Source organism: Chrysemys picta, chromosome 2, assembly GCF_011386835.1.
Source record: "Chrysemys picta bellii isolate R12L10 chromosome 2, ASM1138683v2, whole genome shotgun sequence".
NCBI lineage: Eukaryota > Metazoa > Chordata > Testudines > Emydidae > Chrysemys > Chrysemys picta.
The window spans coordinates 54790550-54912750 of NC_088792.1; the positions used below are offsets into that span (position 1 = coordinate 54790550).

The window sequence follows — 122201 nt, forward strand, 5'->3', positions numbered from 1 at the left end:
GCATGAACTGGAATTAGCAAGGGCTAGGCAGAATAATCCAGCCAATCCTAGCAACCCCTCTCCAGGTACCGCTTCCCATCCCAGAAAATTCCCCACCTACAAGGCAGGCGATGATACTGAGGCTTTCTTAGAAAATTTTGAAAGGGCCTGCCTTGGGTACAGCATCACTACAGATCAGTACATGGTACAGCTGAGGCTGCAGCTCAGTGGACCCTTAGTAGAAGTGGCGGCTGAAATGCCTAAGGAACACATGAACAGTTATGAACTTTTTAAAAACAAGGCCAGAATCAGAATGGGGCTAACACCTGAGCATGCCCGTCGGCAATTCAGGGCCCTAAGGTGGAAATCAGACGTGTCATTTACCCGACATGCCTACCACATTGGGAAAAATTAGGATGTCTGGATATCAGGAGCAAATGTTAAATCTACAGAAGAGTTGCCCTTCCTAATGCAAATGGAGCAGTTTTTAGAGGGTGTTCCTGAGGAAATAGAAAGGTACATCATAGATGGGAAGCCCAAAACTGTAACCGAGGCGGGGGAGATTGGAGCCAAATGGGTGGAGGTGGCAAAAAGAAAAAAAATAGTAGCAGTTGGAGCGAATATCAGAAGGGGTGACCTGAAACAAAATCTTACCACCGGGGGACAACCCAAGGCTCCACCTACATCCCAAGGGAAATCCCAGACGCCTTCTCACCCCACCACACCAGTCTCCACCAACCAACATCGCCCCGGTGATACCTTAGCAGGGCGATGTTTTAAATGTAATGAACTGGGACATATAAAGGCCCACTGCCCCAAGAACCCCAACCTATTACAGTTCATTACACCGCAATCACACCAAAGATCCCCAGGCCCAGATGCCTCTCTCATACCCTCGGAGCGAAGGGAAACCTTGAGAGTGGGCGGAAAGAAGGTTATTGCGTGGAGGGACCCTGGGGCACAAGTGTCGACTATCCACCAATCCCTAGTGGACCCCAAACTTATCAACCCGGAGGCTCCGGTGACAATTCAACCCTTCATGTCACACTCTGTAACCTTGCCTACAGCCAAGTAACATGTCCAGTACAAGGGCTGGTCAGGAATGTGGACTTTTGCAGTCTATGACAATTTTCCCATCCCCATGCTGCTGGGGGAAGACTTGGCCAACCATGTGAAACTAGCCAAGAGGTTGGGAATAGTCACCCGCAGCCAGGCTAAGCAAACTTTCACCCCCATCCCTGTTCCTGAGCCATCCACCAGGGCCCCGTCTGTGTTACCAGAGACCCAGACAAAGGTGGTGGAACCGGATCCCCTGCCAATGACTGCAACAGCCGTAGTGGATCCAATCCCAGAGACCCAACCAAAGCCAGTCCCAGAACCGGAACTGGCAACACAACCAGCGCCAGAACCATTGCCAGCACTGAGTACAGCGTTTGCAAACCCGTCTACAACTCCAACACCAGAGGGCACCAGTGAGCCTGAACTGGCAGAAGCAGCAGATAACTCTACCCAAAAGGCTCAGCCAGAGCCTGAAATACAATATAGTGCACCAGCGGACAGCGGTTCACAGTCAACGGAAACAGCCCCAGCACCTGCATTGCTTCCAAAGGGACCAAGCCCAAGTCCACAGTCCAAGGAGGAACTGATGTCTCCAGCATCAAGGGAACAGTTCCAGGCCAAGCAGGAAGCAGATGACAGCCTTCAGAAATCTTGGGCGGCGGCACGGAGCACCGCACCGCCTCTCAGCTCTTCTAACCAATCCCAGTTTGTTGTAGAACAAGGACTTTTATACAAGGAGACTCTTTCTGGTGGACACCAGGAAGACTGGGATCCTCAAAGACAGTTGGTAGTTCCCACTAAGTATCAGGTAAAGTTCTTGAGCTTAGCCCATGATCATCCCAGTGGCCATTCTGGGGTGAACAGAACCAAAGACCGGTTGGGGAAGTCCTTCCACTGGGAGGGAATGGGCAAGGCCATTGTTAATTATGTCTGGTCTTGTGAGGTGTGCCAATGACTGGGAAAGCCCCAAGACCAGGTCAAAGCCCCTCTCCAGCCACTACCCATAATTGAGGTCCCATTTCAGCGAGTAGCTGTGGATATTCTGGGTCCTTTCCCAAAGAAGACACCCAGAGGAAAGCAGTACATACTGACTTTCATGGATTTTGCTACCCGATGGCTGGAAGCAGTAGCTCTAAGCAACACCAGGGCTAAAAGTGTGTGCCAGGCATTAGCAGACATTTTTGCCAGGGTAGGTTGGCCCTCCGACATCCTTACAGATTCGGGAACTAATTTCCTGGCAGGGACCATGAAAAACCTGTGGGAAGCTCATGGGGTGAATCACTTGGTTGCCACCCCTTACCACCATCAAACCAATGGCCTGGTGGAGAGGTTTAATGGAACTTTGGGGGCCATGATACGTAAATTCGTAAATGAACACTCCAATGATTGGGACCTAGTGTTGCAACAGTTGCTTTTTGCCTGCAGGGCTGTACCACATCCCAGTTTAGGGTTTTCACCATTTGAACTTGTATATGGCCGTGAGATTAAGGGGCCATTACAGTTGGTGAAACAGCAATGGGAGGGGTTTACACCTTCTCCAGGAACTAACATTCTAGACTTTGTAAGCAACCTACAAAGCACCCTCCGACACTCTTTAGCCCTTGCTAAAGAAAACCTAAAGGATGCTCAGGAAGAGCAAAAGGCCTGGTATGATAAACATTCCAGAGAACGGTCCTTCAAAGTAGGAGACCAAGTCATGGTCTTAAAGGCGCTCCAGGCCCATAAAATGGAAGCGTTGTGGGAAGGACCATTCACGGTCCAGGAGTGCCTAGGAGCTGTTAACTGTCTCATAGCATCCCCCACCTCCAACATAAAGCCTAAAATATACCATGTTAATTCTCTTAAGCCCTTTTATTCCAGAGAATTAAAGGTTTTCCAGTTTACAGCCCAGGAAACAGATGACGCGAAGTGGCCTGAAGGTGTCTACTACGAAGGAAAAAGTGACGGTGGTGTGGAAGAGGTGAACCTCTCCGCGACCCTTGGACGTCTGCAGCGGCAGCAGATCAAGGAGCTGTGCACTAGCTTTGCACCAATGTTCTCAGCCGCCCTCGGACGGACCGAACGGGCATACCACTCCATTGACATGGGTAATGCTCACCCAATTAGAACCCCACCCTACCGGGAGTCACCTCATGCCCAAACTGCTATAAAAAGGGAGATCCAGGACATGCTACAGATGGGTATAATCCACCCCTCTAAGAGTGCATGGGCATCTCCAGTGGTTCTAGTTCCCAAACCAATGGGGAAATACGCTTTTGCATGGACTATCCTAAGCTAAATGCTGTAACTCGTCCTGACAACTATCCAATGCCACGCACAGAAGAGCTATTGGAGAAATTGGGACATGCCCAATTCATCTCTACCTTAGACTTAACCAAAGGGTACTGGCAAGTACCACTAGATGAACCCGCCAAGGAAAGGTCAGCCTTCGTCACCCAGGCAGGGGTGTATGAATTCAATGTACTCCCTTGCAGGCTGCGAAATGCACCCGCCACCTTCCAAAGACTTGTAGATGGTCTCCTAGTGGGATTGGGAGAATCTGCAGTTGCCTACCTCGATGATGTGGCCATTTTTTCTGATTCATGGGCAGAACACCTGGAGCAGCTGGAAAAAGTCTTTGAGCGCATCAGGCAGGCAGGACTAACTGTTAAGGCTAAAAAGTGTCAAATAGGCCAAAACAGAGTGACTTACCTGGGGCACCAGGTGGGTCAAGGAACTATAAATCCCCTACAGGCCAAAGTGGATGCTATCCAAAAGTGGCTGGTTCCAAAGTCAAAGAAACAGGTCCAATCCTTCTTAGGCTTGGTCAGATATTATAGGCGATTTGTACCACACTACAGCCAAATCGCCACCCCACTGACAGACCTAACCAGAAAGAAACAGCCAAATGCAGTTCAGTGGACTGATGAGTGTCAAAAGGCCTTTAACCAGCTTAAGGCGACACTCATGTCCGACCCTGTGCTAAGGGCCCCAGAGTTTGACAAACCATTCCTAGTAACCACAGATGCGTACGAGCGTGGTGTGGGAGCAGTTTTAATGCAGGAAGGACCAGATCAAGAATTCCATCCTGTCGTGTTTCTCAGCAAGAAACTGTTTGAGAGGGAAAGACATTGGTCAATCAGCGAAAAGGAATGCTATGCCATTGTGTACGCCCTGGAAAAGCTACGCCCATACGTTTGGGGACGGCATTTCCAACTACAAACCGACCATGCTGCACTAACGTGGCTTCATACCGCCAAGGGAAAAAACAAAAAACTTTTTCGGTGGAGTTTAGCTCTTTTTTGACTTTGACTTTGAAATTCAACACATTTCAGGGGCTTCTAACGAAGTGGCTGATGCACTCTCCCGTGAAAGTTTCCCAGAATCAACTGGTTAAAATCGTCCTTGAAATGTGAAAAATAGTGTAGTTTTTACCTAAGTAGTAGTATATGTAAGGGTGCATGTGTTTTATTAAACTGTTTATTCTAAAGTTTAGAAAGAAATCACAGCCAGTGCGGTCCAACACTGTCTGAGATTTGGGGGGGATCGTGTCATAAACAGGTAGTTAAGGGTTAATGCCTCTTTTACCTGTAAAGGGTTAAGAAGTTCATCTAGCCTAGCTGATACCTGACCAGAGGAACCAGTGGGAGGACAAGATGGTTCAAAGGGAAGGAGAAAAGTTCCCTTTGTCTGTGGAGTTTCACTTTGGACCAGAGTGGGAAAGCTCCAGAAATTCACCCTCTTATTAAGTAGTGAGTATTAGTGAAGGAAATAAATAGGTTTATGTTTATTTCTTTGTAACCTGTCTTATGCAATTAGAGAAATAGTCAAATTGGGTATTTGGGTATTTTTTTTGTGTGTAACTAAGGGTTTGCCCAGGGGAACATCCTCTGTGTTTGGAATCTGTTGTCTGTGAGAGTAGCTGGTATGCTAATCTCCCAGAGGGTTTTCTTTTACCTTTCTTTTCTTTAATTAAAAGCCTTTTTCTTAATACCTGATTGATTTTTCCTTGTTTTTAGATCCAAGGCGGTTGGATCTGGATCCACCAGGAGTTGGTGGGAGAAAGGAGGGGGGATGATTAATTTCTCCTTGTTTTAAGATCCAAGGGGTTTGGATCTGTATCCACCAGGGAATTGGTGAAGAGTCTCCCAAGGCTACCCAGGGAAGGGAATTAGCACATTGGAAGTGGTGGCAGTGGACCAGATCTAAGCTGGTAATTAAGCTTAGAAGTTTTCATGCAGGCCCCCACATCTGTACCCTAAATTTCAGAGTGGGGAAGGAGCCTTGACACCCTGACTTTTCGAATTGGTGCAAGACTTCTTGAAGGTGCTCGGCAAGTTCAACCTTGGATGATCCCATAATCAGGATGTTGTCAAAATATGGTATGGTATCTGGAATTCTGGAAAATAGAGTTTCCATGAAGCACTGGAAAGTTCTCGGTGCAATACAAATTCCAAACTGGAGACACTTGACTCAAAATGCTCCTCGATGACTGATGATAATCTGCGCATCTCTAGCATCTTCACTGACAATTAGTTGTTGATACACATGTGCAAGGTTGAGTTTTGCAAAGACTCTTCCTCCAGCAAGAACAGTGAGCAGTTGGTTAACAGCAGGCACAGTGTAAGGGTGCTGTTTGTAAGTACATTTTGAACAAGGCACTCAATCTCCACAGATTCACACGTTGCTGTTTGGCTTGAGTACGGGTACGATTGGTGTAGCCCATTTCATATGTATAACTCAAGGATTTCCTGTGCAATGAGATGCTCTAGCTCTGTGTCAATCTTTGGATGTAGGGCAAAAGGTATATTCCTGACCTTCATGTGGATCAGCACTACTGTTGGATCCAGGTGGAACAACACTAGTGGTCCCTTGTAAGCTCCCAGTTCTTCAGAAAACAGTTGAGGGAATTCATCAATAATCTTTCTTAGTTGCTCTTCTTTGATGGCATAAATGCCTTGGACACTGATTACTAATAGTGTGAACTAGTTCCTACCTAAGAGACTTTTACATTGACCTTGAACAGAAAGAGCCGTAGCATGCATTCACATCACAACTTCTGGTGAGGTTGACATTTGTCCATTGCAGCCTTGAAAACTTGGGAGGACGATGTGAAATAAAAGACAATGTGTCTTCCTTGACAATCGACACTCCCAAACCAGAGTTGACTTCCATTTCACACTCATGGCCATTGATGAACACTGTCATGAACATTTCAGAACCTCAAGATTCCTTATTGCAGACACTCAATGTGGTAAAGCTTCCTGACATCATTTTTGATGGAAGTGTCAAGTTTGCTTGATGCTTGAGGATGAGAATACTTGTCACGGTCTTTTTGCTTCATACTGTTGACCTTTGATTGGCAGACTTTGTTCAAGGTGATCTCTCCTGCGGAAATGGTACTCAGAATGTTTGAATCTACAAGCGGAACATTGATGCCATAGGCGCTGACTTCCCGAGTTCCCAGGTGGAGCTTGATCCCCGCTTCACCCCAGGCCCTGCCCCTGCCCCACCTCTTCCCACCCTCCCCCTCCCTGCCTCTTCCTGCTGCCGCTTCTCCCCCCTCCCCAGTGCCTCCTGCATGCTGCTGAACAGTGATCGCGGCGAGCAAGAGGCGCTGGGCGGGAGAGCGGGGAGCTGATTGGTGGGGCCCGCTGGCAGACAGAAGGCTGGGGAGGGAGGGGAGGAGCTGATCTGCGGGGCTGCCAGTGGGTGTTGAGCATCCACTTTTTTTTTCTGTGGGTGCTCCAGCCCCGGAGCCTGATAAGATATTGGGATGGTTAATCTTGTCTGAGAACACTGATGTGTTTGAATTCCCATTGTTGCAATGAATTTGTTGACGATGATCATCTTTCTGACTGTGGAGGACAGTGTTCACAATAGTTGCTATGAAAAATTTCAAATTCAAGTCAGCATGGAGACAGCATTGAAGTGCTTTGTTGTGAACTCCACAGACAAGGCCATCTCACAGCATGTCATTGAGAAGATTACCAAAGTTACAATGTTTGGCGCTGTGACGCTGGTCGGCAACATAGGGAGCAATGTTGATTTTGTTTATGTAATTGACATCTCTGAACAATGACAGATGGCATAGAAGAGAAATGTGCCTACAGCAATGCTACAATTTCATTGCATGTCTTGATCCTTGGGCAAAGCAGGTTCAACGAACGATCGTATAATGTCAAATGTCTTGGTCCTGCAGACTTTCAACAGAAGGACCTGTTTCTGTTTGGGGTAGTTGATCTTATTTGCTTCAAGATAATAAAATCTTCCTGAATAAGAATCCCGTGGTTCAGGGTGATTTACATCAAAGTCCTCAACGTGTCCTAGCATAGCCATTTCAAGTTACAGGCGAACAACATTGGTTCAGATTCTAAAAAGGCGGCCTTCAAACTCGAATGCTTGCTGGTTGTTCTAGATCATGATTTGCTGCTGGATATGGTTCCAGAACTCTGCTTCTTGCCTTAATCTTCAACAGTATCCCATCCTTATCACCCAAAAAGTAACATGGGGCAGGGAGAGTGTGGTGGCCTGGGCTGGGTGCAGAGAGGGTAAGTCACTAGGCAGAGGAGACATATGGGGTTCACATGTCCTCCCCTTTAGATTGTGCCCCCATGTGGGAGGCATGAGTCATTTATGACCCCCACCCTGCTTTGCCTGAGCCCTGTCCCAGCATTGTCCTTGCCCTGCACTAGCCTCGTTCCAGCCTCGCATCTGCCTCCTGATCCCCCCCAAACCCTCAGACTCTGACTATCTGGTTTTGACCCTTGGCATCTATCTGGGCTCCAGCTTTGATATCAATTTGGCTTGTCTTTGGACTCTGATCACCTGGTTTCGACCTCTGGCCTGCACCTGGATTCTGGCTACAGTTCTGATTCTGGTTTGGCTACAGGCTCTGATCTCAGTTTTGACCCTGGTCTGTCCTTGGATCTCGGTTCCAGGACCACTGCTGGCCCAGGACCAATCCTACGCCTAGCTGTGATCCACGCTCCTACCACTAGGTCTGAATAGCAGAGGCAGAGCCTGACAACAAGGCTTGCCTGGTTTCTCTTCACTCAGCATGTCACTCCTTGCCTGACTACCACAGTTAGCCCAGCAGGGACAATGGCTTAAGACATGCCTGGACTGTCTCAACACCAACCTATCTGAGGAATTGCAACACAAACAGGAACAGGCTTTGGATTCCTCCCTATCATCATCTACCCTGCGTTCCTTCACACCAAAAGGACGTGTATTCGCTAAAGGTTACAAAGCTAGACCAAGGTGGATTCCTTCAACAATCATTAAGGTCACTGGACCCATCTCATATAAGGAAAAGTTTGGTGTTGCCGCGTTGATCAGTTGAGAACGTCACCACCAAGCAACATTGCTCCAGAGGAGACTTCAGATGTGCCTACTCTAGAGCCAACTATTGATTCATCATCGATACTGCCTCTAGTCTCTGACACTCCAAACTGTCCGAAGCTGATCTTTGGAGGGGACAGTGCTTCTGTCTCAGCTGGGATTCATGTTGAATCAGTCACCAAAGACACCTGTCATGCTGAGCGTCACCGCAGCACAGGTGAGAGCACCCATGATGGCTGAGTGATTATGTTGCCTACAGAGCAGGGGGAGGGGGTCTTATGTATGTATATGGAGTGCTGTAGTTTTTTGTGTGGGTGACTATGCTCACCAAGGATGTCGCTATTAGTACTCCTGTGAGTTGTCTGGAGGGGGAAAAAAAAAAGATTCACTTCAGTTAGTCCCTGCAGTGTTTCCTCCATGCTAACGGGTAGTTGTCTATGGTTTTCCTGTTCACTTCCCTCACCTCCGGAAAAAAAAAGAGTTCACCACCACAGACTATATTGTGATTACGTGTGTTCCTCATCACACAAATACAACACTCTTAAACCTCTGAAGGAAGAAAAGGTACGGTATAGGAACTGTCCTGGACAGGAAGTAGTCTATTTTTTTTCTTGGGTTTCTTTGCTCCAGAACAAGCAAAGTAAAATTATGGGGAAAGATAGATGTGAGCTGCCTTCCAGGGATGCATGTACACATCCTGAGGAAATACAGCCCTACAACAAGAGAAAGCTATAAGAACTCTATGCACTCAGATAAGAGTTGCTCACAAAACCAATCCTGATGTGATATAATGATACAGGCAAATAGAGCAGCATGACACCTATGATTCATGAGTCAGTTGTATTTTGCTTTCCTGGCTTCTTTTTTTATTTATTTTCTTTTGATTTAGAATAAAGAAGTGCCTATACACAGCTCTGAGTGCCATGCCAATTACCTGCCTTACATCTTGGCTTTGTAACTTAGTGGGTTACTGGGCCTTCATGGTCCTTTCTTTGCCCCTAACTAGGCACTCCTGAGAAAAAACAAGTCTTTACTGGTCCCTGTAATAGGAGCAAAAGACCTGAAAGATTCATCTCCGGGTTCTTGAATAATGTGACACCCCCGTTGTTTTTCATGGGATGGAGTCATTATTTGACAGAGATGCCAGGTACAAAATTACCCGCTGTTGACCCGAAGGTGTGCTCAGTATCACACTAGGGCTTTATAGGCTTTGATTGGGCTGCAAGCGAGAGCAGGGTCAGCGTCAGGCCCTGGAGACTGGCCGAAGACTCGCTCCTCAAAGACTCTCCTGTTCTCCAGCACAAGCAGCCTTTGACCAGCACTAACCGCAGGCGCGGGCAAGTGGCCCCGGTCTCTGGAGGCGCCGCACGGGAACTCCCACGGCCGGCTACCGAGCGGCTCCCAGCCCCAGCGGGGAGGCAGCAAGCGGAGTCCCAGGCCCCGCCCCTTGAGCGCATCTGGGCCAATCGGGTTCGCTTTATAAAGCAGCCGGGCCCGGCCGCTGCGGCTCAGAATCAGGAGCGGGGCTGGACTTGGACTTTTTTCTGAGTTACTTGGCTCCAGCGCGGTGTCCCTTCCGCTTCTCTCTCTCTCTCTCTCTCTCTCGCCCCTGCCGGACCATGCCCCCCGAGCTGTACCACAAGGAGTTCGCCAACGCTGGCCAGAAGAATGGCCTGCAGATCTGGAGGATCGAGAAGCTGGACCTGGTGCCGGTGCCTGAGAACTTGCACGGCAATTTCTACGTGGGGGATGCGTACCTGGTGCTCCACACCCTGAAGAAGAGCAACGCCACCTTCTACAAGCTGCACTACTGGCTAGGTAAGGAGGTGGGGGAGATCGGGCACGGGGAGAGGGCTCGTCCCAGTTCCTGTCCTGATACGCGGACCGCCTTTTCTGTCAGTCTCGCCCACGATCTGAGAGCTGCAGGGCATTTAAATGTCCCGGGAGCGCTCAGTTGTGAAGACTCCCAGGAGACGCCAAGGAACATGCTTGCAAAAAAGTAGACGGGGAGAAGTGGCATTTGTACTTCGCTTAGATGCTGAAAGGGGGGGGGGGCGTGCTGCCAAAAACTAGCCGGATCCAGCAGGAAGCCGGTACCAAATGAGGGGCTTTGCAGTTCTTGTACCGAGATGTCTTGGAGTACAGCTTTTGTGTTGGTGAAGCAGTAGAAGTAGCACTTGCTTGCTGTTTCGATAATACACTTTCTAGGTTTGTAGCCAAAACTTAGCAGGCTCGACATGCCAGATGATCTCAAATGGTTGTGTTTGTAGCAAAACAAAGTCTAAATTGTTAAGGTGGAACTGGAGAAGCTAAACAGCTTCTCTACTTAAGCAGTGGAACTGGGACCAAAAACAAGCAGGATCCAGCTAGTGCCAACTCCGGCTTGTTGTGGGGCTCTTGTGCCTGCATACGTTGGGATCCAGATTGCTTTAGTGAAAGAGGAGTTTACTATTCACGGAGTATAATTTGGGATGTGGCCAGGAGAGAAGGAGGGATGATGAGGTCAAAGGTTGGTTGGATCTAGCTATATCCAGGAGTGAAATCTTGGACCCATTGAAGTCAATGGGAGTTTTGCCTTCAACTTCAGTGTGGACAGGTTTTCTTCCCGGATGCAGGGTCTGGGGTTTTGCAGTGCTGCTGCACTGGGATGTGTGGAGGTCTAGAGTTATTTGTAGTAGAGCCACTAGACTTGGTTTCTATTTTAATAGTACAATTTGGAGAAGCTTGGGTGCAAAATCAACAGGATGTGACTAGATCGATCTTTAACCCATCCGAAGAAGTGGGCTGTAGTCCATGAAAGCTTATGCTCTAATAAACTTGTTAGTCTCTAAGGTGACACAAGTACTCCTGTTCTTTTTGCGGATACAGACTAACACGGCTGCTACTCTGAAACCTATCTTTAACCCAGACTCTTCCCACTCTCCATTTTAGCATATCTGCCATCCAAGCACAATTTCTTCCTATAGCAAGTGGCACTGCTGGGATTCATGTCTGTCAACTCCATCTACACTCTCTTCCAGTAAAGTGTTTAGAATGAGGATGCTGGGATGAAGACATGTTTTTTGTGTTCAGGGTATTGAGACTTTCCCATCTTGGCCACCAAAAGGTCATCTAGCTTTCCCAGTTACCTGTGCAGCTGAATGAAAGTTTTGCAGTGTTTCCCACAAGTTTTCTCTGTATTCACACAGACACACAGCTAAATGCAGACAAGTAAAATCAGTTTTAATACCAATAATTAATAACAATTTTGTGTTTGAAGCTTCGTTTCCCATGGATTCTAAATGCAATGATTGCATATGAGACCAAAAAATACCAATTTATTAACTGGTATTTTGGATATGTTGGATCTGTGTGACCCCTTGGGAGGAAATTCCAGAGCAAAGTGGTGGAGTTCGGGCTATTCACCTTCAGATGTTTGTGGAGATCATACTGGGCTCACCCTGGGTAACTCTTATCCAATCAGAAATGAGAAGTGTTGTCTGCTTGGGGTACTGAACAACAGGTGTCAGTGCCAGAAGTGTTATAAGAAAAGCCGAATGAATAATTGATTTTTCAGTAAAAAAAAAATTGCTTTCTTCTGAACCAAGTCTGCATTGTTTTTTTGTTTTTGTTTTGTTTTATCTCCCAAAATGAAAAACTGAACAAATGTTATTTGAGACAAACAAAATGTTTCAACATTGCCAATTTTAAAAAAATCATTTTTTTTTGTGCTGAAACTGTTTTCTGAATTTGACCCAAATTCACAAATAGTTTTAGTGTCCCCCCAAAATGCATTTTTTGGCAAACCTACTATTTTCCAAAATTTTTTACCCTGCTCTAGTTAGATGGGAGTGCGTTTTGGCAGATCTATTCACTTGGCTTCAGGCACTAGAGGTTGTTAGCAGAGTGTGGTAATTAGCACCTTTACCAGTTAACTCTGTATTTTGTATTATCGGTACTTTATCATTGGTAGGGTGGCCAAAGTGTAGTAGGCACTTTACAGTTAAAGATGGAGAAAAAGTTCTTTCTGCCTTAGGGCTTACAATCTAAATAAGAATTGACATTCTAAAAACTAACCATTTGTGTTCTGTTTGTCAAACTTCCAACAAATGTAGGAAACAAATACTGTCTGCATTGTGACGATGCTGTGACAAGAGTGTGGAGAAATTTTTATTTTCTATTAAAATGGAAAACAAATTAACACTTAACACAAATACATGTTACAGTTCTTGTAAAAGCTTGCCCCTAACAAGTGTGCTGACACTCTTATGCTTTAGATGACTTCAAATGGTGCAGGTCTACTTCATTTATGCAAATGAACATTGGACAGCAGTGTGTAGTTAGGTTTTAACCTCCCCCCCCCATTAGCTATTTTGAGTTTCTTGACAACAGGAAACGTTCTCTTGAAGTATAACTAAACAAAGTCTGTTTTAGTAGCAACAGAAGACCTTGAGGGAGATCTTCAGTGCTTAAATTCCTTGACTTTCAATGGCAGTTTGGCACTTAATGCCATTTTTGCCTTTGAGAGTCCCCCCCATATTATAGGCAAATTAATGGGATATTGCAAGTAGAAAAGGCTACTAGTGTACAAAAGGATGGGTGTGTATGGCAGAAGCAGACAGAAATAACTCTATATGTGAGTTACTTGAGCTGCATCTTTCAAGCTGTGTTGGTGTGGATGGTGTTCTTCAGTAAAATATCTCTGGTTAGATTCACATTCCCTTTTTAAAAATATGCTACCCATGTAGTAAATATGCACATTATGCTTGCTTATTAGAGCTAATAGAATGTATCTGTCAGTATAATAAAGCAACAAAAATAACCTGGTTAACCTGACACTAACTTATCTTAAAATTGTGGGCTTGCACACTTAATGAGCAAATGGCTTCCTTGATCAGTTTTTTTGAGTAAAAGCCAAATATTAATATCTAAGGTTTAATATTCTTGTTTTTCAGGTGTCTGAGGCGTTTCCATTATTGTGCTTTAGTTGGTGGTTGGTAGAAATGTTTCTAGAGGTGGTTATGAATAAGGTCTCTGCACTTGTAAAATTATCTTTGTGGTCCTGTAAGTAAATTGTCATCTGGCAAAGCCAAAGAAATAATATGCTAGAGCTGAAATGGCCTGTGATGCACTGAACTTGCTTTCCTTTATTGGGCAAAGCCTTCAACAAAAACATTTGTGTAGGTATGTCTTTCAGAACAGTGAGCAAGTGCAGCTCCCCTTCACACCAGTGGAAGGGATACTGCTAAAACCCCAAAATGTGTTTGAAAATGGTAGGCAGTTTGGGCCCTATGTCACCTCTCATTAAAGTCAGCATCAAAACTCCCTTTGACTTCGAGGAGAGCAGAACGGGACCCTCTGCCTTCAGTGCTTAAGGAACAGTGAATTACGGTAAATTGAAACAATCTTCTCCGGGGTTTCCATTAACAATGGAAAGAGGAGTTTGCATCTCTCAGGCTACTCAATTGTGTGGCAAGGGACTTCCTCTGTCTCGCTGGACTTAGCACTTCGTCCTCTGGCAGTGGCAGGGCCTGGGGTAAATCAGTCCCATTCTGGACAGTGTTTTGTCTTCCCCCTCCGTATTTACTGATCAATATTTTCAAGGTAGGCCTGGGGCAGGCCCAAGGAGTGCTCCTCCTCCAAACAAAAGAAACCAATTTACAATCACAAAACAAAGGGGGAGGATACCTTTCCTTGCCACCTCACTGGGGGAGTGTTGCCTTGTTGGCCACAGGGTGTCAGTCCTTCCCTAAACAGGCACTCAGTTTTGGGTTGTTGACCCTGTAGGGAGGAGAGCAGCTTCTCACCCTACAATAGCCTATCTTCCTGCAGCCCCTAGCCTGGCAGCAGCTTGTCTTTCCTCATTCTCTCACCAGAGGAAGGGTTTTTAAAGGTCTAGGGCAGCCCTTCATTGGCCCAGGTGTCCCTAATTGACCTGCTGTAGCCCTTTCTGAGACTATAGGAAAAATAGCCTTTATCATTCTAGGGCTAACATACCCACCCTTTACCTGGAACACAATAAGGACCACTCTCTTGCAGCTACCCAGCCTGACTTTGTCACAACTTGGGTGTGGAGGACAGTCCAGAATAAATGATATTATCTCGTCCTCTTATAATTAAGGATTTTTAAAAAAAAACCAAATGAACAAAAAACAACAACTCCCCCCAAAAACACAAAACCAGAAATAATAATAAAATGGAAATAAATTCCCTAACAGTAATAATTGTTTCTGTTTAGGGATTGGACATTTTCACCCTCCCAGCCATATATGTTGTTCAGTGTGTTAGTGTCATTTATGGTGCATCTGATTCCTGGCACGCTTGTGTTACTTGCATCTGGTCAATGAATGTCACTGGCACTAATAGAAGGTAAAGAATTGCTAAATCTTGCAGCCAATTCTGGACTTAGCCCTGTGATCACTGTACTCTCAAAACTCCCATTGATACCAACATTTTCAATGCACCAGGAATGCAGCACCAGGTTCTCTTAAACTTATGGTGGGATTTTCAAAAGTGCCTAAGTATCAGTGAGACTTGTGCTGCTAAGGCACTTTTGTGAACCCCACTCTTATGTCTACACGAGCACTTTTGTCCGTAAAACTTTTGTTGGTCAGGGGTGTGAAAAAAAACATGCCCCTACCGACATAAATTTCACTGACAAAAGTGTCGGTGTGGACAGCGCTACGTCAGTGGGAGACACTCTCCCACAGCCATAGCTACCGCCACTCATTAGGGGTGATTTAATTATGCCAGCAGGAGAGCTCTCTCCTGTCGGAATAGAGTGCCTACACGGGGTACAGCCGTGTCACTGTAAGGTCTGTACTATAGTCAGCCTATGTCACAAATTCCCAGATCCTCAAATATCAGAGGGGTAGCCATGTTAGTTTGGATCTGTAAAAAGCGACAAAGAGTCCTGTGGCACCTTATAGACTAACAGATGTATTGGAGCATAAGCTTTCGTGGGTGAATACCCACTTCGTCAGACGCATGCGAAAAGTTTATGCTCCAATACGTCTGTTAGTCTATACGGTGCCACAGGACTCTTTGTCGCTTTTTACAGATCCTCAGAAATATTTAGGTGCCTAACTCCCATTACAATCAAAAGAACTTTTTTTTTTTTTCTTTTTTTCCCCCTTAAGTCTTACCTTTGTTTCAGGGTCTGTCTTGAATCACATAATGGTGATGCAGATAGACCCGATGTTTATTGACTCTCTTTGGCAAGTTCTTAAACTTTCCCTTATCATAAATCTCTGAAATGGTTAAATGTTTCTTTCCCTAAATATGTAAATAAAGCTCTAAAATTCAATGAGCTTGCTTTTTTTTTATTGCACTTTTGCAACTTGGCTGCCCATGAAAATTCAAATGCCAGATATCTTGTTATTCCAAAATATTTTGTCTAAGTTTAATCTTCTGGCACAGTTTTCAAAGCTCAGATGTCAAATCCTTTTATCATTTCACTTACTGAAAGTTAAGTTCTTTATTACCTTAATATGCTGGAGTAGCAGGATTTGATTTTTATTTCTTAATCTGGTGCACTTCAGGATTTATTCTAAGCATAATCTTATATGTGATTAAATTTCAGTGTGTTAAAATTGAGATCCATATGTGCAGCCACTTAGCTTTATTAAGAGCTAGACTGGTTTAATGGAGAAACATTGACAGACATTCTGTTTCACTAAAGTTATTGTTTGAATACAGCTATTGTTTCTGGTAATTTTTCACAATAGCAATATCATCTCTCAACAAAATATCTAATTTATAGTGATTTGGGGACTAACAAAATAGCAAAAGGCAAACAAATATGTGCAACCAGTGGAGCGTTGTGGGTTTAAACTAACTGTACTGCCGCAATTAGTAGATCTGAGATACAGCCAAACTATTTGTCCTTCACAGAAAAATGATGGTCTTCTTTTTTAATGTTGATTAATATAGGGGAATACTAAGGCCTGTTGATAGGATTACATCTGTGATGATGTCCTGGCCAAATATAGTGGAATGCACACCTGGGTTTAAAGCCCTGAATGAGAAAATTGAATGACCTGAAACTAGTAGCAACTGAAGGATGGTGTTGTGGGGCATATCCTGGACTGGGATCCAGGAGATTTTAGTTCAGCTCCTGGCTCTGTCACGGACTTCTTGTATGACATTGATCAAGTCATGCAGGCTACGTTTACACTGCCTGTGGCAGCGAGCATCCCAGATTGGGTTGACAGACTCCAGCTCATGCTACTTCACAGAAAATATCTGTGTAGATAGTTTTTATGTTGCGACTCACGCTGGAGCAGGAGCTCTGGAGCCCACCCACCTCCCAAGGCTTCAGAGCCTGAGCTCCAGTCCAAGCTACAACATCTACAGTTATTTATAGCCTGAGCCCAAATCTGCTGACCCGGGCTGAGAGGCCAGCTGCTGCAGGCTGTGTAGACATACCTCCAGGTCCCAAGCCATCAAAGAATAGTTAATGGGACTACTTACATGCTTAAAGTTAAGCACATACTTAAGTGGTTTACAGGATCATAGCTTTAATCTCTGCAGTTTTGTTCCCTATCTGTAAAATGGGAGTAATATTTCCTTTTGTCCATCTTGTCTGTCTAGATTAAAAGTGCTTTGGGGCAGGGACTGTCACTTTATTATCTTTGTACAGTTCACAAAGGGTCTGGATCTTGGCTGAGGCCTCTAGGTTCTACTTTAAAAACAAACAAACAAACAAAAAAACCTTGGCTTATTTGTATTAGTGTTTTTTTTTTAAAGCATGGTGTTTAGTTCATAACTTTTCCATCCCTCAAGCTATTAACAAGATTGTGCTTTGTTCTCTCTTTTCACCAGTGTCGGATGTACTCTTACAAAAGAGTAGGCTTTCAGAAACAAGGAACTAAATAATAACTTTGTGGCATTTACAGTATACAGGCTCTACTCAGCAAGCACACTAAATGTCTCTGGCCATAGAGGTCCCTTAGGATTTCATATCTTGGAATCCACATGACTGATCCTAATTCCGGCATCAGATAGGTTTTGGTTTGACTGCAATGTTCTGAAAGGATCGTCTCTCCACCATTCAAATATTCTGTCTAAACAAAAGTGTAATCCAATTTAGAGACATGTGGTATTGCTGTCACAATACAATTCTAGGAGAGGAAAATTCCAGCATTATGTAATTGACCTAACCCTACCCTATGCCTCTTGTGCCTTAGAAAAACGTAAGCCTTGTGCACTCTAAAAACATGACTGTAGTCACACCATGTTAACATGGTTTATTCTTGGTTCCCTATGAGTCTTAACAGACCACCACAAACTTCTAGTTTGCTTTTGGCATTTGTGTTTTTTTTTCTCACTTTTCCTAGCTGTCTTTGCTCTGCAGTTGTGAAGGCTTCAAGCCAATGCAGCAGTAAAAGATCAATTCCAGTCTGTTAACCCAAGAGCCTGTGAAGCAATGGAAAAGTGGAGCAAAGATGCTTGCCAGTGTATAAAGAATATTTTTGGTTCTGGGTAGGATGTCACTGTTGCCCAACTTAGTGCTCCTTTCAGCAAGTGTAACACTGACACACCCTGATGATTGTTGGGCAGGATTGAACTGGGGACCTCTGACGCTTAGTACATGAGCCTCTATCACATGAGCTAAAGGCCAACTGGCTATTAGCTAAGGCTGTAGAGCAAACTCATTAATCTCTCTCTAAGTGGTCTTAGTGCCACTGGATGGGACAGAACACCACACCCAGGAGGTGTGTGGGTTACACAAGCACCAGTTGGCTTGTGGTCATGGTTACAGCTTGTGCTTGCTACTATGGGCAGCATAGGCGGAGTCTGTTTTAGGGATTAGCCATCAAACCATGCCCCATTAGGACATAGTTAAAGCCCTTGCATGCTAGCCAGACATCTCTCTTAGATCATCACTCTTCTATCTCATGGAAAATCTCTACTGGTTGCTGAGATCATGAGACTTGCAGTTTGTATGTGGTTTCTGTGGTAGGCCTCCCCCCGTTGCCTACCAGCAATGCTAATGAGAGGATTTCATGACTTTATAGTTTTAATATTCTGGGTTCTTAGTTATCTGGAATACTAGTCATCTGTTACCAGGATGGCACTCTCCTTGAGACCATCTTTACCAAGTTTCAGAGTAGCAGCTGTGTTAGTCTGTATCCGCAAAAAGAACAGGAGTACTTGTGGCACCTTAGTGACTAACAAATTTATTAGAGCATAAGCTTTCGTAGGCTACAGCCCACTTCTTCGGATGCATATCCGGATATGCATCCGAAGAAGTGGGCTGTAGCCTACGAAAGCTTATGCTCTAATAAATTTGTTAGTCTCTAAGGTGCCACAAGTACATCTTTACCAAGATTGCCATGGCCTCTGGTTTTTCAAGGTTTAGTTCTAGAGGCCATTTTGTTTTCCCAGAGTTGAATTATCTACACAAAAATGGATGAGCCAGAATCAGCCCTGAGGTAAATCCTCTGGGCCTGATTGTCTTCTTGCTCGCACTTGCTTTAATGGAGCCATTCCTGGCATACATATGTGTATGAGTGTGGAATCAGGCCCACTAGCTTCAATTGAGTTTGAGCTGTGTACGCCAGGCTGAATTTACCTGATATCTTAAACAATATTACATTTATTATAACAATTTTATTGCAAGACTAGGTATAGAAATAGACTCTTATCTATAACAATATTTCAGGGCCTATTTCCTTGGACCCTGGATCTATGGTATAATTACATGCTATAAACTTGTGCCCTACGGAAATGAATGTCCATAAATTAATTTTTAAAAGCAATTTTAAAAGCTCAGTGATTTATATGAAAGTGTGTCACCACCAGTCTGCCTGTGCTTATAGAGTTAACTGTCCTGGCCTTGGCATTTGTGCTGGGGTACCCAGTTTACAACTTTCCACTTGCTGGTCTAGTACCTGGAAATTAATGGAGCTCTGCTCGTTGGGATCAAATTGTCAGGATTCTGCTGGTCTGTTCCGCTCTCAAAAAGCGGGGAAACCCCATTGATGGATTCTCTCTTTCCTCTGGGCTGGCATGGTTCCTTCAAACTGTCTGCTTGCTGGCTTTGTCTGATCTAAAGCTGCTTCTATAAAGTCAGGCAGCTATATGATTCCACCCTCCAGAGGATTCTGCATAAGTTATTACTCCTCCCTTTGATTCCCTGAGAACCAGGATTTTCTCCATTTCAAAAGCAGCTCCAGCAGTTCTTCTCTCCCACTTGAGTCCTACAAGCATTCTCTAAATCTGCAAAGCAAGGCAGGATGCATATTGATATGAGGGGCTAGTTAAGTGGCCATCCTTATGGAATGTAGTCCCCTTTCTCTGCTTCTCCTTGCCCTCTCCCAGTACAGGTGGGGAGGACAGTTGTCTGGCCTCCTGTGAGATGACACTTGGCTGGAGCTTCATCTCTTCCTCCATCTTTTTCTCTCCATGCAATCCCTGAAAGGTCTCTTGGCATAGACTGTCTGGAGCCTGGTGCTGAAGTAAAGTCTTAGTTTTGTCACTTCTCACCCACCTAGGGTTGCCAACTTTCTGACTGCAGAAAACCGAACACCCCTTGCCCTGCCCTGCCCCTTCTCTGAGGCCCTGCGTTCACTCACTCCACCCCCCCTCTCTCCGTCGCTCGCTCTCCCCCACCCTCACTCACTCATTTTCACCAGGCTGGGGCAGAGGGTTAGTGTGAGGGAGGAGGTGAGGGCTCCGGCTGGGGGTGCGAGCTCTGGAGTGGGGCCAGGGATGCAGATTTGGGACGCGGGAGGGGACTCCAGGCTGGAGGAGGGAGTTGGGGTGTGGGAGGCGTACTGGCTCTGTGGTGAGGCCAGAAATGAGGGGGCTCCAGCGTGTGGGAGGGGACTCCGGGCTGGGGCATAGGGTTGTGAGCTCTGGCTGGGGATACGGACTCTGGGGTGGGGCCGGGTGTGACGGGTTCGGTCACAGAGACCACCTTGGGACTGCCACCTGATGTGCTGAGACTACCTCCGAGCCCGTTTTCCCTGCCAGCTTGGGATTTCAGTACCCTGTCTTGTTGAGGCAGACACGCTAGCCTGTTGCAAACACAGACCCAGATCTGAACCACATCCCCCAAAAGCTGCAGACGTCACTGAAAACAGCTTAAGAAGTGCTCTTGTCTCTAGCACCCAGATACCCAGTTCCCAATGGGGTCCAAACCCCAGATAAATCTGTTTTATTCTGTATAAAACTTTTACAGGGTAAACTCATAAATTGTCCGCCCTCTATAACACTAATAGAGATGCACAGCTGTTTGCTCCCCCACGAATTAATTACTTACTCTAGGTTAATTAATAAGCAAAAAGTGATTTTATTAAGTATAACTAGTAGGATTTAAGTGATTCCAAGTAATAACAGAGAAAACAAAGTAAATTACCAAGCAAAATAAAACAAAAACACGTACATCTAAGCCTAATACAGTAAGAAACTGATTATAGATGAAATCTCGCCCTCAGATGTTCTAATAAGCTTCTTTCACAGACTAGACTCCTTTCTAGTCTGGGCCCAATCCTTTCCCCTGGTACAGTCCTTGTTCCAGCTCAGGTGGTAGCTAGGGGATTTCTCATGACTGCAGCCCTCTTTGTTCTATTCCACCCCCATATAGCTTTGGCACAAGGCGGGAATCTTTTCTCTCTGGGTCCCCACCCCTCCTAAATGGAAAAGCACCAGGTTTAAGATGGATTTCAGTACTAGGTGACATGGTCACATATCCTGTGAGACCCCAAGCCTTCATTCTTCCCGGCCTGACTCACAGGAAGGCTTGCAAGTAAACAGAGCTATTTACAACGAATTGTCCTAGTTGATGGGAGCCATCAAGATTCCAAACCACCATTAATGGCCCACACTTTGCAAAATTATAATAGGACCTCAGAGTTGTATTTCATATTTCTAGTTTCAGATACAAGAATGATACATTTATACAAATAGGATGACTACACTCAGTAGATTATAAGATTTGTAATGATACCTTACAAGAGACCTTTTGCATGAAGCATATTCCAGTTACATTATATTCATACTCATTAGCATATTTTCATAAAATCATAGAATCGTAGAATATCAGGGTTGTAAGGGACCTCCTGAGGTCATCTAGTCCAACCCCCTGCTCAAAGCAGAACCAATTCCCAACTAAATTATCCCAGCCAGGGCTTTGTCAAGCCTGACCTTAAAAACCTCTAAGGAAGGAGATTCCACCACCTCTCTAGGAAACGCATTCCAGTGCTTCACCGCCCTCCTAGTGAAAAAGTTTTTCCTAAAATCCAACCTAAACCTCCCCCACTGCAACTTGAGACCATTACTCCTTGTTCTGTCATCTGGTACCACTGAGAACCGTCTAGATCCATCCTCTTTGGAATCCCCTTTCAGGTAGTTGAAAGCAACTATCAAATCGTATGGAATGCAACGTAACACCGGGGATCAGGGGTTTGGGGTGAAGAAGGGGCATCTGGGCTGGGGCTAAGGGGTTCAGAGTGCAGTGGGGGCTCAGGGCTGGGGCAGCGGGTTGGGGTGTGGGCTCCAGGAGGAAGTTTGCGTGCGGAAGGGAGCTCAGGGCTGGGGTTGGGGTGCTGGAGGGGGTGTGGGCTCTGGGAGGGCGTTTGGATGCGGAAGGGGGCTCAGGGCTGGGGCAGGGGGTTTCCAGCCAATGTGAGCTGAGGAGCCAGTGCTCGGAGCAGTGCCTGCGCCACAGGCAGGGGTAGCATGTAGAGCCCTCCTGGCTGCCCTGTGCATAGGAGACAGCGGGACATGCCAGCCACTTCCGGGAGCCATGCAGAGCCGGTCGCTGTGGCCAACTGGACTTTTAGTGGCCTGGTCAGCAGTGCTGACCAGAGCTGCCAGGGTCTCTTTTCAGCCAGGTGTTCAGTCAGCTAGCAGCAAGGCAACAGCCGAGTTCAGTGGTTCTCTGCTATTGATGACTCAGCTGAAAGCACACAACTTTTTCCATTTAAAAAAACAACAAACATGCCCCTTATGTGATTGCTTCAGAATTTCTGAACACTGCTTCACCTCAGTGCCAGAAACCAGGCACAAGCACTGCCGATAATGGAATAAAAGCCCTCTCTGATGAGACCGGTGACTACTGGTGCCTTTCCAGAGAATTAAACTTAAACACCTATCTTACTAAACATGTGCAACCTGAGTTTCTTGGACTGTAGAGAGAGTCTAATCAGGCTAGAAAGGGGTTTTTACAAAGCATGCAATAGTAGACTAAAATGAGCCTTGACCATAAATGTGGTCACACATTTCTGGTAAGACTTGTTGTGCGCTATTCTCTGAAAAGATAACACACCAAACTCAGTGTAAAAGGAACCCGTGCATTTAGCAAACTTGGTATCCTCCTCCCACCTCAAATATTGCCCCAGGTAACTATTTTCTGCTCCCTGGCCCTCCCAAGGGTTTTCCATGTTCACGCTCAAAACAAGTCACTTTGGAAAGCCAGAAGTAGCTTTCAGAGCCATTTTTCAGGCTTGAATTTGTCTCATTAAACTAGAATGTTACTCAAGAAGATTGAGAAAGGTACTGTTTAGACACTTTTACTTCCTGTTTCTGTAGAAAGCCAGTACTGCAAGTGGCTACGAAATAGTCCTGAAGGGTGTCCGTGTTTTTGCTGAAAGGGTCCAAAGGAGGACAGCATGGGTGCATTTTCTCAGAATATAGACAGGCCATTATTCTGCTGAATGTAGCCTCAGAATATCATCACACATCTGATTATTGGGTCAGGAAAAACAATTTGCAAAACAAAAATCTAGGCTACCCATCTTACTACGCTAGGATGACTTGCTCAGTAAGGGTAATATTTTATCTTCTTTCAGGAAAAGAATGCAGCCAGGACGAAAGCACAGCTGCAGCAATCTTCACTGTTCAGATGGATGACTATCTAGGTGGGAAACCTGTGCAGAGTAGAGAAATTCAAGGACACGAGTCTACTGACTTTGTTGGATATTTCAAAGGAGGGATTAAGTACAAGGTAAGCAGTCAGCTAGGAAAATGTTTCTCCAAAACCAAACACAACTCCCCTCCTTCCCCCCCAAAAAGGTCAAAACATATCTTTGTTGGATTCTGGGATACGTTCTGCTTTCTACTTAGCTTTTTAATACAAAGTAACCATATTAACACAATTAATGACTATTAGAACTTTTGAAAAAAAATCACAAACACAATTTCTTGACAATTTTTACTGGTATTAAAAAGAAAACAAAAGAACCATCTTTGCCTGTGGTAATTATATAGGATTACAGTTTACCAAGGTTACTCATATAGACTAGTACCTTTCTCTGCAAGTAGCATTTATTTCAGTGGGAATATTCTTAGCATAAGCTATTGCTTGACATAAGAGTGGCAGAATCTGCGCAATAAAAAGTAGGCATGAAACAATGTTTCATGGAGTACATGAAAATATTTGAAGGTCTGTGTCTAAGGGTGTCCCAGCTCACAAAAAGGGTGCCTCCATCCACTACTTCACATGCCTGCTTGTGATAGGGGAACCAATGGTTCTGTTCAAATAAGCTCTCAACTTCTTAAAATTGCAAAACTGGGCTGTTAAACCGCATGCGAGCCTGCAGTCTTGCAATTCTTGGTACTTTCTGCTTCTGGGTAAGCTGTCAATACCAGAGGAATGACCCCTGCCTCACTGGTTTCAGGCACCTCTGCTTTTGGCCTCGTACAGAATCCAGTGTTTGGAGGTGTATAAAAAAGAAAAATGTGGAAGATACCCAGAACCTCCTTTGGCTTTTGCTTCAAAAAGTTTGGTTTCCATCTTGTATGGAAGGGTTTGCCCACTCCTGTTACACTGGAGTTTTGTATGTGTAGTAGAGCTGGCTGAAAAACAGCAAGCATTTTTCATGAAACTTTCATTGAAATTTCAAAAAGTTGAAAATTCCAACCAGCACCAGTGTCTACCTCATTTCCAGATGTAGTGCTTCCAACAGCAATAACTTCTTATCTGTGGTGTTGCCTGCAGTAGGTTGTCATAACAGCTGCTACAGAAATTCTCCTGGGCAGCAGTAGCTAATTAGTCATTTGGAGGGATGGAAACATCTCTGGGCATTAAGAATATTGTTTTGTTAATTCAACTGCTGCTTGCTGAGAAATAAATAGTCTGTGCCTTTAGGCACAACCCTGAGCAAGGGGTGTTGTGTGAACTACACAGCTCCAGGAGTAGCCTCACGACTCGTAACTCAGTCATAATTCTTATTTTGCTTCTTCCTTGAACTGGAGATTAGCAATTTGCTACTGTTCTGACCTATCAAGTCAGATACTACCCCCAGTCTGTGCTGGCTCAGGTACAGTGGCTATTGAGCAGAGGAGCCGGAACCCAAGTTGCACTCATTCCCCACTTCTCCTTGACCATTTGCTTGAGGTAGGGAGTAGATGGGGCCCCTTGTTAGGGGTCTCAAGTGCTTATTCCCCTGTGCAGGCACATAGGCCAAGTCAGTCTAGCCCCAAGGGAATACATTTAAACTCACAAAAGCTCAAACCAGTGTTTTAGATTTTCCCTGTGTGGGCAGCACACTGGGTCAGATTGCTTCCTAGGTGGTAATCATCCACTTCAGGGACAAGGAGATTACTCACAGAATTACCTTGGAATTGTCTCTCCTTCCCACACAGAACAGCATCTTGAAACCAGGACATCTCTTGAGAACGGAGGAGGGTAGGGTCATTTGTAGAGCAGTGTCAGTAATGGCTTTTTTGGTGTGCAGACAATTCTGTAAAATCAGCGGTGGGAAATCATTTCGGTCAAACTGAAAATGAATTTTTTCAAATAAAATATGGTTGGTTTGTATTGTGTCGAACAAAATGTTTTATTTTGACAAAATCAGAATGTTATGATTTTGACCATTTTTTAACATTTGATTTTTTTTAAAAATGAAATTAAAGGAAATTTTGAACCAAACTCATTTTTGAATAAAAAAAATTCAAATGTTTTGTTTCAACTTTAAAAAAAATTATTTTAGATTTCTTTTGAAACAATTGAGCAAAACCAACATGAACTCTCAGATCATTTTAGTGTTTCCAAATCTGCATTTTTTTCACCTGCTAGCGGGGAGTTTTGCCCATCTCTAGTCATCTGTGCAGAGGCCTTATGCCTCCATACTTCCTCCTAGCCCCTATGGGCTCCCCTCTTGGGTTCTGCCCAGACAGTCTGGGTCAGCATTACCTTATGCTGGTTTTCCTCACATGGTTGTGGGGAATAGTGACAGAGGGAGCAGCCAGTGCCATTCTCTGCTTCCCGCATTCAGAGGGTCCCCATAGGAACAGGGAAGGGATGCAATGATACTGATACCCATCCCTTCTGTGGTAGTTCCACACACTGGTGTATCTGAATTACAACTGCATCCCCTCTGTTCACAGAAGTGCAGGGGTTGATCTGACCCATTGTCTCTTTTTTACTGGCCTGCAGTCAGTGTTGGTAATCCCAAGCAGCATGCCACATATCTCTCATTTCGTACGTGTCCGATGTCTGGTTTCTCAATGCTGCTGTAGAAAGCAAACCAAACTTAATCAAAGTTTCCATATTTGTTTTTTATGTTTAGGCAGGTGGTGTTGCATCCGGATTTAAACACGTAGTCACTAACGACTTGAGTGCACAGAGGCTTCTGCATATTAAGGGCCGGAGGGTAGTGAGAGCTACAGAAGTTCCTCTCAGCTGGGCCAGTTTCAACAAAGGAGACTGTTTCATTGTTGATCTCGGAACTGTAAGTTTTTATAGAACTAAGGCTTTGAAAAATAACAGCAACATTCCTCCTAAGGTCTGAATGATAGAATGAACTATGTAACTGAACTTGTCACGGTCCCATGAACTGAACGAAAGACCCAAGCTGATGTAGTATCACATTAGGATTTGAAGGTCCTATGATAAATGACTCACAAAGGCTAACTTTAGAAAGTTAGTTTTATTTTCTTTACCGATATCAGAGTCTTGTATAAGCAGATTCTGATTTAGGACCCAGTCTTCCTAGTCACTGAAAGCTCTCGGAGTATAGACCTTGATGTCAGTATGAGCAGGATTTTACTTAAGTCTTTATTGAGTTGTCTATAATGACACCCGGGTCCCTTTCTGGCTTTCCTGTCTTGCCAGGCTTATACATTTAAAATGGCATTCTCCAAACTGTATGGTGGATTTGGTCTCCTGTGTTCTGCTCTCCCTGTGTGCATGATGCCTATTGATATCAGGGGCAAAATATTGGAGTTGAAATTCATTTGTGGAATGATGACACAGTTTTTGCCTTAAATGCAGTTCTTAATCTTCATTATCCCTTTTCATTTATTCTCTACAAACAATGCACTCGAAACATAACCGTGAAATGAATTGTCATAACAAGCTTACAATATATATTAAACAATGATAGGCTTGCTGTAGAACTGTTTAGGTAATCTGAAACGAATTATAATTCAGAAGACACTTGTAAACAATGTTCATTTAGGGTTGAGAATATTTAAACCTTTAAACATGATCCTTTGAAGAGACAGGAGAAGGGGATTATGAGAAACAGTCCTCTACCTTGAGGCTTTCAAGTGAAAATAAACAGACTGATTTACAGCAGATGTCTTCCTCTTTATCTTACATAATTGCATATCCATACAGAAGTCTGCCTGTGTTTCCAGATCTTATCTGCACTAGTACAATGTTGCCTTCATGGAATTAATGTCTGAATTGTAGTTTAATGTTTTTATATTAAAACAAATTCCTGGGATGTAATCCACACTAGTTAAACATTACATCAATTGTCATCAGTTTAAACTTATTCACAAAACTGACACTGACATAGTTAAGGTATGAGAACACATGAAAGAAAATAACTGGACTTTCCTCAAGATCTGCTGCAAAGAGTCTAAACTCACATTAGAAACCTGACTGATTCTTTACTCTGAAAGAGAATCCTATACCTCTGCCGGGTATGCAACTTGGATTAGGTAATATAGACCTGACCCTTTTGGGGAGGCTAGCATAGGCCCTGATCTGGGGGGTTTGTTTGGTTTATGCTTGGTATGGTTTCCTCCGTTTCTTACTCAGGGAAGATATTGGAGCATATTGCCCTCTTTATTGGTTGTCTTGTATTTGAAAGTGTCCAGGGGCCTTTGGCTGTAATGTCTTTACAGCTTCGCACTCCTGCCAAGGTGGTGCCCTCCAACCATGGAATAAATAACCAATTGTTAAATGCCCACACTATTATCTGGAAATGGCATTTTGGGATTGGACAAAAGACACCTGGAAGAGCCAAATCCCCTCTCCAAAAATAATCCATTGACAGATTAGAATTCTGGAGCAAATAAACATGAATGGAAAATGCTGTATCTATAGCTGTGCCATCTCAGGGCCTGATCTACCCATGAGGTACTTGCCCCTTGCAACTCCTATTGACTTCTGGCCTCCAGATTCTTCAGGTGCATTATGGGGCTAGAAAAATTTTATTTCTAGCAGCACCCTTCTCCCCTCTCCCCCCCCCCAAAAAAAGCAATGATTGCATCCTAGCTCATTTTCTATTGCTTTTGTAAAACATACTTTTTGGGTGGTGAGGATAGGAGATGAAAAAACAAAATATGTTGACATTTTTAATATTTAAATAATGTGTATGTCTGGTTCAGAGCTGTTTGAAAATGGTTGATTTGTAGGTTTTTCAGAAGGTTTTCTGAGAGAGTGGGCCAGATCCCCTTGAGCTGTGGGAGGAGCAATCTTGCCAGCCAGCCATTGGCTGACTACAGGATGACTGAACAGGAGGAGTGGGGTGCAGAAGGGCCCTGGAACCCTGAAAGTATATTAAACAAAACCAACAGGCTCTTAGTAGTGAGGACAATGGAGGGAGGCGATTTGCATGCAGATGTTCATTTTTCCATAGATCTGTAACTCCTTTGCTTTGTCTGAGAAAAGTGTAGTGTCTGATTTAAGAAGTTCCTTCATAAAGTCTGTATATTCCCTTGTTTGCCTATCATAAGATTCCCTAAGGGTTACACAGTAAAACCAGAGTACTTAGGAGGATGGAGCTCTGGGGACGGCATGTTTAAGCAGTTGAAGAGACTCTCTGGGAGGGAGGGGTGTTGCACTGATCTTGTAACTTAGTGCAGTTGGACTGCATGGTGCCACATGCCAGGGTGGGGTATTTGAGAGGACGTCTGTTCCCCAGGAATGTACCTGCTCCAACCCAGTAGGCTTAAATGTACATGGGATCAAAGAGTTTGATTCAACCAAAAGGAGGAACTCAGTCAGGGCTGTAACACCTTTTCTGGACTTCTGGGACTTCAACGAAACATCTCTACTATTATTTAATAGTATACACTGCCTTGTGAAGACTATCAGAGGCCTCTGGCAGTGGGAAATCTGTAAATCTGTAACAGAGAATTATAGGACAGGTTTTACTGGGGAGTGCATGCGTAGTTACTTTGGCTTTGCACTGTTACAGTAAATGTACACATTTACTAGTGCACATTCGGTTAGTCATTTGCCCACATATTAGAATTAATTTTTTCCTCCATCTGACCCACATGGTTACACCTCTTCAGTTTTCTGTTTGTATTTACAAACTGCATGTGTGTAGCATAAGCAAAAAGGGACCTGAATCTCATTTCTGTGTCTGTCACCTTTTTTTAAATGTGAAAAAAATAGACATGGTTGGTAAAAATTCATGAGCCCCATAAGTGTGGTTCTACTCTCCAATATAATCGTGATAGCCAGAAGGTAGACGATGAGGGATACTGTGACTGTGAGTGTATGGCATCTTTCACATTCAACTCTAGGGAAAGCAAAGCTTACCAAAATAAAGTCAGTTGGAGCAAGAGACAGTATTATAGTGAAACATAGGCTAAGGATATGTGAAGTCCCAGCGAATATCTCTGCAATGGAAAATGCTTGGTGGTGGTGGTGCTAGACATGCAGAAGATTCCTGCACACTTTCAGGTAACTAGCAGTCAGAACAGTGCTGGATTAAGGTATAAGCTATCTAAGCTATAACTTAGGGTCTCACAATATGAGGGGCCTCTAAAAAATAAAAAACGGACTCCATTTCAAATTTTATCAACTGATTTTGATAAATAAAGGAATCCTGGGAAAAAGAAGATTCTAAATATAGACATTTTCATTCAAATATGACAAAAATATGCACATCTGGCCACACAAATACCCTTACCCTTCACTAATTGTTCATTATTGACAGGCAAGAGGCCAGGGCTGAGGGGAAAAAACAATAATTGCACTTGTAAAATTATTATTTCTATGAGTAAGTCTGCTATCAGTCTCCTAAGGCAGCATTTCGTTGGCCAGCTGCTACTGGTAAAATTCTGACCATGTCTTCATAATTTATTTAAATAAATAAATCTCACTGCCAATAAAATCAGGGAAAATGTGAGGTCGGAGATGGCAATGTTGTGAAGCAATCCTACCAAGCTCACACTCGTATGTTAGTGTGTTCGTTCTTCTTTTGATCTGTACATACGTACAACTGTGTATTTTAGTGTGCACGCCGTTTTCTGCTTCATGCGCTATCCATGCTTCACATGATTGAGTTTGCAGGTGATGATCTTATGGACTTGGATCCAGTGGATCTTGAGGAGGATAAATTTTGTGTTGGCTTCCCTCTGTCAGTTTCGGGAACCTTCACAGTAAATATCAGAGTGCTGATGAAAGGATAAATAGAGGGTTTTGAGAGAAGTGAAGGAAAATATACATATATATCAAAATATTCTGAGTCCTTAATTTGAAATAACTTGCTCACCATGTGCATATATAATTTATAGGCTATTAAAGCCTATAATATTCATTATATTTGCTTGCATATAGGCTAGTTTTTCTCACTTTCTCAGTGCCTGTCTAGAGATTAACAGTCTTTTTTCTGGTAAATTCTTTCTTTCTTTTTTGCACATCTAGCTTGTTGTCACTCTGTGTCTGACGTGTTTACTCAAGATTAATTAGTGGTCCTAGGGGAGACAGAGGATAGAGAAGTGAATGTGAAGAGAGATGTTTGCCTAGAAAAAAGACTGGGATTTTCTGCTTGGCTGGTTTGGAGCGTGCAAGATAATAGGTAGTATGCTATGTAAAAATTCTTATATAGACTTTTATAAATCACATATATACATAATACATTGTATTTTTATAGTATGGCAAAAGAAAAATCCCAACAATTCATTGTTTCATAGCGAAAATTAAATCGGAATAAAAATGTGTAAATATATAATATATATGGTCTGGATAAACTTTATATTTCCCTAACAAAATTAATCAAACATTTTTTCATTTATTGATATGAAAAGAAGGATACTTTTCCTTATTCATGATATAAAAAAAATTATATATTCATTCTTGTTTTCCTGTGAGAATATAGCACTAACTTTCACAGAAATATGTTGGTAAAATAACACCGCTTTTTGGTATGTGTAGAATTTATTTATAATATAATAAAATTATTTTTTTTACTGGTTTCAATAAAAATTTTCTGCTACTAATTTTAGTACCAATGCTAGGTAATTCAGCATAACCTTCTATTAAAAACACAACAAATCTATTTATTGGAAAAATACAACCTGCATACAATTTTCTGATGGTTTGCTTATTACTTGGGTGTAATTCGTATCAGTATAACTAATAGTTGAGCTTTAAGCCTGTGGGTTATGTGCATCATATATCCTTTATTGCCTCTTGTATCCTCTATTGCCATCTTATATCCTCTTATATCCTCATTGCATATTCAGATAAGGAATTTCACATTTAGATGCCTCATCAGAGAAGAAAATTTTCCTGAGAACTCTTCTGGTACATTGTATTTTTACTATATTTTTTTGATTTTGTATTTTTTTTTATATTGTTTACTTCTACTTTACTTAGGTGGAGTACAAGCATCGATTCGGGGATCGATTGTCGCGTCCCGACGAGACGTGATAATTCGGTCCCTGAGAGATCGATTTCTACCCGCTGATTCAGGCGGGTAGTGTAGACGTAGCCTTACATACGCAATTAGTTCGAACAATTTGTCTAAAATTTATTTCTGTCATGTCATCGTTACAGAGAGGGCTACTGAAAATGAAGATTATTCTATTTTTACAACTTTGCCTGTGTATATATGCAAATATAAAGCTTTTGTGTTTATATATTCAATGTCCTTTCTGTGAAGATAATAAACTCATTAATTGTAGTTAGCCTGAGGTAAAATCCTAAGTGAAGACAAGGCAGTTTGTAGCTTTCACCAGGGCCGGCTCTAGGCACCAGCAAAACAAGCTGGTGCTTGGGGCAGCACATTTTTAGGGGCGGCATTCTGGTGCGGGCCATGCCGCCCCTAAAAATGTGCCCCGGCCGCCCTAACTCACCTCCGCTGCTGCCGTTTGCGCGCCGCTGCTCGCCCTCCCTCCCAGGTCTCAAACCCCGGAGGGAGGGGGAGATCTCGAGCGGCCGCGGTGCGCGAAACAGCTGATTCGCGCGCCGCGGCCGCTGGGGATCTCCCCCTCCCTCCCGGGTTTGAGAGCCTGGGATGGAGGGCGAGCAGCGGAGCGCGCATCAGCTGTTTCGCGTGCCACGGCTGCTCGGGATCTCCCCCTCCCTCCCAGGTTTGAGAGCCTGGGAGGGAGGGGGAGACCCCGAGTGGCCGCGGTGCACGCGCTGCTTCTCCCTCTCCCTCCCTTCCTCCCTCCCTCCCTCCCTCCTAGGCTTGAGAGCCTGGGGGGAGGAGGCAGGGCTGGGGATTTGGGGAAGGGGCGGAGTTGAGGCGGGGCCGGGGGTGGGGTAAGAAAAAAACGAGGGGGGGGCGGCCAAAATTGTTTTTGCTTGGGGCGGCAAAAATCCTAGAGCCGGCCCTGGCTTTCACACAAGTTACTATGGGCGTGTCTGGAGTGTACCTTGACCTGCTGACAAATATGAAAATTGCAAAGTACTTTGTCTTCACTGGAATTTTACCTCACATTAGTTAACTGGAACTAGCCAACATGTGGTAAGAACACAGCTGTTTTCCTAGGGAAGAGAAGTGAGATGAGGTGGGGGTGGAAGGAGTGGAACACATTGCAAAATTAATGGGAAGTAATGTAAATATTTTACACTTTCTTACTTTCAAGTTTTTGAAAGTCACCCGGCTTTATACCATGCAGCAAACAGGTTACTGAGTGTCATTTTATTTGATAATCAAAAATCTGATAGTGTTAATGCCCCCTTGGTCCAGTTTATGTGATCTTCCATTACATATCTTATTGTGGTTATTCTTGCCTGCGTACCAGTATAATCTAATCCAGCACTGCAATTTCCTTCAAGCTCATTTTTAAAAAGACCACACACAGACAGAAACTGTGTTTATATATATTTAGTTTTCACTTTTGCCCAAACTAAGGGCAACATATTCTCCCCTCAGTAATCTTCGTGTAATTGAGAGTAATGTCTACACTGCAGTTGAAAACCCATAGCTGGCCCGTGCCAGCTGACTTGGTCTAATAGGCTCATGCTAAGGGGCTGTTTAATTGCAATATAGATGTTTGGGCTTGGGCTGGAGTCTGGGCTCCAGGATCCTACGAGGTGGAAGGGTCCCAGAGCTCGGGCTGCAGCTGGAGCCCAAAAGTTTACACTGCAGTTAAACAGTCCCTTAGCCCGAGTCCCACAGGCCCTCCGTGGGTGTCTAATTGCAGTATAGACATACCTTGATTGCCCAACTTCAGCTCCCCATCCTCTCCCCCTCCCCCCAATCCAACACCTAGCTTAATCTTATGTGATTTGTTTTATTACCTGGGCTTTGAAGTCAATGGGGATTTTATTGGTGTAGCAGAAAACAAAATTTAAACCAAATTCTCTGTACGCAAGTAAGTGAATGAACAGCAGTTTTGTGTGTGTATGTATCTACAGAGAGGCAAAGTTGGGATCAGATCCAAACTTCCCCAAAGTCTGGGGCTGTGTGTATCTGGGGCTTTGGTTTGGGCCTGTTTCTGCTACTGCATCCGACTTCAAAGAGGAAGGGCCAGACATTAATGTTCTCTTTTCTATTTAAGTGATCAGAACATGCGACTTCTGAGTTGCCTAGCATATGGTTACTGAACAATCTATAGTTTAAGGAACAAGACATGTGGAAATAGTATACATGGAAAGGCAGCTAGTGAAAACTGTTCATTCAATGTATTCAGTTCCTCCTTATCAACTTCTCACAGTAGTTAATTCTGCTCATTTCATGAACATAGGTTTTTACTCCAAATACTCTACAGCTTGTGCTATTTAAACTCTAATCTCAAAGCCTTTAAAAGGCAAGGTTTAAAGAAGCCATGAAAGATAGTGTCCAATGTGGGTTTTTTCTATACAGTATAGTGCATCTGTTTTTGCTATGAGTTATGCAGCTGCTGAAACTACTGAAATGGGGAGTGTAATGTGCTCAGTGGCCTGTCACTTGTAGGGGAGAAAAAGTCTCTATCGCTGACTAGCATGTGATCAGCACAGTATCAAGAGTAAGACATAGGCTCGATATATACTAGGAACTTGGTGAAACAGATTATGGAACAAAAACTTTGTACTCCAGTCCATGGATGCCCTTGCTGTGAAATTATTTTAGTTATTAGAATTTTTATGGCACTTGTTTTTGGCTTTCTTAACTTTTCTCTTTTTAGCCCTGGCTAGGGTTTTATAGTACATGGACAGTGCACATATTTTCATTTGCCTTCAATCGGGACAGGGTGCCAGCTGAATACAAAGTGCACTGTATGTGGAGAAAGGGGGGGAGGGGGAATTCATACCAAACCTCCTCTGAATGAAGCAAGTGTTTTTGCCTGTACTGTTATTAACTCAACACCCAGTTCAGAGCCAGAAATGGATGCACTGGGATGTGCTTTCATAATTTCTCTCCAGTAATTGCTTGCACCATTCATTTTAAGATCTCAGAGTTCTTTGCAAACTGTAAGTAATCAAGCCTCTGAACACTTTTGTTTAGCAGGTAAGTATTACTATATCATTCTTTCAAATGAGAACTCATGTCACTCAGCATGCCACTAGCCAGGGCTGGCTCCAGGGTTTTTGCCACCGCAAGCAGCGCAAAAAAAAAAAAAAAAGCCACGATCTATAATTATAATTAATGGAGATATCCCATCTCCTAGAACTGGAAGGGGCCTTGAAAGATCATTGAGTCCAGCCCCCTGCCTTCACTAGCAGGACCAAGTACTGATTTTTGCCCCAGATCCCCAAGTGGCCCCCTCAAGGATTGAACTCACAACCCTGGGTTTAACAGGCCAGTACTCAAACCACTGAGCTATCCCTCCCTCTGCAGCAGCAATTCAGCAGAAGGTCCTTCGCTCTGAGCCAGAGTGAGGGACTGTCCGCCAAATTGCCACCAAATACCTGGACGTGCCGCCCCTCTCCTGAGTGGCCGCCCCAAGCACCTGCTTGCCAGGCTGGTGCCTGGAGCTGGCCCTGAGTAGTTGGCTGCCTTGTGTGATGTCCTCACCAGGATTCAAGCATTGTCCATCGTGTGCGGGAGCCATTCCCAATAGTGATCCCCACAAGAGGTGCTTGTTGTGTCTCAGTGATTGACACATTAAGGAACAGTGCTCCATCTGTAAGTCATTCAAAAAGAGGATACAAGTGTTGAGAGACTTATGGCTGAAGCAGTACCTTCCGAAGCAGGCCCTGAGATCAGCTTTGGCACTGAGGCCCTCATGTGATTGGTGGTCGCCTGTGGAACTGGCAAGTGATGCTGCACCATGTTCAGATCCTGCAATTTCCCCCAAGAGGAGGAGGATTCATTCTCCCTCTCATGTGGTGAGGAAGAAGTCCCGTAAGACTAATCAGGACCACTCTCTGGTTCGGCTAGACTCTTCCTCATCTTCTACGGGGAGTACTGACAGCACCAGACTCCTTCCTACATGTGGATGGAACAGGGCCATCCAACCACTTACCAGTACCCCGCTGAGATCAGTGAGAGCCCATATCATCAACTCCAGTTCCGGCCTTGGGGGGTCTGTTGAGTCCAATACTGAAGACATAGGGACCAGCACCGACTGTTTCCACATCAGTGGGTCTTCAGTCTTGCTTTGCCTCTCAGTCCCTGAGTCTCCAGTAGTTCAGGAGTTTTCCAGTATTTTCTGGTGTTTCCAGGAGTTTCTAGCACTTCATCCTCCATTGTGTCCTTGGCACCTTCTGGTCTGTATTGTGACAGCAAACAAAATAGCTCAGATTGCATCTGCCCAAAGGGCATAAACTCTTTGCACGAGAGCCCTGGCATATTGAAAACCACTGATTTAGACACAGCAGGTCGTGATCCAGTACTGGAATTGAAGGCACTGAGTCGTGGCGGCTCCAGTCAGCACTGCTGATTGGGCCATTAAAAGTCCCATCGGTGGTGCTGCCTGGCTAAGGCAAGTTAGTTCCTACCTGTTCCAATGCTGCACTGTGCCCCGGAAGCGGCCAGCAGCAGGTCTGGCTCCTAGGTTGGGGAGGGGAGGGGGGCACGGGGCTCAGCGTGCTGCCCCTGCCCCAAGCACCGGCTCCAAATTCCCATTGGCCAGTTCCTGGCCAATGGGAGCTGGGGGGCGGTGCCTGTGGGCGAGAGCCACGCTGAGCCACTTATGTGCCTCCACCTAGGAGCTGGACCTGCTGCTGGGCACAGCGCAGTCCGCGGTGCCAGGACAGGCAGGTAGCCTGCCTTAGCACCCCAGCTGCGCTGCTGACTGGGAGCCACCTGAGGTAAGCCTGTGCCCCAATCCTCTGCCCCAGCCCTGAGCCCTCCCCCCCCAAACCCAGAGCCCCCTCCTGCATGCCAAACCCCTCATCCCTGGCTCCACCCCAGAGCCTGCACCCAGAGCCCTGACCCTCCCCCCGCATCCCGACCCTCTGCCCTAGCCCCGAGCCCTCCCCAAACCCCTCATCCCTGGTCTCACCCCAGAGCCTACACCCCCAGCCCAGAGCCCTGATCCCCTCCCACATCCCAACCCCTGCCCCAACCCAGAGCCCCCTCCTACCTGTATTCTGCAACCCATCCTCCATCCCTTCTGCACTGAGGTCCTTACTTTTGATGTTTGGTGCAAAGGAACTGAGGGAGGATGGGGGGGCAGTGCTGCCTTTATACACCCAGAGGAGGGGGTAGGGCCATAGGGCATGAGCGCTGCCACTGTGGGTACTGCTAGGCAAAGTTCTCTGGCTTCGGGACACTGGAGGCACACACACCTACATGGAATACATGTGCGCATCCAGAGACTACCTATACCTGCTGATAGTGGGGGGCAGAGTGAGGGCAGCAGCAGGGGCACATGACCATGCATGCCCCCTCCCCTCACATGCATGACCTCTGTGTGCATCACATCTCAAAGAACAACAGGTACAATACAGATAAATAACTGTTTTAGCTGAGGAGCTAGATGCTTCCTTCACACAAAAGCAGCAGGACAGAGAGAGCACTAGAAATGTGGACCTGTTACTATGCCAGTTTGTACACTGCAGCTCCAAGGGGGAAAGGTCTGCTGGCAAGTATCTGCGGCCAGACACCCATCGGTCAGTACATAAAGTGCAGTCAACAGCGCACGGTTATGGAGAAAAGATGGAAACTGTAACCCAATTTCACCTTAAACTTGAAAACCAGAAGGCAAATAACAAAAAATTCAACATTTTTTTTTTTCAAATTGTGATTTTAAAGTCAGTCATGATTTTTTAGAGGCCTGACTCAGACTTTTGAACTCTTACACTTGACAATAGTCTAATCCTGCCCTCGCTGGTAGGATTGTGGCAGGAGATGTAACATGAGACAGCATCCAGGCATCTCCTGCCTGCATCAGCCAGGGCAGGATTTGAATCTCTCATTATTTTAGCATATGACCTCCATTCATGCATTGGTGACCAGTTACGCACACAAGTAGTCCCATAGACTTGAATTCGGTGAAATTGCTCATGTGAATAGCTGCTCACCAATGTGAGGAAGAAGATAATTTGTCCTACAGTGACATTAAAAGTATATAATAGAGATGGATATAAGGCAGTATTCATACCAGTAACAAAACACACCTCTGTAACATACATAGTCATTTTGATTCCTCTCAAGCTGACTGTTAATATAATTTCAGAAATGGACTTCTGAAAAATAAACAGGGTATAGCATAGGAATTACACATGAATTAACATGCTGTTTTGAGAAGAGTGAGCATTTGAAGGCTATTTTCACTCTTACAGATATTTGATTTGTCAGCCTTCCAATTCAGAATAATTCTAGTAAAGTAAGACTAAAAATAGTTTAAGTAAATTCTGTTAAATTATGTATCCTGTACCTGAAGTTCAGCATGTAACATTTTTCCTATAAACAATATTTTATATTGCATAAATCTTTAATGTATATTCTAATTCTGCTGCTTAGATGGAGATAGTAAAAAATAATACTTTGAACGCAAAACACACAAATTAATTTTCACAACACTCCTGTGTGATTGGCGCAGTATGTATCATCCATTCGACAGATGACTCAATTGAAATAGAGTGATTAACTTCCTTGAGGTTGCCCAGCTAACCACTGAAAGGCTAAGAATAAGACCCAGGAACCCTGACTATCTACTGCACTATCTTGGTCCCTAATATATTCATTTCCTGTGTGAACTCCCTCACCTCTTCCTGGGCCTCTCACTTGACTAAGAACATTCTAAAACTTGAAAATTGATTGACAAGCTCGACAATCTAGGGCTAACTCTTTTTTTATGGTCGTATTGTTTTCTTCCACAAATTTCAAATTGAATCCCATTGTTTTTTGTAAAACTGGACTATTGCAAAACCCACTAACATGTTTTTGTATGCTTTCTTGCAATCATCTTTTTTTTACTAAATCAATTTAAATTAAGTTGGAGGCTGCTAGTCCATCATGTGGACTGTGTCCTTACAGTGATTTTTAACAATGGAAATTGAAAAGGATCACATAAGTTGCTGTATATATGGAATAGTATTAAAAATATATTCATATTTATATTTTAATTTTCTGTACACACTAATTAGACTGGAAGTACAAGTGTATAATATCCTGGATAATATTTGCTTGGTTTTGTGCTTCAAGACTTCAGTTGTTTAGGTGATTCTCTTCAGGGAAGTAGTATAGAATTTTTATATTTGAGCTAGTAGAAACAGTGGACCGTATCCTCACCTGATGTAAATGACAGGTTCCACTGATGTCAACTGAGTTATATTGATTTATAGCAGCTGAGGATGCTATAGTATCTGACCCTGGCTCCAACTCTCAGCTTCGATTCCTAGTTCTGATTCAGGCTTGACTCCTGGATCTGGTAATTGGCAGCTGACTCTGCTGCTAACCTTTGGCTTTGTTCCCCTATGTGGATACCAGCTCTGAATATTAGGCCAGACCACCTCTATCTTGGTCCCTAACACTGATATCCGCAATTGGGACCTGTGGCTTGGCACTGGCAGTCCACAGTCTGGAAAAACAGCTGGGCAGGATGGCCAAGCCAGAGATCTTAGTTCTTTTTCCCCCATGACAATTCTGACTTCTGCCACTCTCTGTCTAAACTCCTTTTTGTACCTTACTCATGCCATGCACCCCTATGTAGTGTGAACCCTTGCAATTATGTTCTCATAAACACTCCTCCCAGGGTTTCTCTCACAAATTATACTCTCTTGTATGTGAAATGACAGTCCGATTCTTAAGGGTCTGGGCTACCTGGGGCTTGTCTTCATCCTTCTTTTCCTTTTTTCCCCACGTGTCCTCAGCCAGATCCTCATGGAAAAAGTAGGAGGAACAACTCCACAAACTGCTCTTTCCATATTTTTCTTTTGCCACTTTAGATAAATGAGTCCTAACAGGCCAGTCAGGTTCAGCATATCCCTGAGCTTTGGCACCTGTATCACCCACTTGTACCTTGTTAGAAACTGTTACAGTACCTGAAGCCCCAAGAGGTGTGCTGTTCCGGGAGATTAGGGGGTGGGGGTCTCCTGCCCTGGTAGCTCAATGGCCTACTGTGGAACACTGACCCCACCCCAAACCTGTGACAGTGTTGCTCCTCCATCTGGGCAACCAAGGCCAACAATCTTGCCAAATCATCTCAAAGCCTGTGCATTAGGTGGCATGGCCAAGGTAGGTGGGAGCTGGGTGGCTACCTCTGGCACGGTGCACAGCACAGCACAGCCAGTGCCTTCCCCTACTGCGGGCCATTGACCCCCATTCTTGGAACCCAGGGGCCTCAGCTGGCCTCCCTGCTGGCTAAAGGAGAGAGAGGCACAACCCAGAGACAGTCTCACCCTCTTCATCCTCCAAATCAACCTCAGTCAGGTTGAGACCCTCGCTTCCCCCAGACTCAGACCCCTGTGAGAGGGATTTGGGCTCCCACCTGGAGGGGAGGTGCCCATCACCTAATTCACTACCTACTGTAAGATGAACGTTTCCAGCAGTGGTCATGAGGTGTTCATCTAGCTCCCGACCTCCGTAATGCTTTCTCAGCATTGGGGCCATGCTAGTGGGCCTCTCTGCTGTAAAGTCTTGTGGAAACCGAGAATCTCTCTTCCCCACCGGGCAGCGAGCGTAGGCCCACGATGCCCTGGCAAAACTACGGAAAGAAACCCTCACCCCCACCCCAGGGGCAACCACCCCTTAATGCATCCGGGAGGGCTGGACTGGCCCTTTCCAGGCCATGAGAAGCCCCTCTAGAAGTCCTGTCCCCTTCTGTGGTCTTTCTTCCCCAAGCACAGCAGACTCCTGCTGTGGCAGCACAGGAAGGGGCCACTGACAGAGAGGCAGCCGCTGCTGCCGGCCCCATATCCCAGGACGCCCTGCAGCTACAGGCTGGGTCCCACTGCGCGAATGGGGGAATGGCCCAAGGCCATCCCTGCACTAGCTTCCTCATCACGGGGGCCCTGACATAGCCCCTCACACCATGAGCTGAGGTGGTGGGGAGGGGACTCAGCTGCAGGCCGAGTCCCAGTCGAGCAGCTCCTGGAGCGGGCACCCTCAGTAGCAGCATGGCCCTCATCCCTCTCTCTTGTGAGCAGATGGACGGGGGCAGCAGTAGCGTGCCCAGGCTCAGCTGAAGGCCCTGGAGGCCTGGAGCCAGCCACATCAACTCCCTCCTCCCAGCATGGCTTCTTCTCCTCAATGGGCTGTGCTGCCAGCTTGGGGACCAGGAGTACAACCCCTGTGGCAGGACAAAGACCCCTTTGACAGGGTGCAGCCCCACAAGCAGGAAGGGGGATCCCAGAGCATCTACTTTTCTCTTCACATGCTGCCTCTACTGGGTGCAGAAGCTGCCTCGATTTTCCTTCTCCTGGCATCCTGGAACTGGGAACTTAAAAAAAATCCTGGGGGAAAAAAATTAGGAATCCTGGATCTGGGGAACCCAAAAAGTAACCTTGCTGCTGCTGAAATAGAGCAAAAAGCCTCCCTTCCCACCCATCCCCTCAATGTCCCGGGCTAGGCTTTAAATTAATGGGGGGGGGACACACACACCAATCTGCTTCCCTCCTTCCCCAGCTGGTTAAATGGGTGGCTAGAACCTCTGGAGTGCATCCCCTGCATTGCTCGGTGAGTGCTTTCCTCCCCCTTTCTATTGGGGCAGTCCTAATCACTGCTTGTCCCATCAAATTTTCCATCCATTCATGTAGGTGGGTGCAGATGAAAAGGATATCTCTGCAGATGGAGCTGGCTTTCTAGGATATGTCTACCTTGCAATTAAACACCCGTGGCTGGCCTGTGTCAGCTGAGTCGAGCTTGTGGGGCTGTAAAATTGCAGTATAGATGTTCAGGCCAGGGCTGGAGCTCAAGCTCTGGGACCCTATGTGGGGGGACTGTTCCAGAGCCTGGGCTGCAACCTCAGACTAGACGTCTGCACCTGCAGTTTTACATCCCTACAGCCCAAGCCCTGTGAGCCGGAGTCAGCTGACACAGGCCAGCTGCGAGTGTTTAATTACAGTGTATATATAACCCTAGTGTTTTCCCAGGATCTGCCCTGGGCTGGGTTGGGTTGGGTTGGGTGGGTGGAGGTTTGCAAATATCATGTCTGCCTAATGGGATGATATGAGAGGATCTAAAGGAGATCTCTTTGTGGAGATTTCCTCCCACAGAAGCCCATTCCACAGATTTAACATATGGGGTCATCAAACCATTGTGTCCCGCTTTTAGAAAAAAAATACCTTCCCTGGGCTTACCACGTACATATCAGGTTTAATTCCATACAAATAAAAAACAAAATACAGTCAGCCATGTTAATTCCACTGGAAGAAACTGGGGCCAAGATTTTGTCAAAAGTGATTTAAGGTACCTCGATTTTTTGGGTGTCTCACTTCAGCCTTAAAGGGGCTTGGTTTTCAGAATGTGCTGAAAACCAGGTCCCCTTAAGATGCATTAAGATGGCACCCCAAATCATTAGTCACTTTTGATAATCTTGGCCTTATTTTTTTAAATGCAAATGACAGTTCAGTGTCAATATTGTTAATATTGTAGTATATATTTATAGAGCTGCAGTCATCCTCCAAGACTGGACTTCACACAGCTAGGTATTGTTTATTTAAAGAAGAGAGAGTCAAGGTGCAAAGAATATTACTCGTATATAGTGTAGTAGAAACCTGGTGAACTTTAACCTTAATGAACGTGCTGGAGAGAGAGATTCTTTCAATTTGCAAAGCACACAGTGATAAGGCAAGACTTCCTTAATCTCTCCAGTTAATTTTGTAGAAACAGATTTTATTTCTCCTCCTTATTGCTTCTATATCTCGCGAGAAATAACAAACTCTTATTTATTGCTGATACATCTTCAGTGGTCCCAGCATGTGTCGCTGATGTTTGAAATCAGCTAAATTGGGAGCAACAAAGAGAAAAGGAAGATGAGAATGAAAAGTAAGCCTGAAATATGTGTTTGAGTGTTTCACTTCTGCAGAAATATAATCTGAACAATAGGTATATATGCACCCAGAAAGTCTTTGAGAATTTAGGAAAAAATTCAAAAATACATGAGAAACAGATCAGGGGGAAACAATTTGGATAAAATTATAGTTCCTTTATCTTTCACTTAAACTTAAAGCAAACCTTTACTGAAGTTTCAAAAAGTTTGGTACTTCTCTATTTTTAGTACCTGGACCTCCATGGTTCTGCTTCTTGTGAGAAAATCAGCAGTATTGAAATGATGAGACTATTTTTTTCCCCCAGAGTTTGCAGCCTAAGTCGTAGTAGTACCAAAAATCTTGCAGGTGAGACTTCTTACAAGATTTCCAGTTGGGTTCTGCAGATCTAAGAAATTTGGATAAAGAAGTGAACTTCTGGGTGCTTCTCAGAACCAAATTCTAAGTCTTTTGAGATCTGTCAATCACTGAGGCCCTGTTTACAAACTGATCAAATTGATTGGCATAGCTATTGCAAAAAAAACTATTCCACAATAGCTATTTCAGAATAACTCCCCGTGCGGACACTATTCCAGAAAAAGTCTTTATTCCACAGTAATTACTCCATTCACAAAGCCAAGTAATTATTCTGGAATAAAATCAATTTTATTCTGGAATAGAGTGCCCAAATGGAACAGTTAAACTGGAATAGCTCTGTGTAGACAAGACCTAAAATAAATGAGATTTTAGGAAGAAAATAAAAAGGTGAATGGAGTTATAGGTGTGCGAAGGATTTCTGAGAAGAGACTTCTTGTTTATAGCTCCTCTCTCTCTCTCTCCTCCATTCAATGAATGAGCAATAAAACAACACTGAACACTCCATTTGAGATCTCCCGCTATCTTCATATGCGTTGTCATATTTGTTTACAACAAGCATTAATTTTATGCAGTATGATTACAAAGGAAAAATATTTGTTTCTCAGTATTGGTTTATTACCTTATGCTTTACTAAGTCCCAGTGTCTTTTCTCTGTCGTTCATTAGGTACACCTTATTTGTTCAGTATTTATGTTTTTAATACACCTCTACCCTGATATAACGCTGTCCTCAGGAGCCAAAAAATCTTACTGTGTTATAGGTGAAACTGCGTTCTATCGAACTGGCTTTGATCCGCCGGAGTGCACAGCCCCGCCCTCCTGGAGCACTGCTTTACCACGTTATATTTGAATTCGTGTTATATTGGGTTGCGTTATATCGGGGTAGAGGTGTACATCCTTCTAATATTTCTGGCTTTGGTAAATGTTTTGCCTACATTTGTTGAGTGGGGTTAATTAAGTGGATGCTACATGGTCTTTCTAAGACATCCCTGATTTCCTAACCTCACCCTTAGTTGTTTTTGAATAAAAAATATGGTAAATGAGACTGGATTTACAATGGTTTTTACTCTATACTTAGGTTTGGCAGAATTCAATTTCTTTGAATAATTTTGATGGATGATATAAATGTTTGTTTTAAAGCATTTTTTCTTTATCATTTTTTTCAAAATGTGCACAGTTGCAAGAAAATATGGGAGGCAGGCAACAGAATGGGTCAGTTAATTATTTAATGACAGTAGACATTGATTTCAAAAAGTTAAAGCTTTGTAACTGCTAAAACACAAATTGTAAACAACATTTGTCAAAATATAAGAAGTAAATATCCTTAAATCAAACTTTAATAAGATCTCAACCAGCATTTTTGTTTCTTTGCCTCCTATCAATCATTTTTTTTCATCCGTTTCTTTGTGTACAGTGAAATTGACGTTTACTGAAATTTACCAATAAAAATATAATCCTTCCGAGCCTACCTATACTCAGGCTACGTCTACGCTACCCGCCTGAATCGGCGGGTAGAAATCTATCTCTCGGGGATCGAATTATCGCGTCTCGTCGGGACGTGACAATCGATCCCCGAATCGACGCTTGTACTCCACCCAGCGGAGGTAGGAGTAAGCGCCGTCGACGGGGGAGCCGCGGAGGTCGATTTGCCGCCGTCCTCACAGAGGCGTAAGTCGGCTCCGATACGTCGAATTCAGCTACGCTATTCGTGTAGCTGAATTTGTGTATCTTAAATCGACCCCCCCCCCATAGTGAAGACGTAGCCTCACTGTAGCACAGTTCTAAACAATAACTTTATCTGACTTCTCTTGATACGCAGTTAGAATACTTCATAACAAAATCTTGTTTTAAAGATGGGTCAAGAAGGCACTATTTGAATCAGATTAGATGTAGCCAAATTTGAAGCCAAGATTTTGGCCCCAAATTGTGGATAGCTCACAAAGTACACATCCAAACCAGAATGGGGAAAACAGGCCCATCTGCTTTTGACTCCGACCTAGTATCAAAATTATAAAGGCAGGTTCAAAGATATGGTGATTCAAAAATGAGCCCCTTGAAATTTGAAGAGATCCAGATTTGCGCTTCTGGTTGTAGATTACCTCTACTCTTAATGAAAGCCTACAACAGCTGTTGATGGCAGATTCCAAACATAGGTAACCACTTGGTGGGGAAGGGAGTGAGATCACATATATTTTAGTTTCCTTTAATCAGTTAAAGACAGACATTTGAAATAAGCTTTGAGTAGGTTATCTACTGCCTGTTCTACACATAGCAAGTTAGCATTTACAAGAAGGTACTTGCATTGACTTGCATGAAGAAGAAATATTTCATAACCCACTTGTCTGAAACTGATACTTCTGTGACTACAACTCTTCCATGGGAGTTATAGAGGCAATGTGCAAGGAAGAGTTTAAAATTGTGATTAAAAAAATTGGGCCACATTATTTTTATTATATTGACCTAAACTTTACAAACCAGTTATTTACACATGAAAGTACCGACAAACAGTGCCTCTCTTACTATTTGTACCATATCCAGAGACACCAGCTTGCTCAGTCAATTGTTTAACCTCCTTTTTGAAAGATGAAAATATTAATTATTTAGTGATGATCCTTGTTCTTAAAAATGTGATGTGTATATTGTGTAGCTTTTGCCATTGCTACTGTATTGAAGTCCCTGTAGAATTATTGAAGAATTTTTTTCTTCAAATTAACACTGTCCAAAAAGAAATGGAGAAAAAACAAACTAGAAATACTAACTGATTGATTCCCTTTTGACTAGCTCCTTCCAGTTCAACCTCCAGAATTTCTTCACCCTCTTCTATTCTGCCTATGTTTTCAGCAAGTACTTCAAAGACCTAAATCTGTTTTCTTTATCTCGACACATAGTCTGCATCTAGGATAGAGAATCTGACTTGTGAAACGTTTCAGATGCTCTAAACAAACGTTAATCATTGTGAGGCTGTCAATTGAAGGATCCCCATAGTGATAACTAGATCCTGGAAGGGCCTGCCTAGGGCCTGACCTAGACTCAATGAGAGTCTTTGCATTGACTTCACGTGGTTTTGGATCAGAACGCTGGTGAGGAAACTCCCCAATTCAGAAAAGCTTTATTGAAGGTGAATATGCATTTGCTCTTGGAAGTGCCTTTGAGTGACCCCAACTTTAGTGATGGGTCAAAGCAGGAGTGGACTTACACGAGAATAGCAATCTAAAAAGAAGGGTCCCCAAAACAGGAATTAACAGACCAAATTGAAGGACTTTCGTCCATTTTTGAGAACCAGACTCAAAATTCTGAAATGTTTGGGTGAGGTTTCTTTGGCTCTGGTTTCTGGCTGAAATCAGAACTGGAACTGTCAAAGTCCCTGTGATAAATGAAAGGGGGAGTTGTGGGGGCTCCCTTTTATGGACACCCAACCAGCCAGTGGCTATAATATCCCTCTTAGTAGCTGTTCTCTAATTGCTCTACCTGTAAAGGGTTAAAAAGTCTCACTGCTATGCATAGGTAAAAGGAAGTGAGTGGGCACCTGGCCAAAAGAGCCAATGGGAAGGCTAGAACTTTTTAAAATTGAAAAGACTCCCCTTTTGTCTGTCTGTTCTCCCGGGGAGAGGCGGACAGAGCAGCAGCTATGCTGTAAGAAGCTTGGGCCAGGTATGAAAAAATCATCAGTATCATACCTAGAAATTACTCATTTAAAACCCCAGATATTTAAGTCGATCAGGAAATGTCTAGGAAGACACGATTAGATTTATTCCTTTTATTCGTTATGGCTTGTGGATTCCTCTGTGCTGACCCCCAGGTGCTTTTGTTTTGCTTGTAACCTTTAAGCTGAACCTCAAGAAAGCTATTCATGGTGCTTAATTCTTGTAGCTGCTCTTTTAAAATCTAGCACTAGCCTCAGTTCCCAGATGTATTTTCTTTCTTTTTTTTTAATTCATAAAATTTACCTTTTTAAAGAACAGAATTGGATTTTCGTGTCTTAAGAGGTTTGTGCACATGTTGTTTAATTAGCTGGTGACAACAGCTGATTTCCTTCTTTTTTTTCTTTCTTTTTCTTTCTCTTTCTCAGCTCTTCCTCAAAGGGGGGGTGAAAGGGCTTGAGGGACCCCATAGAAAGGAATTCCCAAGTGTACCCTCCTAGGCTCTCAAAGGGGTCCTGCACTTGGGTGGTGGCAGAATCTACCAATCCAAGATCAGAGAAAAGCTGTAACCTTGGGAATTTAATACAAGCCTGGAGTGGCCAGTATTAATTTTTAGAAACCTTGCGCCCCCCCCCCGCCCCGCGCACTCAAAGTGCCAGAGTGGGGATTCAGCCTTGACAGTCCCGTAAGAGGGGCTGAACTCTGAGTGTTCCTCTTTGGAAGAAGTAGTACTAGAAATTTCATTTCTGAGGTTGGGGAAGAAATTTCTCATGAAGAAACTCAAGAGATTCAGCTTGTTTAGATAAGCTTCAGATAAACAGCCAGATTTTTGCACGTCTGAACCAAACCCCAGCCCTAGCGCATAGAAACGATGGTGAGTGAGGCTAAATGAATACTTCAGTTATAGCACTAGTCTATATGACATGGAAACAGTCTTTGATCCAGATCCTCAGCTGGTATAATTTGGGATAACTCCATTAAATTCAATGGTGCTGTGCTGACTTACACAACCTGACAGTCTGGCCCTTTGTGTTTTAGTAACAGCTCTAAAGTATTTCATAATTCTGCCCTATGTTGATTCTGATGGCTGAAGTATCTGTTCTCATTTATTCTAGGAAATTTACCAGTGGTGTGGCTCAACATGCAATAAATTTGAGCGTCTGAAGGCTACTCAAGTTGCTGTTGGCATTCGGGACAATGAGAGAAATGGAAGATCTCAGCTAATTGTTGTAGAAGAAGGAAGTGAGCCAAGACAACTTACAAAGGTATTGTAAATGTATTGCTGGTTCAGATACACGGTTATCCAGACTTCTGGGCATGTCCTGCCGCCATACTACTTCACCTCAGGATATGTCATCAGATCTCATAATCTAAGCAGGACTGGATCCAGTCTTTACATAGAGGAGATCCTCACCAGATACCCAGCAACTTCATTGCTCTGTCGTAAGAGTGCTGTATACACAACAGCTGCTAGGTGCTCTTCCCCTTCAGTCAGGTAGTGCCCCAGCATAGTGCTATGAGGTGATTTACTCCCTTTAAGTGCTGTCTTTCATGGCCCCCTTTTTGGAAAAGTAAAAATGTTAGCCCTTGTGTCTTGAACAAATCCCAGTTGAGTAATTACATTATACAGGCATAAATTCATCCAGCAGTTTCCCTAGCAAAGTTATTCCTTTCCTCTCCTAAATAAACAATATAGGGCTTGGTCCTATGCTCTTTGAAGTCTTCGATAAATGTCTATCAGGGATGGTCTAGACAGTATTTGGTCCTGCCATGCGGGCAGGGGACTGTACTCGATGACCTCTCGAGGTCCCTACCAGTCCTAGAATCTATGAATCAAAGGCAAAGCTCCCTCAATGGTGCAGTATCAGAGCTATATAGAGTTGTGGGGAGGTTTATGGAGGGGAGAGATGAGTAGTGGGTGTGCCTTGTAAAGCTTGGGAAAGAACTGGTAAAGGGAGCGTAACAAACAAATTGAAGGACTTTGGAGGGAGGACAAAAGTCCTTGTGCATTGCTCTGGAACATCACAGCTACTTGAAACACCTTTGTACTATGGAGCTAGCCCATGGGACTTGAGTAAATCCCATTTTATTATATATGGCAAAGTTATTTTTCATACACAGAGATGTTTAAAATAATAACACAGACTTTGAATACAGTTATATGTAAAAAGATTATCAGCTGAGTCAGGTCATGTCTACACTCTGGGAACTGTACTGGCATAGCTACAGCGGTGTAGCTATTCTAGCATGACCCATAGTGTAGACACAGCCTATACCAATAGAAGACACAGCCTATACCAATGTTCTGTTGGTGTAATAACATCACCTCCCTGAATGACACTAGCTTGGTTGATGGAAGCATTCTTCTGCGTCTACACTGGGAGTTATGTCGGCGTAGCTAAATTACTTTGGGGTTTGGATTTTACATACCACTGAGCAATGTCCCTATGTTGACCTGAACTTTAAGTATAGGCCAGGCCTCAGGGCTTGTCTACACTTGAAACACTACAGCAGCACAACCTCTGCCAATGGGAGGGTTCTCTAACTGGTGTAGGTAATCCACCTCCCCAAGAGGTGGTAGCTTGATCGATGGAAGAATTTGATCTAGCACTCTCTACACTGGGGGTTAGTTGCTCGGAGGTTTGATGTAGCCTCACTCTCATTTAACCACCAAAAGTGCCTGCCATTATAGGCTGCCTCCATGCTCCAGCAGAGTCCTGGGGGGTTGGGGCTGCAGCCACAGGGTGTGTCTGTGGGGTCAGGGCTCGGGTGGAGGGGGCGCTTGGGGTTTCTGCCCTGCAGGAGCACCAGGACTCAGGGCTTTAGACCGGGGGAGCACTGGGGCTTGGAGCTTCAACCCCATGGCTCCATTCCCAGCTTCAGCTTGGGGGGGGGGGGAACACACCATCAATTGGGGCTTGAGCCCCGGGACTCCGCTCCCAGTTTCAGCCCCGCGGGGGTGCCGGGGCTCGGGGCTTTAGCTACGAGGGGAGCGACGGTTTCAGCCCCAGCATTCCCCCCGTAGTTAGAGTCCCGGCACACCCCTCCCCCAACCCCCAGCAGAAACCCTGAGCACAGTTGCAGGGCTGAAGCCCCAATCCTTGGCGCCCCTCATGGGGCTGAAGCTGGAACAGAGCCACAGGGCTAAAGCCCCAATCCCCAGCACTCCCTCCAAGTCTAAAGCCATGAGCCCAGGTGCTCCCAGGGGGAGAAGCTCTGAGCCCCCTGCCAGGAACCCAGGTGGCTCCTAGGGTCAGAAACCCCTCCCTCCCGAGTCCTGACATACGCCCCCCCCTCACCCTACAGCTGCAGCCCCAACTCCGCCATGGCAGAAGTCTGTAATGTCTTGTTCAGAGTTATGGACCATTTCAGAGGTATGGACAGCCTCCATTCCCGAGGTGTCTGTAACTCTGAGGTTCTACTGCACTTGCCCCTCTCCAACTAGGTGCAGATCAGATGATGAGAGGTGCAAGTGTCCTGATGTACACTTTCAGTTCATTTTCAAATTGCAAAATTGCATGTGAATATTTTGGACATGCAATGCACCTTCAGAAAGGGAGGCCACACCTCAGCTACTTTGAAAACATGACCCTAAAATAATTTACTTTGACATCAAAAGTCAGATATCGCTTAGGATTTGGACACCAGTGGCTACTTAGGGAAGGTCTACACTTAAAATTAATGAAGATGCTCTACGCCGAGGGGAGAGAGCTCTCCGTCAATATAGTTAATCCACCTTGGTGATAGCTATGTCAGTGGGAGAAGCTCTCCCGCCAACATAGTGCTAGTCTACACCAGTATTTAGGTTGGTATAACTACGTAACGTCACTATCCACACTCCTGAATGATGATGTTAAACTGGAGTGATTCTGTAGTATAGACCTGGCCTTAAATCCTTAAGGTTTTCACTTTCTAAAGTATGTAGTTCAGCTGAAACTACCTACACAGCCTACCTCTAGCACTTCCACTCAGAGGCAAACACACAGCATTAACCACAGCTAAGACACAGTTAAGCTAACACAGCACTAATGAATCATGTAAAGGAGTCTGTATGACTAATTTGCCTCAGGGGCGAAAGGCACAGAACCTGTCCTGCTCTATTGCGTAAACAATTATTACTTACAATCAGCATGACAAAACAGTGGTGCAGCAGAAACTGTCTTCAAGCGCACTCCATTAGTATTGCTTCATGCAGTAACAAGGGGGAGAACACATTCCAGACCAGAAATTAAATGTGCCTATTCCGTTTTGCTGAAGAATTATTTTATGTTCAACTTTTTGCTCCTTTCCCATTTGGAAAAAAAAATGACTGAAAAAAATTGGTTTAGAAACATTAATAAATACCAAATGTGTTAGGAGGTTAGTATGTGAACTGTAACCAGATCACAATGTTGGTCAACATTTTTCAGCTATTGAAGATTCAGAAAACGGGGGGGAGGAAAGGAGGGTGGCATTTCAGAAGGAAAAATTACAAATCTCCCCCTCCCCCACTTTTAAAAATCTACTCTAGATCTGGTTGAAATTGAGTAAATTTGTTTGTTTTTTTTAAAAGGGTTCCCATCCTCTAAGCAATCCCTCCCCGCACCCCACCCCCCCATACACACACACACATTGTCAACTAGCTCAGGTCTCAATACATAGTATATATTATAAAGGAAAAGTTACACCCATTCATCATTAAGGCGTTGAGGGCCCTGATGAAGTGTCACCTACCTGCTCCACTGTGATGCTCAGGAATGCATAATTCTGTGATATCCCAGCTACTAGGCTGTACAGTATTTGCTTCTTTTTTTTTTGTCTGCACTGCTGCCTGATTGAGGACTTCTGGTTTCACAGGGTGCCTGGCTGACCGGTAAGTCCGTAACTCTGGTGTTCGTATCTTTGAGGAAGTCCATGGGCTTATGTGGGTGTACAGGCTGGGACCTGGATCTCATCACAAAGCCCTCATTCAGCTGTGTGGTTCTATTAACTTGTGTAAAGTTCCTGGAACCTATAGTGACCTAGACAGGTGATTAAAAGGACAGGGAAAATGCCAAGGTTGTACTTTGATTTCCCTGTCCTGGAAAGTATTAGTGAATAATGATTTTCATTACTTGCCCAGCAACGATGGAGGGAAAGTTTCTGCTTTTCCTTTCTTACTAAGGTAAATATTAATGTGGAAAACTATTGGTGAGTTAAGTGAACAGTGTTTAGTGCTCTGATTGCTCACTACTGTGGCAAGTCTTCTCCTGTGATCAGCAGTACCAGGGAAGTTCTGTGGGCAGTGCTTCAGGCAGCAGGGATGGGGTGTTGGGGCTGCGTCTGCAGTGCCTCCATAGCACTCCCAGTCATTGCAAGCTTTAGGGAAATGTGCTACCATATAGCCACTAGGTCAGGGGTTCTCACCACAATTTTTTTGGTGGCCTCAGAATGTGGCCACCAAATCTTGCTAGTGGCCACTATGACAATTTCCCCTAAAATAATTAATTTAGGAAAAACAAATAAATATGCACATATACATGTCCAAATCATAGTTATTTATGTAGGGTTTTTATTTGCACACTCAATAGTAGTAATAATAATGTACAGTTGTCTCTATTCTTTACTGGACCTAAACAGAATAGAAACACAAATAAGGTGTTTTGCATGTTCTGGTCTTTTTTGTTGTTGTTGGGTTTTTTGCTTTTTTGGTTGTGGTTTTTTTTTTAGACTCGCTAGCTAGTAAGTCAGCTCCTGTGAAAAGTGATATTTATATATTTGTTAGTATCACTTTTCAGAGCAGCAGACTTGTTATCTAGCTCTGAGGCAGTGATGAGTGATATTTACAAACATACACATACCACTTTTCAGAGCAGACTTACTCAGCCCTGGCAAGTTGGGTGACAAATTAAGCCCTGGATGGGGAGGTGGGTAGGGAGACAGCGGGGGCCAAGGGTGATGAGGGGGGTGGTGAATCCAGAGACCAGGGAAACGGAGCCCGCCACTGCACAGCCAAAACCCGGAGCCGAAAGCCCCATGGTTGGAGCCTGTGGCTGGAGCCTGCCACCCCAGGCCTGAAGTCTGAGACCCACCGCCCCCAGGAAGGTGGGGAAATCACACCTGCTGTCTGCTCCTCTGGCGCTTGTGGCTCCAAAGGGGGTCAGGGCTCAACACATGCTTGTAGCCCAAGGGGAGGAACCACTGCTTTGCCCCCACCCCCAATCACTGCCCAGGAGGCTGTGACCGCAAGAAAAGCCCCTTGTGGCTGCATGCAGCCACACTGCCTGCATTTGAGAAATGCTGCACTAGGCCATCTCTCCGTCCTCTTTCCTTCTTTAAGCGCCTGTCCCCTGATGTTGTTGTTTTTTTGTTTGATCCTTTGTGTCTTACCCTTGCTGCCATGATGCTTCTGCTCATAACACTCCCCTAATGCCGTTGAGTAGATCAGAAACATCATTGTATTTGTTCACTCTGGTGCCAGAGAAGTGTCATAGGCTGCGGCGGAGGAAGGTGCCACCCATTTCCCTAAAAGAAAAATTATAAAATGAGTGGGTGGGAAAAAGTGAGATTCTCATGATCCTGTACCAGAATGGAACTCCTGAAGGTTTTTTTCTCCCTTGGATGTGGGCACATGACTCTTCCTGTTGCTTGTGAACACTCGCAAATAGATCCTATTCTGGTAGGCAGTTTTTCTCGCTGATAAGATGCCAGGCTGCTGCTATATAAGTACATGTTTGCAATGCAAATATAGATGAATTTACAACAGAATTGCTGCCTGGGTTGTAGGAATTAGTTGTTTGCCTCTTGGGGAAAGCCATGCCCTGCGTTTGGCTTAATGCACAAGTATAGTTTTTTGTAGTTTGCAGAAATCTCTGCAGTCTAAGCTTCAGTTGTCTGCCAGGGAAACTTCTCCCCAACCTGAAAAGCTTTCCAGGGGCTTTCAGTGAGATTTGCACTCCTAAATCCCTTAGGAGCCTTTGAAAATCGTAGTGATCGAGTTTACTAGCACTAAGGTTTGTGGGGAGGCAAATTTTACTATTCATGCTGGCAGAGCTTGCACTTCTACTTGAAGAACAAGAACAGTACCATGTGACTCCGCTGACCAATCACAACTAAGCATGAATATTCTAAATTTGTGCTGTGCTGATCAATCTACAGAGTAAAAAAAAAATTGAACATTGAATTAGAAAAAGTTGGCTAAGGCCTGATGTACACTTAACATTTATATCAACATAACTGTGTCACTCAGGAGTGTGAAAAATCCACACTCTGAGTACTGTAGCAATGCTACATAACTTCCAGTGTAGACAATGTACAATGCTTCCATCAACCTAGCTACTGTCGCTTGGGCAGGTGGTGTTCCTACACTGACAGAAAAACCCCTTCTGTCATTGTAGGTAGCGTCTACACTATGGGGTTGTGTTGGCATAGCTACGGTGCCATACCTATGCTGCTATAGACCCTCTAGGGTAGACATGGCCTGAATTAACTACATTGATCACTTTTCAGAGTGGTAGCCGTGTTAGTCTGTATCAGCAAAAACAATGAGGAGTACTTGTGGCACCTTAGAGACTAACAAATTTATTTGGGCATAAGCTTTTGTGGGCTAAAACCCACGTTGTCAAAGGCATGGAGTGGAAAATACAGTCGACAGGTGTATATACACACAGTACATGAAAAGATGGGAGTTGCCTTACTAAGTGGGCGGTCAGTGCTAACAAGACAATTCAAATAAAGTGGAAGTGGGTTATTTTCAACAGTATAATACCAAGGGAGGAAAAATCCCTTTTGTAATGGTAATGAGGGCAATGTAACCAGGGTGACCCTTTTCAAACAGTTGACAAGAAGGTGTGAGTAACAGTAGGGGGAAATTAGTGTGGAGAAATTAGTTTCTGTAGTGACCCATCCACTCCCAGTCTTTATTCAGGCCTAATTTGATGGTGTCCAGTTTGCAAATTAATTCCAGTTCTGCAGTTTCTCATTGGAGTAAACAGACTAAGGTGTCACAAGTACCCCTTGTTGTTTTTACATTGATCACTGTGTTATTCACTTAGTTCTGTGATTGGATCTGATTATCAGCTGCTGCTGGGGTGATCAGAGAACAGGAAGAGACACCCTATTCTTTCTTCTGTAGCAGCCCTATCTGCAGTAGATGATTTAATCTGTTGGCTGTATTACACCTATCACACAGTGGATTCTCTTCCCAGCACTAGCGCTGGGACTGGAGGAGCAGCAGAGAGAAACTCTAATATTGTCAGTTTCGCTCTGCTTCTGCTTTCTCTACTTTCACTAAGGGAAACATTACGAACTAGGCTCTCTGAGGTTGCAAATTGGAGAAGCTCCATTGAAGTCAATGGAGCTACTGTAGTGACAATTTTACACAGCAAATATAGTGACCTTATGTGACCAGAAGCAGGGGTGCAATACTCTCTTGAGATTCTGCTGGAGGGACTCTAAAAACATGAGGGAAGGATCTGGCAAAATGTTTGATTCCCATGATCTCACACAGAAGTTCACAACCAGTGTTGCCACCTCTTTTGGTAACTTTTATCACAAGTATCCTGAGATTTGACACTTTTTCCTAAAAGTGTCAAACAAAAGAAGTAATTTTCTAGCCCCCATGGTTGTGGGGAAAACAAAGCCTATGAGCTCAAAACCCAAAAGGCAAATAAAAGAACCCAAAATCGACTAGTTTAATAATCTCATCATTTGGGGGAGGTGTGTTTGACTCATTATTTTTTAACTTTGGGTTGGCATTAATGTGAATCTAATGTAGACAACCAGACTTCCATCGATATGGGTTATTTCCTCCTCTTCAGTCTTTGGAAGGAGAGTCTTATCTTTCAAATGAACAGCTTTATTTTGCCAGTTGGCATTTTTTCCAAGTCAGAGTAACTTCCCTGTAGACTCCACCCAGCTGTAAATGTCAGGAAAATGGATTACCCGGTCAGTTAATTTGCTGAAAAGCAGTTACACATCCTTCTTGAGTGGCAGTGTTAGAAAAGAAACAGTCACATGTCAAAAATTAATATGTATAAACATATATAGTAAACACTATAAGCTGATACTGATCCCATCTGTTGCTCACCAGTGTAATGGTACTGTAGTCACCGTTCAGTGACAATCCAGAACTCAATAAGGAGAGCAGTTAAAACAAATGTTCTTTTATGGTCTCTTGCACCTTCAATATCTTTTCCTGTCCCATCTGGAAAATAACAGGAATGAAACGTTAGCCATTGCCCAGCAGTGTTTCTTTCTTAACGTGTTCACATCAGGTTTTTTTTTTAAGGCAAACCCTGTTTAAATAATCTCACATGGTTTCTTTTGAGCTGTGATGTTTTTGGATCTGTGGGAAATAGCTGGTGAGTATGTTCTTTTGATTCATGTTATGCATTTCACAGAATTCTAGAAATGTAGGGCTGGAAGAGGGACCTTGAGGGTATGTCTACACTGCAATTAAAAACCTGCAGCTGCCCTTGCAGCTGACAGGCTTGTGTGGCTCGGGCTAAGCTGTTTAATTGCGATGTACACATTCGGTCTCAGGCTGGAGCCTGGGCTCTAGGAACCTGCAAAGTGGGAGAGTCCCAGAGCTCGGGCTGCAGCCCGAGCATGAATGGCTACATTGCAGTTAAACAGCCCCTTAGCCTGAGCCCCAGAGTCAGCTGGTATGCGCCAGCTGCAGGTGTCTAACTGTAGTGTTGTAGACTTAACCTGAGAGGTCATCTATTACAGACCCCTGTGCTGAGGCAGGGCCAAGTATACCTAGACCATCAGATTATGGTTTTTATTGTCATCCATCTTTTATACTTTTAAAGAGTACAGAGTTTCAGTTAAAGCATTAAACATTCATAGTTATATTGTCAGAAACTGTTCCTGTATTAAGAATTTCTTGATAGGAAATTAAGGTCTTGTCTACATGGGGGAAATTTTCTGGCATTGCTATGACTATTCTGGTATGTGGACACACTATTCTACAATAAAAGTGATTTTATTCTGGAACAGAATCTCTGCTCCCCTACAGCTATGCTGGGAAATTTCCCTGTGAAGACAAGGCCTAAGGTTTCTTGTAAAATAGATTAAGGGTCCGTCTGCTCTACAAGTGCTGTAGCTGCCCTGCTGTAGTGTAGATGCTTACTACAGTGATGGAAGAGGTTTATCCATCGCTGTTGTAAATCCACCCTTCTGAGAGGCGGTAGCTAGGTCCACAGAATCCATCGACCTAGCAGTGTCTACACAGGGGCTTAGGCCAGCTTAACTATGTCTCTCATAAGAGTGAATTTTTCACAGCCCTGAGCAATGTAGCTAGGCCAACCTAAGGGCATGGCTACACTCGAAACTCCAAGGTGCTGTCGCGGGAGCGCTCCCATGGCAGCACTTTGAAGTGCGAGTGTGGTCGCACACCAGTGCTGGGAGAGAGAGCTCTCCCAGCACTGCAGGTACTCTACCTCCACGAGGGGATTAGCTTACAGCGCTGGGAGCGCGGTTCCCAGCGCTGGGGATCTGTTTACACTGGCACTTTACAGCGCGGTAACTTGATGCGCTCAGGGGGGTGTTTTTTCACACCCCTGAGCGAGAAAGTTGCAGCGCTGTAAAGCGCCAGTGTAGCCATAACCTAAGTTTTACATGTAGATCATGCCTAAATAACTCTATTCACTCTTCTTTGAGCCTGCTAAGCAAGTTCCTTTTAGAGTGAGACACTGATTAGCAAGGTACTTGAGCACTTGCATATGAATAGCTGAATAGCATTCCTCATGTTCTTAAATACTGTGCTGAATCCCAGAGCCTGAGTGGCAAGTTCAGTATTTACAGGGATCTTTAGCTGAACTCCATAGAATCTTACAAATACCTCCTCCTTAAGGATCAAACTTTCCTCCTGTGCAGTCACGTTAGGTCTAGTCAGATGGTTGAAGGCGGCTTTTCTAAGTGAAAGGGTTAAATTGGACTAGGACTTAGGAGTTCAATTTGTAGCACTGCTGCTGTCTTGCTGTGCGACTTCATACAATTACTTAGCCACTTGGACTGGAAAACTCTTCCACCTTTTAGCGACGTAGGGTATGTCTTCACTAGCAGTGTTAAAGGGCTGCCACTGCAGTGCTTTAACGTGGCTGTGTAGTTGCGGCACCAGCGTTGGGAGAGATCTCCCAGCTCTATTTAAAAAAAAACCAAAAAAACAAAAAAACCACCTCCACAAGGGGAGTAGCTACCAGCACTGGGAGTGCATCTCCCAGCACTGGTGCACTGTCTACACTGCCACGTTACAGCGCTGAAACTTGCAGCGCTCAGGGGTGTGTTTTTTTCACACCCCGCAAGCAAGAAAGTTGCAGCACTTTAAAGTGGCAGTGTAGACAAGGCCTTAGATTTAGGTTTTCAGGGCAGAGACAGCCTCCTGAACATTGTGCTTATGACACTTCACACCACAGACCATTGATCTTAGTTAGGGCCTCTAGAATGATGCTACTATACTACCATAAATTAGTTCCATCCATTTCTGACACATATTGCAAAGCATTGGACCTGCTTGGTAGCTACTGTCAGACACTTAAGATACGGCATTTTCTGAAAATCATGGGTTGAATATCACATATAATTTCTCAAGGAATAAGATTGGGGATATCTGGCAAAGTAAATAAGTTATTAAAAATTGCATAATAAATTATCTGTTTCTATTAAGGGGCATTTTGATCTTTTGTATATTAAAACTGTCTGACTGATGAGCATGTGGGTAATTGACTGGCTGAAGTATAGTAGTTTCTGCCTCCAATGAACTTATTGTATTGCTCAGTTTATGGCAGCTGAAAGAATATGCTGTCACTTTATCTCTTCACAGCATTCTGGCTGCACTGTAAACTGCAAATATAAATTAGTCACCTAGTTGACCTGCTTTTCATGCAGTGTCTACTCAGTGGAGTGGCTGAAATTATTAACTGTAGTGTAGGTGGTGTGCATAAATATGCTTACGGGGTTCAGACATGTCTCAGCAGAGCTCTGTGCGGGAGGATGCAAACCACCCACATCTCAATGCAAGACATTGTTATTTCTGCATAAGACTCAAAAGGCAAATATAAATTTGGGCTCTTTTTTATTGTTTTAAAATCTCATGATTTGTAGGCTAATCTCACAATGTTTGGAGGCCCTACTCAGGATTCATAAGTGGTTGGTGTTGGTGTTACTGGTTTTATTAGAACGTTAGTAACCTCCCAGCAAACTCTGACACTGATACTCAGTTTTCTCCTATGTGTGAACACAATTCTTGTGAAAGGCTGTGTGCAACTTATTTAAGAACTAGCTTGTTTTGCTGCTTTCAGAGTTTGGTAATCAAAAGAACGAGCAACATTTTTGTTGATCCCTTGCCCATAAAGGTTAGTGATGGTTTTTTCCCTTTCTCTGAGACCCCTTAATAAGGAAGCATATCTTGAAAAGCCCAGACCTTCTAAAATAAGCTTTGTTAATTACGTGCCATTGTGCATCATAAACCCCAGGAAAGTTTGACTGACTGACCTGTGAATAAATATTAGAAATGAAGGTATGGAAATGGTTGGATCATTCTCCACAGCCAGACATAGCTGAACCTTTTTAACTGGAGAGACTCTAGTGTAGTGATGCAGTTCAAGGCACTTGCCAAGTAAAAGCCACGCTAAATGTTCATCAAGAAAGCGCTTTGGATCAAATGTCATGCAAATATGGTAATGATGTGTTACCTAGGTTCTAGGCCAGGGGTAGGCAACCTGTGGCACGCGAGCTGATTATCAGTGGCACTCTCACTTCCGGGGTCCTGGCCACCGGTCTGGAGGGCTCTGCATTTTTTAATTTAATTTTAAATGAAGCTTCTTAAACATTTTAAAAACCTTACTTATTTCACATACAACAATAGTTTAGTTATGTATTATAGACTTATAGAAAGAGACCTTCTAAAACTGTCAAAATGTATTACTGGCACGTGAAATCTTAATACATTTTCAGTGTGACTGGCATGAAGAGGTATGGCCTATCTCAAGGGTATGCGTCTGTGCAGGTTTCTGTATTCAAACAGCTGCATGGGATGTGCAGTTTCCTCTGAATAGGGTGACCACCTGTCCCTTTTTAAGGGACTGTCCCTTAGTGCATTGATTTTGTCCCTTCCTTTGGGGGACCACCAGCCCCTTATTTTAAGATGTATTGAAATGTATTAAAACTAGTACGTACCATTTTAAACATTATATTGAAGCTTATGGTAATTACATTGTATACCTGATGGCAGTAGAAATGTACACTTGAGAGAAAAATACATGGTGTGTTAAAGGAAATGGTTTTTCCCTAAAATTAAAGCAGTGCCCCTTATTTTTAATGTAGTTTTCTCTTATATCCATCCAACAAAGATAGTCACCCTACCTCTGAAGCTTCCAGTATTGTCACACTATGTGTTGATCACCAGGAAGGGCTCTAAGAGCAGGGTCTATGGGCACGAAGGCCCAGATTCACAAAGGTACTGAGGCACCTCACCACCAGATTTAGGTGCCTAAGTCCCAGTTTTAGACATCACTTTGACTCACAAAACTGCTCCACTGCTGCCTAATCCTGTAGGTAAGGGGTAGGCAAACTTTTTGGCATGAGGGCCACATCTGGGTATGGAAATTGTATGGCAGACCATGAATGCTCACGAAATTAACAATTCAGAAATATTCAAATAAACTGTATTTAATAAAGGTACCTTTTAGTGGAAATAAACATAAAACCTTACTTACTATTATAAATATACCATCATACCAACATATTACAATAATTAAACAAAACTTACCCCCTTTCCACACCCTCTTTGATTAATGTGGGGGAGGAGGACTCTATGGGATGCAGCATGGGGGGGGGCTCTATAAGGAATGTTACCAAGGTGGAAGGTGGAGGACTCATGGGCATGGCGCGGGGCGGGGGCGCTCTACTGGGGCGGTATCGGGGACTCCTAGGGGCCCTGTCGGCAGTGACACCAAGGCGGCCGTATCAGGCACTGCCATGGGCGGAGGCATCCTAGCTGGGATGGGTGCGGTCCCTGGGCGGTTTCGATAGTCTTGAGGGTGTGGCTGTAGGAGACCAGGAGGGTCCGGGCCGCGGTGATTGGCTGATGAGGAATGAGGCGAGTCTCTCGGAGGAGCAATGCCTCAGGGCTTGGTCCATGAAGGAGCTCGCAGTTCCTAATTGGACTCTATTAGGAGCAGTTTCCTGCGATGCTGCTGACCTTGATCAGTGGCTAGTTTGGGCAGAGGCTGGTGCAAGGAGGCTGGCACTTCGGGGATTGGGCACGCTGGCACATAGGGGCATGGTTCTGATCCCAGAAACAGGGCGATGAAGTCTGGGTAAGTGGTGCCGGTCGCGCAGTGTGGTTCTGCATGTGAGAAGATGGTGCTCATCGAAGAACTGTGAGTCGGGGAGTGGGGAGCGCTGGGTGGGCGGAGTGGGGCAAGCCACCAGCCCCGCTCACCGGCAGGAGCTCGAGAGCCGGATTAAAAGGTCTGATGCGGCCCGCAGGCGATAGTTTGTCCACCCCAGGTCTACAGAATCATAGTCTCTCTTGCTCTCTGGCCAATGACTCTTGAAGCTATTCCACTTTGTATAAATACTTAAACAGGAGTGAGTGAGGGAGCCACCCTCCTTCCTCACCCATCTGAGATGTGCCCCAGCTCAGAGGTTAGCATACCTCTTCTGAGAGGTGGGAGACCCCTGTTCAACTCCTATCTCATGCTTATGCAGATGTGGGAATTGTAATTGGGTCTCACACATTCCAGGCGAGTGCTCTAATCACTGGGCCACAATGTGAGCTCCTCCTCTGGTTTTGTGTGGAATGAGGAGGCACCTAACACATTTGCACAGCAAGTGACCGAAGTGCCTGAGCCCCCTGATTCCAGGAGAGAGATTCCTGGTTGTAGATTGCAAACAGAGATAGGTGCCTTCCTGAACCTGGGACTTAGGTGCCTATCTTTGAGGGGGCAGGGAACACTCATCTTGTCGGCATTCCTATTGGATTGCTTAGACTACTCACTTCTGAGTGTGCTGTCTTTTGTGGATAACATTCTTGGGTGCCTATCTTGTCCCATTCATTGTATAAGGAGCCTGGGCACCTAACTCAGGCTTCGTGGATTGCAGTGTTATTCCTGGCACCTAAAAGTTAGGTGTTGCAGTTCTCAGCATCACAACACCCAAGGTTCCTTTTGTGGATCTGGGCCGCTCTCTCTAACTCATGTATCCTGAGCTCATAGGTTTATCAAGAGCTTGCTTCTTCCATATAGGGAAAAATGACATGGTCACTGCCATCACAGCACTGAGAAAGCAATAATTTCTAATACCTCCCTTAAAATACCTTTATTTTCACTAGGAATATAAAAAAGGGGATTACCTGGTCTAGAAATGGAGTATAAACCGTTATCTTGAGAGACTCCATTCCTTTTCCTAAACAACATACAGCATCAGAGACCCCTCAAAACTTTCACCAGGTGCCAGAGACTGTGAATAACTTATAGCCCCGCATGATAAACCAGATAGCAAGGAATTCATCTATATACAGATACTTTAGAGAAATCATTTGACCAAATTAAATAATGACGTGGGAATAAGTAACGGTGAAAACAAGTTGCTTCCCTGCAGAAACAGCCCCATATCAAAGAGACAACGAGAACAAACGTTTGCAAAGGAGAATTGAGATCTCATTAAGCAACCAAGAGGTAGGAGAGATGGAAACAATTAAAATCAAACCAGTTCCTTTTGAGACCACTCACATGCAGCCAAATATAAACAAATAGGGATGAAGAAAAATTAAACTTTCATGAGAATGTAAAGACTTCAGAGAATAAGTCACCTTCTTATGCATGAAAACCACTGTCAGCTGATTATGCAATAAAGGGAATGAAATAATTCTTAAAGCTTATGAGTTACTATTACAGTGATCACCTTTGATAATATACTGTGCAGTTAGACCACACACACCTAATATAAAAGGTGAACTGATAGACATTTCACCTTCCAAGATTCCAATTTAGGATGTCAAGTTTCTGCCTGCATGCCTCTCATTGGTTTCAGACATTAGTGATTGTAAACTAAGGTCTTGTCTGTTAGTGATGGAGAAACTAATTCTAAACCATTTTTTTTATTTGAAATGTACTCCATAAACTGCAACTCCCAGTAAGAAATCTATTTGGAAAAGAATTTTCAGTTTCAGGATTTTAAAATGCATATCAGCTCTCTATAATCATTTGACTGCTCCAGCTATTGTATATCCAGCTGAATGCACCTGATATGCTGCACAGTGCATCAGGCACACCCAACCTTACATTCCACTAATTTAAACAAACAAAAATGTACAAAGGTAGCACAGCAGGTGTTGTGGAAGACCAATGATAAAACTGTTAATCTATCAAAGTAGTGAGCAGTGAACTGCTGGCTGTCATGAGACTGCCATTAAAGATTTTAAAGGTGCAAATCTCTATTTTGCAGAGAATTACATTTTAACATACTGTTTTATTTTAATAGAAATTGTGGCAGGAAATAGATCAGGATAACCCTAAAGAACAATACAATAAATATTTACAGGTCAGTTCATAAAATTGTGGCCAAAACATTTGCAGGCTATTACAGACCTTTTCCATGCTATAGGCCAAATTCAGCTCTTAGTAACACTGGTATAAATCTGGAATAACTCCATTTATTTCAGTGGAGTTACTCTGAATTTACATCAGTATTACTGAGAGCAGAATTTGGGCCTACATATTTTTAAAGCTGTAAATAAGAATTTGTAACATTGGGAGTCAAATAGAGTCAGGGAAACAATACTGCAAATGTTTTATAATGATTTATAAAAATTTAATTGGTTTGAATCTTGTTTTATTAAAAAAAGGTATATTTTATAAGATATGGAATATGTGACAGAGTCAAAATTGGTATTGTCATATTTGTGTGTGTGTGTGACATCTATGTGGCTCTGTCACATATACTCTGTGTCTCTGTCATGTGTATATATGCCATATTTTTTATTTTTAATAAATTATTTTTCAAACATTATATATATATATATAATGTTTGAAAAATAAATAGTGACAATACAATAGTCTGACTCAAGACTTGTTTCTTGAGAAGTATGTAACTAAACACCTACTTACCTTGAATAAATCAAACCATACATTTTTTTTTTAATTGGTCAATGTTGGTAACCTCGATTTCACTGTAAACGCACAAACCAACAGAAAAATATAATTGAAATTTACAAAGTAAGAAAAATGTTGCTCAAGAACACGTTGGAGTTTGACTGAAAAACTTTTATTTTTGCGTATTTTGACATGTGAGGTTAACAAGTTGTATTTTAATATTATAAAGACTTAACTATTTGAATCTCAATATCTGCTGTCATTAAATAATTGTCTAGCTCCCCACCACCCATAATTTCCCACAATTATGAAAATTTGAATAGATAAAAACAGGAAAAATGCTTAAAGCCCAAGTTTTCCACAACTGTGAAAATTTAAATCAATAAAAATTGAAAAATGCTTAAAGATAAATATTAGTATTATACATCTACATTTCTGCCAAGGTAATTAGTAGTGAACACAAAAGTTGTTTCCAGCATCTGTGCTTCTTAAGAAAAAATACCAAACAGGGCCATCTTTCATTTCTGTTGGGTGGTAACATGTAGAGCAGGGGTGGGCAAACTACAGCCCGTGGGCCAGATCTGGCCCGCCAGGGCTTTGGATCTGGCCCGTGGGATTGCCACCCCCGTGACACTGTGGGGCTAAGTGGGGGGAAGCAGCCAGCACCAAGTCACAGCAGCCCCTGGGGGGGGGGGGGGGGAAGCACAGGGCTCCGTGCACTGCCCTAGCCTGCAGGCACTGCCCCCCGCAGCTCCTATTGGCCAGGAATGGAGAACTGTGGCCAATGGGAGCTTCGGGGGAGGTACCTGCAGGTGAGGGCAGCACGCGGAGCCCTCTGCCCTCTTTCCCCCTTTCTCCCACCCCCGGGCTGCAGGGACATGGTGCTGGCCGCTTACGGGAGCAGCGCAGGGCCAGGGCAGGCAGGGAGCCTGCCTTAGCCCCGCTGCGCGCTTCGCCACCCCAGAGCCACTCAAGGTAAGCGGTGCCAGGTCGTAGCCTGCACCGCAACCCCTTGCCCTGAGCTCCCTGCCGCACCCCTCAAGCACCTCCACCCCCTGCCATACCCTGCACCCCAGCCCCCTTCCCTGAGGCCCCCGCCACACCCCGCACTGTTCCTGCACCCAACCCCCTGCCCTGAGCCCCTTCCCACACACTGCACCTCAATCCCTTGCCCTGAGCCCCCTCCCGAACTCTGCACCCCAACCCTCTGCCCTGAGTCACCTCGTACATCCCACACCCTCCTGTACCCCAACCACTTATCCTGAGCCCCTGCCACACCCCCTCCCGCACCCTAACCCCCTGCCCCAGCCCTACATTCATGGCCCTGCATGCAATTTCCCCACCCAGATGTGGCCTTGGGCCAAAAGATTTGCCCACCCCAATTTAGAGCGTCTTAAGAAGGGAGCCCCAGCATGATGTCACATAGATGCTGTATTCATTAGTCATCGGTACAATTTTGTAAATGTCTTACATGCAGATATTTGTTTCAGTGATCTAAAAGATCCAAATGTAATGGAACTTGATTTTATCTTGGAAAATAAAATAATCCGGAGGAAGGTTATGGTGAATTAGATGAATGTGCCTTATTTGTAATAGTAACTTTTTAACAACAACAATCCAATGAAAATTAAACCATTAAAAATACATTCAAACAATATTGTAGACTGAATTTTAGCTTACAAGAACCAGGAAATTCAGAATGTGAAAAATCAATTACCTGAGATTTCTAGATAAATGTAGGAATGTAATGTAACACCGAGGTATCAAGTTTTCCTAAGCACCGATGGGATGAGAGATATCAGGAGGCCAATTTCTTGTTTAACGCAAATAGGTACAGCCCCTTTGGTTTCAGTGGAAAGTTGTCTGTTTACACATGCTGAGAACTTGGCCCAGAATTTCAACCACTGAATTTCCCTGTTTTCATAGGCAGCGAGTTCCATATCCACGTGGTGCTCGGGCACCAGCAATATTCAGAGCCAGGGGCCCAGCTCCAGCAATACTTGGGGCCAGGTGCCCCCAAGCCCGACTGCTGCCCCCGTTCGCCTTTCACGGCCCCCAGAGCAGTGTCCCTGTCTCTTCGGTGTGCAGCTCCATGTTGCCTCCTGGCAGCAACTGCTGCCGCAGGGTCCTAGTGCCCCCGAGCTCCACTGCCATGGCAGATTGACTCTGAGCCTGCCCTTCCCCTGCAGACCCTTCCCTTTTCCAGTGGGACCCTCCAGCAGCACAGGGGGTCCCCCGCCCGCAGTCACTGCTCCTGCCCCATGCTGGGCAAGGAAGCAGCCCCATCCCTCACCCCCAGTGCGGCTACAGTCAGGGGCAACAGCAGGGGAGGAGGCGCACGCAGCACCCCCCGGCACCCACCACGGGGAGGCGAGGGAGATTCCTGGACCTGAGAGGGGCCCTAGGAACACCTGCAGTGACAGTGGTGGGGTGAGTGTGCTGCTGGGGCGGTATTTGGTTATAATTCATTTTCCATAGTATTTGGCTATCGAAATAGCTTGCAGAAGGGTAATGCACACTTTGGTTTATCATTTTCTCTCTCTGCTCTTCAGGTAAATCTTGCTACTGTAGCAGTCGTTTGCCTCAAATACAGTAAATGCAATTAATTTAAAGTGTACAGTGTGCAAAGCCTAGGAATTTAGTAACACAAGCCTAGGAACTTGGTAACACAACACAAGGTTTTCAAACGGTGGAGCCTAAAATTCGGTGCCTACATAAGTAACTTGGTTTTCAGAGGTGTGAGATGCCCATATCTCCTTTTGAAGTAATGGGGAACTGAGGTTAGTCAGCAACTCTGAAAATCAGGCCACTCTGATTTAGATGGCTAATGTTAGGGTCCTACATCTGAACATGTTGGCCGCAAATGCCAGTGAGTCTGGCCTTTTTCCAAACATGAATTGATTGTCTACTTCCCAAGAGTGTGGAGAGACTTATAGACTCATAGACTTTAAGGTCAGAAGGGACCATTATGATCATCTGGTCTGACCCCCTGCATGCTGCAGGCCATAAAACCGTCCCTACCCCTTCTTAATCATAATCTTTTTATTTTTCCAGTAATAAAACATGTTTCTGTCCAAGCCCCTAGCGCACTTTACTAATGTGTAAACAGCAGCACACAGAGATCAAATGATTCGCCCAAGGTCACACAGCAAATCCAGACTCTTGTTCCAACCACTCAGATTCATTCACAAAAAGAAATCATGAGTAAATCCCCCTATACGTCAAGGCTGAAAATTTTCTACTTAAAGGCCTCCGTCCTGGAGTCCTTATTGTGACCAAACACCCAGGGCCCAGTTCCTCAAGTGGTGTAAATTAACATCGCTCCACTGAAGCCAATGGGACTATGCTGATATACATCAGAGGCAGGTCTGGCTCATTGATTTCAGCAGAAATTAACAGAAAGTTGGTAGGAGGTTTGCCTGAGTAAGTAATTTACGATTGGGTGATGAGCATGACATCATTACAAAAGATGTCACGTTCATGTTACGCATAATGTTATGCAGGCCAAATTTTTTAAACTTGGGTCCCTATGGCTAGGCACCTAAACAGGAGTGAACTTAGTGGGAGCTGTGGGTGCCTATTACATCTGAAAAACAGCCCAGATCTCTTATGCAAGTGACTAAATATGAATTTGGGTGCTTAACTTCAAGGCATTCCCTCTGAAAATGTTTAGGCATAGTGTATCATTACAGTACATGATATTCATGCTATACTTTATGAAGATAAAGATCTCTAAGATACATGGTTGCAAAACCTGTAATTTCATATGCTAGAAGAGCTACCCAGACCTTAGGTAGCTAAACAGCTTTCTGAAGTAATTACACATTTCTGGAAGTACTTACAATAAAATCATAGTGTGCCTCGCTTGCATTCATGCAGGTGAAAAAACCACTCATCTTTCCTATGAGATCTCCTAGGCAGCAACCAGAATGCCCCCAAGGCTGTCCTGTTAGTCAATTATAAGTACTTCCCCAAACTTATAATTACAGATGAGAAAACTAACGGAAGTGGTAATGGCTTTTTTCTTCTAAACTATTACGACTCTGTTGATTAAGAAAAACTATTATAATTCACAGTAACTTATTATGGCAGCAGGGCCGGCTCTGGCTTTTTTGCCTCCCCAGGCAAAAAAGCCTCCCGCTGTCCCCCGCCCCCCCCGGCAGGGAGCGCAGCAGGGGAGGGCACCGAACCCGGCTGCGGGCCCGCTCTCCCCGGCCGGCCGGAGCGCCGGGGGAGGGCGGCGAGCCCAGCCGCAGTCCCGCCGGAGCGCTGGGGGAGGGTGGCGAGCCCGCCGCGGCTCCGCTCTCCCCAACTGGCCAGAGCACCACGGGAAGGGCGGCGAGCCCGGCCGCGGCCCCGCTCTCCCCGGGTGAGTGCGGCCCCCCTCCAGGTGCCGCCCCAAGCACATGCTTGGAGGGCTGGTGCCTGGAGCCGGCCCTGTATGGCACGAATTGTTAGGAAGAAAAGGCTAAAGAAAAAAAGTTGTTTGCTGTCATTTCCATGTGCATCTCATCCTATGGGTATTTTCATGGGAGGGGACCTCACAGAGGAAGGGATGGGGTTTCCTCCCCCATGGAATGAACTGCAGTTCACCAGAGCCCAGAGAATCCCCAAGATCCATGCAATGCCTCATGTAGAGACCTTGCATTTTCTGCACTGGCCCCAGGACTCCCGGCCTGCTCTCTGATCTCCTGACAACATGCTTCCAATGGCGCCACACCATTGGGGCCTCCCCTGACCAGTGCTGCCTTGAGGACTCCCCTTAAGAGGATGTTCTCCAGTACAGAGGGGCTCAGTGGAAAAACTTATGTAGCCTGCAGTTGTATTAACTTTTCCTAGTAATCCTCATCCCCAGATTGCCCACTCCCAAGTAATCCAGCCCGCTCCCTTCCCCAACTCTGCCCACTCTCCACTCCTACATTGCCAGAATCCTAACAACCCAACTTCTGCCCCCCAAAACAGTCCTCCATGGGATCCTAAGAAGGGAGTCAGTTCCATGGTGGCATATAGCCTTTCACTTCTGCAAAAGGGAAAAGGAGATCTGTATAGAGAAGACCCCTTCATATCAGGGCCCTGACTGGTGAATCCATAACAGTGCAGAAATATGTAAACACAGTTATTGTGAACAGAATATTAAGGATCAAATTCCCTGCCAGCATAGCTCCATTGACTTCAATATCTGTAGCCCGAAATGCCAAGACTCTACCTTGCAAAACTTTCAAACTAAAGCCCCAGTCCTGCAGAGACTTGCATGTGCCTAACTTTATACACTGTGAGTAGATCCCCTGAAGGCAATGGGACTACTCACAGTGCATACAGTTAAGCACTTTTATGAAACTTTGCATGATCCAGCCCCAATTTCAGGCATGGCATAAAAGAAAAAGGTAACAATAAGAGTCGGGTGAGGTGAAAGGTCAGGAGTTAAGGTAATAAAGGTACACTTGGAGCTGGGGGTGTGATTCCCACTTCGAGTAGACATACACATGCTCGCACAGTAGCACGGGCAGCGGCAAGTGGTGGCAGGAGCTAGTCACCCTGAGTACAACCCACCTGAACTCCGCAGTACATACTCAGAGCAGCTATCGCGTGCTGCCACTCACTGCTGCTTGTGCTACTGCAGCTATACTACTATTTTTAGCTCACTAACTTGATGAGAGCTAGCATGAGTATTTCTATGTGAGCGGGGAATCACACCCAGCTCCAAGTATAGATGTAGCCACAATGAAAGCAGTGGAATGTGATTCAGAATTAATAAGAGTGGAGGGAGGACCCGCAATAAAGTGGTTAGAATAGTGTGGTGTATAACTAATATTGACGTTACAAGTAAGCATTCAGGGTAAACCATTAAATCCAAGATGGCTCAGTAATGAAAGCTGGGCTGCTTTCTTCCTCTGCATAACTGAATTATTTATTCTTTATTATTCTCAGCAGGTAAACAGCCCCATTTTCATTATCGAGCTTCTGTGGCTGTAATAGTGAGCTCTGGGGTGTTTGCATACACTGACAGGTGTTTTTTATGACTGGCCATCCTTCCTCCTAGAGATATCCCAGAGAGTTAAACATTTGCAAGTCAGACAGACTGGAGGGAGTGTTCTCCCAGATCTTTATCATTTGAAGCTTTTTATCAGCAATAACTGGATAACATGAACTTCAGAGTAGAGTTGAAGCTACTTTATAGTGACTCCAGATATAAAGAAGTTCTGGATCTGTTTCTCATGTATGCTAAGACCCATTTACACCAGCCTGGCAGTGTTAAGGGGCCTGAAAGGGGGAGTTAATTACATTCCCACTCACCTTAACATAAAATGAGATTCAGACCCTCTCTGTATAGTGAAGCAGGATGAAATTCCCAGATTGTTTCAGTACCTTATGATGTACCAGATCCAATTACGGTGTCCAGTTAGGATATAATGAATTTACACGAGCAAACCTTCTTAGTCATAAGAGAGTTTCGCTGCATTATAATGGAGCAACGTGATGGGATTTTTGAAAGCACTCAGTGTTGGCTTAACTCAGCTCCCACTGAAATCAACAGCAAAACTCCCCTTGACTTGAATGGGAGTAGTTAGGCCAACACTAAGCATTGGAAAAGCTCACCCATACTGGTCATTTTAAAATACAGTTTGTAAATGCCTACTGGAACTGGGAATTTCCCCTATATTGTATAACATTTCACTGTTTGGGGCCTAGTCCTGGTCCCATTGACATCAGTGGGAACACTCCTGTTGACTTCAATCAGTGCATGCATCAGCGTTCACGTCACAGTCCTCGACAGTATCTGGCTCAGGCTGCGGAAGCTAATGATCTAACCTGCAGACCAAATTTGGTGATGAATCCTGGTCATGTGCCACCTGAGGTATGTTGTGCATACACTAAGAGGAAGAATTACATGATCAGGCCACTGGGCTTGCTTTGAAGTATTTCACAAACCATTCTAAAATATGCAACTCTCTTTGAAGATTTGGTTTGACCATATTGTTAGAAGCATAAGCCCCTACCACCATAAATCATACAGAGCTTCACAGGAAACAAATGCATGTCTTTCAGGCTAGACGCAACATGAATTTCCAATATAAAAAGCAGGTCCTACTCCCAAAAAAACTTTAAAAAAATCCCTTTCTGGCTTCTTTCATGCTACATAAAGAAGCTAAAATGGGCTCAAGAGCTAGGTGACCTCCAAAGGTTTTTTGAAGAAGAAAAAGCTCCTAGAAGGCCATTCAAAATCTCCCAGAAGCCACTGCTATTTGACCTGGCCACTGATACTCAGACTGAGGCTCATAAGCCTCAAGTGGCTCTTTAATGTGTCTCCTGCAGCTCTTTGCAGCACATGATATTAAGACACTCTGTGATTTAATTATTAACCAATCAGGATGCTTTTACTGTGTTATTAACCAATTGTAGTGATAAAATAATAATACTGGTCAGTCATTTTGCTGTGAGAATAATATGTATAAATTAAATATTTCCCCGTCGTACTGTTTAAATATGAATATATTGTACTAGTCAATGAAACAATGAATTCCCACTGCTGTGGCTCTTTTTGGTGATGTTGGTTGCTAATTTGGCTCCTGAACCACTAAGGTCTGAGTATCAGTGAGCTGGGCACTCACGGGGCTGCGCAGCTGCAATGGTATACCAGAGCACACGTGTGACTGAGGAGGAAAACTGCACCCCACCTTGTCTCTAATATCCTGGGACTGACATGGCTACAGCAACACTGCCCATAACACCATAACAGATGCAGTCTAAGAAAGAGGTTGAGAAGGAAGGCGGCTGGAGCCTACCATGCCCTTGCTCAGACATGGACTAAGGTATCCTGCCTTGCTGATGTGCTGCTGTAAGTACCCCACTGCTAATAATGCATAGAAAATGCACAACCACAGACAGGAACCACATTTAAGGGGGTGAAGGTGATAGAAGGATAATGCGCTTTGCTCCCTCTGATCCAGGGACCTGTTGGTGCCAACTGGCTGAGGGCACAGAGATGCTTAAGGGTTACAGGGATTGCCTGGATCTGGTTTGATGATCTAATTCACCAAAGAGTGTCATGTAAGGTCTAAGCCAGTGTCTCAGTGGTCATCATAATCATTGCAAGATGTGTGTACAGACAATGTGTAAGGAGTTTTTTATATACACATACACACGTATTGAAAATTATATTCTTCAGGTCTGTGAGTTAAGGCAGGTCACCAGAAGGTGATCTACATATTCCTGTCAGGCAAGAGGGGAGAGATGCTTATCTCTTTTTGGCTGGGCATGTGTGTATTGGGTGAGGTCCATTCACAATGGAAGCTTATCTACAGTCTGAGCCAAATGCTAATCAAGATTGTAAAAACTGACAAGAAAGAAGCACACAGGGAAAAAACAACTAGGTTGGCAGTGAGTCTTGTTTTCAAGTAATGACAGTTTTCAGAGTAGCAGCTGTATTAGTCTGTATCCGCAAAAAGAACAGGAGTACTTGTGGCACCTTAGAGACTAACAAATTTATTAGAGCCCACGAAAGCTTATGCTCTAATAAATTTGTTAGTCTCTAATGTGCCACAAGTACTTCTGTTCTTTTTTCAAGTAATGGATTTTGGGACATTAACTGTAGAGACCAGGGCCGGCTCTAACTTTTTTGCTGCCCCGCCGAGCCCCCCCCCCCCCCCCCGAGCACCGCCCCCCGCGCCGCCCCCCCGCCGAGCGCCGTGCCGCCAGAACCCCTCCCTGAGTGCTGCGCCCCGCGCCGCCCCCCCGCCGAGCGCCGTGCCGCCGGAGCGTCCGCCGCCGGAGCGCCCGCGTAATGCCGTGCCGCGCTGCCCCCCGTCACCCCAAGATTGGCCACCTCTTACCAGGTGCCGCCCCAAGCATGTGCTTGGTTGCCTGGTGCCTGGAGTCGGCCCTGGTAGAGACAGAGGCAAAGTGTATCGTTCACCTAGGAAATAACTGACAGTGGGCTTGCTTCATGCACAGAAGATCACAGCCAAGCCTGGCTGTAATACGCTGGAAGGATTTTGGGTGAACTGTTGCTCTTAAGAACTAATAGTGTTCTATTAGTTAAGATGAGGCTCTAGTATGCATGTTATGATTTTACTTCACACATAAGGCTTTGTTTCCAATATTTCTGCTTGCTATCACTTGCATCGCTTTTCTTTTGTTAAAAACACTTATACTTGTTTCCACTATAAGCGAATCTCAGTGCAGTGAGTTAAGCGGAGTAGTGGGCTGAGGTGTAACTGGTGAGCTGTGGTGTACTGAGCCTTTGGGAAGAGCTCATCTGGTAATTCTGTTAGTGTCCAGCAGATCAGGGGCTGGACACTGCAGGGGGATGCTTGGAGGGTTTGGGGGTTGGTTTGTGCCTGTCACTAACCTGTACAGAGCGCTTGTGGCCTATGGAGGCCTGGAAGACAGTGCTTCTGTGATCAGTTGGCAGGAGGGACAATTTCCTGCTCCACTGCAAATTGCCATGAGCTCTGGTCTCTGATATAAAATGTTGTGAACTTTCCTTGAAATTCTGAACAAATAATTCCCAAGAAGGTGGAAAATGTCTTGGTATCAGAAGTCTTCATTTCTGTCCTGTGCTGTCCACCTTTCTCCTCTTAGCAGCTCTGCTGCACCACCCAGACTGTGATCTATTACCCACTGTAGCATCCCACGTAGGCATAAATGCTGAATATAAACATTTGGTTTTGCAATGTGGTTAGTTGGAACAGAATAAGTTGAAAATCTGAGTGCCACAATAAAACTTCCTTCTGTGGGAATTTAAAGAGAGCGCAGGCATGCGAAAGGAGTTCCTAAGTGTGATTATTTGCATAGCAGAGAGAAACAAAGGAAGCTAGGTACACATAAGAAAAGGTTAGGGCTGTCTTAAAAAAAAAAAAGGCTTTAGTTTATTATTGCTTTTAAGTAACTTTGATGGAAAGCTGCCAAAGCACAGTGCCCCACTTTTAGGAAGTCATAGCACCAGGAATCAAATTATGATTTATGTTTGAAACTCCAGAGACAACAGAAACCTGTTCAATTGTAGCCTGTAATTTAAATATTAGAAATCCTTTTATTATTTCCTCCACCGTATTCTCAACCTCCACTGAGGTCAATGGGAGGTCTCCTGCTGTCCTGGGAGAGGTGCAGACATGAGGAAGTCTGCTGCTGCTACGAATACCACAGGTGCATAACTGCAGTCAGAACCTGCTGTCTGTGAGGCAGCTTAGGAAAGCTTCCTTATCTTGAGCCTGCCTCCCTTTCTCCAAGGACATGAATCTATGTGCAGTCCCAAAGATTGTAACTTTCTCAGTGGGTAACCAATCAAATAGATTTATTCTGCTATTCCTAAATTGACCATCCAGTGTCAAAAGGAGGTTTTTGTTGGTGTTTGTGCTAATGCCTGAGAAGCAGAAAGTGATCATGACTCGAGGCGAGCACACTGTCAGTCACTGCAGCAGCACAGCCCTACAGCCACAAAACCCAGTCACCCTCTGGGCAGTAAGGGGTGGTAGCGGCACTAGTGGCTGCATTTGAGAGTGCTGCCTGACAAGGAATGAGGTAGTTGGGAGAAAAAGGGGCTTCTTGCTTTCTTCTGTCACTCTCAGCCCTTAAAGCTTGGTTCTACTTTGTGGTCATTAAGCATTTCCTATGGCTTTTTAGAACCTTGGCCCTTATAGTGGGACACCAGTGGGTGGCACTGTAGCTCATGCCCAAGCAAGGTAGGCTCCTGGCATGCTTCTTTTATTCTTTCTTAGGGCTAGTCTACAATGGCAACACTAAAGCGCTTCCGCGGCAGCGCTTTAACGTGGCTTGTGTGGTCGCGGCGCAGCACTGGGAGCTCCCAGCGCTCTAAAAAAACCTACCTCTATGAGGGGCATAGCTCCCAGCGGCTCCCAGCGCTGGGGCACTTCTACACTGGCACTTTACAGCACTGAAACTTGCTGCGCTCAGGGATGGGGGAGTGTTTTTTCACACCCCTGAGCGAGAAAGTTGCAGCGCTGTAAATTGCCAGTGTAGACAAGCCCTTAGACTGCATCTGCTACAAGCAGGTAGATGAGGGGTGGGGAGAGTAGGGAAGAGGGACAGGTAGCGGGAGGAGCCTTGGCTATGCTTCCCTCCTTACCGGCCAGAGCACGCCAGAAAGGGGTAAGTAATTTATAGGCTGCCCCCTTAGAGCAAGGCGGCAACAGAGCAAAAATTGTGGCCCTGAGGCTCAATTCTTTTTCAGATCTTCTTCTGGGGCAATGCAACTCCCCACCATCCCTTACTCTGGGCTGGGCCTAATGGCTCAATCTGGCCCATTAACAGAGGAGAGCAGTTCCCCCCTGTTTTGTGTGCAAAGGGCAGCAGCATGGAAATAGAGTGAGTTACTGCTGCTTTTTTATTGGTAAGCGGAGGTCAAAATAGATGATGAATGCTGTATCCAGTGTAGCTGTGCTGACCCAGGAGGCCAGGGAAGGAACTGTGACTCAGGGTCACCATTCCTCACCTGCTTCCTCTTTGCTCTAGAAGGGGAGGTAAGTTGCCACATCTCTTTTCAGGGTAAAACTGTAGCTGCTCTGCCTTACCCCACCTACTGGTCTACAGGAGGGGCAAAAGAGCATGGGACAAGCCACTTCTCCTCGGCTCCCAGGCTCTGAGTTGTAAGCTGGGCAAGCCTTAGTGTGGTCACGCAGGGAAGGGGATAGAGTTCTTTCTCCCCTCAGTGGCCTTGTTAGGGGTAGGAACAATCTAGCCCTGAGCAATTTTATTCACTGTAATGGATTGGTTCATTGCAATGAGAATTTGTCTCCATGCAAAGCACTGGAATTGAATTGAGATTTGAGGGGATTTTTATTGGCACATTCTCTGTGACAGCCTCCTCTCTACTTAGCAGGTTAACACACAACCCCCTGTGAGTGCTGATGAGTTCACACAGAGATTGTGTAGCTCAACACTAATCATTCTGCATCCACTATGAGGGATCCCCAGTGCATGTGTATATCTTACATTCACACAAATGGATGATAGATATCTGTGCACATTGGGAGGGCTTGAAATCCATAGTGTTAGGAAATGGCAGTATCTCCTTGTGTCAGCGAGTTAAGCAAGAAAATAACAACAGACTCTCCTAATCCTGCAAGGAGTCCAGTGGCACCTTATAGACTAACAGACGTATAGGAGCATGAGCTGTCGTGGGTGAATACCCACTTCTTTGGATCACATGCATCCGAAGAAGTGGGTATTCACCCACGAAAGCTCATGCTACTATACATCTGTTAGTCTATAAGGTGCCACAGGACTCCTTGCTGCTTTTACAGATCCAGACTAACACGGGTACCCCTTTGATACTCTCCTAATCCTGTTTCTTTTCAAAGGCATAGAGCAATAAAATATCATCAAACCCATGAGACAATATTGACTTCTGTAAATATCTGACTTTCTTTTCTTTATCTTGCTCTTTGGACAATAAATTAATCTCCTTATGTAGGTAAGATGGAAATTTGAGTTTTCTGAGATACGATACTTTGGCTCACAGCCATAGCAAACGGCTCAGCTTCAGCCCCAGAGATTGATTATGTATAATACAGTAAAGAGGAAACACAAATATTGTTATAGTGCTAGTGTAACCAAATTCAACAACACAAAACTGGTTTGGTCATTGCTAATTGGCCTAAATTAACCTTTGTCTGACCTATTGTTTCAGGTGATTCACACTTCCTTCTTTATCTGTCCTCTCCTTCAACTGTAATGTTTCCAGCCATATTCTCAGCTCCCCATAATCTTTGTGTTCCCATTAAATCAATGTCTGCGTTGTTCGGATGTGTGTCTGTATTTCAAGGCAGGAAACTCCTGTAGTTAAAACAGCAAGAAATAGACTCTCTCTCTTCTGCTGAGATGTGGTGAGCCAAGATTCATTACCCTAGTATCCCTACAGGGTAGAAAGTTTCTCTTTGTTTGGTTTTGCTTAAGAGTGAACCTTGCTTTTGCATTTTGCACCTTTCCCAGAGGGCTGGCAGATGCACACTGAGGTTGGGTGATTAAGCAAGGACAGATAACACTGCTGCAAATTTAGGTTGTACCTCAAATATTTCGGAGGAGAAACATGAACCCATCAGAAATCAGGGAGAATTCAGGGTTCCATTAAAATCTCAAACAGCATCTCAGGTTCACAAACACATCGTGAGTCATGGCTTGATGCCATTGATAGCCAACTTGTTGTCTACCTCAAAAACTGCCCCTTCACAAACATGTTTGTCTTCAGGTTGACTTCACCTCCTTGGATCCAATGGTCCCTTCACGGTCTTCAGAAGGAAGCAGGTGTTCGATTCCTACTCTTCCCCATTCACTGGAGGATGTTCAGGGCCTCCCCAGATAAGGACCTTTCCCCCCAGCCCTTTTTTGTTTTCTGGGAGATAGAATTCCCTTCTAGGTGACTGCAAGAAGATTGAAGAGTTATTGAATTCCACTGTACCTGTGGTGTTAAGTAAGGATTATGGGGCTTCAATTCCAACCATAGGAATGCAAACTTCAGTGGGACTGCTTGTGTAAGAGTTTACAGAAGCAAGTCCTATGTGACCAGCTATCACAGGTTTCACTATTAAATTGGAAATGTATGTAAATCAGGGCCATAAAAAAATTCCCCATTTACCTAAAGGACTTCATTGGGTAGCTCTGCTGAAAGATCAATGGCCTGAGATAGCCTTTTCCCTGCAGCTGGTAAACCACAGTGGCATGACTAGTTTTCCTTGTGATGTACAGTACAGAGACTACTGCTATAAAAAGGTGAAAAATTATGTGGAATAGCAGTCTAGCCAACCATATGCAGATATAAAAATACAACAAAATTCGGATTAATCTACTATCTCTGGCACACCAAAATTCACTACAGGCTTTGTTATCTTATTGATAAAATTGTCAGTTTTATAGCATCGTACTAAATGATTTCCACTCAACTGACTTTGCAGAGGATTTTTTCTTCCCTTTTCAGTTCCCAGAAGCAATAAAGGAGATGATGTTGATAGAGTCATACAATGCCTGCACTCACCAGACATTAACCCTGTTACGAAGCAGGATATTATGAACCTGACATAAATATGGTTCATCTAATCATTGTAGATCAAGTAAAACTGTTAATTTAGGCCTGGTCTCCACATGGTTTTTATATCAGTATTACTGTTTTGGTTGGAGGAGGTGTATGTGATTTTTGATTTTGTAGTATAATCTATAATGTGGACATAGTTATAACCAAGATAAAGACATTATACTGATGTATTTTATTCATAGATTATAAATCAATAAGGGACCACTGTGATCATCTAGTCTGACCTCCTGTACAACACAGGCTAGATGACTTCCCTGAATTAATTCCTGTTTGAACTAGAGTATGTATTTTAGAAAAACATCCAATCTTGATTTAAAAATTGCCAGTGATGGAGAATCCATCACAACCATTGCTAAGTTGTTCCAGTGGTTAATTACCTCACTGTTAAAATGGGTATGTTATTTTTAGGCTGAATTTGTCTAACATCAACTTCCAGCCACTGGATCTTGTTATACTTTTGTCTGCTGGACTGAAGAGCCCTTTATTATCAAATTTCTCTTCCCCATGTAGGAATTTACAGACGCTGACATGGGCAACGGGTATCAAAGGCCAGGGCACGTTAAGCCTCCCCTAACCCAGGCCGTGGCCCCGCCCATGTTCTGCCCCCAAGGCCCTGCCCTCCCTCCCCCATCTCCTTAAACTAATGGGGGCTGAGCTCCAGCTGGCAGCCTAGAGCTGAAGCCAGGGCCCAGGGTAGCCCAGGGCAGTACTTGGGCTGGCTTGGGGGTCGGGCCAGCAGCCCAGGGCGGCACTAGGTCTGGTGCTGGGGCCAGCTGGTGGACCGGCTCTGGGGCCAGGTCTCAGGCCAGCTGGCAGATTGGGGTGGCTGGGGCAGGTGGGCTGTAGGATGTGAGAGTCAGGCTCCTCCAGCTGTGGATGGGTGCTCAGGGCTCCTCCGCGCAAGGCCTCAGGTGGAAGGGGTGGGGCCGGCGGGCTAGCCTCCCAGAAGGAGGTGTTCACCCGCCACCCATGGACTCTGATCAAGTCACTTCTTAACCTTTGTTAAATGTAACAGATTGAGCTCCTTGAACAGGATTGAAAAAGGGATTGCATGTTTGCACAGCTAATGGAAACATTAGGTAAGTTTGGAAGGGATATGAACTGTCCTGTTCAGTACAAAGTCAGACTCTAACTGAGGGTTAGGCATGTTTTCTAATTCTTTAATCCAATCTTTTAATCATTCTTCTGGCTCTTTTCTGAACACTCTCCAGTTTAGCAACGTTCCCCTTCCCATAACAAAATGAGGGCTTACCTACATAGGAGAGGGTTTTTTTGGTATAACTCGGTTTTTCAGCATACACTGCTTGGTGTCCACACATACAAGTTCTTTCGATTTATCTGGTATCTTGTCCCACTTTAATCCATGTGGGACGTGACATATATTCTGGAATAAATTATACCACTAGAAGGGTCATGAGGATGTATCCCTATTTAGGATTGACTATATTACCTCAGTTATCAGAGGGGTAGCCGTGTTAGTCTGAATCTGTAAAAAGCAACAGAGGGTCCTTTGGCACCTTTGAGACTAACAGATTACTTCAGGTAGTCCTCCCTCTGCTATCCCACACTGCACTACTTCACATCTGGACCAGCCTGTGTGTTTCCCAGTGTGCGCTCCACTGTTCCCCAGGTCATCTTGACCAGATGTCACCTTCCTATTTAAATCCTGGCACACACCCAAGTATGCCCCTTTGCGATTCTAGCTTGTGGCAAGTTTGCTTTCCTTGAGTTCATTTTAGCAGCCATGCCCCATGCTTCCCTTGGAAGACTGTTCCAGAACTTAACTCCTCTGATGGTTAGAAATTTTCATCTAATTTCAAGCCTAAACTTGTTGATGGCCAGTTTATAGCCATTTGTTCTTGTGCCAACACTGACCCTTAAGTTAAATAACTCCTCTACCTCTCTGGTGTTTATCCCTCGGATGTATCTATAGAGAGCAACCAGATCTCTCCTCAGCCTTCATTTGGTTAGGTTAAACAAGCCAAGCTCCTTAAATCTCCTTTCATAAGGTAGAGTCCATTCCTTGGATCATCCTAGTAGCCCTTCTCTGCACCTGTTGAGTTTGAAAAGTTTCAGAGTAGCAGCCGTGTTAGTCTGTATCCGCAAAAAGAAGAACAGGAGGACTTATGGCACCTTAGAGACTAACAAATTTATTAGAGCATAAGCTTTCGTGGACTACAGCCCATGCATCCGAAGAAGTGGGCTGTAGTCCACGAAAGCTTATGCTCTAATAAATTTGTTAGTCTCTAAGGTGCCATAAGTCCTCCTGTTCTTCTTTTTGCGGATACAGACTAACACGGCTGCTACTCTGAAACTTTTCATTATGCAAGGCACTGCATTTAGCCGTATGGAGTGGAAATCCATCAACCTCATGAAAAAACTCGTACAGATACAGACAGATATGCATCCGAAGAAGTGGGCTGTAGTCCATGAAAGCTTATGCTCTAATAAATTTGTTAGTCTCTAAGGTGCCATAAGTCCTCCTGTTCTTCTTTTTGTTGAGTTTGAATTCATCTTTCTTAAGCATGGAAGACCAGAATTGCACACAGTATTTCAGGTGAGGTCTCACCTGATGCATTTTAGGACTGCATTAGCCTTTTTCACTGCTGCATCATGTTGGTGGCTTATAGTCAGCCTGTTATCAGCCAGTACACCCAGGTCTTTCTCCTCCTCTGTCACTTCCAAGTGATAACTCCCCAGTTCATAGCAAAAATTCTTGTTAGTCCCTAAGTGCATGACCTTGCACTTTGCACTATTAAATTTCATCCCATTTCTATTACTGAGGGACAACCTACCCTAAATGCTCAGTTACTGTGGGACAATCTACACTCATTGCTATACTTGCTTCCCATAAGCTACTCTTGGGGGTATAGCTTTTTATGAGTGATATTAGCATCCAAATATTTGGGTACATTTTAACCGTATCTTACATTTATTAACCTTAATTTGAGATATTGCAGATTATGTATTATGTGTATTTTATGACTTTTAAACCAAACCTAGTACTTTTGGATAACTTAAGCATTATACCTAGATGTATAGAAACTCTTTCCTTAACCTGTGCATTAGCTAATTTTAACATTAGCTTTAATAAAAACAGTTAAATCTGTTTGTATTGAGTGTGGGGGAATGAAATGGTGTTATCCCTGTTGTATGAGTAATGGGCAGCAGAATTGTATTTAGCCTGCCCTGATTGAAGGGGTCATCCTAAGTTAAATCTTCCTTGTTAAGTTTGGGTGGAAGAAGGTTTTATTAATATGAGCACTTCATCCTCTAGAATGATCTTCACAGACATTTCAATATTCCATAACCTCAAATATATTCCATATCTGCTTACATAAAGAAATATGCCTATTACCAGGTTGTTGTCTGACTTTTCTGTAAAAAAAAGCCAATGGTCATAGCCTGTTGAGGCTTTGTACCTTGAATAGCTATAACTTAATGTGAAAGTGCATGATGGGGAGTATTTTCAATTCTTCCAGTTATTGCCATATATTCCCATTGATTATAATGTGTCATTCAGCTACATGGCCTGTACACCAATCTGAAAATTTACTCCTAATTACCTTAAATATCATTAAATCTGCAGCCATTGTAAATTCATACAGTGAACACTATTAGCCGTTGAAAAGCTAATGGGAACATCTCTCCTAAAGGCTAAGAGCATTGTTTTCTTGGTTTTTATCCAGCTAGAAGTGAACTACTTGAGGTTAACCTAGGACAATCACATCCAGCTTACATGATATTGCCAAGGCAGAAAATCATACAGATGGCTGATGATTTTTATTTAAATATTTATGGTATTTTTCCTCCGAACTCTTCGCAACTGTGTGCTTTGTGCCGCATCCCTGTAATCAAATATTTACAGTGTTTTAGCATGGCTCTATGCAAATCTACTGTCAACAGATATATTTGATTTTAACAGTTCACTATTGGATATTAAGTCATATCCTGGTGCCCTTACTCATGAGAGTAATCCCATTGAAATTATTTCCCTGAGTAAGGCTTGCTGGATTTGGCCATATGTGAATCAAAAAGGAAACGCTTATTAAAATGAGGGTTGTTAGGAAGAGGATCTGACAATCAGTCAAAAAGCCAGTTAATACCTGTAGTGTTGTTGTAACCATGTTGGTCCCAGGATATGGGAGAGACCAGGTAGGTGAGGTAATATCTTTTATTGGACCCACTTCTGTCAGGGGAAGGTACAAGCTTTCAAGCTTCACAGAGCTCTTCTTCAGGTCTGAGGACCTTCCAAAGCTTGTACCTTCCACCAATAGAAGTTGGTCCAGTAAAAATCATTATCTCACTCGCCTTGTCTCTCTCATATCCTGGGACCAGCATGGCTACAACAATCCCAGACCCAAAGAAGAGTTCTGTGAAGCTTGAAAGCTTGTACCTTCCCCTGATGGAAGTTAGTCAAATAAAAGTCATTACCTCACTTGCCTTGTCTCTCTCAATGAATACCTGGACATTTCAGTCTTAATGTATACTCTTAATATAACATTGTGAATTTCTTTTAATGATAAATTAGTATAAAACTAGCCCTGGTGTAAAACCGACCACTTAAAGTACTGGTGGTTAACTAGGTAACAAAGCTGGGTGGGAAATGGGTTTCTCATCCCATGAGAGCATTTGAGATTTAGAAAAATTTTCCCCATCCTGGAATGGGACAGAAAATTGAAATATTGAAAGTTTTCACAAACTAATAGTTTGTTTTTAAAAAATGGATTGGATCAACTGAAACATTTTCTTTAGAAAATTTCAAAATATTTTGTTTCAGTTTTGACCTTTTTTTATTATTAACCTTTTTAAAAGTACAAATTAACTAAAATTTTGAAATGAAGTCATTTTAACTTGAAAAATGAAGCTTTTTTTGAAAATGTTGACACGGGATGTTTTAACAGTTCTGAATTGTTTTTTCAAAAATTCTTTGAATCCGGAGATGCATCGAAACTAGTCCTGTCTCACAAACATTTTTGTTTCAACGAATCTACATTTTCTGATTTAAAAAAAGCATTTTTGAGGGGAAAATCTCAACTAGCTTTACTGACACGACCCCCTAGAGGTGGATGTCTTTTGTTTAGTAACCAAACATCAGGGTCTGCTCAGCGTCTGGCAATGCCAAAGCATGAATGACCAAAACTGGAATGTAGGGAAACAAACAGAAAGCACCAAGAAGGTGAAAAATGAAGTTGGTTCTTAATTATCTTGTGGCTTGGCTCTGTCAGTGAATCCCCTTCCCAACGTATCCAAAACCAAGGAGCTGGCATGTGGGAAAGACAGCACATAGCAATGTACCATACTGCTGCAAATCTGGCACAGTTGCTTCAACACACCTGTATGTTTGCAATCAAGCCAGCCAACAGATGGGATTTATATTTCCTCAGAATAATATATAGAGATAATATCTGTGTTACCAGATATTAAAATTATGTAAGTACCTTTTACTAAGAAACCCATGTTGCCTTTACAGTGAAGTTGTTTTTCTTCTGGTATACAGGTTTTAGGGACTAAGCCACTGCTTCGTGAGGATAATGATAATGATGATGAGGCAGCTGATATCACAAACAGGAGAATTGCTAAACTATACATGGTAAGCCCCAAATTTTTCTATTTCTTTTGTGGTTAGATATACTGAAACAGTGACATTCAGACATGCAGTATCCCTTGTATGCTAAACTCTGTTTTTAGGCTGTAGACGCCTGTTATTTCCATCAGTTTGCAGCCGCTGGTGTATATCCGTATAGCTCAGTTAAATTCAATAGAGCTATAATCATAGAATCATAGAATCTCAGGGTTGGAAGGCACCTCAGGAGATGATTTACACTAGCCAAGGATTTGGTCTAGGAAATGTTTTTAACCATGCTGTTCAAAACTGTGGCCCTGATCCAAGGAGGGGCTTTAAGCCAGCCTCCCTTTTTGCACCTGCAAGTGATTGTACCGGCCGTTAGTTGTGCGTGCGAATCAGTAGCTAGAGCAGGCTTTAAATGACTAATTCCCATTGCATAAGAATAATTCATGTGTAGGTGTATTAGCCACAATTATCAATTTTGAATGATCCACGTATTTTGAATTATATAAGGTATTCATAGAACGTGTATTTAAGCAGGGGTGGTATAGAAAGTGACTTATTAATAAGACTGTGAGAAAGGAAGCTGATAAAAATCACAATGCTAATAGCATAGCTCCCTCTGTTGGACGTAACGTGAAATGAAATTTTTTTAAAAGTTCTCATTAGCTGTCACAGCTTTCCAGTAACGCACGGATTATATGAAGTCACTTATACAGGATTAGTAAAGCAATAGCTAATGTAGTTTGGGGAGGGGAAAGTGATCTGAGTGTGAAAGCTTGAGCTGATCTAAATCTGAAATTACTGCTTCATCAGGTGTCAGATGCAAGTGGGTCCATGAAGGTGTCGGTGGTTGCAGAGGAAAACCCCTTCTTGAGGGCTATGCTTTTGTCTGAAGAGTGTTTCATTTTGGACCATGGTGCTGCAAGAAAGATCTTTGTGTGGAAAGGTAAGAGATGACCAACACTGCTTCTCAGTGACTAGAGAGTTCACTCAGGAACCAATGCTGCCAGAACCTGGGGAGTGCACCCAGCACATGTGGGTACATAGATGGGCTACATACTGCCTGAGCACAGCATCCTACAAACCCTTTCTCGCCTGAGCAGTTCTTTCTCAGTTTTGTCGGTGGATAAGAACTGCTCACGTGAGTATGTATTTGCAAGGATTGGGTCCAGTCTATGTATCTTGGGTATTTATCAGGTTGGCGCCTAAGATCTGAACAGCAGTTATGAAAAAAGCATAAAGAATCATGTAGAACCTTGTTTGTGGGATGGCAAATCATCATGATCAGGGGCAAAATCCAGAGGCTGAGTGCTTAATAATTAATGTAAACTGTACCTTGCTTTCACATACACAGTATTGTTAGATACAGATGGGAGGTTGTAAGGCCAGCACTGAATCGCAACATGTCATGCATCATTAAAGCATATGTTTATCGTTACTTTATTGCTTCTTTGTTTGTTTTAAACATTTCTCTGTGCCAACATAGGTGCTTTCAACGGTGTCTGGAGCTACGTTGATGCACATTTCCCTGTAATAGAACAGTATTGGAAAATCAAGAATACCTGAACTGCTTGGAGCTGGGCAGATTTCAGAGCTCCCATTAGATCCAGTATAAAGCGTGTTCTGTTCTCTGAGCACAGTTCTTAATAAAGTTGCTTTGTAGCACTTGCATTAGAAATAATAAATCGCCAGTCATCTGCTGCCAATCCAGGAAGTACTGAAAACATTTTGCCAGAATAAAATCTCACCTGCACGTGTTCAGGCATCTTTTAAATAGAGAAGAGCTGGGAAGCACCCATGTGTCCCCTTAGGTGCATTGGTGCTGCTCCAGGCATCCTCTCTTTGTTGACTTATGTTATCAACACAATTGGTTATAACCCTTATTATCCAGTGAGTCTATTATTGTCTCAGTCCTCACACTTGTACTGGGGGCAGCAATGACTGTCTGTGAAGATGCAGGCCGTCCCTGGCGGCCTCGTGTGGCATTTCAGATGTACCTTTCCTAGAATTGCCAAAGTGGAGCAGCAATAGATTCCATTTTAACAGCCCAGGGGCAAGGGGAAGTCAATGCACATTAACCATGTCCCTTTTACTAAGACTTCAATCCAGGGACCATTAGAGCAAACAGTTCATCAGGTCAGGCATCTTTACAACACACAGTTCCTGGGTCCAGGAATCATTACCACAATCATTTCATCAGGATGCCAAACTTACAGTCCACACCCAAGTCTCTGAATCAGGTTAGGCTTGTCTCCAGATGCCTCAGGGAGCAACTGCCACCCACTGCAGCCTGCCTGGCTTCTACTCCTCTCTCTTTCTGTAGGCTCCAGTCTGGCCTTAAAGGGATAGCACCACTTTCCCGATGCTCTCTTTCACACCTTCTCTCTTGCAAAAGCTGCATTTAGAGGAGACAGCTTTAAAGCAGTGCTACACAGGCTGCTTCAGCAACTGTCTTGTTCAAAATCAAATGTACTGAGGCTCCAGCAGAACCGCTCAGTAGACTCAGATCTGGGCTTTAGAGTGCAGTTATTGATGGTGCTGTGGGGAACAGAACCAGGATCTAATGCAGTGCCAGACAGTGTTTCAGGAATGTCAAAAAAACTTTGGAGCCCAACAAGCAATGTGTGAGGAACAGTGGTGGCATGTGACATCCCGAAGTCTGGCTAATAGGGAGTTTCATTTAACCAAGGTATGGAACAGAGGGGCTGATGGGCAATGGGCTTGGCAGGTTGTGGAAAGCAACCTTATTTACCACCTCCCCCTTCCAGCAATGCAGGTAGCCAGTGAGCTTTCGCAGGACGAGCCTTTCTAAACACAGCACACATCATCATGATCATTATTTTGACCCAGGCTATCATTGCAAACAGACACATTTTAAAAAAGTGAACAACTTATTTTTATTCATTTTCAAAATCAGTAGGAATCCGATTTTTGGCAGTTTGCCGTGGTGTGAATTTCTTGGCCTACCTCTGTTAGCGGACTTTAGTTTTGTCATTGTGCCGCCTTGAGGCAAACACAATGTCAGAATGAGCTATGCTAAAGGATACCTCCTTCAGTTACAACTCCTCCCAGAGATTTCTTTTACATCGTCTGAGAACGTGTTCCCTTTCCCCTGCTGTAATCTTGTCCTGTGTGTTTTAATCAGGCAAAGATGCTAACCCACATGAGAGAAAGGCAGCCATGAAGACTGCCGAAGAATTCATACAACAAATGAACTACCCGGCCAATACCCAGGTGCAGTACGTTTGATAAATAATACAAGAGATTCTTTTTTTTTTTTTTCCATATTGGTCAATTGTTTAAAGTGCATGTGGTGCTATTACTCAGTTTAGCCAATCTTTTTGTTAAGGTTTTGGGGAGTTTTAATTGATCAAAATAAATCTCATAACATTGCTTATAAATAGTGATGTGTGAATCGCCAAATGTTTGATGCACACAAGTATCCAAAAGTTTGGAGAGTCTGTGAAAAGGATCACTAATGTAGAAAGCGTCTTATTCATTCATTTGAAGTAAGATAGTTCGTACAAACCTTACTCATTCAATGCCTGGCTTCAGTTCCACACCTCATTTTTTAGATTACCCACAACAGTAAGACATTTATCTCGTGTGTGGAATGCCCTATGATAGGATCCTTGCTCTTCACTCTCTCCCCCATCACAACTTCTTGTCTGAAGGATCAGACTCAAAGTGGAGTGAGGCATCTTCGTCCCTCCTTTTAGGAAAACTCCTCTGTGAAGAAACAGATCATGCAGCATGCCTTAAAAGCAGTCAGATTCGGGTCAGCCTAATCTCCACCAGGAGCTTGCGCCACTGCTGTCAGATCTCTCCCCGGAGAGCTCTGTCCCTGGACCTGGCAAGATGGACTCTAGGTTCTGCCGGCCACTGTGCCCAGTTGATTATTGTCGCTATCTTCCTGATTTGTGCAACAAAGCCCAGTCCATCTAGGACTTTGTAAACTAGGAATTGGGTTTGGAAGTGGATAGCCAGCCAATATTTAGTGCTAAGAGCTGGTGTGATATGTTCTCAGTGCTCTGTCTTGATCAGCAGGTGTATTGCTCCATGCAGTACTAGCTTTAATTTCTGGATAGACTGTTTGGCTACCTGCAGATAGAGAACATTACCAATAATCCTAAACTGGAGGTCAGAAAGGCATGGATGACAGTGGCCACATGTCATTTGAGAGGGTCTCAAAAGCGTCCACAAACAAATTAAAACAATTTGTAACCAGTGGACCATCAGCTGCTCAAAATATTCTACTTTGCTCCACTAAAGGGACAGTAGTAGTAATATACTGGCTTTTCCCTCCCGCATTTCTTGTTTACCTGCAGATTCAAGTGCTTCCAGAAGGAGGGGAAACTCCAATCTTCAAACAGTTCTTCAGAGACTGGAAGGATAAATATCAAAGCGAAGGCTTTGGGAAAGTCTATGTCACTGAGAGAGTGGCTAGAATTGAGCAGATTGAATTTGATGCTACCAAGTTACATGAATCTCCACAAATGGCTGCCCAACACAATATGGTTGATGATGGTTCAGGGAAAGTGGAGGTAATTTTATCATTTTAAAATATATATATATTTCAGCTACCTACATTCTCTTGTTACTTTTACTGGATAGGTTGTTATTTTGCAGGTTTAAACTGTTGAATAGTTTTGTTGCAAAAACTGCAGCTTCACATCTCAAGAGCCTTTTGGTGGAGAGGGAATGAATCCCCATGGCATCTATGTGCTGTAGTTCGTTCTTCAGTAAAGTGCTTTGATGCCCATGAAAAATGCTATATCAGTCATTCTGTACAAAAGTAGAACTGTCACCTCTCTTATATAATTAGGCTTGGCAGAATTTTATTTTTGTGGTTGTTTTTTTTAATACAATTTTAATGGATATCACTGTTTCTTTTTAATCATTTTAATTTTTTTAAATCTATTTAAAATTTTATAGTTGCACAGAATTATGGGTTTTGAGCACTTTTTTCAATTTTTGTCTATTTAAATTGTCACAATTGCTGGAAATTATTGTGGGGGTCAGACAGTTATTTAATGACAGTAGAAATTGAGATGGCTTTATAAACCATTTAAACACAAATTGTCAACATCACATATCAAAATGTACAACATTAATAGCTTTAAATTAAATGACAAGTTCTCAAGCAGCATGTTTCCTACTTTGCCTATATGTAAATTTCATGTATTATTGATGGAAATGTTTTTTTGACTGTGCATATTTGGTGAAATTGATGGTTATCGACATTTACTGATAAAAAAATTAATCCTTCCAAGCCTCTACTTTAAATATGACACTTATTCTAAAGTGACACTTCTCCCTTCTCTCTACTTGAAAGCCTACCTGTTAAAGTGTATGGGTGAAATCCCAGAAGTCAAAAGTCAATGGGAATTTCACTCATTCACGCTATATCTGTAAGTCCTTCATACACCAGGTCTGTTCTCTGAAGGCAGTCTTCAACTCATGGCTAGAAAGCTCCCTCACAGAAGCAGAATCAGTGGGTTCCATTGCCCAACCCTGGGGACTGGACTCGGAGAGGGCGAGATGGCACGATTTGCACCGTGCGGGATTCCACACATGACTGCAAATCCTCGAGTCCTTGCCCCCATGGTGAGGAAACATTGGGGCAACAGAGGGTTATATTAGCCATTGGGCTGACATAACAGAACAGCTCTACAGCTTGTGGGGAGTATTCCTCTTGTTCCTTATGGGATTACTCTGTGCACTGCCTGCTGTTTGAGGTGACCCATGGGTCCCTGGGCTTAGACCTGGTTGAATAGTGTTCTTAGCCTTCAGCAACTCAGGTCTCAAGTGTTAATCAAATGACATAGAATTGAACTATACAGGATCAAGTGGAGGATAATGTGTGCAGCAGTGGGTACTTGTCTGGAGTGCAGCATACCTTTCCCTTGTGGTATTTTAGTTCTGTTGCTACTTATCATTCTATTTCATTAATGTTGTACTATTAACCTATGATGTGAAGGAAAGGAATGGGAATGGATTAGTGTAAGTGACATTACATGATGTGATATCAAAATGTCAAGAGGAAAGCACAATATTTTCTAATTACTTCCCGCCACCATTCATTTAGTCGGCAGTGCTGGGCCGAGTGCACTGCAAGATGGTTCAGTCTCTGTCATTTAGGATCACCTGATCTTTTCTGATAGTAGTTACGTTAACATAGTATTTGGAGACCGGAAACAAGTGTTGCTCAAGAAGGTAACATAGTAAGTTATTTGACCACTTCCCTGATATTCAGCTTCAAGTCGAATGCTGATGAATTCCAGTGATATCTTTGGTTTCCTAGGTCTGGCGTGTTGAAAGTAATGGCAGAATCCCTGTGGAGTCTGAGACATACGGAGAATTTTTTGGCGGTGACTGCTACATTATACTTTATACTTATCCTAAAGGACAGATCATCTACACATGGTATGTTTGGTCTGCATTGATCTTCAGCCCATGGATATTGTATTATTTGCTGGCTTTATGTGAGTTGTCCCCCTGAAACCAGTGGGATGACTCACATGTCTCATGTCACAAGGGTCCCAGGGTTGGGGAAGGGGTCCCAGCCACATGTCCCTGCATGAATGCCTACCCTCCCTCCTAGGGGATCAGAGTTAACCCTGGAGTAAGAACCACATTTAACTTTTATCTAACCTAGGCAGAGCCAGGAGTAGATGCAGGTTAGGATCTCAAGCACGGGGTTAGAGAGACTCCCTTGCCCTGGCACAGCATACAGCAAAACAGCACCCCACACCCATCCCACCATGCCTGGCTAGACAGACACAGACTCTCTGGCCTGAGCCAATGGAAATCTCCACCTCCCAGTCATTCCAATCTGTCTGGGCACTCTGATACTGGCACCTGCATTGAGAGCACAGACAAGTGGGTCTTGTAGCATGGTCTCACCTGTCCTGTCGGCTCCAGGCAGTGTACCTGTAAGAGTCCCCTTTTGGAAGCAGCTGGCTCCCCTGCAAGATGATCCTAGTGTAAACTCTGTACCCCTGTGCTCTGGGGGTTTCTCAATCTCTGCCCCAGCTCCTTGCTACTACTTCTCCTCTGCCCTTTCTTTTGTTGTCTCCCTTAACCTTCCCAGGCTTGTTCCCCATCCTGATCCCTCCTCACCTGCTCATTGGCTCAAACCCTCCCAATGGTCTGCAGTTTAATTTTGTGTCCATGATCTGGCATGGTGCTGCCCCCAGCCTGACAGGTCTGCTCAGAGTACTGGGGACTGGTGAGCGGGAAAGTGGGGAGAAAGGAAGGGAGGGGGGAAGTGGCTCTAGCCAGTCCCACACCTGAATAAAGGCTGTAGGAGCTGACTTACTTATTGTGTACTTTGCTTGAAATATATGTCCTGGATCATTTTGAAACTGGGCTTCAGCTTTGTTTCTTTCTTCTTCACTCTCAGGCAAGGAGCACATGCAACAAAAGATGAGCTGACTGCATCTGCATTCCTGACTGTTCAGCTTGATCGGTCACTAAATGGACAGGCTGTCCAGGTTTGTGTCTCTCTAAGGAATAAATGTGACCTAGTTTTCCTTTAAAAGGGGTGGCCAACTTGTCTGGTGTATGGAGGCTACATCTGTATTGCACGTAAGTGAACGTAAACAAACATGTCCTCACAGAGCCGTATTTTCATCACCCTGTAGCTTACTTTGGAGATGAAATGAAATTGCTTGTCATTTGAGTTCACCAGAAATAAGTGGTTGATCCAGGCATCCTCCCTACTTCCTCAATAATTCCACATATTTTCTCTTTCTTGTTGTGACATGGCTTGACTTAGCCTGTAAGCTTTGGAAGCAGGGAACTTGTCTTCTTCTACATTTGAAAAGCACCATATACATTTACAACACTAACTGGCTAATTTGTATTTTTCTTCTCGTTGTTACTACTCATAATAATCATCACCATCATTTTTTTCACCATGCAGAGGGAAGCTGTGGAGCACATTTTAGGACTCCATTAATATATTGGCTTTTCCCCCCTCTAAAAACCTGTGATCAGATCACAAGTAAAAAGTTCAGACTCTCCACAGTCCTTAATGAAAGGGCTTGTTTCCTATTCCTTTTAGTTTTTCACACCTGCCTTGTCAATGGCACAAATCACTTTGCAACAGAATTTTCCAGCATAAAGTCAAATAATTCCTCCTTCCTGCCCATCCCAGTCCATCCCTTTCAGCCATTTTAAACCTTTTCATCATGCACCTGCCATTCTACTGGAGGTTTCCTTGCCCACTTTGACCCTTGCTGTTTACTAAGGGCATATGAGTGTTTCCCCTGGCTACCTTCATGCCATTTTTGAAGTTGCTGAGAATGGCTAACCCTATGGAGCTGCTCTTTGTCAGACCTGATGACATGCTAGGGGCCAAATTGTGCCATTGAGGTACTGTCTTGCATTGGTGGGATAGAGACTTACCACCACTGGCAGAGCACCATGAAGCATTCTGCTTCAGGGTCTGATTTGTTCTTGTCACTTGCACAGGAGATAACTTGTGCCTTTCCTCCCTTATGCACCTGCACAAAGGCCAGTCACAATCTGGCCCTACAGCAGTGCTCCCATCTGCAGAAATGCAGGATGAGATATCAGATACAACTCCTTACTTGAAGGAATGTGGTATGCAGGAGAGGACAAAGGCTGCTAAGAGGTGTGGCTGGGGCAAGGCCAGTTCTGATGTGACCCACTGTTCCCCTGCTAAAAATACCTCCTGCTCCTCTGGCCTTCTCTCATTCTGTCCTGCCTTCCATCACTCACTGGTCCCGCTCCCTACCTCAGAGGTAGCTGGGGGGGTTGACTTCCTGCCACAGAGCCCAGAAACAGTTCTGTGCTGAAGAAGTGGCTAACGGGGAAGGCATAGCAGGTGGAAGTGTTAGACCTGCTGCCCACTGGGACAAGCCTTCACTTCCATCAGGGGTGACATGCAGCTCAGGAGGTGGGAGGGCTCTCCTTTGAAAGAGGGGATAGAGGAGGAGAAGAAGGATGACTAGGGACAGAAGGGGGGGTTACTAGGCAGAGGATGAGAGCAGGAAAGTGTTTGACTCCCATCCCTTAAGTATAAGTGTGAAGATCCATCATTTTTCTCAAGTTTATAATTAATTTAGATTGCAGGGGATAGTTTTAAATGTTAAATCAATAGCAATTGATTATTGACATCCTACTAAGTGAGGGTTAAAATCTCTCGATGTAATTACTTAGTTGAAATCTTCTTAAATACATATTAAATAATCAATTATTCTATAACTTTCTTTCATTAAGCTAAAAGAGTTCCATCTACTTGCAATGACTGTAATATTTAAATGCTAATTGCTTTCAACATATATATGCTAAAGCTTAATATGTAAAACAATATTTAGCATAATTTGAAGCATTTTCCAGTGTAACCATATTTTTAGACACTAGATGGCACTACAATCCACATTACACTAAAGAGAGAGACTGAAACTTTAGTTACCACCACGTATTTCCATCAGTGTCTCTTTGCCATATTAGAGTCGTTGGGGCAGATTTTTAAAGTGTGGCCTCTCTTTTTGCACCTGCAGATAATTGCCATGATTTTGAATCCACAAGTGACCGGTCCAGTTGATTTCATTCCGTTGTCTCACTCTCTGACTACACCTGCCTGTCCAGTAGTGAGACATCGAAATGGGATAGTGCCCACCATTGCTGCCACCTGCAACACTGTGGGAGCAAAAGGAAGGCCAGGCTGAGGCTGGCCTGAAAGGGAGCTCTTTATCTCTGGGGGGATCAAAATGTTTCTCCAGTTTGTTAAAATGATTGCTTTGGGTTGGACTAGGGAGCCGGCGCTCAGGGCGAGGGCAGCATGCGGAGCCTCCCTGGCCGCCCATGTGCCTAGGGACCACAAGGACCTGGCAGCCGCTTCCGGGAGCCCGTGGAGCCAGATCAGACAGGGAGCCTGCCTTAGCCCTGGGCCCCCACTGTGCTGCCGACTGGACTTTTAACGGACCAGTCGGCAGTGCCAACCGGAGCTGCCAGGGTCCCTTTTTGACTGGGCATTCCAGTTGAAACCCGGACGCCTGGCCTGGCAACCTTAGGTGGGACTGCAGTCCTACAATCCAGCCAGAGTAAGGGGTGCACTCAGGGCCGGCTCTAGCATTTTTGCCGTCCCAAGCAGGAGAAAAAAAAAAAAAAGCTGCAATCGCGATCGGCGTCCGCTCTACCGCCACTTCATTCTACGGCGGTAATTCGGCTGCAGATCCTTCGTTCCGAGAGGGAGTGACGGCCCCGCCGCCGAATTGCTGCCGAACGGCCGAACGTGCCGCCCCCCTCTTCATTGACCGCCCCAGGCACCTGCTTGCTATTCTGGTGCCTGGAGCCGGCCCTGGGTGCACTGTCCCAATTGGAGGGTAGGAATACCGTCACAATCTGCTTCTTGCTTCCCCCGTGCTCCTAGCTCTTTTGTTAGCACAGATTACTCCTGCCTCTCCACCTGCTCCGATGCACTCACTGATATGCCAAGGCTCTTCCCATTCCCCATCCTTGCCTGTCCTCTCCCCACTCACCTGCACAGGAGAAGCAGCAGGAGCCTGACAGTGGCTCTGCTCCTCCTCTGCTCAAGCTTGTGTGCTGTGGGTAGCCCACACAGGGTAATAAGTCATTCCTTTGCGCTGGCTTGAAGCCACGCACCCTATCCAGCAGACAGTTCTCAGCCACTCAGTGCATCAGCATGCACCCGTCTCACCCAAGCTCCTCACCAACACCTCACAGGCTCTGCTCCTCCCAGAGTCCGCGTGCCAGGCTCCTCAGCAGCTGCCAGCTCTTCCTCATCTGCCTTTTCTCCAGCAGACAGTGCTGAGCAGTTTGCTTCTTTGCTGCTGCTGGAGGCAGTGATCAGGGTTGTGCTGGGCTGGTATTGAGGCTCTTTCTCTCTCTCCCTCTCTCAGTTGAACACTCCCTTCTCTGGCCCTCGGTTCCTTTTCTTGGATGAGGGGAAGCCATTGTCATGGGGAAGGGAGGGAATCTGACATCTGGCCCAAAAGGCAGAGAACCCAGCTAGAAGGCAGATGTACCAGGGCTCAAAGCAGAAGTCTCAGGTCAAAAACCAGAGGTTAGGGAGCTCGGTTTCTGTGTATGTTTCAGTCTCTAAGGGAATGTGTCAGACTTGCTCATGGGCATATAAGCGCCCTCTGCTGGCTAAGCTGGTTGCTGTGCACGTTCAGGACACCAAGTAGAAGTATGTGTTTCTGGCATCTGAAATAATGAGTTTTCTTTCCCATGCCAGCTATATTAAGTGGTCTTCTTTGCTGTTTTCTCTCCCCTCATCTCCCTCTTCTCTTCTGTAGTGCTCTTTTTTAAAGAAAGATTTTAGCCAATTCTCTGTTATCTCTTTTCTTCTCTCCTTTCTTCTCATCTATCCTCCATCATGCATTCCTCTGATACATATGTGGTACTTGATACATATGTGGTATACTTCAAATCATGCTTAAAGTATGCTGCTCTTGTATACTGCAAGGAAAACAGAACAAAGTCTCTGGGCAGAATGTAGCCTTTAGTTGTCATCTTTTTGTTTCCTCCAGAGTGAAGAAATAGAGAATTCTGCTGTACAATAATAAAGAAATATGTTATTTTTATATTAAGATGCCCTGAAAATTAGAGGCATTTGCCAGTTCAGTTTTAAATACCGTCTTTTCCCATATACACTAGAAGCTTATATTATCAGCCTAGTTATCCATCACCTGGTGGATTTATGCTCCCTTTTTCATCCTCATGCAGACATACAGACCTAGCAATAATGGTTATGATGAAAAACCTGTTTTTCCTACTTCATTTAAATACAAATCCCCTAAACTTCAGAACCAGAGTCTTCCAGGAGAATTAAATGCCTACATAAAACCTCTGTAAAGAGGCAATGTTTTTTCAAAAAGGAACAGTTTTCTTATTAAAGTAAATGGCAACCATCAGAGTTTTAATCCCTTAGAAACTAAATGTACAAGTCCCAATCTCAATGTTCTGTAAGAAATATTAGTCTGTGTGTATGAGTGTTAGTATGAGTGACAAAACAGCTTATGAATGCTGCAGCTACAGTGCCTCTGAAATTATGGATGCTTAACTTAGCTGAGGCAGCTTGCCATTAGTAATTCTTCCTGACCTACTTACCGTGTTAGATATCATCACCTTGGTCTTCAGCCATGCCAAAAGTAATGTAAAATCCTTTAATTTGTTTTCCTTTGTTTGTACAGATCCGGGTCTCCCAAGGAAAAGAACCTGCACATTTGCTGAGTTTGTTCAAAGACAAACCACTCATTGTCTACAAGGATGGAACATCCAAGAAAGGAGGTCAGAAACCTGCTCCCCCCACGCGTCTCTTTCAAATTCGCAGGAACCTGGCGTCCATCACCAGGATTGTGGAGGTAAGAATCAGCTGTTCAGTAAAATATTCCCCATGTAACAAAGTACAGTTGGAATGAGCACCAGAGTGGCAAGCGTCAGTTAAAATCACTTCTCTTTGATGGTTATAGTATGAGTAGGAACGTAGGAGCTCGCATTCTGGATTGGATCAGGTGCCATTCCAGGTCTAGTCCAGTATGACATCTCTGACAGTGGCCAGTACTAGATTCTTCAGAGGAAGTTGCAAGAAACCCCATAGTGGATAATTAAAGAATAAGCTGAGCGTATGGAAAGTTTCTTGCTAACCAGAACACAGACCTGAAGAAGAGCTTTGTGTAAACTGGAAAGCTCACTTCTCTCACCAACAGAAGTTGATCCAATAAAAGATATTACCAAATCCACCTTGTCTTCCTAACCCTAGGCAGCTAGTTAAACTTCTTCTCTCAGGCCAATTATCAATTTTAAGTGAAATACTAAGGGTACATCTAGGCTGGAGCTGGAGGTGTAATTTTCAGTTTGGGTAGCATATGCATGCTAATTTTGATCAAACTAGTGCACTAAAAATAGCAGTGTAGCTGCAGCAGGTCAGGCTAGCTGCCCACGTACAAACTTAGGGTCTTGGATAGGATCATACTCGGGTGGTTAGCCTTTGCCACCGTGGCTACACTGCTATTTTTAGTGCACTGGATAAAAACTAGTGTTCTTCTGTCTGCCTGGGATGGAAGTTACAGCTGCAGCTCCAGTGTAGGCGTGCCCCAAGCTAGTGCAGTGTAAATCTAGAGAAACTCCACAGCAGACAGTGCAGTTACTCTGGATTTACACCAGTATTACAGGTGTACATCAGTGTGCAGAAAGGTGAATGTGTGGGTTATTTAAAAATCAGAAGAATGAAACAATCTCACTCTTGCTCTAGGTTGATGTTGACGCAACTTCACTGAACTCCAATGATGTTTTCGTTTTGAAACTGCCAACAAACTCTGGCTACACCTGGGTCGGAAAAGGAGCAAGCAGAGAAGAGGAAAAAGGAGCTCACTATGTAGCCAGCATTCTGAAATGTCAAACCACTAGGATTGAGGAAAGCCAGGAACCAGGTTAGTACTGGGCGATCTGGCTGCTCAGTGGGACTGAGGCTGCACAATACTAGACAGGATTGGGTCCCAAATGTGCATACAAATGGTTTTTTTGCAAATACACATTTTTGTGGCCAAACCAGTTACACTCCCCTTTCTTTGAAAATCTGGCTGTATTTTGCAAAAAGGATATTTGTCCCGAATCTGAGCATTTTTACAAGTGGTGCTATCCTATAGAAGTCAATTGAGTTGCAGTGGGTGCAACTGAATTTAGCCCTTTCCACATACTGAGTGACTAAAACAAATAGAGAGAGAGAAAGAGCAAGGTGTGATTATGTGTAATCACAAGAATATCTGCATTGGCTTTTATAAACAATGGGAAGAATAGAACTATTAAAGAAAAACTTACACATTATGGGCCAGGCAAAGGGAATACTGTATTGTTTGGGGATTTTTGAAACAATATCCATCAAGTTAAAGAAGAAAACATAAAACTCAATGCCAAGTAGATTATATCATGTATATTCCAGAGGAATTCTGGAGAGCCCTTGGAGGTAAGAAAAAATACCAGACTTCAGCACAGCTGCTAACTGAGTCTGAAGACCACCCTCCTCGTCTCTATGGCTGTTCCAATAAGACTGGCAGGTTTATTGTAAGTATATGATGGATACTTTCCTCTCTGATAATTTTGTACTCTGACATATTGGGCAACAATAGACACTAAATGAAACACCACCTGAGGCCTCCATTGACACAGCAGGGTACCTTTGTGAATTGCTAGTCTACTATCCCACTGCTTACCAAGCAGCACAAGATAACAATGGTGTAAAGTGTCTGGACTAGTCCTGTAGGGATACAAACCTGTGACTGCTGGAGGGAAATAAAAGTTCAAGACTATTTCCTTCTCATTTTATTATATGCAGATCAATGTGATGGGAGAAAAAAAAGTTTGATGGAAAAGATGAATGTGTCAAAACCAGACTTGCACATTAGTAGGTTTTTTTAAGAATTCAAAATCATGGCCTACATTACTGTTCTCTGTAGAAGTGGTGATGGTGGTGGCAGGTGGAAAGCTAGAGGGGATGAGCAGTGCTCTGAAGACATAGGCAGACACAGGCATGAATGCCTTAGGAAGTTCTGGGGAGAACCCTGCTTCTGAAGGAAGTAGCTTGTACTCCTACTAGTGTCTGCTACCTGCAACTAGAAGGTGCACTGATAGGTAAGGCCCCAACCAAACCCTCCATGTTTTCATGGAGCCCTGGAGAATTGCCAGATATGCTAGCTGAGCCCACAGCCAGTTGTTCAAGAAAATGCTAGGTCTATATCATGCCTGGGCCCTTCAAGTGTTGCTGGTGGTGGTGGGGAAAGGGAAGGTTCCTTGAACCCTCATTAACCCACAGTGCTGGAGGCAGATGGAAGTTTCCCTGTAATTGTGCCTTTAAGGTTCTGAGTATTGAGGGAGGTGAGGGGGCACGCTTCCCCAGCAGGCATTTCCAGAGCCGGTTTGTGTGACTGAAGCACCACGCTTGGCAAGGAGGCACTTTCTCTTGGGCGAACACTGCTGACTAGCATGGAGGGAGTGGAGCTTCTCCCTACTCATGTCCCTTGCAGAAAGGTCCCATCCAATTTAAAAGAGATGAAACCGATAAAGTTCTTAGAAAAGTACTAAGATTTTATAAAATGTAATGTAGAGGTATGTCTTTCCTGCGGCCTTTTCAAACCCTCCCATGGAAATCCACAGGGGAATAGAATTTGCCATAAAGGTCTACAAGATTGTTTAAAAAAAAAAAAAAAAAAAAACTATATCCAAAGTTATCACTTTCTATTAAATTCCATAAGACTTGGCCTCACTTTAGTGCTCACCTTCCCATGTCTTTGCACTCAGGACAGCACAAGGAGCCAATCATTCCCAGCTCCTGCACATGCTCACAAAAGAGAAGAGGGAGAGAAGGTTCTTTGCACCTTCTGCCCCCTCCTCACCTCAGCATTGCCCCAGGCCAAGCACAGACAAGCCTTTCAATCACATCAAACAAAGGCAGCCTGACCACTAGCTGAACTGTTACCTATCCTGCTTGATACAAACCAAAATGGAACTGCTTTCCTACTTGCCTTTAACACATCTGAAGAAGTTAGCCTCTGATTCTCTTGAGGTCCAACTCTGAATTCCTTAGTCAAGCAAAAGGTCCCATTTTTTTAAGTCAGTGGGAGTTTTGCCATTTCAGGACTGAGCCCATGGACTGCACATCAAAACTATTGCCTTCCTTCACTTAATCGGTGTTATGGTACCTGGTAAATGTTAATGCCCATGAACATACAAGCTGAAAGTTTGGCTCTGTCCAGGCATTTAGTGTAGGTAGGCACTAAGCGGATTTCCCTACTCCTGTCCACCAGTGCATCTCAGTCCCGATTTACAACACTCACTGCTACCATTTCAAATCTGTGCCTCTCCTGAGTACAGACTCCCAATTGTGCCAAACTGAAAGATGGGTTTATGATATGGCCAGATGTCTGATTTGCTTCCACCAATCTACTGCATTTCACTCATAGATCAACATCAGTTTTGAACCTGCTTCTGCAGAAGGAAAAAAAAAAAAAGCAAACGCATGACTGTTTTTAGATTCATCCATTTTAAAATTCTCATCTTTTTCCAAACTCAAGCATGACAATCTTGAATGGGCCTACAATACCAATTTTATTATCCATTTTAGATTGAGGAGGTCCCAGGAGAATTCACTCAGGATGATTTAGCTGAAGATGATGTCATGTTGTTAGATACTTGGGAGCAGGTAAGCTATGTACTTAATGCTTTATGTGGTGACAAAAAGGATTTACTCCTAACAACAATTTACGGATGGACAACCAGCGAGACGACAGTAAGAGAATTATCATAAAAGCAGAGGAGTGATGATAATTACCTACAAAAAGTACGTTTTGAGGCTAGAAGGGATTTTGCTTTCTTGAAATTATAACTGAGGAAGAAAATAGAGCTATGTTTTCTCTTGAGCTATTTGACATGCACGTATGAATATCCACTATATTTTCAAACCATCATGCAAGATTATGGTTGCATTTCCCATTAATGCTAATGGAAGCTACTTGACTATAAGCCACCACAGTGCAATGCAAATCAGCCCAACAATGTTTTGGAGAATTCTGTTTGTCTTCAAAATTCTTGTACAAAAACCTTTCCAAACCTACAGGAGCCTCCAGAAGAACATAGCAGTATGTGGCAGAAAAAGCACATGAGTAGAGAATGGGCCAAATCGTAGGCTCCTGCTGAGCACCTCTGCAAACTGGCCTTCTTCAGGGGAACTTCACAGGGATTAGAGAAAACAGAAGCTCGCTCCTTTCCGCCAGCTTGTGGGAGACCAGCACAGTTGCTCAGCAGCTATTATTGCAACCGAAGGGCGGCATCCACCCAAAACAAATAGGGTTGGCTTCTAGATCCATTATGCCCATACACCCTAACCCCAATCCACACTGCTATATAGAGTTGTTATGGAGCACTTTTTCACAGTATATAGGGAGTGAGGCATTGCCTGCATTGCAGAACCAAGGCTGGATTTGGCCCAACAAACATAAAAACTAAAGATGTTTCTCATATTTTTTTAATCACACACTGATTACTCTGATTACTAGTAACACATGCAAAACACATTACCCTGGTTTGTGACCTATACAAGCTGGGGGGAGGAGGGGATTTCAGCCTGGGTTATAAATAATGAGCCTGATTCTCCTATTCCTTCCATAGGTGTAAAGTAAGTGTACAGTGCTACCCAGAATCCTTTTTTATTCTGTTTTTCACCCACTCTGCATGATTATACCAGGTGCAAGGCAGAGGAGAATCAGGCCCAACATTTTTAGCTTAACCTGAAAAAAATTGCAGTGCCAAACACTAAGACAAATCTATGACGAGGAAGGGTCTAACAAATGTCCCTGGAATTATAGGATTTAGCACTGAACTTGCAAATGTCCAGGATGTGGAGGGATTTTTGAAGCATAGAACTATGTCTGTAGAAAACTTGTGTCTTTAAATATGATGGGCAAGATTCTGATCTCATTTACCCTAGTGTAACTCTGGAGTTACTGCATTGATGGCTGCTTTTTCTCCTAATGGAGTCAATGGAATTACTCTAGATTTCAATGGTGCAAATAAGATCAGAATCTGAGCCAATCCCTATAACAATATGACAACTAAACTTTTAAATCTTCTATTTACAGGTCTTTGTCTGGATTGGTAAAGATGCTAATGAAACTGAGCGAAATGAATCTGTGAAATCTGGTAAGAAATGTGTTTGACAAAATCTGATTGAAATGGATTCAGCAGCGATTAAAGAAATGAATGAAGAGGAGATGTGAAATGGTCAACACTCTAATTATATTAAGCATGGTGTTTAAAAGAGTTAGTGAGCTTGAGTAGCAATTACTGCTGAAGATTCCATGATTAGGTTATTCCCTCTTTATATGCCATTTTAAACAATGCAAAAACTCAACTCTTTTCTTCTTAAATGTAACTTTCTATAAAGAATGAAATTCATCAACATGGTGTTACTAGGCAGCAAAATATCGTTAAAAAGTATAAAGGACCCGTGTCTGTAGAACCTGCCCAGGGAGTTTTGTATGTGGAGTGTCTGTAGAATTTGACCCTAAACCATTTATAGCCAGAGAAATAAATAAAGCTTCTAAGTCTGCTCATTGTCGCCCTTCTCTAATTCTGTCATAATGGGCTAAATTCTGCTCCCAGAATTTACATGGGTGCAAATCTGTTGTGTGCCTAAACTACTTGAACAGTCTGAAATCCAATTTTTTTAAATGTCCCTCTATTGTAAAACGTGCCAGCAGTGATGTGAATTAACCCATCCTAGCTATCATACTAAGATTTATATTGAAAATGCTGGCACACCCTCACCTCCCTGCAGACATAGTTACCTAGCTTGTTTTCAGACATTTACTAGCATCACTTAGTGATACCAAGGCAAACCATTGGATTCAGTCATAGGGCTCTTCCTTAAAAAAACCATGAGTGAAGCATCTACATTCCAGCAGCAGTACCTGAGGCCTTCACTCATTCCAGAGCTAAAGAGCTATTACATGGTAGGACCCAAATGACATGGGCAAAGACCACTGTGCCTGTATCTTGTTTTTTTTTTGTTTTTTTGTTTTTAAACTGACATCTGAGCTGACAATTCTGAAAATTTGACTGGCAGCTGAGGGAAAGCAATAATAATTTGATCATTTGATGTAATTAAGCTGAATCAGTATAATAACCGCCTGGTTTATTTTGCTGAGGATTTTAATTATTTTTCTCTTGGTGAATGAACTAATATTTTCCATGTTTTACTGTTATCTCTTTAGCCAAACGCTATATTGAGACAGATCCTTCTGGAAGAGACAAGGGGACTCCACTTGTTATTGTGAAGCAAGGATATGAACCCCCAACATTCACAGGCTGGTTCCTGGGCTGGGATTACAACAAATGGAAAAACTGATCCATCGGTGAAGGCCTCTGCTACAAACAGAATGCAATCAGAGCACAACTATTCTCTAGCATTCTTAAGCATTAGCTTGTAAAACAATATTGATGCAGCTGTTGTCACCCATTCCCCAGCGTTCGTATATTTCTCTGAGTAAACTAGCATGTCTTAGCTTTGGAAAGGTTAAATGAGATGATAAAGTAATAACATAATTTCTTGGTGGCGGGTTAGGTTTTTTACACAGTATCTATGTGGAGTGATACCATTGGTTTGGTTCTAAAATGCCTTTTTCTAAACAAAAACTGTAGATCAGTTACACATTAATATACAATTTACAAGCTAACATTCATCAGTGGGCCAAATTCTGATTTTTACACCAGCATAAGTGAGAGCAGAATTTGGCCCAACCAGGACCCATTGAAGTTAAGGGGAAAGAATCCCAGCAGCAGGATTGGGCCCTAATTTACCTAAAGTGTCAAAATCCTGCAGTCCTTACTAGTACGAAACTTCCATTGCAGTCTGACTCAGGAGTGGGAGCTCTGTCCTGCTGGGTGCGGCTGAGGATTCCGAGAGAGCCAATGTGAAAATGGTACTTTGTTACATGTGGTCCAGGAAATGGATATAATCTGAGTGGAGAAGACGCTATAGGCTTGAATGAATGTGATGTGAACATATACCATCATGAGGCCCGGCACAGTTGGCTGTGACAGACACTGTTACTATAGAGCCCTCAGACACATACTGGTTGTATGTTATTCCTGTTCTCAGATTCCTCTGACTCAGGGGTGGGCAAACTTTTTGGCCTGAGGGCCACATTGGGGTTCCGAAACTGTAGGGAATGCTGTGCCTCCCTAAACAGCCAGGCCGCTGCCCCCCATCCGCCCCCTCCCACTTCTCACCCCCTGACTGCCCCCCTCAGAACCCGCGACCATCCAACCCCCCCTGCTCCTTGTCCCCTGACCGCCCCCTCCTGGGACCCCTGCCCCTAACTGCTCCCCCCCCCCCCCGGACTCCCATGCCTATCAAACCATCCCCTGCTCTCTGTCCCCTGACTGTCCTGACCCCTGGCCACATCCCCACTCCCCGCCCCCTTACCATGCTGCTCAGAGCACCGTGCTGCTCAGAGCACCAGGACTGGCAGCCGCACCGCCCGGCCGGAACCAGCCACACCGCTGTGCAGTCTAGAGCACCGGGGCAGGCCGGCGGCTTTTGCAGCCACGCTGCCCGGCAGGAGCTCACAGCCCCATCGATCAGAGAGCTGGCGGCATGGCGAGTTGAGGCTGCAGGTGTGGGGAGACAGCAGGGGAGGGGCCGGGGGCTAGCCTCCCCAGCTGGGGAGCTCAAGGGCTGGGCAGGACGGTCCCACGGGCCAGATGTGGCCCGCGGGCCGTAGTTTGCCCACATTTGCTCTAACTGCTGCTCTTAAACACACTTAAGTGAGCTATTGCTCCTGAATGGCAGCAGGAGTCAACTGGCACCTTTAAAAATGGATCAACACACATCATTTCATTCACCGGACTGTAAGCACACACTGCAGATCCCAGCCACAAGTTACCTCAGGCTGCACCAGTCTCATTTTTTCCCCTACTCATCAGTGCTCAGTTCTGTGCAAGTGTAGAGATTTGCTCATATGGCCAAACATGTTGCATGTTTTTCCTCAATGGGCAGAAGACTGGAACTCTTCACACATGTGCTGAGCAGACTTTGAATGTGCTGTGCCAATGCTTAGGGGAACCTCAGCACTGAGCATCCTGGGAAGATGGAGCTCTGAGTAAGCACTGTAGAACCTGGCCCAGGGTCTCTCTCAAAAATTGCAAAGAATCACATAGTCATTCTGGTGTAAAGAATGCAGATTATTTTTATTCTTGTGAGTTTAGAAAAACACTTTCAAACAGTGTGTGTGTTTGTGGTTTAACCACAAAACTTGCCGTAAAATTAGCAGGGACCATTCCGCTTCAAACCCTTTGCAATGCTTTGAACATTTACCCCGTAGCATTCATTTTAATGCCAATGTGTACAACAGTAAATCATATGGACTCCGGGCCAATGTGGATTTTTAAATAAGGAATTCTGATTGTGTTTTTTAATTGTACTTTTAAATGAGTTTGAAAATGGAATTTTAAAATTGCTTTTTATATTTTTTCTACATGGCTAATGGTGAATTTGAAGCTCAGTAAAGCCAAAGGAGTGAAAACAGTCTCAACTGCATTAGTCAATATTATTGAACGAAGTTGCACAGCTGGGTAACTGACAGTTTAAGAACCAGGGAATACTGCACCATATTAAAATATAAGAATCTAATTCTATTTTTCAAGGGTTGGGAGGGTGAAGAGGGTAAATTTTGAGAGTTTGTTAGCTTTAAGTGTTTGTTTAAATCTATATTAATGCAACTTGGCTGTATTTGGATGTGTCATTTCATGTAAAAAAAAATTACAAAACACAGTATTATAACTATTTGTGGAAAGATGATTTTTTTTCTCCTGAAACATTCTTGTTTATTTTGTGTTCCCACTGATCTTTAAAATAATGGCAAACACTCACTTCCTTGTTAGGGGGACAATTTAATTAGCCAGTAATTAATCCTCTATGCCAATTTACACCCACAGAAAGTTGACCCATCATATCAGCTCATCCAGCGACATTACAAAGTTATACGAAACATGCTTTGACTAACGTATGAGCAGCCAAGAAGTGCATGCTTATCAGCATATTATTTCATCTTTACGGAAAGTTAATAACATTGTGATCAAATTAGTCAGCCAATTATCAATTTCCTCTTTGCAGCCCTTTTTGCAGGACACACTTTGGGTAATGTGTGTAAAGATCATTTTATGAAAAAGGAAATGGCATGATTTTTTTAAAAGGATGTCCTCTGCACTTTTCTAAGAGACTGCAATTAGGCTAAAAAGAAGGAATATTAAAAAGAAGAACATACAACCTCAGTCGATTAGTTAATGGGGTTCTCTACAGCCTATGGACAATCAGCAACCTGTTGCCCACTCACGGTTTTAACAATCTTTGCCATGTCAGAAGAATGTATTATAAAATCTAATAATGCCTTAATTGTATTATAAACAGAATTTAGTTTCACTTATGTAGATGGGATCAAAGTCAAACTATGTTTTAACTGTTCCAGTCCACTGTTACAGCTCTGATCTTTACAGGGGTCTGTCAATATATTCCAAAACACAGATAAAACAAAGTTTTGGCTCACATGCAAGATAAAAAGAAGAACAGGAGTACTTGTGGCACCTTAGAGACTAACAAATTTATTAGAGCATAAGCTTTCGTGGACTACAGCCCACTTCTTCGGATGCATATAGAATGGTGTTCTTCTTTTTGCGGATACAGACTAACACGGCTGCTACTCTGAAACATGCAAGATAAACTGTGTTATAACTTGGGCGGGGCAGTATGATGTTACAACAAGTCCTTCTGACGCAGTGATTACTGCTAGGTAGATGGGCATTAGGGCCTTATGACTGAACAATTCTATCAATTGTGTTTAAGCACAATGGTTGTTAGCAAGACTCCACAACATTCCTCTGACCAGTGAGAGCTTTAAAAAAAAATAAAAAGTTGTTATAAATTCCTTAAAAAAGAAAAACATCTTTGACCACATTGGTCAGTGAAGTTGTGCTCAGTTCTATTTAGGTGCCTATCTCTAAGGACCCAGATTTGGAAATTGGAGCCTATTTATCTCTGGCAATGCCCACAATGTGGTAGGTCAGGGGTCGGCAACCTTTCAGAAGTGGTGTGCCGAGTCTTCGTTTATTCACTCTAATTTAAGGTTTCACGTGCCACTAATACATTTTAACGTTTTTAGAAGGTCTCTTTCTATAAGTCTGTAATATATAACTAAACTATTGTTGTATGTAAAGTAAATAAGGTTTTTAAAATGTTTAAAAAGCTTCATTTAAAATTAAATTAAAATGCAGAGACCCCCCGGACCAGTGGCCAGGACCCGGGCAGTGTGAGTGCCACTGAAAATCAACTCACGGGCCGCCTTTGGCACACGTACCATAGGTTGCCTACCCCTGTGCTAGGTGCTGTACAAATAGGATTTTCAGTTTCCTCTACAGCTTCAGATATATTGGACACTGATTAAGGCAGGTCTCCAGACAGTATGGACCAATAGTCTCATCTAATGTGGCAAATCCTGTAACCAACGTATGTATTATCAATGAGAGCTGTGAGGGCTCAGCACCTCTGAAAATAAGACTACTTTTATTTAAGGGCTTAAGTACCTAGTTTTAAGGTCCTATGCGGCAAACACATCTGTCTTGTTGCACAGAGCGTAGAAAGGAAAAATGTGGGTATAGAAACACTCAGAATTGCACCCAAGGATGAGCTACATCTTGCATTATTACCAAACAAGAGAGGGCACTCTTTGTCCATTTATAATAGCAAATTATTGCAGTATTGTTAACTTTACTAGAAGACCAGTCTAAATCACTAGTGATCATATGTGCTGCTGCTGGTAAATATAGTATCATAACTCATTGGCATATATTAAATTGAAATTGAAAGATAACAATTGAAATCATTAGGCCCAAAAAGCCATTTTATGATTACAAATGGTATTAGTAATTTAGATCTATAATAACGTGGCCAATTTCAGAATCTCAGCAAACATTACACATGGCAGAGAAGCCTGCCTCCAGGATCAGATAAGTATATTTTAAATATACACTTTGCCCTATAGCATTCTGTGATATCTAGCTGCAGTTCTGCTCTGAAAGGTGACTATAAAAAGGGTTGGGTTTTACTCACCAGTCTGTTGAGGGTGTGTGTGTGTGTGTGTGTGTGTGTATATATAAAAACAAAACCCGCTCAGGTCCAGAGGGGGCTGTGGCTGGAGAAAGCAGCTTGTAGGCTGAGCTGATTGGGGGAAGTGGCTGCAGCTGGGGCCACACCCCAAACAGATTCAGCTGGCCCTATAAAGGCCAGAGCACCCAGAAGCTCAGGGTCTCTCTCTGCACTCAGAGAGAGAAGGGCCTGGCTGCAGCAAGCTAGGGATAGAGTACATGGGTGGAGCAGGGCTGGGGAGCTCCAGCCTGGATAGCCCCAGGCTGTGGCCTAGCAGAAGGCCTGGGGGTTGCAGAGGGCAGCCCAGGGCTAGACCAAGGCAGCAGGTCCAAACCCTCCTTGCCAGTGATGAGTGGCCTATATTGTAGTCTGTCCCAGGGAGCGGGGGCTAGTTGATGACTGGCAGTGGCCTAGTGCTGAAGCAAGGTGGGGATAGTGGGTGGAGGTTCCCCTGGGAGGGGAGACCTAATGTGTGGGTACTGCCAGGGGGGAGCACCCAGAGCAAGGGGCACCAGGGTCCTGGGAGGGACACGGGAGCTGAGAAGAAGAGGACAAGTGGATCACTGGCCTGCAGAGGGAGCTCCAGAGGCTAGAGAGCTAATTCCCTGGACAACCAGCAGGAGGCACCGCAGGGGTGAGTCTGCTCCGTTACAAGGAGCATTTCAGGCTTGTGTGTGTCAAAAAGCATGTTATTCCTTTAGTCTCGATGAGCCAAAACAGCTATGGGAGGGAGGCTAGCTTCTCCTCTTTCTCACACAGCAACAAAATTGTCAACGTTCCAGCTGCAGAATCAAAGAGAGCCTAGAGGAGGTGTGACCATGGCCCTGCCCTCTAGCCATCTGTCAGCAGAATTGAGAGCAGGCATACAGTGGGGGAGTATGTTGCACTCTGGCTGGCAGCAGCAGGTGTATTCTCCCTACATATCTGAGAGAGAGTCTGCATCCCAGATGCTGATTACTTCCCAGAGCTCTCCCTGGAGCAGTGCAGCTCCCTGCCACGCCTAATGTGGGGCTGTGCCTTAAGGCAGGCTTGAGCCTAAAGTGAGAATACATTATGGAAATCACTAGTAGCCTAAAAAAACATTGTAATAATCACACCTCCAAGCAGAACTCCTGTTCTGTAACAGGTTCCATTTAATACACCGTGCCTCACTCGGGAGGCCCACAGTTCCCCCCCACAAAATGTTTGCTCTCTTTTTCTTTCTCAGTGACCCTTGGCCCCTCTTAGGGTGTGAACCCTAGGCCACTAAAATCAGTGGGAGTTCTGACTTAAGTGGAAGCAAGATCAGAGCCTTAGCCCTCCCCAATTACCTAACAGTGCACCATATTCCCCTTTTTATGCTATCTTGGTTCATTAATCACATTCATCTCCATAGTATCTGAGTGCCTTCCAGTGGTGCATTAAGAAACGTGACTACACATCTGTTCTCTTATCCGCTCTCCAGGGGGGAAAGGGTGTGTGCAGTGACGTTTCTTTTTTGGTAGGGTTTTTTGTTTTGTTTTTAAATATACACCTCTACCCTGATATAACGCAACCCAATATAACACAATTTCGGATATAACGCAGTAAAGCAGCGCTCCAGGGGGGTGGGGCTGCGCACTCAGGCGCATCAGAACAAGTTCGATATAACACGGTTTCACCTATAACGTGGTAAGATTTTTTTGGCTCCCGAGGACAGCGTTGTATCAGGATAGAGGTGTACTTGGTTGCTGTGTATTTGCTAGAGAAGGCAAAGTCATAGAACTGTACCTGCTTTAGAAAAGTACTCCATCCCTGTCCTGTACAGTCTAAATTAAAAATGTGTGGCTGGGGTTTCTCCAACGTACTTATATTATTCCTTTGAAATAATTAGCAGCTCAGTGATTCTTCAGAGGATGAGTAGCTGGAATTACAAAAGCATCCTATGCAAAGGTACTCGTCAATTAAATAAATCAATCCCTGCTACACAAAGACACTAAAGGGGCAGTGAGATCAAAAAAGTGGATGCCCTCTTCCCCCCCCCCCCCCCCCCAATTCCAGATTTCACCAGAGTGCCATGTAATCTGGGATTTGTGGCATATAAAAAAAAACCCACCAAAGGGCAGATGCTCCCCCAAAAAACTATTAACCAACTTTTTTCTCAGATTTATTCTTTTGCTATAATTACAAGCATAACAGTTATTCAACAGATAGGCAGACATCTCATAATCTACTAACACTTGGATGATTTTCTGAACGAGATCAGTGCTGGTGTAAATTGGTGCTGTGAGGACCTGTCACCGGAAGCCAAGAGGCTGGGGAAGGCGCTAGGCAAACGCTGTACAGTGAAGCAAAATGACTGAGATTATCCTGAGAGGTGATACTGTTTTCTTTATTCTAATGAAGTTCCTTCTTCGGTATTGGAAGAAAGCTACTCTGTCTGTGAAACATTAACATTATCATGTAACAGGCATGATTCCTAGCTATTTCACAGGAGTTGCACCTGTTTATGCCAAGGCTGAATTTGGCCATCTGACTGGGCTGGTTTAACCAAAAGCCAAATATAGGTCTGTGCTGTTAGGCCGTTTCTATGCTAGTAGTTCAAATATATTCGCAACAACTGCATTTAAACAAGATCGTTGCTAGTTGGTGTCTAACAGGCTTTCCCTCTGGGCAGCGATTTTTACAGTGCTGCCAAGTTTCATGCATTCTGTGTGACATACATTTGGCAGTCCTGTCTTGCAGCACCTCTGAGTTCACATGCATTCATCTGTAGTTTTTCCTGCTGATGCTAAAGGTCATTATGGAGCCTGGCTTCAGGCAGCCAGCAGGCTGGTCTGCTCTGCACTCGCTTCTTTCTCTCTCTCCCCCCCCCCCCCCCCCCCCCCCCCCCCATGCATCTGAGCAGGAGGAGCAATTGCAGCAGTAGCATCAAGAGAAGTCAGCAGTAGTGGTGAGTGACTAACAAGTGGGACTTAAACTGACCCCACTTTCCCAGATAGCCCCAGCCTGATGTCAGACAGACCTCAGCTTCCCTCCCATTTAGCACTCATACATGTATCCCACCTCTCTGACATCCCAGCACCCACTCAGCCTTGACAGCACCCAGGACCTCACCACCACAGCACCCATCCATCTACCCGGACATCTCTGATAGCACTCAGCAATCAATCACCCCACCTACCCCAGCACCCATCCGTCCCAGCACCCTCAGACACTCCAGTATCCACTGACAAAAGCTCCCCAGCACCCACCCATCTAACCTAGCATCCCGAAACATCTCCCTCCCAGCCACCCCCTTCCTTCCCTGCCCCAGCCTCATGGCTGCCATGGTTTGTGCAGCTCCATGTCCTACCACCACCTTTGAGGCACAGTGTATCATGTAACTTCATCACTGTACAATGAAGTTTATAGTTATATGCAAATTATTTCCTTCCATAAAATTTCCCATCATTGGTGCCGCTGGTTAAGAGCCACTGGTAGGAGCAATGAATGATGGAAGCACTAAGGCATGCAAGACTCCAGGTGATGCTTGAGGGGTGGTGTGAAGTCTTGTGGTTAAAGTACTGGATGATGACTCTACAGCTCTGCCCCAGTCTCCCTGTGTGACCTTAGGTAAATCACTTAATCTCTCTGCCCCAGTTCCCCATCTATAAAATGAGGATAATAATTCATTGTTCCCATCCTTTGCCTGTCCATTTAGATTGTAAGCTCCTCTTGCTAGGGACTGTCTTTTATAATGTGGTTGTACAATGAGGCCTTGATCTCAGTCGGGTCCTCTAGGTTCTACTGTCATATAAATACTAATGATTATCCAGACCGCTGCAAGGGTTGCTAGCGGCTTGTCAAGTTAGAACTGCTTTCAGCAGGGTTAGACAACGTGGCATTTAAAAACAGATGCAGCTGCATGGAGCCTTTTCTACGCTGTGCTAACATTGGTTCAGCTTCACTGTGACAGCAAGTGTGGAAAACTTTATAAGGGAAAAAAGGCTAGTGTCAGCTTGGCTGGGTAGACAAAAGCACAATTTAGTGACATGACACAGTTCTAATGAAAAAAATCCCTGGCAATACTAGCCAGGGTAACATTGCTAGCGAACCTTGCTAGCAATGACTGTAGGTGCATCTGCACTAGATAATGGTATTCCCCTTTTTAATTAGAGCAGCTGCACTTGTGAAAGCAAGCACGAAGGTAGACAAGACCACCTGGTCATGAAAACCCTAAGGCTCATCTCTACTTAGAAGCCAGTATATTTGCTTTCAGGATGTCAACCCTCCCCCCATCGCCTGTATACGCTAGTGTTCACACTGGAAAACGAGGTCTGAATTTTTTGGTGTAGACAAGGACTGTGTTTAAATGTGCCTGCTGCTGTCATGGTTCTACTGTTGACAGGGCCTTAGTTTTGCTTCTTTTCCACTACCTCCATTTCATGGGTTAGCAAACATACGTTTATGTGGTTTCAGTACATTGATCTAATGTGCCATGGGGGGACTATATCCTGCAAAATGTGTGAGCTGAAGGGAACATTGAGCTCATGCTGACCACAGGCAGTGTGATCAATATAATTGATGAGATTCCTATTCATTTTGATGCTTTTTGCTTTTGCCTTTGTACTGGCTTTTCCCTGTTGAATATTGCTCTGGCGTCTTTTTGTTTCACATAGTTTTGTAACAGCAAAAGACTAAAGCTAGGGAATCTAGAATTGCCTGGAATTTTGTTTGTTTAAATCTTCAGCTATCAGGGATTAAGAAACACTCAAAGAAATGTTGTGTACTGCATGTGCTAGACTGCTGGACCCCCACACCACTTCACAACAGCGTATCAGAGACCAGTAATGTTAAGGGAGTCCAAAGGTTGCTCCCCTAAAAGCCTTGGTGTGGAGTAGTACTGAGATGAAAGATCAGATGTAGGGCTGGGTGTGTAAATGAGAAGGCTAGGTTCTGAACTATAGCCCAGCATGTAGGATCTGCCCAGATGTCTAGCCGACAGTTCTAGGGTTTCAGCAGCAAGCCCTGAGATGGAGGCCTTTGGATATTAGGTTTTGTCTACACTGGCAACTGAAAGACAAAGCTTTTGTCACTCAGAGGTATAAAAAACACACACACACACACCCCAAAAGACAAAAGTTTTGTTGACGACAAGTGCCAGTGTGAACAGCGCTTTGTCAGCAGGAGCGCTCTCCTGCCGCCAACATTAACGCTGCTCGTTGGGAGTTGAAGTTTTTGGTCGGCAGAAGAGCTCTCTCCTGCCGACAAACAGTGGCTACGCTGTGCACCTTTTAGTGGCAAGGCTGTAGCAGCACAGCTGTGTTGCTAAAAGCTGCGCAGTGTAGATTTAGCCTTAATGTAGGGGGGGAATCAGTGGCCACAACTGTCCCTTCTCCATAAAAAGCTCTGTTGCTTCTCCTTGGGGCTTGGATTGGGCCTGTATGTACTCATCTGCTGTACCAGCACCTTTCTGAACTTCCCACCTGTGACAGTGTACCCCATAAGGCTTTATGGGGAGGGGGTGCTTATAAATGTATGTATGACATAACTGGAATATGTTTTGTGCTGCTTGTGCCATGTAACATATCTCCGTAAAGGTTATGGTCTACTATATCTATTCATCCTATTTGTACATGTATATCATTTTCTACTTAAGGTTAAGAATATGGGTTGTATGCTTGCTTGGTTTCTAAGTAAGCTTTGGAAGGCATTTGGTCAGCTTCTTTAGGAAGGAATTCGCCAGGTTAAGTACCTGATCAGGAAACACTTGGAGAACAATGCATCTTGGAATGCTCGAATCCACATAAGAAGTCTTCCTGGAGACATGCAAGATACCATGTGGACAATGGCTTCGGCCTGTAAAGACTGAGTCATGCAGGGACATGTGACTTGCCCAGGTGACTCCAGAACTCCATCTTGGAGCTGGACTTTGCATAGGAGGGGGGGGGGGGTCTCCACCCACAAGAGAGAGTCTATTTAAACCCGTGGGAGACCCCTCCATTTTGTCTTCAGGTGGCTAAAGAAGGAGCCTCTCCACACCCCCCAGGATACTTGAAGGAAACTGAAACAAAGGACAGTAACTACAGGGGTTGTGAGTGATTGCTGGACCCAGGCTAAAAGGAGATTAGCCTGTAAAAGGGAGCATTCTGGAACTGGTGAGGAACTTATCTGTATCTAGTTTGATTAGACATAGTTTTGTGCATTTTATTTTATTTTGCTTGGTGACTTACTTTGTTCTGTCTGTTACTACTTTGAACCACTTAAATCCTACTGTCTGTATTTAATAAAATCACTTTTTATTTATTTAGTAATTTACTCGGAGTATGTATTAATACCTGGGGGAACAAACAACTGTGCATATCTCTCTATCAGTGTTATAGAGGGCGAACAATTTGAGTTTGCCCTGCATAAGCTTTATTCAGGGTAAAACGATTTATCTGGGTTTAGACCCCATTGGGAGTTGGGCATCTGAGTGCTAAAGACAAGCACACTTCTGTGAGCTGTTTTCAGGTAAACTTGCAGCTTTGGGGCAAGTGATTCAGACCCTGCGTCTGTGTTGCAGGAGACGGGAGAGTCTGGCTCAGCAAGACAGGGTGCTGGAGTCCTGAGCTGGCAGGGAAAACAGGAGCAGAGGTAGTCTTTTGCACATCAGGTGGCAGCTCCCAAGGGGGTTTCTGTGATCCAACCCGTCACACCACCATCTTACGCTGCCTCCTTCCTGCCATCAATTCTGCCACTAGCCCATCAGAGAGATGCCAAAATTAAAAAGTGTTGCTGCATAAGACTAGGGTATGAAAGCCTCCGATCAGGCATCTGATTTGTCAGCAGCAGGAACACCCTCCTTCCACAGTCCCCCAACTTCTACTGAGGCAGGAGAGCAGGCAGTACAGCCACTAGAGTCCTTTCTCTGCATGCAGACCTGGGGCAATAGGACAGGATCTGCCAGCCCACAAGTCACCAGGAGCTGGTCCAAAGTACTGCTGTTCCAGAAGAGAAGCATCTGCTTGCAGGCTCCACAGCAGCCATGCCCTGCCTTTGCAGCTGGAGAGAAGACACAGCCACTTAGGAGGTGCAGTAACACAGGACGGAGAGACTCCAGGCCAAGATCAGCACAGCTCCGTTTCAGCCAAGGAGAGGAGCGTTCACCCCAGCACAGGGGAACCAAGACCCCGCTACACGTCCTAAGGAGGACAACTTGGAATACCCAGCATTTGAACCCAGGAACCCCAGCACAGGGAATCTGAGACCACCTAGAGGGAGGGATAATTTTAGTTTTCTACTCAAACTCTAATGGGTTAAATTCACACCTATTTGATTCTGTCTCTCTGGAGATGTTTATATTTAAACCGAGAGCGTTCTTCCCAGCTCAGGTAGGCAGATGTGTTAACTCTGCTTGAACTAGTGCATCCAATTTAGCAGTGTAGCTGGGGGTAGCACAGAAGGTGGCTCAGACTAGCTGCCCATGTAAGTACCTATGGGTCCGGGTTGTTTTCTACTTGGACAGCTAACCCAAGTTGGCACTCATGCTACCCCCAGTTACATTTCTATTTTTAGCACTCTAGCTCCAGCAGAGCTAGCACATCTGTCTGCCCGAGTTGGGAAGCACACTCCTAGCTACCGTGTAAATGTACCCTATGTGTTGATGTGGAGCCCATCATGCTGCCATCTGCTCATCAACATATTATCTCAGAATACTAGTAAGCAGAGATTTGGTGCTGAGTGGAGCTTGGGACTATGACCTGTTTCCCCCCCACCCCCCACCCCAAATTTGCCGCTTCCCTGCATCCTAACCCTGGCATGGGTAAGCAGCACTCCTGCACAGTTCTTCCTTGGCAGGTGTAATGAAACTGCTCTTCTGTTTCTATCTTGTAACCACTGCTCCTATGAGTTGGGAATTTGAGACCCCATCTAACATCACATCATCCAGCACCACCATGACCATCACCTTAATGTCACCCTTTCTCAGCCACTGTCCCCTGCATCTTCACCTATTGCAAAATGTTAGACCCATCCCTGTTTAAAAATATTACATTTCAAAGCACAGTTTTAATCCTTAGAACTAGAGATGGGCCTGAACTGGAACATCAACTGCAAAATCCCTTGAACTCTCTGAATCTGATCTTCCTGGTTCAGGCTCAACTCTCCTTAGAAGATGAAGGATTAGCATTCTTGTCAGTATCACAACCAGTCTTGCTCCTGCCCCCTCCCTCCCCCCGTAAAGTTCTGATTCCCTTCCATGAACCCCCACCCACATTGGTCAACTTCTTTACACTCCCTGCCCATTTCGTAATCACCAGCCCCACTTCCTGTTCAGAGCTGCTCTAAGATGTGTTAGGTCTTCATTGAAATAATCTTATTTTTCAATGTGATCTACCTCTCACTCACTAATTCCAGCATCTGGGAGGATGCGTCATATGGGAAGCACAGGCTGGAGCAAATGAGGATCCTAGCTCGGGAGGACATAGGCCAGACTCGTTCTTCCTTAGACTCCAGATCTGGCCTCAATAGCCAGAAACCCTCTCTTCTCCTGCTGTAGAAGAATCTAAGCACAATAGCTAGATGCCAGCTATCCTCCTCACGAGAATTAGCTAGCTTTCTATTTTATTCTAATAGCCACTAGAATCCAATGACTTGATTGCAGGATAGCACAATTTGTAGAATTTTTCAACTTGCACCCAAAATATGCAGAACAAACAGATTTGGATGTCTCCCTTCCTCATCATGGAAGGAAATTGCTTGCACAGTTTAAGTGTTGGAGGTCATCTTTCAGACACTAACATGCTTTTTTAAAAATTTGCTATAAGACAAGAATGAAAGGTCTGATTAGCAATTTCCTTGTATAATGCAATCAGTAAAGAGGCAAATCAAAGGCATTTCTAATTTTTTTTCCTCAGTAAGCAATTTACATTGTGCTCTGGTTTCACAGATGCTGACGTCAAAAACAGCTGAAGACTAAATTGCCAACATCAGTTCCTTAGTAAAATGTAGCTCTGGTGGATGTAATTGACTGTGTGTGTGTGTGTGTGTGTGTGTGTGTGTGTGTGCTGTTGAATCTCCATCATTCTAGGGAAAAGGCATTTGTGCCCCATGTAGATGCAACTTATACCAGCAAAAGAACTCCTTTTTCTGGTATCTGCTGTTTGCACAAGGGGATTTTGCTGATGGGGCTATACCTGTATAGCTTTATCAGCAAAACCTTTGTGATGGAGACTAGCCCTCTCTCTCTGCTTCATTGTAGAGCTTCTGCTAAGAATCTTCCCCAGCCCCACTACTGCATCCCTTCCTGCTACAGATTTAGGATGAGTTTTTTCAAAGGGACAAAAGGCAGTTAGGTGCCTAACTCTCACTGAAAGCATTGTTGCCAACTGTTTTCATTTTATCTCCAGCTCCTGGAGTCATGTGAATACATGTGAATTTCAGCTTTTTTTTTTTTTAAGGAAGATTCTAGTCCCCATGGCTGCAGAGAAATGCTGAGAAGTGTGACAATGTGACCACAGTGCATTCTAAAAGGCTCAAACCACCAGACAAATAAAGAGCCCCAAATTCATTAGTTTAAAGATCTCATGATTTTGAGGGGGGAGCGTAATTTTTGAATGTTTGAGGTTTGCAATACTGTAAAAGACTGAAACTTGGTGCCAAACTTCTTTTTGGGCTTTTGAAAATGTTGCCTTTAAAGGGACAGTGCACCAATCCTCACAGAATGAAAGATGCTATTATGCATGCAAATAATTTACAGGTTTCCCTCAGCTGGAAGGGCACAGAAAAAAAACTAAGGGCTTGCAGACGAGAGTTTTTCCAATATACATTTTCCGACTATGATTATACCAATTTATAATGATAATGAAACAGTGCATCCACATCACTTTGTTTAAGTTGGCTTAAGCTGCTTCTCTGAGTCATTGTATCCACACAGCTCCGTGCTTTTTCAAAGTAATCACACAGCATTCTGGGCAGGTATTCTATGGTGCACTGTTCCACCTTTCGGCTCAGTGCACTCTGGGATTTTTCTCGCAGGCCATTGTAGGATTCCAGTAGGTGCTGGTAGGTATTTGGGGACAAACTCTAATGATTCCTTTCCTGATATCTCATAATTCATCTGGGTTTAGTGGGTAAGTGTCATTTTTCAAATGGCCATCAGGCAGTTTGGAGAAAGCACTGCTGAGCATCACAGTCCTGTCCATTATTATGAACAGGGTGCTCTAGCTGTATTGGCAATCATTCTGACAAGTGGCTTTGGATGAGTTGGCAAAGGATCACTGGCTTGATGTTGGGCCCCTCGGCTGTTCAGGGAAATCTCCTCCTCGCTTGGGTGCCTGGTTGAATGGCTACCTTTCGATGCCATGGACAAATTGACCCACAAATACTGGGGTTCCATGATGGTCTCCCTGGCAGAAATCCATGCTAGGTCCCTATAGTGAGTATGTGTACTGGGAACAGAGGTTGGTGGTTGTTTTTTGGGGGGGCGGCGGGGTGGAGGTTGCGTAATTCTGCCTGTGCTCCTTAGCTTTTGAGTAGCACTGGTTCAAGTCCTCAGATGGCCCCTTCTCCTGCATTTACTGCGATTGCTGCTAATAAATTTTCCAATTCCAGTGACTCCTGTTACGATGGGACTAGACATTTTCCTCTCCCCAGAGGGCAACAAAGTCCAGCTCCAGATAGGGTGACAGAAGCACAGGGCCTGGCTGCTACAATGGACTCCAGGAATGTGAATTTGCCAGGAGCTGGAATGACAAAGGGATGCACAAGAGTGTGTGCCTGCACTTAAACAAGCACGTGACATCCCTGGAGCAGTATAGGGCACATTGATAACCAGGCAGGCTCATGCATGTGTGAAGCAATGCAGTATGGGGTAGCAGAGGGGACTGCCTGAAGCAGTATAGATAATTTGAAATGGGGATGAATTCACACAAACCTTATAGCAGCATAACTCATTCCAGAAAAGAGCCCTATCACTTTCAAAGCAGATTAACTAAAATGGGATAAGATACCAGCTAAAGGAAATTTGTGTGTGGCCACAAGGCAGTTTATATGGAAAAGCTAGTAATACTGAATAAGTTTTCCTGGGAAGATAAACACTAACTTGATACCAATACTGCAATCTGACTAGGCAACAAGGAACCTACTCACAGTCCACAGCATGTGAGCCTAACAAGCCAGAACCTTAGTAAGTGTTCATAGCTCATTTAGTTATACCAATTTACACTGGCTGAGAATCTGCTTCTATGTTTTTTATTGTTTTTCATATTTGTATCACGTTTAGAATTGTGTTTAAAATGAACCCTGTTGTGATGATGACACATACCCCACCCCCAATCAGCACAATCTTCCTGTACTGACCCTCAGTTTATATATATATATAAAAAAAAAGTAAACTTCACTCAGATGTCTCTTTTTTCTGTTAAAGCTGATGACAGGCTTAAAATGTCAGCTAGCTTTATTTTTTCAATGTTCAAAAAATCACAGCTGTGTGTTTGGTCCATCCAAACAATTCCTGCCTCCATCAGGTCTCTGCCACTATTGTTTTTCTCTTTTTTAAAAAAAGGGGGGTTGGGAGAGGATCAGAAATGCAAGCCACCGTCAGCAGGGTGAATCATCATAGGCATCAACATCAAAACCCCAGGAGAATATCTGTATCTTTCTATCAGGTGACTAAATCAGACATCAACATAAGGCATCAATACATTCAGACTGGGTTTGCTTTTACGGAAACACCTGCCAAAACTTGGATTTACAACTCCAGTGGCAAAAGCTGATGATTGATAGTCACTGGATTAATCATCTTTTAGTCCTCTTCACTGATAACATGAAACTGCAATGTATAAATGTGTTTTTAAAAATCATTATCTGTGAGCTGAAAGAAAATGTTTCCTGCATATATCCACTTACAAATCCCTCCAAGTGGGTTTACTGTTATATGCAAGAACTGAAGTCTTGCAGTGTAACAGAAGAATTTCTGCTTGGCGTGTTAATGATTTGCTGCCAAGTCAGTCTTCAGTTATCTATGCATTTTACCCTTAATGAACAATCAGTCTGATTCTGCACTTATTGAAGTCACTTGGAATTTTTCCCATTAGCTTCAAAGGAAGCGGCATCAGGCCCAAGATCTTCCAAGGCCTACAAAACTCTTCTAATGCTGAGGCAGGTGGTGAGCTGAGACCACTTTTTATCAGGCATAACACATTCATAGCTCTGTTACCTTGTCCTGCCATCCTCCTCTCTTCCCTTTTGTCTGTTTCTTTCACTTGTTTTATCTTAATTCTAGACGGTGAGCTCCCTGATGCAAGGAATGCCTTTTTATGTGCACCTAGCACAACACAGCCCTGATCCTTGATTGGGGCCTATAGGCACCACTGTCATAACTAATATACACGATGATGATGATGATTGATGCCAAATCTATTTTGGCTGAAGCCCTAGAAACTGAGTGTCAAGGGCCTATGCAAGCATCATGTGCCTCCATGAATGAAATTCCTCACACAGCAGTTTAAGCAAATTCTTGACATTCTGTCAATGGTAATAGAAAAATCTCTTTGGCTCCAGATGACAATCAAGTGCAGCCAATCAAGATTGTTTAGGCTTGAGGAAAATCCAACCCAGACTGACTAAAGCAGGTATGTTTTATAGTAACTGAAGCGCATTGGTAATACTATCTGTCAAGCAAGAGAGCAATTCATTTTTTTAAGTTGGATCCTAACACCCTTCTGTTCAAACACAGAAGCATGCTATAATGGCCTGAATACTGCACCCATAAAAGCCAGTGGGAATTTTGCCATTGACAACAGTGGAAATTAATTGGGCCTTTTGTTGTGTAATTCTGCTTGTGAAAGTTACTAGTGACCCCCCCCTTAACAGAGCAGCCTTTATGTCAACCAGCGGCCATTAGGGGGAAGCAGACACTTGAAGTACACAGTAGCCTGAACTTTTCAACTGTTTTCCCTTCAAGGCCTTAAGGTAGTGGGAGCTGGTCCCAAGCCGGTTATTACTGACCAGATAGCAAAAGCACGGGTCTGATAACCACCAATCAAGTGTTAACACTGCAAGGACCTTTGTCTGAATGTGTATAAAGGATCTGTAAAGTGTGTAAGACAGGGGTTTTTTTTGTACTAAGGTGCAAAGCTCTCCTTTCTTCTGCAGAATAAAGCAACTCTTCCTTATCCCTGTCTGGCTGTTATTGGCTCTCAGCTAGGTGGACCCGATATTTCGGTAACCTGCTCAATTTTACACTGGTATTATTTTGGGGGAATAAGAATGGCCATACTGAGTCAGACCAGTGGTCTGTCTAGCCCAGTAACCTGTCTTCCAACAGTAGCCAGTGCCAGATTATCCAGAGAGAATGAACAGAACAGGGCAATTATCAGATGATTGATGTCATCCAGTCCCAGCTTCTGGCATAATACAACATGTAATTACATAGGCCCAAATAAAGTCTCCCACTCTCTGCAAGTGCCTAAGGTTTGAAAGGCAATGGAACAGATACAAATGTGCTGCACAGGGGAATAGGTCTTGGAGAGCTCAGACAGGTACACCAGAGCTGTGCTCCTAAATCACACAGCAGTGGAGGGGAGTATAAGTGGTTAACTCACTGCTAGGGCGCCTCCTCCTGGCTGCTCTGGGGATTAGCTTCTTCCAGATCTAATGCACCCTTCTGTCACTCATTCTTGCACCCTGCCACCTCTCTCTCTGCAACTCAGGGTGCTCTCTCTCCATGGCTTGGCCCTCTGGTCAGGTCAATGTGTGGTGTGTTTTTTTTTTTTTTTTTTTCCCCTTCCAGGGCTTATCAAAGGCTCTCTATCTGAATGGCAGTCTTTTTTCTCACTGTGCCACTTCCCCCGTGGGTAGTAGGGGAACTCAGGCCCATCCTCTATTCTGGGTTTCAGCTCAGGAACCCTCTAATAAGCAGCCCAAGGCTTGCAGTGTCCCACCTTGCTGTCATTTCCCTGAGCCTTTTTGTCTCTCAGGCTTTTGCTCCACCACCCTTCTGGATTAACCTTTCATTCAGGGCCTAGATTCCTTGAGGTTTCTACTTTCCCCCTGGGTTTCCTTCCTTCCCTAATATGTAGTGAATGGCCACAGGATTCCCTCACTGCAGCCCCCTTCTGCTGCAAGCTTCCCAGCTTTATACTAGCCCTGCCTGTCCGTTCTCATGGGCTCCATCATCAATCAACATTTCAGTCCCTGGCTCTTCCCCAGATGCAGCCTATCAGATTAATTAACCTTATTTAGCCTGCTTTGCCTTGTGTGGGGTGGACACCCCATCACAAGGAGCTTTGGTTAAGAGGGTAGTGGGTTTTGGGCAGGATGCAGCTAGTTGATCTGCAGCTATGTGAATCCATTAGATTCCCTACCCTCTGTTTGTCAGAGGGTGGAGATGGATGGCAGGGGAGAGATCAGTTGATCATTGCCTGTTAGGTTCACTCCCTCTGGGGCACCTGGCATTGGCCACTGTCAGTAGATAGGATACTGAGCTGGCTGGACCTTTGGTCTGACCCAGTATGGCCATTTTATGTTATGTACATTTGGGACATTACAGTAGTTTTGGAGCATGGCTTAATGGAAAGTTTCCATTTCTCCAACCCCTGTGGAAAAATCCCTGTGCAAAGTCTGACTCAGGTTTGTGCAGGGAGGGAGGATGGCTTTTGTCATTTTTGGTTATGTATTGTTCTTGAAACAACAAGTTAATTTATATGATATAGTATTTGCGGTGAAGTTTTTATCTTCAAGAAGATAATCCATTAATTGGCATATTCAAAAAATTACAACTGCGCTTGAGCTAGGGTACACTGAATCCACCTTTTTAACATTAATACTGAAAAAACACTGTATCTCACAAGTCAGTAGTTTTTTCTTTCTCCAGTCAGTAGACCACAGCATAAAAGAGATCCTTTCATCAACCCAAGTCCCAAACTTCTACTTCACTTCACGAGTATCAGTATTTTTATTCTGTATACCATCAGGAAGGGTTCTACAGACCATTAGTTGTCCATGGGCCACTAGTTTGAGAACCACTGTAATAACCTATTATTCAGTACCTCTGCAATGACTTCTACCAGCTATTCAATTCCAGTTGAATACCAAGCTCAAGAAGCTGTCGCATTACCAGTATATTACCTACAGCATTGTACATTGGAGCAGAAAAGTTGAGATTTTCAAATGACTCATGAGAATATAAACATATCTCCCAATAAAATAATATCCATATAATGCAATCTCTATGTAATCTTTTCTATTTCTACTATCTTTTATTTTCAGATGAGATGAACAACTGAATACTATATTCAAGGTGATGTGGCAAGGCACCTTCTCAGTTTCACCAGTCTCAACTGCTTTTTGCCTTGGCAAGACAGGCTTGGGTAGAACAGTCCCTCTTGGTGGCACAGGGGAAGTCCGTTCCTTCTCTCCACCAGTCTTTTTAGCTTGTTTTTCTCCCTTATGGGAGGGAATGCAGCCTCCCTGCTCCTGACCTACTGGCAGCAGGACTCCTCTCTTTCCTTCCCCCTCCTCCCAACAGGGAAGGGTTTAAAAAGGTCTCAGGCAGCCCTTAGTTGGAATCAGCTAATCCTAATTGACCTCAGGTAACTCCCTCTCAGTTGATCCTAATTGATTCTCTGGTAACCCCTTCTCAGCTGAACCTGATTGACCTGTAGTTACCCCTCCTTAGTAGATAGGGAGGAGGGCCTTTCAACCCTCTGAGACTGTTTTCTGTCTCTGCCCCCGCCTCCCAGCTGTCTGTCCTGAGTTTATCACAGTGAGTACTTCTGACTGATTTACGCAAAGTTACTACAGCCTAACAACTTACTTTAACAGTTGACACTGCATAT

At 44.1% G+C, this 122201-nt stretch overlaps 1 protein-coding gene and 1 long non-coding RNA gene across 4 annotated transcripts; one reads left to right on the forward strand and one right to left on the reverse strand.

Moving 5' to 3' along the window:
• The first annotated feature begins 9722 nt into the window (after positions 1–9722).
• SCIN (scinderin) lies at positions 9723–104082 on the forward strand. Of its 2 annotated transcripts, XM_005300581.4 has the most exons (16): positions 9723–10179; positions 23139–23293; positions 25860–26021; positions 47185–47334; positions 82677–82769; positions 83562–83694; positions 85894–85982; positions 87077–87292; positions 89053–89174; positions 90154–90244; positions 94940–95110; positions 96001–96178; positions 96688–96809; positions 98866–98943; positions 100379–100439; positions 101513–104082. In XM_005300581.4, the coding sequence occupies exons 1-16, from the start codon at positions 9981–9983 to the stop codon at positions 101644–101646; spliced, it is 2154 nt and encodes a 717-aa protein (XP_005300638.1). In that variant the 5' UTR covers positions 9723–9980; the 3' UTR covers positions 101647–104082. The 2 variants fall into 2 exon arrangements, with proteins under 2 accessions (XP_005300638.1, XP_065439246.1); XM_065583174.1 differs by lacking the exons at positions 9723–10179; positions 23139–23293; positions 25860–26021; positions 47185–47334 and adding an exon at positions 63973–64104.
• Positions 26019–65242, reverse strand: LOC101936470 (uncharacterized). Of its 2 annotated transcripts, XR_509051.4 has the most exons (6): positions 64847–65242; positions 55116–55232; positions 52418–52552; positions 50783–51069; positions 34845–35406; positions 26019–29934 (listed from the first exon to the last, which is right to left on the reverse strand). It is a non-coding gene; the product is annotated as an uncharacterized LOC101936470 (long non-coding RNA). The 2 variants fall into 2 exon arrangements; XR_509050.4 differs by lacking the exon at positions 26019–29934 and having other exon boundaries at positions 31937–35406.
• Positions 104083–122201: the final 18119 nt, after the last annotated feature.

Coding starts and splice junctions, on each gene's coding strand:
- SCIN (XM_005300581.4), top strand. CDS start 9,981: ATGCCCCCCGAGCTGTACCACAAGGAGTTCGCCAACGCTGGCCAGAAG. Junction 47,335..82,676: donor AGCCAAGACAACTTACAAAG/GTATTGTAAATG, acceptor TCTGGTATACAG/GTTTTAGGGACTAAGCCACT. Junction 90,245..94,939: donor TAAATGGACAGGCTGTCCAG/GTTTGTGTCTCT, acceptor TTGTTTGTACAG/ATCCGGGTCTCCCAAGGAAA.